General features: G+C 37.4%; 1 protein-coding gene across 2 annotated transcripts; it reads right to left on the reverse strand.

Annotated features, from left to right (window-relative positions):
- Positions 1-19219: 19219 nt before the first annotated feature.
- On the reverse strand, positions 19220-94779 carry LOC131151113 (protein NO VEIN). 2 transcript variants are annotated; one of them, XM_058102316.1, is made up of 13 exons: positions 94278-94779; positions 87681-88018; positions 82341-83028; positions 79267-79371; positions 76112-76289; positions 64036-65810; positions 43864-44076; positions 33416-35674; positions 28014-28126; positions 22365-22764; positions 21970-22281; positions 21114-21371; positions 19220-20982 (listed from the first exon to the last, which is right to left on the reverse strand). In XM_058102316.1, exons 1-13 carry the CDS (start codon positions 94731-94733, stop codon positions 19891-19893), a joined length of 8187 nt encoding a protein of 2728 aa, XP_057958299.1. In that variant the 5' UTR covers positions 94734-94779; the 3' UTR covers positions 19220-19890. The 2 variants fall into 2 exon arrangements, with proteins under 2 accessions (XP_057958299.1, XP_057958300.1); XM_058102317.1 differs by lacking the exon at positions 94278-94779 and having other exon boundaries at positions 87671-87736.
- Between the last annotated feature and the right edge of the window lie 49400 nt (positions 94780-144179).

Genomic DNA, 144179 nt, shown 5'->3' on the forward strand with positions numbered 1-144179 from the left:
GAAGAGATAAATCTCCTGAAAAGACTATGTATCTAATCTCCAGAAGAGATGGTAAATATTTACCTCTCGAAGAGAGTATATTTTTAACCTCATCAAAAGATGTTGAATTTGACCTCCTGAATAAGGAAAACGTTTATCCTTCATATGAGATAGTATATTTAACTTCCAAAAGATATGGTAAATTATTACCCAATTTAATATTGTAAATTAGAATCATACTCGTGAAGAGTACAAATTGAGAAAAATAATATAATGTCCCTAAAGAAATATATTTAAGTATCTTGAAATGGTGGAAATAATAATATATTATTTTCTCAGTTTTATTTCAATTTTTACATTTTAGTTTCTAAATTGTCTTATTATTGTTAATTTATTCAAATGTCAAACCTAAGTAAAGTTGAATTTGTTCTCCTTGATATCAAAGGCAATAATTATTTATCATAGATTATTGATATTGATATCCATATAAAAACAATGAACTTGGGAAACACTATTTTAGATGGAATTATTGCATCCCCGCAGGGATCGTGTAAAAGTTATGATCTTCCTCCGTCATCATTTAGATGAAGAATTAAAAATTGAATACCTCACTATTAAAGGCACACTTATTCTATAGAAAAATTTAAATGATAGATTTGACCACAAAAAAATTGTTATTTTACCAAAAGCTCAATATAAATAGTTGCACCTGAGTTTCTGAAATATTAAAATAGTTAGCGAATATAACTCAGTTCTACATAAGATTAGCTCAAAGTTAAAATTATGTGGTGAAAATATTACTGATGAAGACATACTAGAAAAAACTTTTACTATTTTTCATTCCACTAATGTGTTCTTGCAACAGCAATATAGGGAGGGGAAATTTATGAAATTTTTTGAGCTTATATCATGTCTTCTTGTTAGTAAAATAACGAGCATTGGATGAAAAATCACCAAACTCATCGAATTGGTTCAACCCCATTCTGAAGTGAATATGAACACATCTCGTGGTCAAGGACGAGGCCGTGAGCATGGTCGTGGGTATGGTCGTGGTTGTGGTCGAAACAATCATTGACATCGACATGAGGTCACAATCCCCTAGAAGAGGGATCCCCCCCCCCCAAAAAAAAAGCGGGTTAATGATTAAAATCAGCAAGTCGTGTATCATGAAACTGAATGTTATAGATGCGTAGGAAAAGGTCATGGATCGCGTACCTGGCATACGCCTAGACACTTGATAGATCAATACCAAGCCAAAAAAAAAAAGGAAAAGAGTAAAGAAGTTGAAACAAATTTTTCTAATAAAGTTATTACAATATATCTTAATATTGGACCATCCAACTCTATTTATCTTTATGTTCCTGATTTCCTTGTAAATCAAGATGAAAATAATGATGTAATATTTTGAGATATAAAGTAAGCAATATTGAATTTTTATTTTAATAAATAGATTATCGTATTTATTATTACTATGATCAATTATAATAATGGATTTTTAAAATATGTGTTTTAGTGTGAATTGATTTAAAGTTTTGATCGATTCTAAGATGTCTTTGGAAAAAGTTTGTTTATCTGACAGTGCTACAATACACAGAATTCTTTGAGATAGGAAATATTTTCATTACTTGAATATATCTTCAACGAATGTTGATACAATATCTTGTTCTACAAATTTGATTGAAGGCTTCGAAAGAACTAAAATAAAGTTACTCAATGGTACTTTATTACAAATTTATGAAACTTTATATTCCAATAGATCCAGAAAAAATCTGTTAAGTTTTAAAGATTTAAAACTCAATGGATATCACATTGAAACTACAAATGAAGGCAGTAAAGAATTCCTTATATTACTTCTATTGTTTATGGGAAAAAATAAATTTTAGAAAAAACTGCCAATTTTATCTTCTGAATTGTATTATACAAAGATTAAAGTTATTGAATCATATAATGTCTTACACCAGAAGTGCAATGACCCAAAGTTATTTACACTTTGGCATGATCGTCTTGGACATCCTGGAGATGTAATGATGCGAAGAATCATTGAGAATTCACATGGTCATCCACTAAAGAGCTAGAAGATTCTTTTATCAAATGATTTCATGTGTACTGCTTACTCTTAAGGAAAATTAATTGTCACACCATTTGTTTCAAAAGTAAGTCTTGAATCTCCCAGTTTCTTATAGAGAATTCATGGTGATATATGCGAACCAATACATCTACCATCTAGACCATTTAGATATTTCATAGTCTTAATTGATGTATCTACTAGATGGTCACATGTTTTTCTACTTTTTACTCGTAATATTGCATTTGCTGGACTTCTTTCTCAATTGATTAGATTACAAGGTCATTTTTCCAATTATCCAATTAAATCAATTCGTTTGGACAATGTTGGCGAATTTACATCCTAAACTTTTGATAATTATTACATGTCACTTGGAATAGATGTTGAACATCCCATTACTCATACCCATACACAAAATGGTTTAACTGAATCTTTTATTAAGAGACTTTGACTCATTGCTGGACCTATGATTATGATAACCAAATTGCCTTTATCTGTTCGAGGACATATTATTTTTCATGCTGCATGTTTAGTTCACATAAGGCCAACTGCTTATAATAATCTTTCACCCATGCATTTAGTTTCTGGGCAACAACCTAATATTTCTTATTTAAGAACTTTTAGTTGTGCAACATATGTTCCTATTGCCCCTCCTCAAAGAACTAAAATGAGTTCTCAACATTAGCTTGGTAGATTCTATGTTGGTTTTGATTCCCTTATTATTATTATATATCTTGAACCTTTAACGGGTGATTTGTTTAAAGTACGGTTTCAAGATTGTCATTTTGATTAAGCGGTATTCCCTACAATAAGGGGGAGCAAAATCAGTATCTGAAGCACAACATGAAATCACATGGAATGCCATGAGTTTATCTCATTTAGATTCTTGCACAAATCAACGTGAACTTGAAGTTAAGAAGATTATACATTTGTAAGGGATTGCAAATCAATTACCAGATTATTTTGCAGATACCAAGGTCATATTAAAATCTCATATATCTGCTGCAAGTATTCCAATACGTATTAATGTCCTTGAAGGACAATAGCCGGCTAATGAACCTAAACCCAAAGTTAAGTGTGGAAGGCACGTTGGTGCAAAAGATAAAACTCTTAGAAGGAAAAAATTGAAATCTAAAAAAACTTCGGAAGAGGTTACAGAGGTGGATAATTCATTCAACATTCACAAACTAATTTCTCTAGAAAATGAAATCCCCATTATGGAACCACTTGAAGAGGAACCTCTTAAAGAGGAATCTCTTGAAGAGAAAACTCATAAAGAGACATCCCTTGAAAAGGGACAAGTACCTAGAAATAATAATGAGATCTTAATTCATTACACAGGAGAAATTTGAGATAGAAATAAAGTTGTTGTCAACGACATATTTGCATATGCAGTAGCTACTGACATTACCAGAAGTAATGTGGATCATGAACCTAAATTTGTTAATGAATGTTGATATAGAAGTGATTGACCAAAATGGAAAGAGGCTATCACATTATAATTAAACTCTTTGTTAAAAAAAGACATTTTTAAACATGTAGTCCAGATACCAGAAGATGTCCAACTTGTTGGGTACAAATGAGTATTTATGAGCAAGTGAAATGAAAATAATGAAATTACTCGATATAAAGTAAGGTCTGTGGCGCAAGGTTTCTCGCAGAAATCCGAAATTAATTATCAGGAGACATATTCTCCTATAATGGATGGAATCACTTTCAGAATCTTAATTGGCTAGCAGTTGCTGAACGACTGAGCATATGTCTTATGGACGTAGTAACAACATACCTATATGGATCGTTGGATAATGAAATTTATATGAAAATCCATGAAGGATTTAAATTGTTTGAAACATAACCTAGAAATTTATATTCAATTAAACTCCAAAATTCTTTATATGGATTAAAGCAATCTAGATGCATGTGGTATAATCGATTAAGTGAATACCTTGTGAAAGAAGGATTCATAAATGATCCAAATTGTGCATGCATTTTTATTAAAAAATTAGAATCCAAATTTTCTATAATTTTTGTTTATGTTGATGATCTGAAATTAGTTGGGACTCTTGAAGAGCTCACTAAAGCTGCTAATTATTTAATGGTGGAATTTTAGATGAACGATTTAGGAAAGACAAAGTCTTGGCCTACAGATTGAACATGTAAATGGAGAAATTATTGTTCATCAATCTAAATATACCGAAAAGATATTAAGGTAATTTTATATGGACAAAGTTCATTTTTTGGGATCTCCAATGATGGTGCGATCACTTGACGTTAAGAAGGGTCCATTTCGATCTCATGATGAGGGGAGGAATTACTTAGTCTTAAAGTACCATATTTAAGTGCTATTGACTCTCTAATGTGTCTGGCCAATTGTACAAGACCTGACATTGTATTTTTTGTAAATCTACTAGCAAGATATAGCTCTGCTCCTACTCGACGACACTGGAATGGAATTAAGCACATTCTACGTTATTTGAGAGGTACATCTGATTTGGGTCTATTGTACTCATTTGATCCCATCAACTAGTAGGATACGTAGATGACGGATCTATTTGATCCTCACAATGTTAAATCTCAAATTGGATATATATTTCTTTATTGAAAAATTGTTATATCTTGGAAATCAGTAAAGTAGACGATTACAACAACATCCTCCAATCATTCTGAAATACTAACTATCCATGAAGTTAGTAGAAAATGTGTGTGACTCAGATAAATGATTTATCATATCCAAGCAAATTGTGGTGTTCAATGTCACGACCAGAAAATTCTGCTATATTTTATTTTATTTTATTTTTTTCCATGTTGTTAAAAATATAAAATTACTCTAATACCAATAATAACATCCATAATGTCATCCTGGACCCAAAGTGGGTACTGGGGATAGTTGTCCATAATTACATACTATCCATGCAGCAGAAAACATAATATACCTAAACCTCATATACAATACCAGAGTTCTACTATCTCCATAATTATACATGTACCTCCCCAAAATCCATAAAACATCCTTAGGATTACACAAAAATATAACTTCCAGCTCAAATACTTTCCCTAAAACTAGGGCAGTACCACAACCTCCTTTACCTTAGAGCTCGCTCCGCCTGTCTGTCTGGGTCTCGTAAAATGTTTGAATTTTTGGGGTGAGACACCTCTCAGTAAGTGGGAATAAGTTATTATCTATACGTGACAATATGAGTTTTAGTATTCCAGAAATACAACCATAATTTACTCTTTCTATCTCTGTCAAATCATGTAAAACTATAAACACGTATATATAACTATAATTCGAAATACGTACTTTCATTTCACATCATACTATGTATAAAATAATAACTTTGTACCAGTAAATACGTATATATGCATAGAAGAATTGGCCTGGAAAGATAAACAATAATGTCATGATTAAACCCACATGATCCGGGTTGTGCAACTCGTAGGCTGGACTTAGCCTGGTTAGGACCTAGCCATGGTTGGCCTAACCAGGCTAAATTAACTATATCTGTAACTATGAGTATGATTGGCCTATACAATTGGTCCGTACTCCAGGGGGTAATCTCTACACTTCTATGGCGCAATCGATTATGCCACCAACACTCTATCTAAGAAGTGTGGTTGCATTGGCACCTATGGGACTATGGTATCGTGGCTAGCTATGGTCAATCAAGGTTCTCAAACCATATAATTCGATTTCCAAAACAATATAATCACATGATTTCATTTCAAAAATTAGTATAATCTTTTATATTATAAAACTGCCTAAAACCACTAAAATACTGTAATTTTGTATAAAATACTATAATACTATAGTTCTATATAGAACACTATCATTCTGTATTTCTGTATCAAATATTGTACTATAGTTCTATATAGAACATTGTAGTCCTTTACGGGATGTTGTAGTCCTTTACAGGATGCTATAGTCCTTTACAGGATGCTATAGTCCTTTACAGGACATTGTAATACTGTATGAAATATGTACTATAGTCCTTAATAGGATGATGTATGCAGAGACTCGAACCCGTAAAAATAAGAAAAGGGTAAAAAGGGGATTTTTGTAGGCTTCGTCAACAAAGCCAATGTTCTTGTCAATGAAAGGAATTCAGTGCTTCGTCGCTGAAATTCAGAGTCTCGTCGACGAAGAGATCCCGACCAACAGAAGAAAATATCAAGCTTAGGTTCGTCGACGAATGAGGAGGTTCGTTGACAAATAACCTTCTATGGTTCGTCGACGACTAACCAATTCATCAACGAATTTGACCGGGTCAAAAGGCCTATAAATAGGATTTTTCATTACTTAAGGGCTAAGAAATCCCAAAGGCTCTCTCTCTCTCTCTCTCTCTCTCTCTCTCCCCTCTCTCTCTCTCTCTCTCTCTCTCTCTCTCTCTCTCTCTCTCTCTCTCTTTCTAGAACTAGTGAGTTCCCTATCTCTCTCTCTACAGTTCTTCATCGTTCGTCACCCGTTTCGATGATCGGAAGTTACTGCGAGGATCAGGGAGCTATGATCTACAGTACTAGCGGATTAGATTTTCGATTGGGTGATAAAGGTCGAGATTTGGTTACCGTTCGAAATGTTTGTTTTCAAACCTAGGATATACGATATGATATTTTAAGTAGAAATGAACGGTGGAAAGTTCATATTTCTAGTATTGATTTATGTTATAAGAAATGAGAAATGAGTATACATACTATGTTCAATAAAAAAAAGAGAAGTATGATTCTAGTATACACTAAAAAGCATGCTGCCACACACTGTCATTAACTTAATCTTCCTTACTGAGAGGTGTCTCACCCCATTGTACAACATATCTTTTTAGGGAATCGCAGAGATCAAGTTTAGCTGGATCCAAGGGGTGGAGACTAGTTTAGTTACTTTTTGTGAGTGTCTTCAAGAACTCAGATACGAGTAGTTTATGTAGTATGCGGTCGGGCTTATATTATCGGTCGAGTGGACCGATTTAGTTGACTTACTATTATGAGATGTAATATGTGTATGGAAAGAACCTTGTTATATATTGTGATTTAGACTCTAGTAATAGAATGTTGAGAATATTTCATTTATTCTGCTGCATATCGTATGTGATATGATTGTGTCAGGTACTTAGACGTCACTAAAGTAGTACCCCGGCCCACGTGTCGGGTCAGGACGCTACAGGTGGTATCAGAGCTCAGGTTTGCTAGGTTCTGCAGACTTTGATGGTCAGTGTTAATTACTAGAGTATAGGTTGAGATAAGTTAAGAATGAGAAGGGGTAAGATAGGTCGGGTTTTAGTTTAGAGGTCTGGAAATGGAATTTTGTCAACAATCTTTTGTGTTTTTCTTGGAATGACGATTTCAGGAAAACCATGGTAAATCCACTGATGGTTTTGGTTCTAGGTTGAAGGATTGGGCTCGAAAACTATGCACATCGTGTTATCATATGTCTAGGGTAGGATATTTTGCAAGTTTTTTAGTAGAGATGTACATATGAGTCCTTTAAACTGCAAACTTATGTGTTTTATTTGTTAGCTATTCCATATTTGTTTTAACCATGATAAATGTGGAATTTCTAAATCGGGTCATATCCTATCTTCAGAATGGATGCTAGGGGAAAGGGAGTCATGACTATAGGGGACAATCATGTGGATATCTCTAGTAGTGATGATGCTAAAGCTTTGTTCATACTGCATAGTAAAGCGCGACAGGCTAAGAGGGAGTTTCAGAGAGATTCCAAGGAATGGAGTTAGCTAGCAGCTGATAGAGGCTGTAGGTTCCAGCAGTTCTCGCGGATGAATCCATTGGCATTCTCAGGAGGACCGAATCCAATTGCGGCAGAGGATTGGGTCCAGGAGATGAAGGAGCTGTTGGAAGTGCTGGAGTGCACGGAGGAATAGAAGGTACGTTTTGCCACCTTCAAAACGGTGGGGGAGGCAAAGTGATGGTGGTGATTGGCAAAGCTGGTAGAGGAGCAGCGTCCAAGGTACATATCGGTTACCTAGAGCCAGTTAGGGAGGTCTTCTTTAGCAGATACTTCCCCGTTGCCACCAGAGAGGTAAAGGTGGAGGAGTTCCTACGTTTGACATAGGGATCCATGGCCATGTAGCAATATGCGGCCAGATTTATGGAGCTATCCCGATTTCTCCACATATGGTCCCGAATGAGCTCAGGAAGGCTTGGATATTCGAGAGAGGACTGAAACACACCATACGCACGCAAGTAGCGGCATTGATGGTCGAGGGCTTTATGGAGCTAGTGGATAGAGCCATGGAAACTGAAGCCAGTATACAGGAAGGGAGAGAGAAAGGCAAGTCAGAAGAAGAGGCCTTTATCTCAGAGTTATTAGTTGAGCACCGGTTAGAACTCCTGGAAGCGGCTTGGTAGTTCATCGGGCTAGCAACAAGCGTTAGGACCATGAGCCCCTCAAGGAAATTCTCAGTGTCCTACCTGTCCTAAATGCAATAAGATGCATACAGGCGAGTGCAGGACTGGTTTTTTGGGTTGCTATCGGTGTGGTAGTACGGGACACCAGATATGGGATTGTCGCGCAATATTGAACTATGCATCTTATTGCATTTAGGACAGGTGTAGGACTGGTTTTTTGGGTTGGTATCGGTGTGGTAGTACGGGACACCAGATATGGGATTGTCGCGCAATATTGAACTATGTGCCTTCACAGTTGCAGTATGGAGGAAGTAGTCAGATGACCAGAGGAGTACACCAAGGGGGCACCACGCAGGCGTGGGTGTACTCGTTGATGCCGAGTGAAGCAGAGAACGCTGGTAATGTGGTGATAGGTATGATTTCATTTATGTCACATAATGCTATTATACTGTTTGACTTAGGGACTACCCATTTATTTGTATCCCGGAGATTTGCTAGAGTATGTGGCGTTGAGACCCAGTTGTTAGGGATCGAGTTAGGAGTGGCTATGTTGACGGGGTCGGTTATTGCGTGCAGTAAGGTGGTTACTTTAACTCAGTACATATGTTTTTTTTCAGGAAAAAGAGATGATCACCCCACTCACTTTAGTTTTCCCCAAATATGTATATAATAATCAAAAACCATCATTTCCATATTCTCAATTTAATCGGTTCAATTTTGAAAATAAACTGATATAGTCTATTCTCCTTACCTGTTCCTGAAAATATGCTTGTTACATTCGGAAGAATGAAACCTTAGCTTCCTTAACTGGCCGAGGACGAGGACCGACAAGCTGGGAGGAGAGAGAGAGAGAGAGAGAGAGAGAGAGAGAGAGAGAGAGAGAGAGAGAGAGAGAAAGAGAGCTGGAGAGCACGTGTGGAGTGCCTTTGGGCTAGAGAGACTCAGTTTAGGGGAAAGGGTGAGAGAGCAAAACCCTAGGAGAGAGAGAGAGTGTGTGAGTTAAAATGAAATAAAATATAAGAGTTTCTAATTATAAACATGCTGGCCAGCAGGAAACCATTGTCGATAGGAAACCATCGACTGTTTTTCCTGAGGTTCCTCTAACCGTCGATGGTTTGGTCCTATCCCAAACCATTTTCCTTTGTTTCTTTTTATTTCCTTTTTCTTTTCCTGGTTCAGGTTCGTACACCCTTGCTACTCTGTGCCCTTGAATGATCCTCTCCCGCTTGGCCTGAGATTCTTGGGTTAGTACTCCTATGTATAGCTGGTTAAGCGTAGTTAGAAGCATGACGTCGAGCGTGTGATTCATATCTAAGCATTGCTTTGTAGGAGTAGGGTAACTTAAATTTTACCTACTTTCTAGTAGTTTTTAGCACACTCATTGCAAAATACCATCTTTTTCACTTTTCTTTTACACGAGGCAACACTAAACTAATTGAGAAAAGGTATATAACTGCACGGTTTAGTCCCAGTGGATCGACACTTGACTTCCCCACTTTTTACTGAACTTGGGATTGTTAGGTAGTATAAATATTATTTTTGGTAGTTAAGGACCCAAGCCTTGGCGAGCCTACCACTAGACACTACAAAAATGAGTGTCGTCTTCTCAAGGAAAAGTAAGATGGAACAAACTTTAACAAGTTTGTGGCTATGATTTCTAAAATCAATGTTGTTGAAGATGACTATGCATGGTGGATTAACTCAAGTGCAACAAGGCATGTTTGCAAAGACAAGAGTTCATTCTCAAAGTATGAAACGGTGGAAAATGGCAATGTTCTCTACATGGGAAATTCGTCCATTGCTGTAGTCAAAGGCAAAGGGGATGTTTCTTTGGAATTTACTTCTGGAAAAAGTTTAACTCTCACTGATGTATACCATGTACCAGAAATTAGGAAGAATTTAGTTTCTGGAAGCCTACTTAATAAGTTTGGCTTTAAATTAGTGTTTGAATATGACAAATTTGTACTCTCCAAAGGTGGAGTCTTTATGTGAAAAGGCTATATGTATGAGGGTATGTTTGAACTTAATATCAATAAAGTGAATGTTTCTGTTTATATTGTTGATTCACTTTATTTATGGCATTATCATTCAGGACATATTAATACTACAAAATTGCATGATATGGCTAATATGGAATTAATTCCTAGATATGTAAATGACATGGATGATAAGTGCAGTATATGTATTAAAACCAAAATAAGTAGAAGGTTCCATTCCTAACAAAACTGCTAGAATTTATTCTTTACTTCAATTAGTGCATAGTGATGTATGTAACTTGCATGGTACACCTATCATAGGAGGCAAAAAATATTTTGTAATATTTATAGATGATTTTTATAGATTATGTTATGTTTATCTTATGCATACTAAAGATGAAGTAATTGATAAATTTAAGGTTTACAATGCAAAAGTTCAAAACCAATGTGACACTAAAATAAAATGTCATCAAATAGAGGAGGTGAATATTACTTTCCTGCCTATTGTGTATCTATAGGTGTGATACATGAGATTTTTGCAGCATACACTCCACAACAAAATGAAGTGGCAGGAAGGAAAAACCGAACATTGGTTGAAATGGTCAATGCCATGATGTCAAATTCAAGACTAAGTAGTGGTTATTGAGGTGAAGCCTTACTAACTGCTTGTCATATATTAAACAGAGTTCCTTTTAAGAGGACTAAGGCTTCTCTATATGAGTTATGGAAGAAAAGAAAGCCTAATTTAAAATATCTTAAGATTTGGTGCTATAGAACAATTGTAAGGCTTCCTGAACCTAAGATAAGGAAATTAGGTGAGCGAGGAATAGAATGTGTATTCCTTGGCCATGCTGAACACAACAAAGCTTACAGATTCTTAGGAATTGAACCAAATGATTCTATAGGATTTAATTCAGTAATAGAATCCAGAGATGTAGAATTCTTTAAAAATAAGTTCACTTCCATACATAAGATTAGTGATCAAAATATATCAGTGGAGATTTTGAAACCACTTTGTACTAGTGGTGAACCTTCTGAACCTAGTGAACCTAGGAGGAGTAAGAGGAGGGAGAACAACAAAGTCTTTTGGACCAGACTTCATAATCTACCTGGTAGAAGGTACTAGAGTATCACACTCTAGACAAACTAGAATTTCACCAAATGTGGAATTGGATCCTCTTACTTATGAAGAGGCAATGAAGTCTCAAGAATCTTTATTTTGGAAAGAAGCTATAAAAGGTGAAATGGATTCTATCATGGGTAATAAAACCTGGAAATTGATTGATTTACCTTCTAGTTCAAAACCAATTGGTTGTAAATGGATCTTCAAAAAGAAAATGAAGGTAGATGGAACAATTGATAAATTTAAAGTAAGGTTAGTAGCTAAAGGCTTTACACAAAAGGAAGGCATATACTACTTTGATACTTATGCTCCAGATGCTAGGATTGCAAGTATAAGAGTTTTGTTTGCCTTAGCTTCCATCTACAAGTTCGAAATCCATCAAATGGATGAAAAAACGGCATTCTTGAATGGAGAATTGGATGAAGAAATTTACATGGAACAAACTGAAGGCTTTATTATGTGTGGAAATGAATCTAAAGTATGTAAGTTGGTTAAGTCTCTTTATGGACTTAAACAAACCCCAAAACGGAGGCATGAAAAATTTGACCAAGTTATTATTTCTAATGGCTTTACGATACATGAATATGATAAATGTGTATATAGTAAGTTCAATAGAAATAAAGGGGTAATTATTTGCTTATATTTTGATGATATGTTAATTTTTGGTACTGATATTGAAAGTGTTGAAAGTGCTAAGAAACTTTTGTCATCTAGTTTTGATATGAAAAATATGGGTAATGCATATGTGATTCTTGGTATTAGAATAACTAGAAACAATGATAAATTGATTCTCACCCAATCACACAATATTAAGAAGATACTGAAAAAGTTTAATCAGTATGACTGCAAACCTGTTAGCACACCTCTTGATGCAAATTTGAAATTATATACTAACACTAGAAAAGCAACAAATTAGTTAGAATATGCTAGAGTTATTGGTTGCTTGATGTATGCTATGACTTTTACTAGACCTGATATTGCATTTTCTGTAGGTAAACTTAGTAGATATACTAGTAATCCTAGTGATATTCATTGGCATGCTATATATAGAGTGTTAAAGTATTTGAAAAATTCTATAGAATATGGCATACATTATGAAGGATATCCTACTATTTTAGAAGGATTCATAGATGCCAGTTGGATAACTGATCGTAATGATCATGTGATGACCTGCTTAATTCCCTCATTTTTTTTTAATATAATAAAATCAATATGACAAAACTCAGCAGATCATAATCCACATGGACCCGTGGGTACCACGTATACATTAGAAACACAATGCGGAAGCCTAAGCAGCAGGAAACATACAATTATATACATCTCGTTATACCATATATCACAATACTAGAGTTACTAAAACCACTGTATTTATATACACACAGTACACAACCCAAAAGACATCTTAGGGCCATCCCACAAAATACATCCAACCCTATCAAAACACTTACCCTTCTGGAAGGGTAGATCAATCGTACTAGATCAGCGAGACTTTACCCGCTCTTCTATCAGGGGCTCCTGAAATGTTTATAAAATTTTGGGGTGAGACATCTCGGGAAATAAACTAACACTAGTGTGTGGTAACATGAGCATTTCTATGATATACATATAATCATAAACATAACCAGTAAAACTATATATACATCATTTCTGGGAAAACATGTATAATCAACATGGCAGAACATAATGGTTTCCATAGCATAATCATCTCATATAAATGATAATACGAAAACAATCCTGGTAGGTTAGCTAGCTGCTATCATGTATTACCCCCACATGACTGGGTTGTGTGATCCAAAGGTGGGACCTGACAATGGTTGGCTGACCACTACCAAGTTAAAAGTACAGTCTATAAGTCTGATGGGTCTGCCAGACCTAGTCCGTACACTAGGGGCGCTCACACACTTCTTAAAAACCACATTGACCATCCAATCTCACACCACTCCGTACAACGGCGTTAACACAAATATCATGATCATGATGACCATGGACACATAACACTGTCAAGTCAAAAGTATAGTTTGTAAGTTTGATGGGTCTGCCAGACCTGGTTCGTACACTAGGGGCGCTCACACACTTCTTAAAAACCACATCAACCATCCAATCTCACACTACTTCGTACAGCGGCGTTAACACAAATATCATGATCATGATGACCATGGACACATAGTAACAGTACTGTGCAAGTGCTAGCTTAGACCAAGCCAACTAGGTTCTGATATCATATAATATATACTGAAACTATGATACATGAATACTTCATATCATTAATTATCAAATCAATCATATCATTTTGCATATATATATGTATATCATGAAAATCATCGGCCTGTACGCCGGTATTTCATATTTTACCATAGTTCGGCCCATACACCAACAATCATATCCATAACTTAGCCCGTACGCTAGCAAATCACATCCATAGCTCGGACCGTACGTCGAAAAATCATATACATAACTCAGCCCATATGCTGGAAAATCACATCCATAGCTCGGCTTGTACACTAGCAAATCATACACATAACTCGACCCATATGCCGACAAATATATCAAAATCTCGGCCCGTACGCCGATTTTTCGTTATAAAAATCCGTATCATTAACACATTCCTAGAAAACACTTTTTCATTATAATTTCTACTCATGTCACACGAATAGGTTTTTCTTATATTTAACATACCATCATTTTCAACAGTATTTTCCCAAATATAAATCATATATAAATATATTTATTTTCCTGAAACGAGATGTTGTAATAACATAAATATATTTTCATAAAATAACTAGCTTAGTTTATCCCCTTACTTAATTCTTGAAAAGCCCCTAAAACAAACAGCCTCGCACCCGCAGGGTTCCCCATTCAACACCTTGAAAATAACATTCCTCAGAACTAAAGTTCAGTATTACTACGCGCACAACACTTTCTACAACTGTCAAATACCCAAATACTGAGTGGAAAGCCTTACCCTAGATTTGGGATGGTTTCCAACGCAGCCCCACTGACGATCCGCTCCGGCAGACTTGCGAAAAACTTTCCTAAGAGCATCGTGGTGGCTTCAGATTGTCGAACCGGTAGAAAATCGGCCCGAGATCTTAGAGAGAAGGGTAGGGAACCAAAGGATGAGAGAGAGAGAGGTTCTGCGCAGAAAATGAACTGAAAAATCACGCTTAACCCTATTTATACTGCGGGATTCGTCGACGAGTCACGTCACCTCATCGACGAGTCATGTAAAAAGTTTGTCGACGAACCTCAACCCTCGTTGACGAATTTCAGGCTTCCGAAAATCCTCTCTCGGTATCTTCTCGTTGACGAGATCCTAAAGAACCCTTGTCGACGAAAACCCTGTGTTCGTCGACGAGGCCTGGAAAATTTCTTGAGATTATCCCATCCAAAATGCAACGTCGTCGACTTCCTCCTTCTATTCCTGTTTCCATTTCCCTTCCTTTTATTATTTAAATACCATTATTCTTAGGGTCATTACAGATCATACATCAACCAATGGGTGAATATTCATCCATTAAGAGGAGCTATCTCCTAGGGTTCAAAGAAGCAAAGCCTTATAACAGATTCCACTATGGCGTCAGAATTTATGGTTTTAGCTTCTTGTAGCTATGTGAGGCAGTTAATTACTAATGGTGTAATTACCATAGATTTTGTGAGATCAAGTCAAAATTTGGTTGATCCATTAATAAAAGGACTTACAAGAGACATGGTTTGGAAAACTTCTAATGGGATGGGGCTTAAATCCATAACCCATAGTCACTAATGATGGAAACTCGATTCAACACTTGAAATTTTTAAGCTCTTGAGTTCAATGAGCAAAGTACATCATATTTAGTGACTAGAAGCACTAAAATGTATATGTCACATAATCCATCTCTAGGAAAATAGTGCTTTGTACCTATAATGTGGAAAAGGTGAAGGTTGAGCTTAAGCTCTTAATAGGATTGTAACAGGTTCTGTGAGGTACTTTAATTATAGGGGTACTTTTGATAAACGTACCTATATGAGTGTCGGAAGTGGTGCGCTTCCTATGAGAAATGGATTTATCTTTAGAGCACTTATTAAACGGGGATATAGACACAAAGCCAATCCACGCGTCGACTTTTGGTAACACCCAAAGATCTGATAATTTGTGTGTGATATGTACCCTGTTAATCAAAAGAGGATTGTTAGTTCAAAGTTCGTCTACTATGTAATCTTAATTAACTTTGATATGTATTCACTAAGTGAAGGTTCAAATTCTAAAAACACCTTCATTCATGCATAAATTTTCTCTTATCTGAATAAATTGTTTTTCATCTATATTTTGAAAATGGTGGGGGAATATTGAAATATTTTCTAAAATATTTAATGCTATATGGGTTTGTCCCACATTGGAAACAGTGGAAAAGGAAAAGTCATTAATAAATGATAAAGTGGGACCGTATAAATAATCTAATGGTCATAATAATTGACTTTCTATAATGTCTCGACCTGGGTGCGACCAAGAGACCTTGGAAGTGCGACTAGATATACTGAACATGGAGAAATAATTTGTTTTCCAAAATGTGCCGACCAAGGCTCGACCAGGGCGCGACCAGGTTGACGCTTGGTGCGATTTTAGAAATCTGCTTCGCGAATGAATAGATACAAACTTTCGAAAAAGGTATAATTTTGTCTATTTAAAGATAGAATTCACTCGAAGAATTATATAGAAAATTCATCATTCTCTCATTCTCTTTTCTCACATAAAATTTCCCAATTTATATCTTCTTCAAATCTAGGTTTTGTTTTCTGTATAAATAAAATTCCAGAAATTTATTTTAGATTCTTCTAAGGGTGTTTGTGATCAACTTTTCGTTTGTGTATAACGAAAACAAACTGATATCAGAACTATATTCTGGGCTTCACTGCATCTTGGAAACGTATTTGCTGACTCAATGCACACCGAACTGGTGGGGGCAAATAACGTTTTAAGAAAAACGACATTGTAATGTGCCTTGAAGCATTTTCTATAATCCCTAACATGCAATTTGGACATAGGAAAGTAGAGCAATCATGAAGCACAAAATCATAATGTTCAAAGAAACACACGTGCATAGAAATGAACGAAGTAAAGGGTTTGACACTAATCTTTTTGGAGAAGAATCCTTTGTAGATCAAGTGGAAGAACCCTCATTTCGCATTGCAAATTAAAAGTCTCATTCAAGAGAAGAAAAGTATGATTTCTCTTCTTCAAATGAAGATTTTCTCAAGACTCACAAATTTCTCTTTAAAATTCTCACTTTTCCCTCTTTTCGACTTATCCTAAAATCTCCTTAAGGATGTCCTTTTATATACCTTCAACTGAGGGAGAGAACTATTTTCAAATTTGAATTTGAAAATTTAAATTTAAAAATAACTACTAATAACTATCACATATTAACTACATTTCTCTCGGAAGTTGACATGTGACATTAATGGAACACGTGGTTGGTTCAAAATATCCGGCCAATCATATGGAGACAACAAAAATTTGAATTGGTCGCAAGCTGGTCGAACACCTTGAAGGGCCAATTGACGGCCTACAGGTTCTTGCCAACAGCTAGTTTTGAAGGGAGTTCGGTCGACCGCTTAAGAGTAGTTTTGCTCTTTTCTCTTTATTTTTTATTAATTCATTTAGGTTAGAGTTTGTTTGGTAAAAAAATTGACTATTGACAATGGGCAACTTTCGATCTAGCCCGACCAGGAAATCTTCCTCCAATGCGCCTTTCTCAATCCTCCGCATTACCAATCTCCGCAATTCTTAATTCATACACATCCATCTTAATTTTTTTTAGACATAAATAATACAAAACCGTGGAATATGATCTTGCGAGATTTGGCTATTTAAAAATCACTTTATCATCCTGCAAAATCTGGCATCGCAAGATCATTTTGCAAAATATTTTCTTAAGCACCTACATGCAAAACTCGTGGAAAAGATTTTCGTTGAAAAACACAGAATGATTCACGAATTTTCAAAAAAAATCATTATGAATGGAAATATTTGTCTACTTTGGCACCAGGTTCCCCATTGAATCCACATGTAGACGTAAAAGAATAAAACAATACTTGATTTTTTTTTTTTTTAAAGAAGCGAATTGGCAATTAATTTGCGCCGAATTAATTGAATTTATCGAACTAATTCAGTCGATTTGGTTCGATTTTATTTTTGGTGGAAAATTGGTTTTCGATTTTCGGTTTGATTTGGGTTTATTTTGATTTTGGTTCATCGAATTGTATAATAATAATTAAAAAATTATATATAAATAATATATAATCTGTAAGACTGTAACCGTGCGAGAAGCCGAGAATGGGGGATTTCATTTTGTGGGGGAACCGGGGATGCGGGATTTCATTTTAGGATTCGAAATCCAATTTCCCACTCCACTCTCCAGCGCGGCGGTGGAACAGGCGGCGGTCGCACACTCACACTCCGCCACTCCGTCTGTTGCAGCCTTCGGCTATTCAAGTCTGTTTTTGTTCGTTACTTGAGTCACTCCACTGTCCAGGCTCCCGTGTCGAGACTTCACCCTCATCCTCGTCGTGGCTAATTCACCCTCGCCTTACTGGTTATTACTAAGGATCTGCCATATACTGACTTTGCTTTTCCCAAATCTGGTTCCGTTAAATTCGGTTAACTAACTGAATTAATCGAAAATTTGATTCGATTGGGTAATGATTGTTAATAACAATAATTCAGTTGGCTCGATTACATAAAATTCTTAACTGAAAAAAATTTGGTTAATTCAGTCAATTAACCAAATTGGTCGAATCAGCCTATCGCTCACCCTTACAATTGACAAAACTAAAACACAACTCAAATGAGTACAGGAAAATAGAATTACTAAAAATACCTACTAAAAAAATTAAAAATCTAACAGTTAAATCCTGTGCCATGCAGACACACGTGATTCACATTGATACTATCCAAAATAAACTCCTAAACATACTCTTAGTCATTGCATTATTCTCATCCTATTCAAATTAAGAACCTAATAGCGAGTGACCATATTTATAGTGATTAGATCGTTTCAATATTTCCAAAAGTATGACATTGATAATATCTCATTTCACATTTATTTAACCATAGGAATCTATGGGATCCATATTTCCATGTCTGATTGAATCTGTTCTAGTGAAAAATATTTACATTTTTAAAAATGTAAAAATTCTTACAAGACATGGACGACTCTCTCCCTCTTCCACAGATAAATTTTATGGAAATCCTATTCTCACGAGTCCATTTTCTTTTCTATTGTTTTTTTTTTGGTGACCAAGCTGCTCTATATGTCCTTAATATATCTCAACGCACAACAGTTCCATTGGTCGAATAAACCCTGACAACTCATCTGCTTCCTTGTGCATGGATTGACAAATTAGATGAATTAGATTTTTATGCGTTGGAATCATTTGGGATGGTTGAAAATATTGGAATACGAATTTAATTTGATGACACATATTAAGTATTAACAATAGGTTTTAGTATTGAAAAATAGTTATTCTTCATATACATTGTAACAATATTGTTAAAATGCCTATCAACACTGATCGATATCCTGCGTACATTGATTCAACTAGAATTATTCCTATACGAGGCATCTCATTCCCAACAATGAGATTCTAAAAAATATTATTACATCAGAATGTTTTTGATACGGCAAGCCATATGGCCCCTTAGAGCCTAGTGAAAATCTACCCCTCTAGATCAGAATCTCAACAACAATTCACTCTGTTAATGCATATTGAATATACATGTACATGGAAAATGACAGACCGAAACAGAGCATCCGTAACTAGAATACAAAAACTGTTTTACTGAAAATAATGACAAGATTGTGAACTCAATTACATTCTTGGTTCCTGGTTAGTAGGCGTTCAGATGGAGTTCTGTTTAAATAACAAAAACCACCGAAAATATAAACACGAATATAATTTGAAATCCATTCATTTCTAACAATGGCATTTCATTAGTAGCTTCATGCCCCTACATCTTCAGGAAAATACTGTACAAATCGTAATTACATTTCATCAGCTGCCCCCCAAGATGTCACTGATTTAAAGAACTAAGAAGCTGATGCTGTAAAAAATGTTGTGAAGTTTATAACTATTGGTATAAATTTTGAGAAGTGCTCTATACATCTTATCGCCACAAAAACTATGGTCTGATGTTGACTGGAGCCTATGCTCAAAAGAAACAGCATCAAATAAGTGTCTTCTCCTACCCACATGCCGACTGGAGGCATTGTTGGAAAAACAATCCTGCGGTGTCAAATGTTGACTGGAGCCTTCATTAAGAAGATTCCACGCAAAGGCATCCAATAAATGCATTCCAATTAGAATCATAACAAAATCCTACAGCAGACTCCTGTAAATTCAGCAACTTTTCAGCTAACCATGGAAATTTCCTTCTGCTGCTTTGGCATCATAACAACCAATTGCAGCTGGCCTTGCAGGCATAGTTTTACGGGATTCTTAAATATTGTGACTTTCGCAGCATTTGTACTCGATAAGAGAACATGTGCTATATTGAAAGATTCACCCTTATCAACTGCAAATTGCCATTCTCTCGGTGATATATTGAACCAATCCTTCCTAGCAGATTTGGTTGCTTTAACTTCTATGAATTCCATGCTCTTCTCTTCATCCACTATCACAATATCATAGGGTAAGCCAGTCTCATTGTCTTTGTTGACCCAATTAACAATTTTCTCGCCAACTGTCCCGGAGAAGTAGTTGAAAGCAACAAACTCTCCCAGTCTCCCAGTCAACCACGCTTGTTTTCCACCAGATGTGCCAAAAGAAAGCTGATCTCTCTGGACAAATTTAGGTGAGCTTGTGTCTGGAACTACAACAGGAGGTTCAAATACAAAATCTGTGCTAAAATTGGTTAGACTGCAAGCATCACCAGGCTGCTGCTCCAATGTTTCCATATGTGTAAAATTCACTCCCGTCAAATTTGCAGCTAAATCATCTTCAATAGTGCAATTGGCATTCATATCTTGCACGACAATACTTTCATAATCATGCCCTTCTTTTGGTGAGATGCTGCTAGGCTGCTGAATTGCTGCCCCAGTCTTAAGACCATTTGAACGACCATAACTGAAACCTGGTGCAGTTTTCCAATCTGCAGGTGGCCAATTTGAATTGATTCTTGGTTTCTCATTAGATCTTAATGGATTGGAATCATTGACTAATGTCGAACCACAACTTTCTAGGAGTGTCTGTGCATTCACCACCGGTGACAGCAGAGATGGAAAGGACCAAACTGATTCTTCATCAGGAAGCCTAGGAATTTTTTGGCTATTCAGGATAAAAAATTCAGTTTGATCCTCAGTGGAACCTGATTCTGCCATGGTTGTGATCATATGAAGGAAATTCGCAAAGTGTAATTCGGGAAGACCATGAAAAAATAAACGAGAAAGCTCCATAAATACTGAGTGAGAATCCGACTCCCTGGTTGTGTATAAGAAGTTACCCTGTCAAAATTAAGATACAGATGGTCATGTTAGTATATAATACAGTCAAATCAATATTACTAATTATGCAAACTATCAGAGACACTTGATGAGTAATGAGTAATCCAATTATTCCATTGGAAAATACAAACCTGCAGAAGAGAGCTACATTCAAATCGCTTGTTAGATGCAATGTTGCATCTCTTTATAACATTCTTATAAAACAACTTTTCAACGACAATAATTTGTAGATGACACAAATTTTCAAAGCCAGATAGCTTGAGTTGTGAATATTTGTTGGGGTGTACATTATATAAGTAACGCTGAGCATAAGGAAGAGCCCAGTTCACCAATGAAGCTTTGAAGCTATTGTCTGCTGGACCATAATATATTGCTTCTCGAATTACAACCTACAAAGAAAACATGAAAAGTACTCTCAAATCAGTACAAAAATTATAATTGATGAACAATAGCATCCTGATGTACCTTTCGCTTGAAACAAATAAATTTAGCATCTAATAAAATTTTCAGTTCACAAAAACTCACGAAGTGTTTCTTATTTGCATAAATGCAAGTAAAAATTGTTAAAATCTTCAAAATCAATTTAAAACTCAGTGCACAAGGCTCCCACGCCAGATCAGGAGTTTGGGGAGCATATGCAATACACAGCCTTACCTCCAAATTTGGAGATACTATTTCCTTAAAGTGCGACCTTCAAATTTGGGCATAACAACCTTACAATAACCCAAGGCTCACCCTCATTTTAAATCTCAATAATATCAAGAAAAATGAGCAGTTTTACTCGTACATATTCAAGATGCATGTAAAATAAACATATTCTAAACCCAAATGGATATGTTTGAGAAACTGTTTTCAAAGCTTTAAAGAATGCACATTTGACTAACAATAACCCACCTGAGCTGCACATGTCTAACTTTTCACTCCCCCAACCCATGCATATGTGCACAAGCAGAATGAGCAAGTAGGAAAGAGGGGTGATGATCTTACCTCAGAAAGGGCAGGAATGCCCAGTGCTTGCAAGAGGATACACACTCCTTCCAGAACCATCTCTTTCTCATCAAGTTTGCCAAAGTATAGAAAATCAATATTGTCCAAATTCTTAAATTCTTTTCTCAATTTCTCATCATCACACCAACACACAAGGCCAAAAGATGGGTGGAGGGAAACCCACCTATCTGTTATAGTGGGGAGGACCGTAAATTCTGATTTTAAAAGACATTCTTTCAAGTAAATAGTATCTTCAGAACTTGCAAATCCAGATTTCAGTCCATCAGCCAACTTCACAAAAATTTGGAAGACCTGAGACAAGGAAAAATGTATTGAGGTGGTAATGAATCCTTCAGGAAATTGAAACATAGACTGCTTCAAATTTAGTAACTTACTGCATTAGCAGCTTGTGATGGCAAAGCTATAGAGGACAACTGTAGCAAAAACTGAAGATAGCTACGGAAAGAGGGGATCTCTTGTACTCCACATTCATTCACAAAAAAATCATGAAGCCCGGGATATACATTGCACAATGTCTTGTTTAAGGGAGAATTTGCTGCGCCTATAAATCTGTGCTGCAAATTGACCTCCAACTGATCCTTTGAACCAGTTAAGTCATACCAATATACCTCTTCGGGGGGCAAAAACATGCCAGATACAACATCCTCATGCTGAGAACCGGATGTATATGGAACAAATATAAAAGGTCCTGAACAGAACTCTCTCATAATTTTCTGCCTTGAACTAGTCATTTCATTCCAAATAAATGTGTAAAATTTGGACATTTGTGATATGCTGTCAAGAAAAGGAAAAACCAGGGGGCATTGAGATGAGGATGGTCTTTTAAAAATTTTATTAAAAAACAAATTACAAAACTAAAACAACAGCAACAGTGCACATCTACAAAAAATGCAGAAGCCAGGTATAAAAATAGAAATGATTTACTGAAAAAAGTTACATTGTTTGCAATCATATTGGACTGTGTGAAACCAGATAAAGATCACTGACATACACTCACGCAGCAAGGTTGTAAAGCTGTCGCCCATTTAATTTATGTTAGAGCAGAACACTTTTCTCAAGGAGCAATTAGAAAACTCCCTCAAGACAAGATTGCTTCCAAAATTTTTTGAGGTAAAAAGTGAGGTGAGGCATCAAAAACCCCTTAAAACTGAGGTAGAAGAGTGAAAGAAACATGCAAGGGTGACAATTTGAATACTTGGGCCGTCATGCATACAACTAATCAACAATCATCCTATAAAAGAACCAAATTCAGTATTGAATTGGAGCAGAAGAGTTCCCAGGAAGTATTCAAAGAAGTGCATTGTGGACCAGTGGCTTCAAAGTCCATCCAAATTTTAGCATAGCAAACTTGTAGGTCAAAGAAAAGAATCGTAGGATTTTTCATATTTTTTATTTTATAAAAAATTATATATGCCTAATCAATTATTAGAAAAGATTTGTTTTATGGATTCTAAAACTTTTCACCCCAGGTTCTGCATGTAGAGCTTGCTCTCAGTTAATATGAAAACAAGTGCCTGAGAAATGTATTTAACATGGGAAATCTACTTCAAACATCCAGGTTGAGCCTCAAAGAAATTCTTTGGATCACCATGATTTAACGTTTCTGAAAAAATGTGATAAACAGATGATTTCCAAGATGCCGAATATTTTGACAGAGAGGTTTAAAAAAAAAAAAAAGGAATTAACACGAGTACGTTGAAGATGAAGAAAATGATTGAGAAGAATGACAAGATGACGTGTGAGGAAGAAGAGATTCTTTGGAAATGAGCGTGAGGGAATAGATGAAGTGGCAGAGTTCCAGTTAGCAGCTAAGACATCTCCGAAAGAGAACATGAAGAAAATGATGAAGCAGCTTGGAATTCTTTCAACCAGCAAATGGGAGATCCGCTCATTCACTAGGAAGGAAATGTAGACAATCCCATCAGACATATGGTTACTGATATTAATGAGCTTAAATTTCAAGTATAATAAACACACAACAGATAATTGTCAAAAACAGAAAGTTTTTCTACAAAAATTGTATACAGTAGGCCTACAGGTCCATGCAAGAGCAGCATCCCTCCCATGGAAAAATACTAAAAGGAGACCAGCATAATGGAAGAAATTTTAAGGGCCCATTTAGTTGCACAAAGCAGGTTTTTTTTTTTTGGTAAAAAAATAATTTTATTAGAAAACAGTTTTCATTGTCTATTTTAATTTTCCAATGAATTATAAAAAAAAAGTTAGTGAATATTTTAGTTTCACAACATTTGTATAAAAAATAAACAAACAATAATAAAAGTTTTTACAATATTTGCTTGTGTAAATAGTTTTATATTCCATTTCTAATTTTTCAAATAGTTAGAAAAATGCCACCTTGTTTTCCAACTTTCTAAATTTATAAAGGAAAATTGAAAAACATATTTTTGTTATTTTCAAGACTTTTGACTTCTTACTTTGCATATAGGAGCATGAAATTCTTATCTTGGACTTTGATTTGTGTGGATTATATATTGAGTTTCTTTTAGAACATAAATCCAAATCCAAGCCCCAAACTCCATAATCCGAAATACTACCTCATATAATTTTTTGGAAAATTATATAAGGTAGTATTTGGAATTATGGATTTATCACTTGGATTTGGATTTTTGTGGAACTTAGCCATCTCCATTGTAAATCAGAAGTGGGTCACTGCAGCTACAATGGGAGGTGAACTGTGAGCTTGGAAAAGGATCAGATCAAATAAGGAAGGGAGAAGAGCTCTTTCCCTCATTCCCCTTGCTATTTTCTGGGCAGTGTGGAGAGAGGAACAGAAGAGCCTTTGAAGGAATGATCTCTCCTGTTCAAGCTGTCATGGACCATTGGATTACTATGATATCTAGCTGGCATTCTGGGCCAGTTGAAAGGGACCCTTTTGTAATCCTTGATTTCCGGTACTTTATAGTAAGGGATGTTTCTCTCTCGTTGTTTATTCATACTTGGGAGGCATCCCCTTGATGCCTTGTTTTACATAATTTCTCTTAGCTGATAAAAAAAAAAAATTAATCTTTTGGAAAATCAAAAAACAAGTTTTTTTTTTTTTTGAAATTATTTTGAAATCTACAAATAAAAAATGAAAAGCTGTTTTGCACAACTAAACAAACTCTTCTTTTTTTAACCTTCTTAATACAAATCTTGGAAAATAAGCCGAATTTTTTTATAAATCTTTGAAACTAAAAATATGGGAAATTGAAAATGATTTCCACAACTAAATGGGCCCTAAGGGTTAGTTTGGATATGGTACTTCATAAGGAGGTATTTCATTTGCAAAATGCATTAAAAATAATTTTTTTAAAATTTAAATTCCTTGTTTGGATATTTTCACAAAAAGAATTCACAAATTTTAGAAAATTTTTAGAGGGTGTTGACATCCACCAAAATTCTCTCCACAAGTAACACTAAAATCTGTCACTTCCCAAAACTGGTTGAGGGAGGCACTAAAGGTTTTCTTTTTCTTCCCGCTTATTGTATAATGAGAAGAAAGGCTGCCCGAGATGTTGTTATGATTCAAAAGACCAAACTAGAGGTGGTTGATGGCTTTCTTGTTAGAAGTGTTTGGGAATCTAAAGATTGGGTTTGGTTAGCTTCCACATGGTCCTCAGGGGGTATTGTCATTATTTTGGACATTAGGTTTCTTAGTAAAATAGATGTTCTTATTGGTTCCCTCTCTGTGTCTGTTTTTTTGGATGTTAAAGAAAAGGGCCAAGGTGATTTACCTCACTTTATGGACCAAACATCCCCTGTTTGACAAATGTTTTTGTGGAAGGAATTAGTTGCAGTCTATAGGTTGTGCTCAGGGGGAGTGGGGGATTTTAATGTCATAAGATCCTCTAGTAAGAAATAGGGAGGCCTTAGGATTACCTCTAGTATGAGGAGTTTTGATAATTTTATAAGGGAGTGTTATCTGGGAGATATTCCACTCTCGAATGCCCAATTACTTGGTCTGCCAAGGATAATAGATTAGCAGCTACTAGAATTGATAGGTTTCTGTTTACCACTGATTGGGAAGATTCATTTCCCACTTATTCAAGGAGTACTTCCTAGAGTGATTTCAGACCATTGTCCTTTGAATCTTGAATTAGTTCTGTTAAATGGGTTCCTACTCCATTTGGATTTGACAATATGTTGTTGACCCATCCTAATTTTCAGAATCAGGTTAGGATTTGGTGAGGAGGGTGCACTGTGGAAGGTTGGGAAGGTTTTTGTTTGATAAAAAGATTGAGGTATTTGAAAGAAAAATTTAAGACTTGGAATTTGGGGATTTTTGGTGATGTTAATTCTAGGAAGAAAGGTATTCTTGAGGAAATGGGTGTGATTGATAGATTCGCTGAGGATTGTCCTCTTTCTGAGGAACATGTCTGTAGACAAGTCCAGTTGTCCAATGAGTTTGAACAAGTTGTCTGTAGGGAAGAGATGAGTTGGAGAAAGAAATCTAGAATGAATTGGGTTAAATATGGGGATTGGAACCCATAAGGTGGAAACTAGTAGGAAAAGAAGGAATCTTATTAAAGAAATTGAGGATGGTGTTTTGGGGTTTTTTTTTTTCCGGCCCCGCGGGGGGGGGGGGGGGGGGGGGGGGGGGGTTGGGGGTGGGGAAGAGGAGAAAAACAAGGAACCTGGTCATATTAGGAGTTTGACTACAAATTTCTATAGGAACCTCTTCCATGAGGATGACGGAAGAATCATGGTTGAGGGATTGGGTTGGTGTTCATCAGCTGATATGGCTGCTTGGTTAGAGAGACCTTTTGAGGAAGAGGAGATCAAAGGATTAATTTTTTAAATGGATAGAGAAAAGGCTCCTGAACCAAATGGCTTTACAATGGCCTTTTTTTTTTTTAAAGGAAAGTTGGGAGATTTTAAAGGGTGATATCCTTAAGTTTTTATTGAATTCTTTGATAATATAGTTGTAGGGAGGACTACAATTTCTAACTTTATCACCTAAGTGCCCAAAAAAAAAAGGTGTTGTTAAGATTAAGGACTACAGACTTATTAGTTTGGCTTCTAATGTTTATAAGATCTTGGCTAAGGTGCTTTCTAGTAGATTAGCTATGGTCCTAGAGGACAACTATCTTTGTTAGTTCAAGTGCTTTTACAGGTAATAGACAAATTCTAGATACTGCCCTAATAGCTAATGAGGTGGTGGAGGAGGCTCAGCTTGAAGGAAAAAGAGAGGGGGGCTTGTGTTGAAATTGTACTTTGAAAAAGATTATGATAGGGTCAGTCAAGAGTTTTTTGGATAAGCTTATGTGTAGAAAAAGGTTTTCATCTAAGGTGGGGGAAATGGACTAGAGGGTGTCTTTAGTAAACAGTAAGGCTAAGTCTTGGTTTCGTGTGTCTATGGTTCTAAGACAAGAAGATGCTCCCTCTTCTTTTCTTTTTTTACCATTGTGGTGGATGCTTTGAGTTGAATGGTTGAGAGAGGTGTAGATAAGAGGGATGGTGGAGGGGACTAAGGTAGGTAACAAGGACTGCACCATTTTGCGACTTCAGTTTGCAAATGATACTATTCTCTTCCTATCAGATAATGAAGGTTGCTTCTCTAACATGTTGACTATCTTACAAATCTTTAAGAAAGCATATGAGCTCTAATAGTGGTTTGGTGAGTTTAGGTATCAATGTGGATCCTTTTGTTAGGCTAGCAGGGTGTGCCATTTTGCGTTGAGTTTGGTTTGGGGCTTAGACTGCAAAACTTTTAATTTTTCACTTTTGATGTAAAGGGAGCTTTTATTCTCCCTTTTTTGTTTTATTCTTCTTGTGCATTATGCCCTCTCTGATAAATTTTCATTGTTTAACAAAAAAACAACCATGATGTTGTGAAAAACAAAATGTGAGGTTACCTTTTGCCAGTACAATAGCCACTTAGAAAAAATGGCTATCAATAATTGACATGCCATGCTTAAAAATTATTAAAAAAAAAAAGTTGAAAGAAATGCCAGAGATACAAACATTGTGAAAAAGAGTACAGAAAAAAAATGCTAGGGATCAAAACATTACGATAGTACTACCTTGCCTTGAAGGGGGCCCCAGATCTTCTCCACAATTGAAGAATCCCCAGAGCACTGTCAACAGTTACTTGAGTCTTAAACCCAATATCACTTAACAACTTTACATTCCTCACCTGTATCAAAGAAAAATACGTAGAACAATAAGTTATTCAAAAACTACCCAAACCCCTCCATCCTGTAGTCGTAACAATTTCATACAACTGGAATCCTCTTTGTAGAGGGAAATATAATCAAATGCAATCTAGGGCAACAACTAACCCTCTAACAATGAATAATGAGGTTGTTGATGGTCATTTTTTGATCAAACAAATTTTAACCTAAACAGAGACATCAAAATTCAAAGGAAAAGTAAAGAGAAAAAATAAAACTCTCACTAGGCAGTCAATTTAGGGCGATCAATCGGCCTTCCCTCCAAATTTAATGCTTGGTGCCACCCATAGGCAGTTGGCCAGCCTTGTCAATATTCAAAATATTGAGTTGTTTTCCTCTGATTGGCTGGGGATTTTTGGGTTGTCACGTGCCTTTCTGATGCCATCTATCAACTTCCGCCATTGGCAGTTGGCAGTTGGTAGTTTAGGGAACGTCCAAGTGGGGGCAAGGTAAGGTTTTCAAAGTTTTTCGAAGGATCAAAAGAGATTTTGTTTGAAGGAAAGAAAAGAGAGAGAACCACACTTTTCTTCCTTTGAAAGAGGTTTTGGAGTGTGATTTGAAGTGAGGGTGTCTCCCATTTGATCTACAAAGGCTTATTTTCCAAAGATGTTAGTGTCTAATCCTCTACTTCATTCATTTCCATTCACTTGATGAATTTTGGCATGTTGAAGCATATTGATCTTTCTTTGAATATAATGGTTAATGCTTTACGATTTCTCCATTAATCTATATTGAAAATGCATGTTAGGAATCATAGAACATGTTTCTATCTTGATTTTATGGGAAAATCTATGTTTAGAAGTCAAAATTTCATGTTTGTTTGGAAGTGCACATCCAGGCGGTCAACCGGCTCATGCAAGTGGTTGATCAGCCCCTGCAAGCATCGACCACCAAATCCCAAGAGTGCTATTTCCTGCACCTTCTCCTGATTTCCTTCTGGATTTCAAATAATCTGGAGTCTCTACACATGGTAGAGCATATGTGATTAAATCTGATAGACTTCTATCAGAAGTTTTCATGATTTTCTCTATAAAGAAACCAACTTTTTATCAAAACAAATGAATTTGTGTGATGTTTTCATAAAAGCTCCCATACTTTCACAAATTTTTCAAAATATTTTGAAGTCATACATCCATGAAATGACATTTGGATGTTCTCCAATTTTTTTTCAATAAATGTCAAGGCGGATTTGTGGTTCTCCCTCCAAAAATCCACACTTTCTTAAATTGGTTTTATGGTTCTCCTCCAAAGAAACCAAAAATGTCTTTTTAGAAAATTTAACTTTTTAATGAACCATTCATGATGTGACTATTGAATGAATTAAAAGGTCTCTTATCTAAAAATTAAAATGAGAGTTTTTCAAGTTGGCTTTTATGGTTTTCCTTATAAAGAAATCAAAATCATGCAAATTCAAGAGTTTTCAATCAAACAATCCCAAAAATGTCTTTAAAATTGAATTAAAAACATTTTTTTGGGAACTATAGATGGCTTGATTCCTCTTTCAAGGATATGTAGGCAGTCTACTTTGTAAATCCAACCATATTAAACACACGCACATACACACACAAACAAAAAACAAAAGCCCTTCTTTCTTCTTTTCTTCATTTTATATTTATTTGCATGTTTGTATCTTCATTTTGAAGAGGCAATCAAATAGTAGGATTCTCATAAGGCTCAGTCCTCTGCATGGATCCGACGAAAGCCTTTTCAATGGGTTAAGAGCAGAAAGTTTTCCGAAATTAATAGACAATGGAATAAAAAGTTGCAAAGGGCGGTCAACCAGCCTTTGCAGAGGGTTGACCGCCCATTTTTTAAAAATGATTTTTAATATTTTTTTGAAATTCAAACATTTTCTTTTATAAATTTTCTTTCAAAAGGGGAGATACACACATAAACAAGGTAAGCATAATAACCATTCATGGAATGGGTGGGTGGTGTTTTAAGGTGCCAACTCTTTGAATTCCAATAAAAATATATTTAAAATATTACCTTCTCTATTCACAAACATACTCTTGAATCTAATCTCTTTTCAAAAAGTTTTCCTTTATTTTGCCTTTTCAAAAATTAAAATTTTTATAAATAAACGAACAAGTTAAAGAACCAATGGTTTGGTTCTCTATACTTATTTGGTTTGTAAACAGTCACCAAAATGTTGGCTACCCAAATGAGTTTTCAAAACCTGATGTCGACATAGGGGAGGTACAAGATCAACAAATTAGTAAAACAGAAATCTAGTAAACATCACTTTAAGTATAGTTTTCACATTTCACCATAAAACATGTGTATGCTACTCTAGCATTAGGGGAAAACATTTCTCTTTCTTAATTGTTTAAGGAGACTTGTTTTCTTGGATTTCATTTTTGAAGGAACCTTCCAAAGGCTGTTGAGCTCTCACTATCACACAATTTTTTGGATCCTTTGTGTTTCTTCTAGAAGATGCTGTAGGGTTACTTTGGATGGCTCTGAAGCGTTCACTTGTAAAGACTTATATTTTCAGTTGATTGACTAATTTGCTCAATTTGATCATGTTTATCGTATCTGGAGAGCTAAGGTTCCTTCCGAGATTAAGCTTCTATTTGATCCGCTGTCTTGGCAAACCATGGTCTTAGTTTCCACAAATTTGTCAAAATTCAATCCAAATTTTTGCTTTCCACCACCTTCCTGAATTTTGATTTACAAAATTTCATTAAAAATTTCCACGTTATGTTCAATTTTATTGAAATTCATAACTTTTTATGAACTAGAAAATTTAACAATGGGGCAATTTCATTGAAATTTAAATTTGAGTTCCAAAATTCTCTAATATAAAAGCTAAATATCGTACCTTTTTTTGTAAAACTTTTAAGGAAATTGTGGAGAATGATAGTTCCTCCTCACACAAAATGTCGAGAACTTCAAAGAACTCCATTAAATTAGTCTCATGATTTAAATAAAATTTTATGTGCTTGAACTTTGTACAAAAAGCATTAACAATTTGAAGAATCATCAAATATATTGTGAAACATCCGTAACAAATGAAGGTCAATCTTCTACTTTTGGGTTCTTTTGTGACTTTTTTTATTTGTTTAACACTTTACTGATATTGAGTTATGTTGTGCACTTAGAGATGGAGGAGAGAAGAAGAGAAAAGAGGAAATTTTGGCTGGCAGTTTCCTGGAGTCTACATATAGCTCCATGCCTACCCTCTTATATATATTAATAATAAAATCTTACAGAAAAAAAAAATTCCCCATTAACACAACCTAATTACTAAAATAGCATATTCTCTTCTAACACACCACCTCAAGTTGGGGGTGTATAAGTTTATCACCTAACCTCATCTTGTAACAACCATTAGACAAGACAGGCTAAAATAAAGGCATTGTAAAAACATTGCCCAACTGATCCAAAGATTTCACAAAGGGAGTCCTTATGACCTTTTTCTACACAGCATCCCTCGTAAAAAGACAGTCAACTTCTATGGGCTTTGTCCTCTTATGATACAATGAACTGCTCACAATATGAATGGCACCTTGATTATCACAAAACATATCTATTGGCTTCGTTACCAAGAATCCCATATCTGACATTAGAGACTTCAGCCACATAAGCTCACTCAGAATGAGCCATAGCTCAAAATTCTGCTTGAGCTCTAGATCTTGCCATAGTAGTCTGTTTCTTCCTACACTAGGTAACAACATTACTACCCACATATGTACAATATCCAATAGTAGACCTTCAATCATCAATAGAACCAGCCCAATCTGCATTAGAGTATCCCACTATCTCACGATTTCTATTACATGTATATGTCAATCTTAGCCAGAAGAGCCTTTGAGATACCGCAAAATCCAACAAATGTGGTTGTTTGAGATTTTCCATAAATTGACTCACCACCCCCACTGCAAAATATTTGTCAGCTCTAGCGACATTCAAGTACACCAATTTGTTAACTAACTGCCTACATTGACATTTATCTTCAAAGTCCAGTCCAACATCACTAGACAACTTCATGTACTCCTTTTTAGTTCATGTATACTAAAGAATGCTCAGGATCAGTTTCAATGAGTGTTTCCTAGAGTATATGTCCAATTGAGGAGAATGTGGCAGTAGGCTCTTCCATGATAAGAGGAGTAATCAAAGTTTATTGAGAAAGAAGAGCTCATTGAGTTGCCACTTGAGAGAGGCTTTTGGACCTGGTTGATAGCTCATCAAAGTTGCATTGTAGATATTTTTATTTTTGTTTTCATGTGTTTTCATTGATTTGTTGGAGGATTCCTAGTCCTCCTTGTCTTTCATTTCTTTTGTTTTACCTTCTTTTCTTGTCTCTTTCTAATAAAGTCCATTATATATAAAAAAATGTACAGTTTAATCTTCCAAAGAGCACTCTCTTGTCACCAACAAAATCTCTTCCAGTAACGACCAATTTCTTGGCTTTCATCATGTCCTTATTATTCTTATCATTTGCTAACAAATTTTAAGATGCATTACAATCCACGCAAATTCCCAACCAGGGAAAAGGGATATTCCCTTTCGCTTTGGAATAATCCCATCTCCCTTTTACGAATTCTAAGAGGTCCACCCTCAATTAAGTATTCATGAATGTGAAAGGAGTCTTCCATCTAAAAAGCCCTTCGCAATCAAGAAAATAAGGCAAATGGTCTGAGGCAGACCTCGAAAGGACAAGGTTGCTCAGCTTTATGTGAGAAAGGACAAAATCATTTGTCTTGCAAAAAACCCACAACTGCCCAGTGCCCACTCGTGAAAAAAAAAGAAAAAAAAAAAAAAAGGAAAGTAAAAGATCAGAGCATATGAAGGATAGACAAACAAAAAAGGCTGGGATACTCTTGAGCCAAGTGAGTGTCCCCAATCCAATGAGGGTCATGATGTTGTTTAGGTTTGAGCATGAGGAATCTATGATGATGATCACAGCTTTATGGTTTTTGTGTTGCTCTGATACCATGTTAGAGAAAGAAAAAGGAGGAGAAATATTTGTTGTAACGAGAGAAATCCACACAACAATAGGTCTCACATTTGTTTTATAATATATAACATGTTATAATGACCATCGCTGGCGCCCTTACCAACATATGCTCAGTAACATTTGGTAATAATATACGGTAACACATAACAACAATCTTACTGACATAAGAAAAATTAAAAAGAATGATGTTTAGGGACCTAAAAGTAATGAGATTTTATCGGATTTGGAAATCCTGCTATATCTAATGCTACAATTAAAGAAGTTGAGCAAAGTGGTTTGTCAAACTAACCTTTGGTACAGCATATGGAGCAGTCAAACCCAGAATAGAGCACACAGTATCACAATCATAAAATACATCTTTAGGATAGTGAAGTTCATCATTTATACTCGAAGCTATCCATCTAATATCACAGATACTGCTTATAAATGAAGATTTGAAGGGTTTGACATCCCCGCTGGATTTTAAATAGCAGTAACCTGTAACCTTGTCACTAAAACAATCATCCCACAATGTATCACATACCTCCAAGAGATACTTACACCTCTCCCTATCACTATTCAAGGAGAGTTGGGATAGCAAATCAAGCAATTCACGTGATTCCCAATCTCTAACAACTGAATCAGGGAAAATCAGGTGTCCTTCCTGGATCATATTTTTCATAACTTTTGGCATATCAGCAACATGTTTCTCAACTTGAACTACATGTACAAAATCAATGATGCCTAATTCCTTGAAAAATTCCCTCCACTTCACAACCCCACATGATAGTGACTCAGTAACAGGATGCTTCAGATAGGCGATATCAACCTCATGCCATTTTAAATCTGTTGCACTAATCAACTTATTTATATCGATATGATTCCCATATTCTTTACTCAAATGAATTGATACCTCAACAGGTCGTTTGTAGCCATGATTTGTAATAATAAGAGCTTTATTTCGTAACTCTGAGATTATATATTCCCTTTCAACACGACAGTTGGTGCAACTAGATTGTAGGTGGAGCATGACAAAGGCTAGGTATTCTGTCATCAAATCTTTGTCCATATTTGTAATTCTGTCAGCAGATACAGCAGGTAACACATGCACCTTCACAATTTCATGCGCAGTCAACTGTTGGACACCAATTTTATGAAGCATCCTAGTGAGGTGGTCTACTAAACTCTCAGCCATGCAAGAGCTATCAACAGGCGCTGCAGAAAAAAGGGCAGGACTAACAATCCGAAGTTTACCACATAAATTTGGGAAAGCTTTCAATCCATGCTCCCCATTGCTGAAGGCATCAGAATGTAACCAAATAGTACCTTCGTCAACAGAGCCATACGTACCATCTGAAAGAGGAATAAATGGAATTTTCTTCATATTATTTATGACATCCAATTCCATCTCACAATTTAGGGAGGATTGTCCAGAATAATGTGAGCACATGGTATAAAGAGCATTTAACCAAGAACATAACCAACCGAGTCCCATAGATTTGAGGCCATTTTCAGTATGGCACAATGATGACATAACCTGGAGTAATATTTTTGGCCCATACTCCTCGATACCTAGTGCCCTTGCCAAAGCATCAGACAGAACTATATCTTTGTCCAAGAAACCAAGGCCCAGGTGCTCATGAAGCAAGTCGTTCGGTAAAAGAGAGCGAGCTTGCTCATTCCAATTTCTTAAAACCTTGCATGGAGGAACCCAGTTATTATTATATCCATCTAGAAGCAAACAACTTGAAATGCGTAATTTTGAAATAATCATCCTCGGAAGACTAGAAAAAAAGCCATGTACTTCCCCAACAAGTGGAACAAAGCTCATATAAGCTGCCACAGCTTTTCCTGGATTCTCCTGAAAGCAAGGAAGGGCACAAAAAGACCTCACAGCACCGACAAATAAAGCAGGGAACTCTGACAATAACCACTGGTTCCAGGGACTGTTTCCATCTACCTCCTCTCTGGATGTGGGAAGAACAAAATCACCCTGGAGAATAAATTTTAGACCATATGTTCTAAGTGGAAGAAAAGCAAAAGCAGGCTGCTGGTCCACATGTGGCTTGTAATCAGCATTATCTGTTTCATTCAATGTAAATGCAATGGCAATTTCTGTTGTTTGCACATCAGGGCGAATGACATCAGCCCGCAGTTTCTGTGACACGACAAGCCAATTCATTTTCTCTTTCCCATGTGAAACCTTTATGATCCCGTTTCCTACAATTTCTTTTCTAATGACAATTAGTGAATCATTGACCATGTTCCTAAACTTAATACACTCAAGGCGATGAAGGAAAAGTAACAAAGACGGATGAAGATCTGAAAACATAGATACGATATTGTTCATGGCAGATCCTTCAGATAATTTCGATCTAAATGGAAGCACAATGCAAGTATTCCAGCAGTTCTGCTCCTCCACCTGGTCAGTGTCACTGGACACCAACCTTCTAAACAAGTTAATATCACAGGGAGCTATTACAGTCGGCAAAACAAAACCAATCTGGCCCTCACTGATATCAAACTTGACATGAAATCCATTGGAATGAATCTCCGGAGCATCTGTAACCTACATAAATACAAATCCAAAGACATGAAAGTCGACAACATTTAACATAATAAATGCAATTTCCTAACAAAATTCAGAATCAAATCATGGAAACAACTTGAACGACTAGATTTATTTCAAACTGAATAACTCACAGTTATACAAGAAATGAACAAAGCAATTCCTTTTCACTAAGCAGTCAGCATTCAGCAGCAATACTAGTACTTCTGTAAGATTCAACCATTGAACATAGCTAATGTGTAACCACTTGTGATTAATGTGTTTCAAAACAAAGTTTCGGTGGAATAACATATATTAGGTATCTTAATTAAACTATTCAATTCTGGCAAAATGTTAATTTGTAATAACACTTAACTCTTAGCCTAAACTAGTCAGTCTGCTCAAAATTTGATCCATTAGACCTAATGCTAGAACTGACTGAAATAGACAAGATATGCCATTGTTGACTTGCCTCAAAGCCACCACAGATAGCCTGATCTTCCATTCTTTCTTTGGGCTTGCAGCAAGCTTACTTTTTTTTTTCTTCTTTTTTTTTGCATAAAAAATTGATGCAGGACAAGATAGTAACACCCCCAAGATGAAATATGATGGGGATGGGTGACCTAGTCCTACCAACTTCAACCCTCACAAGTAAGCATACACACTCAAGACACTTTAATTTAAGAATTCAGTTAACCAACATAAACACATAAGCTATGCTATATTTCACATGTTCCAGGATTTTAAAAAGGTGCATGATGCTATCCAGGAATAAGTTCCAGTTGATTCTTTCAGAAAGATATTAAGTTAAAATGCGGAAAAAATGCTATTTCAATGTTTCAAGAATTAAATTCTAGGCTTAGCAAAACAATATTCCCAAATATTGATTTATAAGCTAGCAAGTGACAATAATGAAATCTAATAGCTCAGATATGATATTTAAAACATGGGAGTTCAGAGTTTCAAGCATGGGAATACACAAGTTTAAGAACAGCTTTCAAGAGGGACAGTGGCTTGTCAGTCGACTGAGACAGAGTCCTCAGTCGCCTAATGAATTATAACTCAGGATTCTGGGGTGTCAGTGCAGGGTCAGTCGACTGACTGAAGTACCTCAGTTGACTGTCTGAGATGTCAGACAAAATACCGAGAGCTGTCAAAGGGCGGTCGACTGATCTCTTTGAGATCAGTCGCCTGACCTGCGGCGGGTTTGAAATATTAAGCTGATTTCGAGGGCTTTGTGCGGCTGAAACTTATGGGATTTTAAACAAGGGTTTTAAACAATTTAAGGATTAAATAAATGAACAATCTTACCCAAATAAATCGTTGGCTGTCTCGGTTGTATCCACAAATTGAGAATACCTTGGAATACCTTAATCAAGCTTTGAGTTGCAATTGGAACTGCTGTGCACTTGTAATGGTCCAAGCAACTACTGAAATCACCACTAACTTTGAAGGAAGTCTTGATGATTTTCTTCACAAGTTATACTAGCTCCTAAAGTACTTGGCACGCACACACACACACACTTGATGTATGGAAAGATATATATGCTGTAAATGAAATGGGATAATGTTGGCCGTGGGGTAACTTGGTGGTGGTCATGTGGGTGATGGATGGAGGTCGTGAAAATGGATATGAATGGAAATGCTGGATAAATATTGGTCTCCCACCAACTGATCTCCGAGGAGAATGGACGTAGCCTCTCGTCACTCAATCACAAAATCGGAACAAGCTTAGACAAGCTCACAAAGACAAGGTATTTAACTGAATAACAATATATTAACTCGGGCTGCTGTTACAACTATTACAATGGAGATTTATAGAGACTTCACATAGGGAAGGGGAAGAAACAGCCATAACTAACTTAAGCTGGCATGGGGGACAAAATAAAGACACAAACAATTCCCATGTAAACATGGGAGAGAGACTCACAAAACTCACAAATCATAATAAAACACACAACTCACTAGACACATTGAATAGCTCAACTTACAAGACACATAAATGCTAAGCACACTTGCAAGCTAAGTTGACTAGCAATATTACATTAAATAAAAATATAAGTCAAAGGGGAGGCCCAGCCGTGTGGGGCCCAATATGAAACCGTGTGGGACCCACAAGAGGTCTTGATCTCGATTTTGCTTTGGCATCTCAACTCAGGGTTTTCTCGCACTAGAACATCTTCTAGATACTCCATGAGTTCCTGCGTAGCAACGAACAAAAGGGGGCATCTGGAGGTCTTCCATGTGTTAGCATGTCGGCAAAAGAAATGTGGACTTCTGAAGGTCGTCCACGTGTCGTAACATCTGCAAAGGAAACGTGGACATCTGGAGGCTGTTCACATGTCATAAAATCGGAAAATGACATAGGCAACGTATGCCGACCCCCATCAAAAATACAGATTACTTTTTCTTAATCTGATATGTTTCTGTTCCTGAAAGGCATGACGCTACACTGTTATTTCAATATCTATTATGACAGTGTTCGTTTAGCCAGATAACAAAATCCACTTTGCGATTGAAAAAAAATAAAATAATCCGCTTTTTGGCATATTGACCCAAACTTACCCATTTCTTTTATCAAAGTTGTTGCTTCTTCTACTTGCAAGTGGCACAGTATTTTGTTTTTCTTAGTTGATGTTTCTTTTTGGGCTTCATAATGTGTTGAATATCACACGTTAGATTGCGAATAACACTCTGAGCTTGCACCCTCTATTTGCATTTGTAGAAACTCCAAGCATAGAAGGACTAATGACCCACTAATTATAATCTTCCATAGTTACATTTTTTCTGGCATTACAAAGATTCGGCCCATGGCAGGAAGAAAAAACTTGTATATTGCTCTCGGTATTGGGCTTCTTATCCTGACTATTATTTAGACCACCCCTTTGGACCTGATCATTACAAATATATTTAAATTAAAACCATCATGCCAGGCCATATCCCGGCCCAACTTGTCAAAAAGAACAACCCAAATCCACAACTTGAAACATCCCAGGTCCACCCCAGCTCAACTGGGGTCCTTCAACCTTGCTGTCATATCTGCCCCCAAAAAACACTGGCCAAACATCTCCCGCAACTGTTAACTACCTCCTCTCCAGAAATATCCACAGCTGCCATGTCTCTCATATGACAACTCATAAGGAACTAAAACGACATCTCTATTTCCTTTTACATGACTTCATTGACTAAAGCCCTGCATCTTTACACAGGGCCATTCCTTGGTGAATACAGATTCAATGAAATGAATGGTTTGATCATTCCGAAGACCTTCCACAAACAAGTTCCAGTTATCACATTCTAGACCGCCCGGAACATATATCAAATAATCCTAATGGTTCTAACTTTAACCTCAATCAATACAGGTTGATACGACCTCGAGATAACAAAATCCTTTCCCTTCAAACAAATAAATTCAGTCAAAATAACTAATTTCTTATTTGGAACAGCTACTAGTTGCCAACAAAGGCAACCCCAGACAAGGATTCTGGGCACATTCTTCTTGATCAAAACCAGAAAACACCATCCTTCCCCTGATCCCCTCTCTGTTGTCATACTAAAATATTTCCTTCTCAATCAGGATCACCGAAGATCCCGCTTCCTCATAGCAATGGTAGTGCATCACCATGACAAAGGATAAAAAAACAATGCGAACACAAAACAAGAGAAAATAGAAGTGAGTTAGAGAGTCGCATCGTGGATTTTTCACTCATTTTTATATTGCATGCCTATTCTTTATATATGATTATAAAGGGGAATATATTCCAAAAGATGCAAACATTTTCAGAAATCTTAAAAATCAGGATGTACTTGAGCATTATTTGTTGCTCAGTCTGTAGGATGCTAGTCAGCCTTCATTGAAGAGGGGATTTGAGGGTTTGGACCCTGTATGGTTCTCTTACATTGTAAATCATTTATAATCATTTGATTCCTCCATGTCTTTTCCAATTGTTAATTATATTTGGGGAGCACAGACTCCTCCAAAATGTCGAGGCGTTTTTCTGGTGGGCAGTCCCTAGGCTTTATAACAGAATGTTGGCATTTGTCTGGTTGGTAGTCCCTAGGTATAACCAAATGTTTGTGTTTGGTTTTGATACTGGAGATCCACTCATTCCAATCTTCTTTTTTAATTTCATTTTTTTTTTGTAGTTTGAGGCATTTTGTTGGAACGAAATGGTATGTTTGTGGACTTTACCATTGCTTTGAGATGGAATAGTTTCCGTCACTTTTGCTTTTGCCCCTTAGGTTCCTTAAAAGGGACTTGCTTTTCATATTTTCAAAGAGATTGGTAAGAACTTCTTTGACGTTATGTTTTTTTCCTTATTCAAGCTTATCTTTTCTTTGTTTTCTTCTTGCTTATTGACTTAAGAGGGTATCTAATCTCCTCCATCTTGATCATACTTTAATCCACCTCTTGTTGCATAGTGCTTCAATCAGCACCATGAAAAGGCCACTGTTCCCCAAAATCATAATCTTTATCCTTGAATTCATTCTTAGGCATGTCCATGGGTTCAAAATGACCCGTCTCCAATTCATCAAGCCATGCAGATAACAACTCCAACTTTAATTCAATACTTGACAAATTTTGCGTTCTACCTTGAGGCATGACCAATCACTGTTCACTCTGATAACAACTGATACAGTCGAGAGTGTTGAGACACAGATTTACTTTATTGGTCCATCTAAGCCTATGTCCTAACTTTTAAGAAAATACAAGAGAACCTCTTCTTAGGTTTTTAATCACATAATTCTCAGTTCTAAAGAGAGTTTAAAAAGCCAAAGATCGAAATTCCATGGATAATAAAAATCAAGATGCATATTCAATGAGCCAAACTTCTATCTATAATGACATACCCTAAAAACACGGCCAACAATAAACCACACCCTCTGTTTATACTAATCTCAACTGCACAAAATAAATAAACCAAAAAAGAGTCAAATCTGCTTAAAACCCATACAGTACCTTAAACAGTAACCATGCTGCAGTAAGATGAACAGTAATTTTCCAGTTCTGTCCTACATCAGATAATTAGCTAGGTTATTGTAAAGGTCATTGGGTTTTTGGCTTTGTGCTTCTGGTATGGATAAGTAGATAGAGCTACTCAAGGTCTTTAGCACGTGAACTTGGACAAGTTCAAAACTGAAGAAAACATTCAAAAAAAATTTCATGTCAAATGAAAAGCCATAGGGAAAGAATTTACAAGGAGGGAGAAATAAGAAAAAAAAAATTCTGGTTCAAACCAGGAAAAAACTGAAACAACAAAATCAAGCCAACCAGTTCCTCAGATCCTTATTCAAATTCGAATTTTTTATTTTTATCAATATAGCGAGATAAGGAGCCCCATGTTTCTTTTCATTGTTTTCCCTTCTTTTGATAAAAAAAGAGAGTATATTAAGTGAGATAGGAATTACAATCACAAGAGAACGAGAATCCCTCAGGAAGAAAACATAAAAAGAAAAATAAACAAACAAAACTTAAACCTAAAAAAAAAAAAAAAAAGCCCTAAACAGAAGCTAGTGATACTGGGATACTAGAAATAGGGAACTAACAAAACACACAAGTGATTGCTTTGCTCACCACTCGATGGAATCCACCAAAGAGATACAGAAGCAAGAAAACTCGCCACTCTAAATATCTAGATGACTCACCACCTTAGAGATACAGAGTTTAAAAGATAAGGTTCACCACTCACAAAGGAGATACAGAGCTAAAGAGAAAAAAGGCAATGCCAAAGTCTCCAATTTTCATTCAAATAACTCTCTAATCAGCCAATCCATGCCTCATATGCTTTTTGTAGACTTGGAACAGCCCACGAAGCTTAGAAAACAAATAATCAATTTTGAAAAAAAAAAAAAAATAGCAAGAGGATCTAAAACACACTTTCGGATAGGGAATGCAAACAGACATAAAAAGCTTAAACTAACAGATTGCACACTAAAATTCAAACTATCATAACTTCTATTAAAAAGCTCCAATTAAAGTTTTATTTAATCCGTTGAAAAGAGCACTTCTTCAACTTTAATTCCATGTATGTCGTGCACATTTTCAAACTCTAGGATCCATTTGAAAATGGGCTCAAAACTGGGCCAAAACCTGTTGGTCCACAGACTGAATTTGCATGCATTGTTAAGCCATCTCCCAATAGCCCAAATTCACTTGCAGTCATTGAGCACACTTCTTTGTCAGCGAACTAAGAAATCCCTTTTTCAACCACATGCCAACACAATTAATAGAGCACTGCAAATTCACTTATTCTCAGTGTCTCTTCTTTGCCTGTTGGGTCAGACAATCATAAACCCATTTCATGCAGTATTTGAGCCTTTGGTCCTTCTTGATAGGTTCCCCCACATATAAACAACCGGTAGGCAAAATATCAGCCTCAGCCTTCTGAATATTTGTAATTCCTTACCTATTCCATCATCCTTGAATATAGAAACACACTCTAAACCATCTAAAAGAGGGTCACAAGTCAAATCTGCATCCCATCATCAGATGTATCACCTCATTTCTTCTTCTCCAAGCTAGGCTTTCTTCTCTAATCTTCTTTATTAAATTGAATTTCAACCCATTCAACTGCTCCACAATATTAATACAGCCATCACTATTACATTTCCACAAGTTATTTACCAAAAGAGTTTAAATTGTGATGCCACTTAACAGAAGGGATCCTTTTTTTCATGCCTTTTGCCCCAGTCCAAGAATAAATATTGGATGCTGCTGATTTTCCCTCAACCAAAGGTTTTGCCATCCCAATCAACCCCAAATTTGCATTGTTAGAACCCTTGCTAGCATGAAACCCATCCTGATCATCAACCAAATTTGCCTCCATCTGCCTCTCCTTCTTATCTTGAGCCTTTGCCCACCTGAGATAATTGCTGGACCTTAAAACCAGCAACATGAACACTTCAATTCTTGCTTGTTGGGCCACCAGATTTCGTTACACATCAGCCCTTCTCCACAAGTATAATTTACCAGGTAGACAGGTGCATTTGCAGAGTAATGGGCATGCTCCCTTACAATACACGCCTGACCCACTTGGGAATCGCCATCTACAGGGCCTTTATGACCCAAGAGTTGGTCCAACTGTCCAAGCCCAAAACAATTGTTAAACAGCCCCGGCCCACTCAATCCTATCCTCCTCACATGATCATCTTCCAGCAAAACCCTAGCTGCCTATGTCACGATATCGATATCCCACATACACAGATAATTGGGCACCGATGAAGCCCAAACTCAGTTCTTTCACGTCACTATCTTACTCCTTGATCGAGTATTACTTTGTAACCTCTTGCCATCAAAACCACTACCAGGAAGAAAGCCATTCACCACACAGAGAATACATGCACAAATCCTTGCCACGCATCTCCTTTAGACCCACCAGGAACAAATATTGAAGATAGCTTATCATTCCAGAACAACTAACTCCAAAAACTTCCCCAATTTTCCTGGACAAGTTGTCATCTGATATGAGATGCTACCAAATACCATGCTACAAAATCCCCTTCCCAACCTTCTATACAACAATGACAAACATCAAAGAACCACTTCACGGCCTCTGACGAAATCCGCAACCATCAAATTCAACAGGGGATACGCTCAAGTACGAAAGAAACTTGCCCTTTCCCAATCTCTCTAGTCAGGTTTTCCCTTCATTTGCCACCGATCTCCTGCAATTCCCTTCCTTCATAGGCTACTGCACCATGGAGACAACTGGAAAAACAACAGACAAAAGGGAGAAAGGTTTTTGCAAGAGAGAGAGAGGATATCCACTGTTTCTGGATCCACAGCTACACATTTGGTATTAACTGGAACAATTCTGATAATTTGTCAAAATTGCTATTGATTGTATAGACACTGCATTTTTTCTTTTACTATCCTTGTTCTTTCAGGCACTTTCATGCTAGCTGATAAATGATAGGATCTGGTCATAATACAATATCCCTACTTTGTTCCTCAAAGCATCATATTTCTCTCCTAATTTGTCTAAAGAGAGGTCCATTCTGAATTTCATTACCTATCTAGCCCACCAATACAGAGTGTGAAAATCAGGAAATCCTACTAACACACTCACTACAAAAGTATTTATCAATACCATAGCGATTTTTTCTGGGCTTTTCCAATCAAATGCTTTTGCTAAGACTGGAGAGATTTTACTGAATTTTTCATTTCTTAGAAAAACAATTTGAGAAAAAAAATAAAAATAAAAACATACCCGAAATACTGATTTGAAGCCAATGCCTTTCTGCCCTATATATCCAGCAGCAGATCCTTTTTTTGTGGAATTCCCCACATCACACAGTGCTCTGATATTTTGAGCAGAAAAGCCTTGCTCATTGTTCAAAACTATAATGCATTCATCCTGAAGAATGAATGTCAGTGTCGGCTCCACATTTTCTGGATAGATATTATCATCGGCATTCTGCACCTGGAGAAATGTGAATTAAACATAAGAGTATTATCAAACAAAAACCCAAGATACAAAGCTTGTGACTGTCATATAATCACTAAAGGCCGAATTTTTTTGTTATATATTGGGGCCTTGGCATGAGCAGGTAGGGAGGAGTTTTGTCACGCAGTGCAGTCTTTGCTATTTGTGGACACTCTCAATTGAGAGGATTGAGAGGAATGCAAGACCATCCAAGGATTGTACAACCTCTCCTAGTCACTTATGGATAGAGTAGTGTTATTAGCATCTTTCTATGCCCATATTCTTTCAGCCTTTTTAGAGGTGTATCGCTACCCCCAATCTTCAAAGGGATCAGAGAGCAGCTTTACACTTTACAGTAATCTTCAGGTTTTTTTCCCTTTTGCTTGTTGGAGGACATTCTTCTCCTCTCATTTACCTTGTTTGATCTCTATTAATATATTTTTCTTATGCAAAAAACTTATACAGCATGTATGCTACTTATCAAAATAAATAAATAAAGCATGTACACTACTAAAATTATAGTATATGTTTTGTCAATTTTTTAACAAGCAAAAACAATATAATATTGGGACAATATGGGGATCAAGAGAAATGGAAAGAAGACAAATAATAATAGATCAAAATTTTCAAGCCAATTGAAATGAGATAGTGGACCACAATTCTCCCAAGTCAATAAAATGCTACAACAAAGAAGACAATGCTTTGGAATACGAAAATGAATCCACAGAAATACCAGGTTTTTGGGGTAACATCAATGGGGTGAATCTTTTTAGGACAGCTACTCTAGTGAGAAGCCGAACTCAGGATATCCAGACTGGAATTCCCACACAATGAGGTGGGAAAGTCAATCCAAGTGGGGAAATCACATCAAAATAGCAGTACACATTTTTATTACAATAACTAAAAAATAAAATCACTTGTACATCCTAATGATTCTTACGCTAGCAGTTATCCAAATGAATGAATGAGACTACAGACTGGGACTCAAATCCAACTCATACCCTTTCCAAAGGATGCCTAAGAACAAAATTAGGTGTGTGGAAAAAAGGTCAGAAGGTCCTACAGACTAGAAACAATTAACCAATTGATTGTAAAGTCATAGCTATGGGCTACATAACCTAATGCTTAGTCCCCCTCTCTTCCACACCAGTCTTTACTCAGAAAACGTTTTTGGCCTCTACACCAGTCTTCCACAGCAGTCTCCTTGCAATGGCAAAGTATTCTGGAGTATAATAATCTCCTCTTTCTGAGAAACAATTTGGGCAAGGATGATGCTAAAATTTGCGTCTCAAAAATAAAAGCCAACAAGAGCGTTCAAGAAGAGAATGCAGCTGCATATTGAGAGAGAGAGGCACCAAGTTCATGTTATAGATTGCATACTAATTGAGCAAACCGCAAGCTTCCAACATAGTACATAATTATGTATGATCAATACACCAGAAATATGGAGCTCAGAAAGATTACAACTGACAATTGCTTGTGAAGGCAAACCTGAGTACAAGAAAAGGGGCTTGATGTATTCAGCCAAAAATAGGTCGGTGCATTACATGGAAATATGATGCGCAAATAAGTACAGGATTTACATATTGATATAGCACCTGCCGGCATTTTGCTACCAATCATTTTATTTTCAACAATTAAATATAGAAACATACCTACTTTTTTTTCTCTTTTTGATAACAAAAGAACAATACATTAATAGATAAAAAATTTACAAGAGGGAGGATGAGATATCTCTCAAGACAAACTGGGACAATCCAGCAAAAGACAAATAAAAAATAATGATAAGTTAATAACCAACAGAGAAGAGATAATCAAATCAGCGTGTTCCTCCAATATCTTTGAAACTCCTAGAAACTTCCATAACAGACTCAACACTGCAAGGCCAAGTACTTTTTTTTTTTCCCAAATCAACATCTGATTCCAGAATATATCTGAGTATTACATTCCATCCATATTTCCCATAATACTGCGGAAAAAACCACATTTCCATAAAGCTGCCCTATCATTCCTTCTACCAAAACCTATGAAGGATATATCTAAAAGGTTTCCACCGAAGGAGGACATACCTAGCTCTCTCTCTCATAACGCCAAAATGCATATTCCATATACTCCAAACAAATTCACATTGCAAAAGAAGATGAGAAGCTATCTCAGAGTTCTTGTACCAGAGCACACATACATCAGGAAAGACAGCCCTCAAAAGTCTCCTAATTTGCAACAAGTTATGAGTATTTATCTTATTAAGAACAACCAACCAAGTGGAAGCTTTTATTTAGGGAGAACCTAAGCCTTCCAAATAGTAGGAAAGAAAAGTTGGAACAAATAAAAAATTCAGAAAAAGATTTGCAACAGTATGCACCTTACTAGTCCAAAGACCAATAACGACCATCCCTCCCCAAAGAAAGGTTACTCACATTCAATAAAAAGATAACAAAGATGACAATTCAATGAGGTGTGAAAGAAGGATAGATCTGAGAAATGGACCTCCACAGACTTCCCAAAGAACATCTTAAATTATCATTGGCATCCCACCCATTCTCATCCATCCCAAACCTATGCCAAGGGGACGATTCTTCTAGAGGGAAGCGCCATAGCCATTTAGTTAAAAGAGCTATGTTTTTAGACACCATATTACCAAGACCCAACCGCCCTTCCTTTTTAGTTCTACAAACCTCAAACCCGGCTCACTAGATGGTCCCTATAACTCCCCCCACCGGACCACAAAAAGTCTGTCATAATCCTCTCAAGCTTGCTAGCAATCCGCACTAGTGTCTTAAAAACAAACTATAAGTATAATAGGATGCTAGCAAGACAAGACTAGATCAAACTAATTCTACCCCCAAGAGAGAAGGGGGGCCTCCCTTATAGCCATCTAATCTCTTCGTCATCCTGTCCACTATCGGGTTCCAAAAATCTGCAGCTCTAGAGTTACCCCCCAAAGGGACTCCTAAGTAAGTCAAAGGCCAATCCAAAATACCACACCCCACTTTAGTAGCCCACTCCCTGATACACTTGAGTGGCACATTCAAAGCCACTAAACCACTCTTCTCTATATTAATTTTACGCCTAGACACGCCCTCAAAAATATGGTGAATACCCAAGATTCTCCTGAAAGAAAAACTGTGGTCATCTAAAAAGAAAATGGTGTCATCAACAAACTAGAGATGAGAAACCACCACACCCTCTCTCCCCACTTCTAAACCTCTAACCAAACCCCTCTCCACCACCCTATCCACCATCCTCAAAAATATGGTGAATACCCAAGATTCTTCTGAAAGAAAAACTGTGATCATATAAAAGGAAAATGGTGTCATCAACAAACTAGAGATGAGAAACCACCACACCCTCTCTCCCCACTTCTAAACCTCTAACCAAACCCTCTCCACCACCCTATCCACCATCCTACTCAAAACATCTACTACAAAGACAAACAAAAAAAAGGGGTAAAGGGTCTTCTTGTCCAATGCCCTTTGAAGCACCAAACCAAGATTTAGGCTCACCATTCACAATCACCAAAAACCACACATTAGACAAAAGAAACCCTAATTCAATGACACCAATGCTCACCAAAACCCTTTCTCACAAAAACTCTATCCAAGAAACTCCAACCCACTCTATCGTATCCTTCCTCAAAATCTAGCTCAAAAATGAAACCCCTCCTCTTATTCCTACAAATATCTTCCACCACCTCATTAGCAACTAAGATAGCATCTATTATCTACCTCCCTCCACCCCCCACAAGAGCACTTTGAGCGCTAGAGATGGTATCAACAATCACCACACTCAACTTATTAGATAAGACTTTAGTAATACACACTAGAGACAATATCAATAGCTCTAAAATCCTCAACCTTAATATATTTGGACTTTTAGGCACCAAGACGAAAAGAGGAGTTAATGCTTTTGCTAAGAACTCCATTATCAAAGAACTCACTAAAAACTTTCAGCAAATCATCCTCTACTACTTCCCAACAATCTTGGAAAAAAGCAATGTTAGAACCATTCGGGCTTGGAGCCTTATCCCTCTCCATCCCAAAAACCACCCACCTAGCTTCCTCCTCATCAAAGGTCTCTCTAACCAACGCATCTGATCAAGAGATATTGGATTCCAATCTAAGCCATCTATCATTGGTCTACCTCCTATTTTTAAAAATTGGAAAGCAAGTAAAAGAACTTGTCTTGATTGCCGACATTGGGATATGCATCTTGCTCTCGCACTTGCTTTCGCCTAATCGTTTTTGCTCTCGCATTCTCCTTTACTTTTATTTTGTTCATTTTTTATGGATTCCGCCAAGAATAGGTCATAGTTAGAGTCTTACGATTCACAATTCAATTCATATGATTCGTACCAATTTGAAACCAAATCAATCCAAATATTACTAGCAAAACTAAAAACAACTAAATCATTGCCAAATCTATCGATTCACTTCATGAATCTAGCGAATCAATTTGAATCTATCAATTCGCACGATTCTAGACCTATCATATCTTGATAGACCCAACTAGTTTAAAATCTCACTTCTTTTTTTACTTCTTTTTTTACACGATTCTGCCATTCCTTGTTTACATCAGTTTTGTGTTAAAACAAGCAGAAATTAGGTCTTAAGTTGCCTTCACGAAACCATTCTTCACTCTTGGAGGAGTATAGTGTTCTTCCATTGAGAATATGGCACAAAACACACATCAGCTAAGGTAATCATGTTTCATTATTATGCTAAAATTTAGAAGTTAGTTTTTTTAGTAGTTTGTTCAATTATTATCATTTTTTAAAGTTATTGACAAACAAGAAAAGCTCAGTTTTTTATTAGTTTTTCTTGATTCCTTTGTTTAAAAAAATATATAAATTTAATTTTTTCTAATTAATACTTCTCCACTTGTTCCCTTACTTTTCATTTGTTTAGGGATAGCATACGCATAAAGCATTATTTTTTTCATTATTGTCAAAATTTAAATGTATTGTACCATTTTGCTTCTTGTTCGCATATCAAAAGATGCATGTCATTTAGAATTGATTTTGGAAATTTGTACTTATCTTACAAGTTGATTCAATTCTCAATTCTCAAATCCGAGAATTGAAAATTCAATTAAACAATTATGAAATAGCCAAATAGCGTTGGAAGTGAACCTCCAAAAATCGGTGCAGATTGATAGAAACTCTAAAAAATTTGGGGGAGGAGGTTGTGTTCGTTTGGAGAAAACCCATAACCACAGCCAATGTATTAAAATTACTCTATCAGCTGCAAGACGAGTATGCGAGTATTTGCCTTCGCTTGTATCAAAATTGGAGTAGATCTTTTTCTACCAAAAGCTCAGCAAGGTAAAATTTCAAGTGGTGATTAAAGCAAATAAGGGCAATTTTATGAGTTGGGCCTAGATCAAATTGCTAGAGTTATGCGATCTTCATTCCTAGAGGCCAGGAAGGGGAGGCTTGGCAGAGGCTTTTAGAAGAGCTACAGGCCATTGTGGGTTGGACGAAGATGAGTAAAGTTGTGATACTCTAGGAAACATGTCGCCAGAGCATGAAGGAAGTTCTATTCCACTGTTCACAGACAGCAAAGGGTGGGCGGCAATGCAGGAATTTGGGAGGTTTCCAAATGGTGAGCACTGAAGTGGCGACAGCTGGTAGTCCAGGAGTTCTCAAGGTAACTAGGGTTTGTGAGGGGAAGGGGATGATTGTGAAGGTACTTGAGAGTGGAGTAGGCTTCGAATGGGCTGGGCCAGGGATTGTTAACATCAGAATTAATATGGTTCAATAACTGGCAAAAAAAGCTATGGGATTTTAATGAGGATCTAGCCCATTTACAATCCGTTGGGCTCTTATGGGACATTTTTTAAGGGTTTTTGAGATCAATAATGCACAAGAAATTTTGCCAGGCCAGAATCTCTTGACAGGCCCATGTTCCCAGGGAGCAATGCACAAGTAAAGAGGCTGTAGAAGGAGTACACTTCAACCCAAACAATTATTTCAGCAGAAAGGGAGTGGCAAGTTTCATGACACAGTGGGCTTGGAAAAGGAGGGCAATAGCGGGTTTGGTTTTGGGCAAAGCGAGTCAGTGTAGGAGACACAGCTTTGTAGCACATCCATTCCGGCAAGACAGCAGTTTGTGAGAGGGGGCAGCATATATCTTGTCTTGGTGGGAAGATAGCTGAGAGGAGGAGTTTTATGAAAGTTGACAAGCTTTTCAGAGGAATTTCTATGGGGGATAAAGGTCACAATGTGCAGGAGGAGGATAATATGATTGCTTATCAGGCTGGGAATTGAGATAGTGCGAGATCTAGCAATGACTAACAACAAGGTGGGGATGGATGGGGAGACAAAATCTCAGAATACTGGAAACTAAGCATTACTGTAGGTTTATACTTGTACAGGGTAGGAGAGCATGGAGAAAAGCAACTCCTCAGTTGAGGCATTCTAATGCAGATGAGAGGAAAGTTAAGTTTTTGAAAAGACACGACTATGCCAGTTTTACATCAAGGATCCTTCAACTGAACCAAAAACTGATCTACCAAAAAATTTTATTGAGGAAAATTCTATTGAGAAGAAGAAATGGGGGGTCATATTTCAGACAAGGAGAGTCAGTTGGATAGGCACTTTGATTACAATGGAGGGCTACTCATTGACAAGGTTGGTGAACAACTTGGGTTTGAATCAGATTCTTCTGATGTTCTGGAAATTTTCCTTCAAGCCTCCATCTCCATTGGAGGTCTTAGAGGGATTTCCTGGTTCAGTAAAGGATGGAATAGGCAAGGATGAGTAGACTGAGCCTTTTCCTGACTCTCATTTTTCAACATTTGCTAGACAGAATGGGTTTGAAGTAAGCTAATTCAGAAGGAAAGGATGTCCAATTGGATGGAAATATAAGTAAGGCTTAGAAGGGTCTAAGGTAATTGTGAATTTGCAGTATCCTATTAAAAATGATAGAAAGGGTCTCTGTAGGGTGCTCGTTACGTTCTAGGTTGATGAGCAGTTCCTCTTTGGGGTTGTCTTTCTTTATTTGTTTGCTTTCTTTTTTGAGGACTCATCCTATTTTGCTTAATACCCAAAATATGAAAAACAAGAAAAAAGAAAAGGAAACTCTTTATCATGTGCACGCGCCATTCTCCCACTCTCCTCTTTGGCTGAGAACACTTTTGAACAGACCAACTTATCTGGGTGCCTGTTGGCCCTTGATGCCAACTAAACAACTATGAGAGAGAGAGAGAGAGAGAGAGAGAGAATTCAGTCAGGCAAAGAGATCACAATGGGACTGCATGATTTATCCAAAGGCTGGGGCCAGGACAAGTCAAATATACATGAGGAATGACTGTTCTAAAATGGTTGAGTTCAACTCACACAGGGAAAACAACTGTGCAAAACTACTAGATTGAACCCACATAAAAACTAATATGGACCAAGTATGCCTTCGAGTTATTCTAAGCCCACCCACCCTCCAGACAAAAACCAATAAAAAAATCCCCAACCCAAAACAAATCCAAATATTGTACTTAAATTGAAGCCTTGAGAATGTACCACAAACAAATTACAAAGAATCAATTACTTTTAGCAAATACTTGTATCTATACATACTTTTAATCATTATGGAAACATTTTTCTGTTTTTCACCCTTCATATCCAGATAAGCATACTTGCATCATTTACATTAATCATAATGAAGGACTTAACCACGCCCCACAATCCAACAACAGTTCACAAATAAGAATGAGTATGCAAGATTCATGAGATGGAAAAAAATTAGAAAATTCTTCTATTTTTACATGCTTGTAATCAGATGGTAAAGTTCTTTTTGCCCTCTCAAAGAATCAATTACATTTCGCAAATATACATACTTGTAATCAGATGGACACATTTTTCTATTTTTTCACCCTTCATATCAAGATAAGCATATTTGTAATGCAATCACAAGTACAGACTTCGTCAAACCAAAATCTAGCAGCAGTTCATGAGAAGGATGAATATGCAAGCTTAATGCGGCTCCTATAACATCTGCCATGCAAAAAAACAGCAGCAACAGCTTCTTTGCATCCAAAAAACATTCAGTCTTCACGAGATTGGAAGCTCCATTTCGCCAGAAATGGAGGAATTCCGGAGAGGTGGGACTCAGAAGGAAAGATTGACCAAGGATCCTTTCATGGGAACAACAAAAGAAAATCCTTCCCAAGTCAGACAACAACACAAATTGAAACCCCCTCTGTGAAAATGCTAAGTGGGCCATAACCAAATGCTTAAAGCCCAATTTCATTGACCCAAACACAGGAACAACCTAAGGAGATGCTGAATGTAGAGTCCAGACCAATAATAAGTTGGCTTTTAATAAAGGAGATGGAAGGCCAAAATCAAATAGGCTCATAGGAAACCCTTTTCAAGACAAAGAGACCTAAGTTAACATCAAACAGGCCCAATTCTGAATTGCTAAAAGGTTCATGCATCTTCATATAGGGTAGGCTTACCCTAGGCCGACATAGTCTGAAGGGACAAGAAGGATGTAGCAGCAAAAGAAGAAAAAGGGCAAGCCAAAGAACATGAAGAGCCAGAGCATTCATGAGCATCCATACCATGATCTACGAAGACTCTCAAAGGCTTACAACAAGATCAAAACAAAGTTGGGAGTCGGGAATTCTAGTTTGGGGAACAAAGAAAAACAAGTGATGTACTCTGATGGCAATGATAGCACATCTACTAATCTTGATGACGGTGAGAATGCATCTCTCTCCTATTATGGCCTTTGAAAGTAAGAAACTCTTCATCAAACACCAGCGAAAAATAGAAGGTATCACAATTCATCAGGAAACAGAGGGCAGTTTTCCTCTTAAAGCTGCTCCTGGTGAATCTCAACGTGAAGAAGGATAGGAGCTTAAAGGCTCCAAATCCAGACCTTTGGGGAAATCAAGCTACTAAGGTGCCCAGCATTAGGATAGTCCTAGCTAGAACAATTCAAACTCCTCTCTCAATGCTTCTACTTCAGAAATATCAAGTTAGATTCTTGTTTCAGCCTCAAAGCCCAGTTTGTAACCCTGGAATGAATTTTTCAAGACTGCTCACGGCTAATCCAGCAATGGACCTCCAAGGAGATGGGAGGAATAATTGCAATGCCCAAACCCTTCTCTATGAGTTGGGCCTTAGTCTTGTGACCCACAAGGGGGAAGTGGTTAGGATCGGATGTGGGGTGATGAGGGAGAGGAAAAGATCCTCAAAGTTGAGCAGAGAATTAGGTAGGTTTGCTGCTTTGGGTCAATTGATTATATGGGAGAAAGGCGTATGGGTAGCATTAGTAGTTATCAATGAATATTCTTTCATGTAGTACCCAGAATTACAGAATAGCAGGAAGCGGGGAGTAGTGAAAGAGTTGATCAATCAAGTTTCCCCTAACATCCTGTTCATCCAAAAATCTAAAACCAAAATGGTGGATGCCTTCATGGTGAAAAGCATAGTTACAAATAAACACTAACACCCTGGTGAACCACACATGGGACAAATGTTCCAAAATGTGGAACATTTTCATTTCGGAACACTGAATCTAATGAACCAAAGTTTTAATTCAATATTTTTCACATACATTGCTTTTTATAAGTTAAAAGTGGGGAATATATCACATTTTAATTCTATTTCTGTTATTATTAATTCATTATTGAACAGAATATCTCTTCTGCATTTAGAAACACCTCAACATCTTCTTCAAAATATACAAATTCCATAACATTTTCTTTCACCAATATATCTATTTATGCAGGCCCCTAACATTCCAAAATTTAGAGCATGTGTTGTACCATGGTCCAATTCTTATTCCACAAATTATTATTATTATTATTATTATTATGTATTCTAAGTGTGAGTAAGTAAGGCTATTATGGTCATTGGTATTGTACTTGACACACATCATAAATAAAGGGAGAGACCTATCATTGAGGCAAGTTCTTCCATTTTATCCAATTATTCAACATGGTATCAAAGCAAGATCCAACCTAAACCCTAGTTGCATAACTGCCGCTAAATCAAACCCTAAATATCGTAATACCACACAACCTGCCGCAGTAGAAGGGTCGTCAGCATCACCAAAGTCCAGGAGCAGCTTCAGCAGTTGCCGGAAAATACTGCATTCGGCAGAAAAATCCTGGATGCTGCTATCCTCTTCAACATCTCAAGAAATACCTCATATTTTGCAAAAACTAACCACATAGCAAGCCACAGAACCTGCCAATCTGCCAGCGCTCAAAGTTTCATAGCCAGAGGATCCTCCACGTGCAGTCAGAAAGCCGGCAGTGCTGACCCCACGCACCGACACATGAGACATTTTTTAGCAGCCATTTTGCTCTGATTTCCTTCCCAATGTCTTGAATCCTTCCTCACACCATAAAATCAAGTTGTTTGTCATCTTTTTTGTCCAAAGGTATCACCATTTTTAGTTGTTCGCGTGCGGCATTCCGGGAATGTTTGCTTGCTTATGCCTGAAGCATTGAGGCCTGAAACGGTGATATTGCTGTGTTCTTGATTTATTTTTTATCTTTCTTGTTCATTGTGTGCTTGTGGTTTGCTCCGGTTGTGGAACGTTGTGTGTTGGGATGGTGTTGATGAATTCTAGGAGGATGTTGTTCACTGCGCACTTCAGATATTCTACCGCATAGAGGCTGTTTGGTACTGTTACATCTGCATGTTGGTTTCCTGGGGATGCATTTAAGTCTCTTGAAGCAGGGGCAGCATTTATACATTGATTTTGTACAGTTGTGACAGTGCTATGTCCAATTGTTTAAGTGTCTTGGGGCAGTGGCAGCATTTATACATTGATTTCGTAGACTTGTGGCAGTGCTGTGTCCGGTTGTTGGTGACTCGTTCATGGTTGAATCACAGTTGACTTATTTGTGTTTGGTTCAGTTGGTCTGAAAATTCACTTGTGGTTGTTTTGGTTGGTCCAGAAGTTCACTTTCGGAATCCCAAGAGCATTTTGTTCGCTGTGTATTTCTGATTTGCTGCTGTATCAAGGTTGTGTGTGAGCTGGGATGGCATCCTCAATTCCCAAAAGTGTGTTTCCATCATCAGGCATTTGTTCGAGTGAACAGCATATTATAACTATCTCGGAGGAAGAGTATTCAAGGTTCCTACAGTATCAAACATCCCAACAGGCATCTCATCACATTGCATCTTTTGCTAAGAATAGTAATCCTATAGTTTGTATGTCATCTGGTATCTCTCCCACTAATCCTTGGATTATTGACTCTGCTCATACTGACCATGTGACAGGTGTAACCAACTTCTTTGTTGCCTTCTAATATTCTATAAATCTATCTCAAGTTACCCTTGTTGATGGGTCTATAACTACAGTTAAAGGGATAGGAACAGTAAATCCTATTCTCTCCATCTCTCTTTCTTCTATTTTTTATACATTCCCAAGTCCCCATTCAATCTTTTGTCAATGAGTAAGATTACAAAGGCACTAAATTGATCTATAACCTAGTTTTTTGATTTTTTGATTATTTAGGATCTGAAGACGAGGAAAAAAATTGGTATAGGACATGAGGCTCGTGGACTCTACTACTTAGAATCACTCACTTCTCTCATTGCCTGCACAGCCACTGCCACACCACTTCAAATCCATTGTCGCCTTGGCCATCAGTCCTTGGACAAATTAAAATAGTTGGTTCCTACCTTGAGTCTTGTGTCTAGTCTTAAGTGCGAGTCTTGTTAGTTGGCAAAACATCATCATGTTCCCTTTGCTTCCTAAGTCAACAAACAGGCAACTAGTCTTTTCATGCTCGTTCGTTCTGATGTGTAGGGTCTAAGTCGTGTAACACTGAAATTGGGGTTTCAGTACTTTGTTACATTTGTCGACAACTGCTCCAAGATGACTTGGTTATATTTAATGAAAGATCATTCTTAGTTGTTTACTATCTTTTGTGCCTTTTGTTCTCAAATAAAGACTCAACTTGATATGCTAGTCAAGATACTTTGTAGTGATAATGGTAAGGAGTACTTCAGTATCTATATAACTCATTCTAGTATAATCCATCAAGCTTCTTGTGCCCGCATTCCACAGCAAAATGGAGTTGCAAACGGAAAAACAGACATAATCTTGAAGTCACTCATACCCTATCGTATCAAATGAATGTCCCCAAAGATTTTTGGAGTGATGTCGTGCTCAATGCTTGCTCTCTCATTAAAAAAATGTCATTCTCAATCCTTGGCAGTAAAATCCCATATTCAGTTATCTTCCCTAAGGCTCCTTTGTTTTCCCTTCCTCCTCGTATATTTGGTTGTGTGTCTTTTGTCCATCAGTTAACTCTAGGAACGGATAAGTTGGATCCTCACACTATCAAATGCATTTTTCTAAAGTATTCCTATACTCAATAGGGATATTGATGTTATAGCCCTACTTTATGCTAATGTCACCTTTTTTTCGTCTAAACCATACTACTCTAATTCCTTGTGTTTTGTTGATTTCAATGAGTCCCTTCCTCTGCCTTGTCTTCCAAATTCTAACCTAATATTTGTACCCAATCCTCTAACATCTTCATTCAGTTTGAGTCCTTCTCATTGCTTGGGTCATCCCAATTTGCAGGTATACACATGGCGACTCGAGGAAGGAGAGCCTCCTCTAGCTTCCATTTCTACATCTTTAGTTCCTTCGTCGGATGATCCTATTTCCCAAGATGTTGATCCACCCATTACTGTTTTGTTGGTACTTTGTCTTCTATTTCTCTATCGAAATCTATATCTGAAGCACTGTCCCATTCTAGGTGGAGGAATGCAATGATAGAAAAGATGCATGCTCTACATGATAATGATACTTGGGATTTAGTACGTCTTCCTCCTGATAAGTCTGTGGTTGGTTGTTGTTGGGTGTACGCTATGAAGGTTAAACCATATGGTTCCTTGGCTCATCCGAAGGCCAACCTAGTTGCTAAGGGGTATACTTAGGTGCATTACTTGGACAATTCAAATACGTTCTCCCTTGGAGCCAAACTCACCTCAGTAAGTTTGTTCATCTCCTTAGCCACCACCTATCACTAACCTCTACACAAGTTAGACGTGAAGAATGCTTTCCTACATGTTGATCTTCAAGAGGAGGCCTATATGGAGCAACCACTTAGGTTTGTTGCTCAGGGGGAGTTAGGCTTAGTGTGTTGGCTCAATAACTCACTATATGGTTTAAAACCATCTCTAAGGGCATGGTTTGGTCACTTAAGTATTGTAGTACTTGAGTTTGGCCTTCAACCGTGTGCAATAGATCATTCTGTATTTTATCGTCATACTCCATCCAAAAGGATTCTGCTTATAGTGTATGTGGATGATATTGTGATTACTAGTGATGATGATGAAGGTATTCAAAGCCTAAAGCATTTCCTGCAAATTGTGTGCAATAGATCATTCTGTATTTTACTGTCATACTCCATCCAAAAGTATTTTGCTTATAGTGTATGTGGATGATATTGTGATTACTGGTGATGATGATCAAGGTATTCAAAGCCTAAAGCATTTCCTGCGAACTAAGTTTCATACAAAGGATTTGGGACCATTTAAGTACTTCTTGGGCATAGAAGTATTGATATCTTGTACAGGAATTCTCATCTCAAAGGAAGTATGTTCTTGATATTTTAGATGAGACGGGGTTGTTGGGATCCAACATGTTGATACACCCATGGATCCGAATAATAAGTTACTGCTAGACATAGGTGACTTGTTGCCTAACCCAAGATGGTACCGAAGACTAGTTGGAAATTTGAATTATCTTACAGTCACTAAACCAGATTTAACCTTTGTAACAAGTGTTGTGAGTCAGTTTCTCAATTCCACAAGAACAAGTCACTAAGATGCAATAATTCGCATTTTGAGATATCTCAAAGGTGCACCAGGGAGAGGTCTCTTACATCAAGATCGGGGCCACACTTGTGTTAAGGGATATCCAGATGCGGATTAGGCTAGCTCGCTTTCAACCCAAGATTCACAATCAACTACTGTATCTTTGTCAGTGGTAACTTGGTGTCTTAGAAAAGTAAGAAACAAATTGTGGTGGCTAGGTCAAGTGCAAAGTCAGAATATAGGGCTATGGCGCACACTACATGTGAACTTATTTGGTTGAAGAACATGTTAAAAGAACTACGATTTCCACATTCTTAACCTAGGGAGTTAATGTGTGATAATCGAGCTGCTATTCATATTGCCTCCAACTTGGTCTTCCATGAGCAGACAAAGCACATTGAAGTTGATTGCCACTTTATTCAGGAGAAACTTGTACAGAAGCTCATTACAACCACTTATGCGAAGTCTTAAGTCTTAGCTTCCTGATTTATTCACTAAAGCCTTGGGAGGTGCTCGTGTGAAATTCATTTGTGACAAACTAGGAGCATATGATATATATATGCTCTAGCTTGAGGGGTGGTGTTAGTGGTTATTTAGTCATTTAGCATTATTATTATTATTATGTGTTAAAGTTATGTTAATAAGTGTGAGTTAGTAAGGGTATTATGGTCATTGGCATTGTACTTGACATATACTAAAAATAGGAGAGACATATCATTGAGGTAAGGCCTTCCGTATTACCCAATTATTCAATTGAAATGTTGCATGCTCTAGATAATATTGGTGAAAAGTATTTGGAAGTCCAGGCTCAGAGACTAGGTGTTCTTTCTTTTCTTGGAAGCCTCTAGGGGGCAACTATTATTTGGGATACTAGTGTTGCATCCATTAGGGATTATGTTGTAGGTCGCTTCTCTCTTCTCATGATGCTTAAGGTGAAAGGAATTAGGGAATGGCAGTTTTCACTTCTATTTTTCACTTCTCTATGGACCAACACTTTCTTGTTCATGCACCTCTTTTTTTTTTTTTCTAAGTTGGCTAGTCGTTTTGGCCACCGTAAACGCATTGGGAGGTAGGTGGGGAATCTAGCACCAACCTACTTGACAAGGAGAAATTGGGGGGTCTAGGGTGACTAGCAGCATGAGAACCTTTGGTTCCATAATCCAAGACTAAAGCTTAAGAATATAGCTCTAGACAATGGCTGGTTCACTCAGGTAGCTTTGGGAGATTTCTTCTTCATGCATCAACTGTACTTTTGTTCACTAGTGAATGGGGAGACACCTTTCCAAACGTTAGTTCTGGCTATACATATTTTGGGTCACTGCCTATGCATTGTGGCCCTACTCCTTCCAATTTGAGAATATGTGGCTGACACATCCTTTTAGGGAGTGCATTTATGACTTGGTGGAGGGAAAGCAACATTAAGGGGTAGGCGGGTTGTTTTATTTCTTTCTCAGTTTTTGTTTTGAGAGAAAGTGTAGAAGAATTATATTAGCACAATAGGAAAAATAGAGAGATTGCACGAAGAGCGACAAACCCTCCAACCAAAAGGAAGAAACATTAAAGAGAAAACAATCAGCAAACTTCAAAGCTATAACATCTGCCATGGACATTGAACATGATCTTCTAGATGATGACTTTGGAAGGAGCGAATGTGTTGTTCATAAGGCAACAATTTCTAGCCTTCCAAAGGTGGTATACAAATGCAACACCGCAGCCCAAGTGATTTTAGTCGTGGTGGCATGAATGCTTTTTCCAATAGTAGAAAGACAATGGCGTCCTTTTCCCAACAAGAGTAGTGATGGAGGCAAAGAATTTCTTGAATGGTCTTGTGGCGTACTTCTTGATAGAAAAAGTGGTTTCTGCATTCATCAGCATTTTTAAAGAGGAGGCATGTTTTCAATTCAGTTTTTCCCCAACTAAAAACTCTATCAAAACTTGAGTGGCCAGTCTATTATGGATAGCAAGCTAGCAAATGAAGGCATGCCTAGGGATATTCATCTTGGACAGATGGATCAACACCAATCGACTTTTGGAGAAATAGCTCCCAAGTGATTCCAAGCTTAGAAGGGCTAGGTGCCCAAGGATCAACAAACCAGAAGAATGAGTCTAAGTGAGGAAAAGGTAGAACAACAGTTAGTTTGGCATTTCAGCTATTTTAAAGCTTAATCTCCTTGGACATTTCCAAACTTGCAAGTTGAAGAGAATTGAACAAAAAGGCTTAGCTTTTTAACAATTTGGATGTATCCTTTATTAGGAAGGTATAAGCTGGAGAGAAAAATCTAGGATGAAGTGGGCAAAAGAAGGTGGATGCAATACCAAAATGTTCCACAAGGCCACCAACAAGATGAGGAGGAAGAACCTTATTATAGAGTTGGAATTAGATGTAAGAAGCATGATGCAAGACTCTAAACAAATTTGGGAGTTGATAATGGATTTCTATAGGAGGTTGTACACCAAGAGTTGCATGAATAGGCTGATGATAGAAGCATGGTCTCAAATTTCCACGAAATTGTCGAAATTTCCGTTGAAATTTCCAATTTCCGTCACCCTTGAAATCGAAATGACAGTCGATTTCCATCTTGCATAGTTTCTGTTGAAATCTCAATGAATCATCCGAAATTTATCGAAATCTCGAAATTTTTGCGAAACTTGTAGAAAGTTTAACTACACAATGAATTTTCGTCGGAATTCAAATGAGAAATTTAGGAGTGAAGTGAAATTTTTCTCTTAATTTATTTTATTGAAACAAAAGATTATTACAAGTGCTTTTGAAATGATATAAAAAAGTAAACTTACAGTAATATTTTATTTAACCATTCATGTCTAAATTATCATTATTTGTATAATAAATAATATTTAAATGATTTATGAATTTCATTTGTATTAATTGAATATATTTAATGTACATTATCTTACAAATATGTTTGATACATGTACTATTTTACAACTTTTCCACCTCATACAAAACAAAGGTGTATTTAATTTGTAATATATTAGTCCTAAAACTTATACTATTATGTTTGATAACCAATTCTAAAGTTTCACAAAGAAGTCCATGCTTTACTACTAATTTCCATTATTTTTTTTCAAATCAAAATTGAAATTGACATCAAAATCAAAATTTCTATTGAAATTTCCAGACTTTTGGAGCTTCGAAATTTGAGTCAAAATCGAACTTTAAGACCTTGGATAGAAGGTATTAACTGGAATCCTACAATTAAAACCTTGCTAGAGGGCTGGAAAGGCGAACCGAGATAGGGTTTTGGGGCAGTATTTGAAATTGATAAGAGATAAGGCCTCAAGTGCTGACAACTTCACCATGCCCTTCCCTTAGGATAGTTGGGAGGTAATTTGAGAGGACTTAATGGACTCCTTTCGTGAGTTTCACCTGAATGGGTGGTGGGGAAGAATGTGACCTCCACTTTTTTTGCTCGTCCTTAAGAAGAAAAACGCAAAAAGGGTGAGAGACTTCTAACAATCAGCCTGGTTATCAGTCTCTACAAAATCCTTGCCATGGCTTTATCTAAGAGAATTCATGAGGTGTTACATAGGACAGTTTCTATAGAATAGTCTCCCTTGATTAAGGATAGACAAGTTCTATGATGTCCTATTGCTAGTGAAGTGGTGGAGGATGTGAGAAAGAGGGAGGGAAGGGCTCTTAATCAAACTAAACTCTAGAAAAGCCAACAACATGGTTAACTAGGGTTCCTTGGATCACTTGTAGGCTAAGAAGGGTTTTAGAAGGTTTTGCAAGAATTCAATTAAACGCTATGTTTAAAGTTGGTGACTACGTCAATTACTGTAACTGGCCAATGCAGGGAGGCAGGGAGGAGTTTCAAGCCTCATTGGGATTGAGGCAAAAGGATCCTCTCTCCCCGTTTCTCTTTGCTCCTTGTATCGAGCAAAACAAGCAACCATGTTGGTCTTATTGTCATCCGTGCCTCAAGGTAGGCTAGGAGGAGGCCATAGTGTCCGACCTCAAATTTTCCGATGTCACGTTTCTCTTTCTCAAAGATAGTGCTGCAATTTTTTGAAAGATTCTAGCATTATTGAAAATCTTCGAGAACATTCCGGGCCTAGAGATCAACATGCCTAAGAGCAGGGTAGCAAGTATCAATTTATGTAGGTGCAAAGTCAAAAGGCCTGGCTTGCGTAGCTGGTTGAACCAAGTTGGTGTGACCTAACTTATCTAGGTCTCCCTCCTAGAGAAAACCCAGATTACACCTTGTCTTGGGACCTAGTGGTGGAGAGAGAAAGATGGCTTACTTATCCCTAGAAGGTTCCATTCCTCTTACCAATATGGCTCAAACATTCCCATTTATTTTCTCTCCAATCAAAATTCCAACAGGTGTGGTGAAGGCTTTGGAGAGGATGAGAGGGATTTTTTATGGTCAAGAATTGAGGAGGGTAAGAGACCATCTTGTTACCTAGATAGAAGAGCTAAGTCAGAGGGGGCTTGGTCCTCAAGAATGTGGTGTCAAAAAACATCTCTTTGGTTGGAAAATGGATTTGGAAGTTCCTTTGCAGGTTGAGCGGTTGACTCCCTTCGGCACATGGTAATTAGAAGCAAATATGATCAGCATCAGAATGGGTGGGATACTAGAGGAAGTGGCCATGCTTCTAATGCAAAAGTCCTTGGAAATTCAATTCACAGGCAGCCCACTTATTATACCCTCTTACTCACTTCCAAGTTGAAAATGGAAATTCCATTCAATTTCAGGAAGAAATTTGGATGGGAGAGGTTCCATTGGTCTCCTACCTCTCTAGACTATTCAGACTACATAATTCCCCAACTATCAATTTCTACTCTTTGGAAGGGAGGCACCCTCTCTTGGGGTACTCATTTTTTAGAGATCCCAACAAAAGAGAGGTTGTTGGGAGTGCTAGATACTTTTTTTCTCCCAAAGTAAGAGACAACTTGAGGATTTGGGTAGGGGATTCCTAGGCTCTTTCTCCACAAAATGTTTCTTTACTTAACTCATGAAATCCTAGTACCTGTTCTTTCCCCTAGAATAATTTCATCTCGAGGACAAAGGTTCCATTCAAAATGAAGGCTTTCATGTGGACTTTGGTCCTTTATAGGCTTAATACCAATGATTTGCTGCAAATGACAAGACATTTTTTGATAAGTAATAAGTTTATTGATAACAAAATGAACACCAAATACACAAGGAGTGTACATGGGGTAAACAAATCAAAAACAGAAATTACAAGAATCTAGTAACTCAAAAACAGAAGAAAATGATTGGTTTTACAAAGCAGCCAACCAATCCATCAAAGTTGTAGAGAAAAATAGCTTCAGCTCTGAGATGGATCTTTCCTTATCTTCAAAACACCTACTATTTCCTCCCTCCAAAGACACCACAATAAACAATGAGGAAATATCAACCAAATAAACCCATTTCGATAACGACCAAATCTGCCTTGCCAACATGCTAGAAGTCCCACTACAGATTGTGGCATAACCCAGCTCACTCCAAACAAATCCAACACCATAACCCACAAGTCCATTGCAACCAGACAATGAATAAAAAGACGAACAACCGTCTCATTATGACACTTGCACATGTAGCACCAATCCAATATCCAAATGACAAGACATTATAAGGCTATTAATCGGGATATTTCCTTCATCTTCTCTGAGTCAAATGAAACCACTGACCACTTGTTCTGCCACTGTCAGGTGACTAAGAGACCTCAGGTCCTCCATTTATCAGTTTTTGGTGAGTCCATATCGCCCTCCTGGACCATGGATACCTTCTTGCAGGTGTAATACAAAGGTTTTGGAAGGAGCAAGAAAGGGTGTAGTCTTCACCCTCTTTTGGACTATATGGACCAGAGGGACGCCAGAATTTTTAATGGCAATGTTACTCCCTCTGGTATTCTTTTGGATAGGGTTGTTAACCTAGATTCTTTTTGCTCGCTCTTTTGATTATCTTTAGGGAATTTTATTTTTCGTTCATCGAGGGAATGGAGGGGAGCCTTACTGCAATTTTTTCATTTTATTTTTAGGAGGATCTCTTATCCTCCACCCCTTGTAAATTCTTCTCCTTCACGCTAATGAATTTCTTTTCTATAAATATACATGTATTTTATGGAAATCTACCTACACAAAGCGATCTACAAAGCGGCATCAAGAGAAAAAATAATTTAATCAAACTTACCAACTCAAGAAGGAAATGAGAATCATGAGAATATAATTCTTGTGAAAGACAGTGGAGCGCTCTTCCTAAGCGAGCATGCTGCTTCTTCAACATGCTACACTCCAAATTTGAAAGACTAGGATCCAGACCAAATTCATCTCGCCTGATAGATTCAATAACTAGGGAAGCATCCTTGTTTTCATCAAGTCCAGATAAATGCTTTGTGAAAACAGTGCCAGATATGTCGCCAGAAACACCCACAGCATCAATACTCGGACAAACTTCAATACATTCTTCCTTACACCCATCTGTGCTACCAGAAATTATTTTCCTTTCAAAATATGGCAAACTATCAGATAAATCTTCCAGATGCCCGGAACACGTACCAAACTCAGGATTTGCAGCTTCCAACTGAGAATCCCCAAAGGATATGGATGAATCAGTAACAGTTACGGAACAAAAAACATGGTAATCATCAATCCACTCCACTATACCAAGACACAGTCCCACTTCATGAAGCATGAGGCGTTCTTCTGGTTTCTTGCATTCACGTAAAATGGCTGAATGAGCATCTTTGATAACAGATCGCACCCCAGAAAGCAATATATCAGCAGCAAAACTACGGAATTCTGAAGGTAGATATCCAAGACACTGAAGGATAAAGCTTGACGCAACAGACGTCGCTTTGTTTATTCTATCAACATTTTTGCGCTGTTTACTGCCCAAGTTACCAATGGCATCTTTGTTCAGGACTTGCTCTCCATGCAATGCTTTTCTTTGCATGAGGAAGTTCTGGCTGTCATTTACCTCCATACTTTCCATAGAATTCTTCAGAATGACTTCAAATGCCAGGCATGCATGGCTTTTTAGAAGGGCTAGGGGAACATGTTTAATTCCACCAAATAATGAAAATAAAGATAATAGTTTCAATGCTGTTTGGAAAGAAGATCCCTGAAGTAAGACTTCCAAGAAAGAATCAACAGTAGCTGAATTATCAATCCGGATAACTTTTCCATCTTTTGTAACCAAACAAAGTAATTCTTTGATATTCACATCATTCAATAACCATTCTACGAGAGAACCAAGAGAGGGAGCAAATATAAGATCCCAATGAGACCACAAGAGTAGATCTGACAACATTGGTGCCCTAAGTAAGACTTCAATTGCATCCTTGGACGTAACGGGACCCGTAATCCCTGTTTTAGAGCATCCATCAGTTCTGAACTCATTGGTTCCCAAAATTTCATTCTCATTATGAGCCAAAGACTCTCCACCATAGCATATTCCTAACAATGTTAAAGAAAATAGGACACAGCTGGAAATTGCCTTATTTTTTTGCTCCCTCACAATATCTAGAAGATACTCCAGAGAACCATATTCCACTACTTTGAAACTGACTAAAGGGAACTGCCGCTGAAGCAGCATCGAGATCTTCTGCTTACTCAGAGTGTCATTTTCCCATAAGCTATTTGAAGCTTGTGCCAGAAAAACAACCAGCTGATGCTGGAGCATGCAAACCTCCAAAGGGAACTTCTCACAAAAGTCACCAATCAAGCACTTAAGAAGTTCACTAGGCAGAATAGAAGCATATTTTTCTAGAAACAAGAAAAATTCACCATAACCAAGACACTTAAATTCCTTAACAGAAAATTTTTCTTTCAGCCAACCCTCACAATCACAAAGCTTCCTCAAGAAAATAAATTTCTTCTCCAGAGTTGATTTCCCACAGCATGGAATGTCATTGTCGAGCTCAAAATATGCAGTGATTCTACTGACAATATCTTCGACAGGAACACCTGCAAGAGAAAAAGGGGTGGGGGGGAAACAAGATGCATCAAAATTGTTTGTCCAAATGAACAGAGAAAAGAGGGAAATACAGGCAAGGCATCACTGATACATATTATTCAAAAGACAGAGACAACAACTGCAAATAAATTTATGCACAAGCACTGTTAATACATGATCCCATCAGGAATAACAGAATGGACATTGACTTCATTTTGTGGAGATAGGAAGGGCATTCCATATATTCCTTCCCAGGAAAAGATCCTGCTGATTTTTAGGCCGTTAACTCCTAAAACTTTTCCTAATCAAAATGAAACTTTCTTGGTGTCAAGAAAAGCTCCCTATTAGATGCATTAAATAATTAGAATTTCCATAATTTAACTGGAAATTAAAATGTTTGTTAGGGTGAATTCATGCTATTTTGAAAGCTTTGGAATTTGGAGATATATGGCTTAATACATAGATATTTCAAGGAAAATATAACTGAAAATATTTTTTTTTTTGGTAACAAAAGAAATTCATTAATAGGAAAAGAATTTACAAGGGGGGGGAAAGGCATCTCGCAAAAAAATATGGAACAAACCACAGAAAAGCTAAAACATCAATAACAAAAGTCAAACCAACCAATTCCTTCAATCCCTATTTAAATCCTGAAAGCTAGCTTCACTAAAAGTTCCAAACTCTATACACCATAAAGAAGTCAAGAACTGAATCTTTTCCCACACCAAATACGAATTCAACTTCTTCCTAGAAAAAATCTGTGACATTACGTTCCAACTGACCCCATAAAACTGCATAGTTACTACAGTTCCATAGAGCTGCCCATTCCTTCCTTCTTCCAAAGCCCACAAAAGAAATGATTAACAAATCTTCCACTGAATAAGGGCAGACCCAACTCTATTCCCTAACACAGAACAATTTATTCCAAATCCCCCATGAAAAATCACAATGCAAGAAGAGGTGAGATGCTATTTTGGAATTCCTATAACTAAGCACTCAAACATCTAGTGAGAGAACCTCCAAAGGTCTCATACTCTGCAAGTTACTGGTATTAATTTGTTAAGCACAATCAACCAAGTAAACGTTTTAACTTTTGGGGTAACTCTAACCTTCCAAACAATTGAATAAAAAGGAAAGGGATAATTGAATAGGTCAAAAATTCAAAGAATGATTTACAAGAAAACACCCTCAAATGATCCAGACACCAAGAATGAACATCGCTACCCAAGGATAATTTGCAGTTTTTCAATACGGAAACAAAAAAGGCAACTTCACCATCTCCTATCATTTAGGTCTCTTGAACTAGAAAGCCCCTCCCATTATCCACAAAGAAAGAAAAAAATCTATTTGGCTTAGAAAAAAATCTAAAAAAATGTAGAAAAAAATAGAAAAGAATTGTTCCCAGGCCATTGGTCCTCCCAAAAACAAGTTTGGGATCCCCTCCCCACTACAAATTTAGTGTGAGGGGTAAAAATAGAGTAAATTTGGGAAAAAGACCTCCACGAACAAATGGCATATTACAAAAAAGGGTAACATCAATAAGTAGGCCTATCACAAAAAAGGGATATATGCAATGGCATATTTATGTAACTTTGCTATCGCTTTGGCTTAAACACAAGCAAATCAACACCCAATGATAAAATATAGGCATCAATGACCATCATAAGCCGAGTGCTCCGGGCATCGGCCTACGGGGTCCTCATTCGACCCGTCTTGAAACACAGACCAAGGAGTTTGACATGTGTGCGAGTCAATGAGTGAGTAAACTCGTAAGGCGTACGGAAGCTAATTGGCGGGATCCCCTTGTGGGTTGCACCGCTGACCGACCTTAATCTTCTAAGAAGGGTTCGAGTATGAGCATGCCTGTCGGGGTCCCCCCAACTTTCGTTCTTGATTAATGAAAACATCCTTGGAAAATGCTTTCGCAGTTGTTCGTCTTTCATAAATCCAAGAATTTCACCTCTGACTATGAAATACGAATGCCCCTGACTGTCCCTATTAATCATTACTTCGATCCCAAATGCCAACAAAATAGGACCCAAAGAACATCTCAAGCTAGCATCTCAAGCTAGCATTGACATCCCACCCATTCTCATCCAATCCAAACTTACTGTGAATAACTCTTGCCATAGGGAATTATCCTCAAAGGGGAAGTGCCACAACCATTTAGCTAAACAAGCGGTGTTTTTAGACACCAAGGTACCAAGACCCAACCCCCCTCCTTTTAGACTTACTAACCTCCACTTAGTTTACTAAATGGTCCCTACGACCCCTCATTCTAGACCACAAAAAATCCCTAATAACTTTGTCAAGTTGCTTGTGACTCCCACTAGAATTCTAAAAACAAATAAAAAAATACAAAGGGGTACTAGAGAGACAAACCTGGATAAGTGTAATTTCACCGCCAAAAGAGAAAAGGGTGCCCTTCCAACCATCTAATCTTTTTGTAATCCTCCTCACTACTAGATTCCAAAAATCTGCCCCTCTAGGAATCGCACCCAATGGGACCCTTAAATAAGTTAGGGGCCATTCCAATAAACCACACCCCACGTCTCTTGCCCAAACTCTAATCCTCTCATCAGGGACATTTAGGGCTGCTAAACCACTTCTCTCCATATTAATATTCAGCCCAAAAACTCTCCCGAAAACACTAAGAATACCCAAAATTCTTCTAAACAAAAAATTATGGTCGCCAAGAAAGAAAATGGTATCATCAGAAAATTGAAGATGAGAAACTACACCCCCTCACTCCCCCACACCTAATCCATTAACCAACTCTTTATCAACTACCCTATCCACCATCCTACTTTAAACATCAACTACTAGTATGAACAAAAATGGGGGATAACAGGTCACCTTGTCTAATGCCTCTCAAAGCAAAAAACCAAGATTTAGGGTCACCATTAACAATAATTGAAACCCACACATTAGACAGGCAGCCCCTAATCCACCTGCACCATCGCTCCCCAAAACCTTTCTACTTTATCCAGGAAACTCCAACTCACTCTGTCATAAGCTTTCTCGTAATCTACTTTAAAAACAAACCCGCTTCTTATTCCTATGGATGTCCTCCACCACCTCATTAGCCACAAGGATAGCATCCAGTATTTGTGTCCCCACCCCCCCCCCCCCCCCCCAACCACCACCACCACCACAAAAGCACTATGGGCTCTAGAAATAGAATCATTGAGCATCGCACTCAACCAATCAGCTAAGACTTTAGCGATAATCTAATACACACTAGAGACACCTCATTTTTAATAGGGAATATTCTAGCCTCCTCTCTGTCCGATAACATTGCCTCCTTCTCCTTACCATCCAAACCTGCCAACTCGCTCAAAAGACTAGATTTTCTAAGCCTAACATTACCAAACTTCCCTTATTCCAAACTTTCAGTTTTTCCTTCAGCCTTTTTAACTTCCTCATAAATCTAAACCCAACCCAACCCCTCTCCACATCCTCTCCCCACAAATCCCTAACCAAAGGCTTAATAGTTGCATGGTTAAGACGCATGTTCTCAAACCTGAAAAGAGTAGGACCCCACGATACCTTACTAGACTCCAGCAAAATCAGAAGTTTTCTTATGAAGAGTCATACGAGATAGGTTAGGAAAATCATCCTCTCACTCACCGCACAACAAAAATCTATCCAATCTACTAGTTATTGCTCTAGCCCCTGCCCCCAACTGACCAAGTGAACGAAGCATTTCCCAAAGGGAAATCTCTCAACTCACAATCACTAATAAAAGAATCAAACTTGAGCATACTCACGGTAATTCTACTCCCTTCAAGTGCTTGCATTATGGAATAATGAGTGCCCATGGAACATGAGATGAACTCTAAATCAGTGTGCAACATCCTGTTGCTTAGGTTCATGGAACATAAAGCTTCATGAGTCCTTGAACATGTCAACTGTAAAAGCTTACCAATAAAAGCAGAGAAAACCAACTACTATGAACCTGGCAGCATCTAGCTTACATAATTTGATCCAATATTCTTCAGCATCCTCAACAGCCCAAATTTGGCCTCAATTTATGATAAATGACCTAGGAAATAAGCCTCCACTTCAAATGCATCATGACATCCACCTGCCCATGCACAGATAAGTCGCTTAAAATAGTGTGTTTAAGCTTTTATTTGAAAACTTATTGTAAGTAAACTCAGCATGTAGTATAATAGAATCCCAGGTCTTCATATAGCTTCTAGCAAGAGAACGTAGCATTTACCCAAGTTTTAACCGGCAACCACAATTTCACCACCTATTTGTGAATGGGTGTGATAGAAAATTAACACTCAGCTCCAAGCAACTGCCACAAAGTCTTTCAAAAATGCCCTCATGAATTTAATATCACTATCAGAGAAAAAAAAATGGAAATGTGGCACCCAATGTGATCCTCCCCACTTCTTTGTAGAACAATTTAGCACTGTCTAGCATCTACAGCTTTTGTGCAGAGAGTGAAATGAAGCCTTTAGGAGGATGAATACACAACAACAATGATGAAGGTAATGTACCTTTTGAGACCTTGGAAGTTCAACAAAAAATACATGCTAATAAGAAGCCAACAAGCCTCAAAGCTTGGTAACCAAGCAAACAAACCAGTATTTTCACACTCTTAAATTACCAAAAAATGACGCATTTAGCACAAAATAGTAAGCTTCTTCAATCTTTATAAATTGCTTAGAACCACAAAGTGGAAATGTGCTAGGCAAGGCGATGCAGGGTGGAGCAAGGCGACATAGACCCACAAAGTTGGCTAAACCACAAAAACAAATCAATTTAAAAGTGCATAAAGTATGGGGCTTGTAGATGTGCACAGGAAAAATTAAACTCCAAGCCTTTGTGTTCCTTCGAGCAAAGAACTGGAACAAATCCAACACAGCAAGACTAAAGAAGTTGTAGGCTTCAACAGAAGGGGTTGTGAAGTACTTTCCCATTACCTTCAAACTTTAAATGGCAATTGTGATTCACATTACCTACAAGCGATGTCCTGTCACATAATCAATGCTTCTCAAGAACTAGAAGGGCATGCATCCATTAGTGCAATATTGCACCAAGCTTCATTTTCTTCAAGATTATTACCCATAGTAAAATTATTGAAGTAACAAGAGCTGATTGGTGAGGCAGCACTCTTCTAATGGAGTTTTGGTTTGTAATTTTCTTTTTCCTATTTCAGAATTTTCCTCGCAGGTTTTTTAGTTTTTTTCCCATCTTTTCTGGTTGGTTGAGCAGGACTCCTTACAATCCAATCATGTACCCCTTTTCTCAGATTTAATAATATTTCTTCTTTTTCTATCTAAAACAAACGGAGCTGATTGGTACCTCATTACTACAACAGCAGCAGCAGCAACAACAAACCAAGCCTTGAGTCCAATCTTTTCCCATACATTTGCACGATTGTGGACAATTTCTTCCAACAAATTAAGGGCTATTAAATCCTTACTATCGCATTCCAAGTTATTTTAGGTCTATCCCTACTCCTACTGCCACAAACAGTAACTTGCTGAGTCCTCATGGTAGCACTACTTGGCCTATGTTGCTAATACCCAAACCACCTAAGTCATCCTTACCTTATCTTATCTTCTACAGGTTCTACGCCTAACCTACTGCAAATATGTTCATACCTTAATTTATCTCTTAATGTTATGCTGCTCATCCACCTTAGCATTCTCATTTCGGCAACTTTGATTTTTTGGATATATTGTTTTTTAGTTGTTCAAAATTCTAATCCATATAGCATAGCCATTCTTATAGCTATTCTATAAAACTTTCCTTTTAATTCAAAGGTATCCTAAGATCACACAACACGCCCAAAGCACATCCCCATATGTCTCGACTTCTACGTTTGACCACTTGGCAATATAGAATTGCTTGTGGCTGCACTTGAACCTTAGAACCTATAATTAAGTCAATATGCCCATGGTATTCCTCATGCAGTCAAGCAAAGCTGCGTAGCCTGCATTTAGATTTCTTGACAAACAGATGATGGTAACGAAGAGTGGCGTGTATAGTTCCCAAATACATTGATGATCTTCAAGACATGAGCTATATATCAAGATATCATCAAAAAATATAACTTACGCAAGTAAGGTTGAAAAATGTCATTCATGAGATTTTGGAAGGTCGAAAGCTCATTGGTTAACCCAAACGACATAGCAAAAAACACATAATGGCCATCGTGAGTTCTTAACCCAGTCTTCTGAATGTCATCCTTATAAACTCGAATCTAGTGATAATCTAATCTCAAGTTGAGTTTGGCAAATTGCCAAGCACCTCCCAACACATCAAGCAACTCACCCAGAATAGGGATAGGATATTTACCCTTTGTAGTGCTTTTGTTAAGTGCTCACTAATCAACACACAACCGCCAAGAAGCCATCCTTCTTCACCAACAAGACAAAAGAAGGATATGGACCAACACTTGGCTGAATTATGCCAACATCTAACATTTCTTTCACTATCTTTTGGATTTCTGCTTTCTAAAAATAAGGATAGTGATAATGACAAACGTGATATGGACACTACCTAGCAATAGAGGAATGTGGTGATTATGTCTTCGTTTTGAGGTGGCAATACATGTGGCCCCATAAATAGGTTAAGAAACTCCAAAATAAGAGATTCTAGTCCTTCATCCTAATAAGATTGATTTTGTAACTCCTCTAGTGCTTGAAGTAGTACTAGGCAGCCATGTTGCTCCTTTTTAAGGAGCTTCTCCATACGATGGCTTGAAACTATAATGACATTACCACAATGTTTGCCTTCAAGAGTCATCCTCTGGTGTTTCACCATGAACTTTATAACCAGTTTAGAAAAATTCCAAGCTGCATCACCTAAAGTCCTTAACCATTCAATACCCAAAACCACTTCATAGTCTTCTAGTGGCTGCAAAAAGAAATCAACATGCAACCTATGATTTTGCATATTAGGATTTACCTTCAAACACTTGCTCTAACATGTCAAGGTCCTTCCATCAACAACCTTCTCATCAACCTTTTCACATTGCTCCACAAGATAGGCTAGCCATCTAGCAATTTTAGTGTCCATGAAATTATTAGTGTTACCTGTATCCATTAAAATGGTGACAGGTTGGCATTTCAGGAAACCATTACTTATCATGGTTTCAAGATTAGCATACCCAACTAAAGCATGAACTGAAGAAGTGACAGATTCGTCATTATCATTAGATTTCATACATTCTTGATTTGAACAAGCACAGTCATCCAAACTCTCTTCTGGCTCCTGTACTAGTTCAATCATCAAAAGTTAACACTTTTTGCAACAGCGCCCCCTATGCCACATCTCATCACAATGCCAGCACTAACCCTTTGTTGTTCACTCTTTAAGTTGCTCCTAAGTCAATCGTTTGGCAGTATGATTACGAGGAGCAAGTGGTGTGACGGTGTTGCTAACATTTTGCATGTTGATAGTCTAGCTAGAGTGATGTAGTTCGCCTCCCAACATCTCTTCTTCTAACCATGCAAAGCAAATTACAACAGCCATAGATCGTAGCCGGCACACTTTGACCTGACACTAAATGTCAGGTAGGAGACCTATGAAAAAAGTATCGACGAGTTGGCTTCCGTTCCAATCTTTAGTCATGTTTGCTAGTCGCTCAAACGAGTTTGTGTATTTTGGCAAGCTCTTCATCAATATTCACTTATCTAGCAGGCCCAAATCTGACAAGTAATCTAGAAACAAATTCTGCCCACGAAAGCATTCCATAACAAGCTTCAAACCAATCATACCATTGAGAGCATCGCCATCCAAACTGATAGCTCAACTCTAGATGTTTTTGAAGTGAGGTGAAAGTGAAAGTCCTTTTCAGCCCTAGAAACCCAACAAATAGGGTCACCATTATCCCACTGAGGAAATTCCACCTTTATCTAGGAAGGAACATGATCACACACTCCTTGGTAACCTCCTTGGTGCATGTACGGCGGCTCCCTATGATTAGTTGATGTAAAGGAATCATTCTCTCTCTTTATGGGAAGATGTAATGAATAATTTAGAGAAAGATGCTTGAATCTCTTCAAATTGAGGCTTAAACATTGCTAATTTCAGCCTTTAGCCTAGCTTCCATCTAGGATTGCTGAATTTTCTAAGGTCCTTAATGGACTCAATCCTAATTGATCTTGGAATCCTAACACAATAAATAAAAATCCAAGATTAAATAGATCCCCAATTGATTTGGGAATCATAACAAATTAACTAGAAATCTCAATTGATTTGGAATCATGACATTACGTAGAAATCCCAATTGTTTTGTGAATCCTAACACATTAATTAGAAATCTCAGTTGATTTGGGAATCCTAACAATTTGTTTTTAGGAGGATCTCTCATCGTCCTTTCACTATAACTCCTTATCCTGACCTTTAACATATCTTCTTTTCCTATCCAAAAAAAAAATTCAAAGAACCTTCTAAGAAGGTTTTCCTTATGATCAATGGCCCTTCATACTTCATAGTTTGGTGCCCATTTTCCCAATGGACCAGCATGAATAGGAAAAATCTTTTTAACTACCAAATATCCTCTCTGAAGATGACCAAGGGGTGCAAAATTTCTTCTTGTCAAACATCAACATTCGTCTCAAGTGGAGATGACCATCAAATGAGTAGCCAATCTCTTTTTTCAATGAGATTCAAGTGTTCATATCTTGCCCACTTAGCTTCTTTTAATTATGCCTCTCAAATAGTCATAAGGATGGGATTTCAACCTATATAGGGACCACTGTCCCCATCAATCTTGGTGTATCTAATTTTATCCTCCTCAATTTCTACTTTATCCGCTTACAAGATTAAAGCGTATTTGGTGAACCACGATCTTTGTGTTCAAAAGAAAGACCATGTGAATGCATTCACATATTCACAAATCAAATCTATAAGACATCTTTCATCCACAAAGAATACACCTCTGTAACATGCTCTCTTCACCAACTCTTCTTTATTCAGCACTGTAAATCGGGTATTCCAAGCCAAATTGATGGTCTTTATCTTTCTTGATGGCAAAATCATCATCTTCACGGTGCCGCCTGATCAACATCATCAAGCCTAGGTAGGTGCAAGTCAACCTTTAAGCAGCTCCCATTCCCTTGACACTCAGGCAAGCCAGACAAGGATTTTCTACAACACTAGCTTCTACTCTTCTACACTGTTCCCCACACCAGGTCCAACTCTCACTTCATTTAACTATGAACCATCATGTAGAAGCTCACTTATACTTTGGTTTTTCCCTCTCTAGTATGTAAAACCATAATCAAAAAGAAGGAAATAATTCTTCTACAAACATTGCGCACATGAGACATTAAACAAAATAAATTCAAACAAAACTAGCCATGGGCACGCACTATGTGCGTGCTTCACGGTTCTTTTTTTTTTAAACAAAAATTATAAAGGAAAACAAAAAATTAAATAGTATAAGGGCCATTTTGGAAACTAAATGAAGAGGTTTTCCTTCCCAATTTTCTAGGAACGGTTAAACGTGGATTGTAATATGGTTTATTTACATTTATACCCTTAAGTTTCCCTTTTTTTAACAAATAAAAAAAAATATTTTACATGAGGTTAATTTTGGGTTTTAGAAAGATGACACGAAATAGGTGAATCCCCTTTATAGTAGAAAATAGAAACATGAAAACAGAGAATTTAGTCTCCATACAGTTAATAGCTCCAGAATATTTTCCAAAAAACAAATAGGGAACAAAACTTTTTGAAGCACAAAGATACAATTTTCCAGCACGTGATTCTAGATATCAATGGTAAATAAATTCCCCAATGGAGAATTATAAGGGCTAGCATTATTAATACCAGCATAATATCTAAAACCAATATAAATCCACGCCTCCAACTATTAGTGGCCTATAATTCATTTGCCCCAAGTGTGTCAATATTCTTTAGCTTCACTGACCTAAACTTTCAACCTATAGAAAGCAGATCCTCATAATGTTCTAGTAATGCTACTCAGTGCCTAGTTTATTAGCAATCCCAACTTTTAGATTCTACACAACAACTTTCAGACCTGCAGAAAAAATTTACAATCATGCATCAAAAGCTGTGAGCATTGACAAACATAATAGCATATCAGTGGTGTTTTTGCACAGCAAGAACTACACTAACATTGTCACCATAATTCACAGCCCTGATTCACAGATCTTCCATTTAATTTTTCTTCCTAAAAGATATCATATCAGTTTTCACCAGTTATGCTCAGATTAGAAACACAAGCAACAGATATCACTGCCAAATGATATCAAAGACCAATTAATTATAATTCAGTAAAATTATGTTGCAAAAATCAGTATAATTAAATAGTACGCACAACAGCCATGCTCTGCACTGTCTTTAGTTATGACTATCGCATCCTTTTCACTTGGCTCAACATCTATGCACTCATATTCAGAATGATTCTCAAAAACTGTGTGAGTGGTTGCACGTTGACCAATGGCTTGAAAGGCATCATAGATGCTATCCCACATTCCACACTTGATAGATGTCACCTGCAATATCAAACAAGCGAGTAAATTACAATCAGCATCAGAAAATATGCATGCAAATTTTTAGTTGTGCAGTTATGGAATTTTTTCCAAAAAAAATGCAATGTGCGGAGACAAGAAGTCCACCAAATAAAAACAAAATACCACCAAAGAAAAAAGAAAAAAAGAAGAAACAAAAAACACAAGATCATAAAATAGAACTCGACAATATTAACCAAGGAAGCCCCTTTTCAACCCCTTCCCATCATAATTTATTGAGCTCTTCAAATTCACTAATTTCCTTTGACCCTCCAACTTTTGACTTCTGCTCCCATCCATGCGCACCTCATTTTCTCCAATATCAGTCAAGTTTAAGTCCATTTTATCCAAAAGACCTTGCACTTCTAGCTCCTCGTTCAGAACCTTCTCGACGGGTATAGGCAAAATTCCATCCCTTCACTGTAAATTAACCAGCCCATCATTATCAAAATAGAAAATTCCTCCAACTCTTCCAACGAGGGTGGATGAACATAAGATATATACCCTATTCATTCTCAAGTGTTCGAAATGTACCCATATTGTTCTAGAATCTCATCCAACAACCACCTCCACCTCAGTCGAACTCACTAATATCATCACTTTCTAAATCAAATAAGTCCCCCAATTTATTTCCCTCCTTTTCTTTACTTGCCCCATTACTACACCTAACCTCCTTCTCTTGAATATCATGATTTGATATATTTGCTTGGTATATTTTGTGTGCCATTTTGACACATGATGCAGCGCTTGGGTTCCTTAAATTGATATTTGCACAATTAAATTTTGCAAAATCCTAAAACACTTAATTAATCCGATGACGGAACCCAAAAGTGGGGTGATAGCGTCCTATTGGGATTCTCAAGGTGAGGAAAGCACCATGTTCTTAATCGAGATACCAAGGTCATAGCGTGGAATAATATTTAAAGGATGGTAATCTAAACTTAAAAGGAAAAATTAATGATCATGCATGATTCATGTTTGAAATTCCGAAATTACCATGGTGTCATTTAAAAGGACAGGTGTGTAGGGGGCGCTAGTACCTTCCCCTCGCAACCATACTCCCGAACTTGTCTCTAGTATCATAGACCACAACTACAAATTCCAAGGACCTACGGCTTAGCTAAAGACCGACTAATTAGTAGTAATTAGGTGAACTAAATCACACTTAGGTAATTAAAAGGTCAGTGGCGACTCCGTAGAACCTTAAAGACCAAAATAAAAGGAATGTTTGTGTTCCAAGTGATCCCACTTGTAGAGAAAGACATCTAGAAATTGAGTTTCCAAAGGGATATCTTAACTGCAAAGATCATGTCAAAAAGGGAAATTGCTACCATTCCCCACATCAAAATGAAGCAAATGATTCCACTTTTTTTATCCACCTCTAAACCCCATCTATGGTTTCCTTTTATCCTTAGTGACCCATCCCTTACACTTGGATTCATTTTTGGCAACAATGATCCAACTTAACAATTGGTCAGTCTTCTTGATCATAAACTAATTTTCGGAGGTTTGTTGGTTTTGACCAATTTGACCGTAGTTTCACTGATGATTTACTTTTTTCTCACTTGCTTATTTCTACCTTTGTATTCCAATATAAACAAAAAAATAAAGAGCACAAAATACCATTCAATGTCAGCCCCAACTTGTCAACCACACATTTTCTCACTTTTCAACTCCAAAAAAGGATTTTAAGTAGTACACTAAAACCAGATTTATTCATTTCATCCAAAAATGCAACAATATCCATAGAATTTTACAAGACAAAATACCAAACCTGGGTCGCCCTTAATCAGTACTCATAGAAAAGCCATATTCCCATTTTTAGGCAATAAGTAACGACATAATAGATAATACCCCAACAAGAAACGCACAACCATTCAACTGGATGAAAAACAGGGCAGACCTTTACTGCCAATCAGGGTATCAATTAGTTTTGACTGAGCGAGACCAAGGCAAGGTCAAGCTTGGCTGACAGCGAAAAACTAAACCATGGTCAGCTAAAAGCAAATCTAGGCTGAACTTAGATATCCTCTGTTTAAGGGGATATTGTGGGACAAGCCTCATTGAAACATTCCTCAACCAAATCCTAGAGAAATAAGAAATATGGAACAATAAATTTACCAAGAGATTTCAATCTAATTTTAGTAGCCAACAAATCCAACGTTGTGCATCAGTGTCTCAAGAAGGCAAAATGTAAAGAATAAATGAATAAACAATTAAAAATTAATGTTAATAAAAAGTCCTAAAAGTCACTAGATCCCTACATATTCTGGTTTAGAATCAAAGGATTACAAGAAAGCATAACTTAAAATTGATAAACAAAACCATGTCACCAAAATTTTTAAAGGAAAAATCTTCTAACGCAACCAACTCTATAAGCAGAGAATAGGTAGAGAGTCCAGCCCAAGTGTGATTATGCTGTGTCCGCATCCGATTAAGCCAAGTGGCAAACCAGGGAGGAAGGCCGCCACCCCGTGGGTTTGGTACCGCATCAGGGGGGTCAAAAGGGCTCATTGGTGGCTGGAGTTCCCACGTTATCAAAAAAAAAAAAATAGGTAGAGAGGAAAGGGAGTATTTTGGGGGCAAGGCCAACCCTGTTCAAGAAAAAATAAACTATAGTATAAAATAAAGGTGTTATTACTAATACTTTTCCCCAATTGATCCAAAGTATGAGCTAAGCTCTGACCATGTAACCTGAGGTTAGACCATACAAGCTCAACTCAGCATAAACTACAACCACGGCCCAGCAAAGCGGTCATACTCAACTGAACCCACATTCAATCACAGCTTAGCTCAACCCTATTCAGGTCAAGCGAAAGAATAAAGAGATAATAGTTGTAAATAGGTATTAGCAAAATATTTTCCAAATTAAAAGAAATAGCGCTGTTCAAGCTATTCAGGAAATAAAATTCAACAATACAAGAAGCAATCATGATACGAGACTTGACCAAAATCAACTTACAGCAACATTTAGTAATCCAAAATATGGATATGATGCAAATATTGACCGAACCCTCTTTCTGTGTTGTTCTGATATGTTATAGAACCGAAGCATCCTCTCAAAAACCTGCGAGTACCAAAAAAAAAAAAAACCAGTGACAAACAGCATAACAAGTACAAGAGGACAAACAACAAAAATGAATACAATGATGTAAGGCTTTTACAGCTATTTGACCCAAATCTATAATCCCGGTCCTTTATTTAGAAAGCCAAGGTTCCATTCAAAATTAGGACTTTTGCAAGGTTTATCCTTCAAGGCAGGACTAACTGTAACTATATTTGCAGATGAGGAGATCAAAGAAAGATTTAGTGCCTAACAGGTGTCTTTTGCAGGCGGAGTAAGAGGACAAATCATCATCTTTTTTTTTCAATTGTTCTCTTGGTTGAAATCTATAGAACTTCAAGTGTTCTTTAGCAATGTTTGGGCTAGACTCACTTCTGTGGCAGATTTGTTTCCTACAATTTGCCTGCTATTGGCCAATAAACTTCAATGCAGCCTTGACTCCTTCATTAATCCCAATTAAACAGCACTTGGTAAAGTCGCTTTATTCAAGACAATCTCCTCCTTGCCCAAGAGTTAATAATTATCATTTAAACAGTGGGGCCCTTGGCTGGCATGGTAGTTTGATCTTAAAAAGGCCTTTGACTCAGTGGACTAGAACTTCATTCTCAAGATCTTTGAAGCCATTGATAGCTCTCCAGCTTTCAGATATTGGATCAAAGCTTTTATCTCAGGATTCTCAACTCCCTCTTTCTCTCTATCTATTATGGTTCAATTGAAGGCTTCTTCAGAGGAAGAAGAATTAGAAAGGGAGACCCTATCCCCACCGATCTCTTTGTTCTGGTCATAGACGTTTTGACCAAGCCGTCGAGTAGTGCTGCTGTCAAGGTAGACCTTGATTTTCATAGTAAGCATAGCAAGATTGGTCTTACTTAAATTATGCTTAATGGATGACCTGCTGATTCTCACCATGGAAATGCTGCTACTGCCAAAAGCATCAATCACATCCTGGAGCTTTGTTATCGCTTCTATGGACTCAAAGAAAACCCTCAGAAATCTACTATTTTTGTGCTGGTATACCCTGACTCTGAACAAAATATCCACCGGATGTGGGATATCCCTGAAAAAGCTCTGCTAGTCAAATATTAAGGCCTGCCTCTGGTACCAAGAAAGTCAGCGAGCATGTTTGTGTAACCTTAATTGACAATTACCAGCAGAATCAGTAGTTGGGAAATAAATTATCATTTGCTGGAGACTGCAGTTTATTAAGTCAATTCTTAAGAACATTCGCAGCATCTGGGTTCCTCCCTCTCTCTACCATCATCTGTCATTGGCGCCTTAAGAACAAACTCTGAAGGCTTTCTTATTCTTATGGAGAGGGGTTGACTCCAACACACGAGGCTGCAAAATCAGTTGGTCTAGAGTCTGCAAGCCCCTTCTTGATAGGTGCCTGAGTACCAAAAAGCTCAAAGAATCAGTGAAGCTTATGCCATCAAGCTCTTCTGGATGGCTAGTTCCTCCTGCCCTCACCTCCAGGAAAACTGGCCACATGCCTACAAGATCAAAAACAGGAGTGTCTGGGCTATTAAGCCTTCCCCAAACGGCACGTCTACTTGAAAAAGAATCCTTAAATCTCAATTTGCTGCTACCCAAGCCTTCAAATGGAGTGTTCGAAAAGGCAAATGAACCTGGTTATCCGATGACAACTGGCACCCTTTCAGCCCCCTCATTCAGAAATATGGCTGCATTTTCCTCAAAGACTTCCTCATCCTTCCTGATGCCAGAGTTTTAAGCATTATCATAGATGGCAACTAGCACTGACAAGGATAAATTCCAACTCAATCTCAGATATAAGACTTTGTATTTCTTCCCTTTCCACTACTTTAGAGGTGGATTGCATGAAACTCCACGGCCTTCTTGATGCTACAGATCTTAACCCCCACCTGGGACCTCATCAGAGAGAAAGCTCCAACTTTGCCATGGCCTTCGGCTATCTGGTTCAAAGACTGCATCATTTGCAGACCTTCATTGCTTGCCTCTATGCCTGAAACAAACTCTTGACCCAGGACAGTGTTGCAACATGTAAAACTAATCAGAACACTAGCTGTTTACTTTGCCAGCTGCACTCTGAATCAAGAAATCATTTCTTCTTTGAGTGCAAGTTTCCAAAATCAACTTTACATTGGCATATCTTCTCAGTTGAGAGTTCCGTGCTCCTCTACCTCTTGGGAAGATGGACTCAACAGAATCACCAGGTTGGGTAATGGCCCAACTGCAGCTCTAAGCAAAGTCATCCAAGTTCCCTGCATCTACAACATCTGGACAGCCGAAAACCTCCTTTCTGAAAACATCCCTCTGAATTCGGACTGTCTGACTGCCAGAATCACCACTGATGTTGTAGGATTTCACTCCGGAAGGGAAAAAAAAAAAACTAGCCAGATTTGCTAATGTTGTTTTTGTTCACTTGTTTTCTGTTTTTTCATTTTCTTTTTCTTATTGTATTTTCACTTCTTTTTCCCCTTTGAACCAATAAAGTCTTTTTACCTTCTTCCAAAAAAAAAAAGACTTAGATACTTTGGTGTAGTAGTATTTTATGCTTTTATATGGCCTTCTGCCCCAGAATTTTGGGTGTATATCTCTGCTTTTCTATATTCTTTCTAAGGTGGTTGCCTCCCATTCTTCGTACTAGTCTGCTTCTTCCCTAACAAATTTTCCAACTTTATCAAAAAAGAAAATTTGCGACATGGATTATGTGGGAAAAAAAAGGAATGAGAAAACAATTCACTACTATGTTGACATAAATTTGCTAACAATAAAAAAAATAGATATAAAAAAGAAAAATAGACATGGATAAACTAAATAATCTCACAATTACATATTAGATCACGATGAATTAACCTATTATACCAAAATTAAAGCAAAATTAAAGTTTAGCCTAAGATTAAAACATGGCTTTATATGAACAAATATTTGATGATAGTAATCGACAGCATCACAATTGTTGTGCGTATTTTTAAGTAAGAGAAGGAAAATACCTCAACTACAGAATGCTCCCGACATGCCTCCTTCCAGGTCGTGATGAAGATCCTTAAATAATCGTCAGAAATAGAAAGAGTAGGTTCATTCAGATTGCTAAGCTCCTTGAACTTACCAGCACCACTGTCCACTCCTACCAGATCTTGATCTATCTCATTTCTTTTAGGCAATTTTGTACGAGCAGAAGGAGTGCAACTTAAGCTTTCAGATTTTCTTTTCTTTTTAGGTCTCCTATTGCTCTCGCAGTTTCCTAGGCTGTGATTAGTGGAAAGGGCATTATCTGCTTCGACTTTCAACCCAAGCCGCATCATCTCCTCAGTTGCTGATGGGTAAGGACAGCTACTCACTTTGTCGCACTTTTTTATGTTTTTCAACGAGGACTTGCAGTGACTGCCCACGTCCTTGCCATCTTTTATATCTACATATCCATCCTCTTCACTATCATCATCCTCTGAGCTGGAAGAAATAAATCTTATATGCTTGCCACAAAAAATCTCATGTTCTGAAGAAAAAGATTCGATACGTTGAGATATAGCACTGAAACGCTCATCCAGCTGCCTTTTCTGTGAAGAAAGAAGAGGGCGTTTCCTACTCCTTTTATCAGATTTCTCTTTCAATTCCTTAGTACATTTATATAGTGTCATATCTTCTATCTTCCTGGCTTCCTGGATAGAAGCAATGTGCACCCTATAATTGAAGAGTTCATTAATTTCAACGAATGCCAATATCAGATTAGCTTTCGGCTATCACAACAGCATAAATTGGAAAATCCAGCTTGATATTCCTTTCAAAAACCATTTTATGCTTTTGGAAAGAGGAAAAGCAATACTGACACTGAAAACATTAAATGCATTCGGTACAACATTTTTGAAAGCTGGTTTTCAGGAGTGCTCTAGAAAGCTGGTCAGTTTCACTTCTAGGAAACAGTAAAAAGGAAATTGTTTTCAAGATCTTTGAGAAATTGAATTTTTAAACAGCCAAAAGTGGCGAAGTAAAACAATGTTTTCCATATTTTTGGTTTCTCCACATTTTAAGAATGAAATGATTTCTGAAGAAGAGTTTCGAGAAGGGGGGTAAAAATGGCCCTGAATTTCCTAGAAGTACTTCTGCATGACAAATGTGCCTAAGTTCTGCAGGACACTAAAAGTTTGCACTCTATACACAAACAGTACAATAACACAGAAAAAAACAAATAATATGCAAATAGTACAATAACACACAAAAACAAACAATTTTCAAATACATTAAAGTTCAAAGGACACCTATTGTCTGCATTCTTCAAAGAAAATAAATCACATCACAAATAAGACCTTGACTCTAAAGCACCCGGAAGATAAATAACATATATCCTTACATACAAAGCCAGAAGAGAACAGCTCAAGATTTTTTTCCAATTAAAGCCCCACGTAGTTCTTGATAGGGCAAAAGACACTGACTTCCCCTAAGGTTTAGTGAAAAGACACACACCTTCCCTAATGCTCCAAAAATCTGAAGGATCTCCCTGAAGTTTGGCAAAAAGACATTGACCGCCCTAAGTTTCAAAAATCCCATTGATGTCCCTTAGCAATGGATTTTCGGAGTAATTATAAACCCTCAATGATGCAGGGGCAGCATCACGGTTCTACAGCCATGGGAGAGATTAGAAGAAATAGAGGAGAGGAAAGAAAGGGAAGGGAGGAGAGAGGAGATACCAGGGGGAAAACTCACGCTCAATTCTAATTCAAATTCATCAGCAACTGCCTACAGCACAGCTTTCACACTATTTATAAGAAGGCCTAAACACATAAAAGTACACAAATACCCGTAAAACAACATGAATTACAAACCAATCAGCAACTGCCTACAGCACGGCTTTCACACTATTAAAATGAAATCCTAAGCACATACAAGTACACAAATACCCATAAAACAAAATGAATTACAAACCAACCCCCTACTTTACACAAATGCTACAAACAACCCCCAAATACACATAATCCTATACAAATTAATATCAAACACACATAACAAACTACTAACTAAACCCAGTAATCCTTCCCAATGTATTGCTTCTTGTACTACATCACCTTGTCTTTTTGCCAAATGTCAAGGGAGGTCATAATTTTAAAAATCACATAGTTAGTGCCTTCTGAGATCATTATAGGGTGATATCTCAAGGTCCTCCAATTCATGACCTTACCAGTCCATCACATTACAGTCCACTACAGAACCGTAATGGCCATTATGGACTGTTACAGGCTGTTATAATGCCACACTGGCTGTGAATAACTAAAGTAGGTTTTTGGGTCGTCTTTTTTTGCATTTATACCTCTCTTTTCCCTTAATTGAAGCTTAGAAAAATTGGTTTACTTTAGTTAGTATTTTTTCTATTAAAAGAATTTCAGTTTTGGATTTATTTTCCTTGACATTTAGCATTCATTTTTTTAATACTAGCATTCAAATCAACCCAACTTTTTGTTTCATTAAACTACATATGTTCATTTTCTGGCTTCTAAGTTCTTTCTCTTTTTAACTCTGTTTTTCTCACACCTAACTTAACTTGGAGACAAAAAAACATTCTATTGCTTTGTATTTTTGTTCTTGGCTAACATATGAACATTCTCTATTTTATTTTTTGGTTAACAAAAATCCCATTAAAGACTTTAAAAAGTATAAAAGACGGCACTCTGTATTTTATATTTCTTTATATTTATGATTTCTTAGTTTAAACTTGGCTTATAATGAATAAAGTAGTGAAAAGTAGCAAATAAATGCTTCTTCTAGCCAATAGTAACTAAAGCAACCAAGATGACATCCAATACTTGTTGTGCATGTTACATTTAAATTGATTAAATTTTACCAAGGATCATTTAAAGCATTAGTATATAGGATTTCGGGATCAAAACATGTGAATCTATATGTTTTTTAACAAGTCTGCTATTGCAAAAGCTGAATTCACAGACTGGTGTCCGTTACCCATTATGTAATGTCTGCAGTGGCCACAACCAATACACCACGACCATTACCATTACACAAACAGTTCCCGATTTCTATAACCATGGGAGAGGTTCATGTATTGTTGAAAACCATGGGAGATCCTTGGGGTTTCCAAAACCTCAGGCGAATCTCAAGGGAAGTTAATGGAAATTTTGAAGAAGATTTACATCGTTTCACCAAACCTCAGGGGAGATAGCTACCTTTTGCTCTTCTCGATAATCTACTCTTCTTTCTTAATGATTAACTAGTAAGAATAGAAGTAACGTAAGTCATCGTTTCGGATTCCAATAACTGCATCAAATACACATCTCTTCCAACAATGTTCATGACATATCAAAAGTTAGTTGACTGCCCTAACCAAATCCATTAAGTTTTAGGAATCAGTCAAATTTATTTTGAACATTCTCAAATATATTAATACCCTACAAAATTGAAATTAAATGTCAAAGTGGACATGGTATATTCCTTAAATAGAAAGTTGTAACCAATTATGTAAATCTTACAACTAGAACTTCCAAACATTTGTCATCCACATCCCACATCTATCACTCACTAGTTTAGAGAAGAGAGCAGATAGCCAAGTCTGCACTTAACTTGAAATACGCAATGTGTTCAAGCTTCAAGGGAATTTTGGCTTCTTTCTCGCCCCAACTTCAACCACTGTTACTAGGAGCAGAAGGAATCTTTTGGAAGTTTTATCTCCTGATAAGCTATCTAAGAGGCCGTATGCATCACTATCACAAGTTATGAAAATGAATCTGAAACCAAAACTGAAAGTCTGAAATAGAAACTGAAAACTAACAACTAACAACTAACAACTGGTTTAGTTAACTTTTTTCCAAAATTAAAACAAATTAAAGACCTAATTAAATTCATGTTCATTTTTCCTTGAATCAAATAACAATTAAATTAATAAAAAAGCAAAAGAATACAAACTGGACAATATTCTTACAAGGAATAGAAATTAATTATAATTATCTTACCTAGCTATTATATTTCAAAACTCACTTTTAATGCTCAAAAAACAATCCTATTGTGCATAACAATAGAAAAATGACGAAGAAAAAAGGAGAGGACCAAATGACTTCTATTTTCTTTTCTTTTTTTTTAAATTGATAAACAAAGAAACTTTTATTAGAGAAGGCAGAATGTACAAGAAGAACAAACAAAAAGGAAACAGGGAGAATAAAATCCTTCCTTTACATCAAAAATGAATAATTACTGATTTTCTCATTCTAGGCCCAAAAACCAAAATCAATGCAAGAGATCCAATAAGTCCCGCTGCATGTATTCCGAAGAGATGTGGAAAAAAAATCATTTGCTAACACCCACAAAGATGAAAGACAAGTCACTCTACTCGAAAGCAAGTTAGTAGAGAAAGCCACTCCTTTTAAAATTCCAACATTCCTTTCCATCCAAACACACCAAATTGTAGCCAAAATGGCACATTGCCATAAAGCTTTCCTATTTTCCTTTACCAAAACCTCTAAACATTAAAAAAAAAAAAAATGGCCATACCCAGTGCACAAGGCTCCGACTTTGAGTGGGGTCTAGGAGAGGTGGCTGTCGACAAGCCTTACCCCCATTTTTGGAGAGGCCGCTTCCAAATCAAAACCTCTAAACATGATGGAGCAAAATGTCATCAATGTGGACAACAAACCCAGCTCTCACTAAGTACACCAAATAATTTATTCCAAATAGCCAACGTGTAAGGACAATGAAGAAACAAATGTGCACTAGTCTCTCCACTCCTCAAAAAGATGACACAAATATCCAAAGGCAAATTTTTTGAAAATTTGTTGTTATTTTTATTTTAATTATATTATAAATTCATGTGGTAATTTTATTTTAACTTGAATTTTTTTTGTGTATCAAATGAATGATTTAATCGACACTCTTTTATTTTTTTCAATTTTTTTAGAAATTTACTGTTATTTTAATTTTAATAATATTTTAATTTAAAATTATGTATTAAAAGAATTATTTAATCAAAAAAAGTGAATTTTGATATTAATATATGGTAGTAACAACTGAAATCATAAAATCTAATTTTTAGTTTTTGCCAAAACCAACAAAAATAGAAAAATACTACCATAAACAAATGCATTACCATAATCCTTTTCTTCACTATACCCCAACAAAAACATAAAATAGAAAGCAAAAATGAATTTGCTAGTTTAGCCCCCCCCCCCCCCCCCCAAAAAAAAAAGGGGGTTTCAGAACCATTATCCAGGGAGTGCACTAAAATTTGCATTCATGAAACGGTTTGGCTGTCTGCAGGATCTCCTTCCTCTGATCTACTCTATCCATTATATCAAATTGAAGCATGAGCACAATGACATTCAATACATACCAATACATACCCCAAGTTATGAATTCGCACACCAAGCTTTTCCCTGCCCACAATTGATAGCTTCTTGGCAATAAAGTCCAGAAATTTTTCAGCCTTAACAGCCTTAGTTTTCCGATTGTCCATGAACTCGCAAAGGTAAGAAATTATCTCCTCCGTAGTTATCCTGAACACTCCAGCTGCATGAGAACTAACTGAAAAATAATGTACAATAAGCGGATGTCGTACCAAGGGACCAAGTTCAAGCTCTTCAAATTTCTCAACACCCTCATTCTTGCAAATTGATACTTCCAAATCATACAATGAAGTAATTCTCCGAGCCCCAACAAAGCAGTGTATAAAATCATTAGTCTAAACAAAAGGAAAAGAAACAGTTAACAGAGAATTGGAAGAAGTCAATAACAAAAAAGAAATTAAATTTTTTTTAATATATAAATAACATTTGACCCTCTATTTGCTTGAAGAAAAAACAAAGCTGAAGTACAGAAAACAAAATTGTAAGAACTCAACTAAGCAAATACAACCCCCCCCCCCCCCAAAAAAAAAAAATAAAATCCTGGACCCCAAAAGATGGGAGGAAAAAAGGCGATCAGGTTGTTGCTCCATTGCGCACCTTTCTAACAGTGAAAAAACGAGATTGGCTGGGTCCACCAGTCTCCGGTGAACACAAGACCAGCTGAATTTCTATAGCAAATTAACAGAACCATGCGCAAACTTTTGCATCCAAAATAATGTTCTGTTCATCTATTGCTTTTTTTTTTCTTAGCAAGCAAACATAGTGTTGGGTTTCCCTCCTATATGGAGGATGGCCCACATGTATTGAATGGTCCACTTGGAAGTTTTGCCCAAAGCCCAATTCAAAATGAATGGAGTGATTTATTTATTAGTTGGTTGGGGCTTTCTTTCGAAGATGATGAGTCATCTTTGGAGAAGCAAAAACACTTAATTTGAAAAGCTATTGCTGTCAACAAGTAAGCTTCGTGCATCCTTGGGACAGCTAAGAAGAGAAGGAGAGAAGAAAGTACCTCGTGAAAAATTCAGGGTTATAGGTGCCTGAGTAGTCAACTTGATCGTGACTCAACCTCCTTCATTCTAGTTGGTTTGGTTATCCTTTGGAGATCAGTAGCCTTGGTTTTGTGGCTTAAATAGCAGCCTGTGTTTTAGGTGAGACCTCTCCATTTCTCATTCAAGTTTGATTCCACCTTGTTGGTCATGACTCGTATTGTTTCGTATGGCAAGAATTTGTAAATCTTGATGATTGTCGTTGATCTATGCCTCTATTTCAACGAGGGTAGACCTATTGTAACCTACTATTTTGAAATAGTGGAAGATTGGAAGTGGACTTTGGTCGTCCCATGGTTTTTCCCTTCACACCGAAGGTTTCCACGTAAATCTTGGTGTTCTCTTTGTGATTGTGTGGCTGTTTTTAGTTGTTGATTGCTGATTGGACTAGGGGACAGTGTATCTTGGGTTATTGTGTTTTGGTCATGACCTCCATACCCCCCCTTCCCCGACAGTAGTATCAAAGCTTGATTAGTGTGTAACCATGGAAGTGAACACTAGTAGAATGATTAGTTTGAATGGGAGAAACTATCACAATAGGAAAAGGAAAAATGAAGGACTTGCTTTATGGAAAAAATTATCATACTCCTATTCTTGGTGTGTCGGCCAAGCCAAAATTATTAAATAGACAAGTATGCGGTTATATCCGGCAATGGGTTGACAATGATGCCCATAACCATGTGACTGATAAAATTAATGCATACTCACTTTGGACAAAGCTAGCTGAACTTTATGATAGAAAAAATTTGTGTGGGGGGGGGGGGGGGGGGAGTAAATTGTATAAAATAAAGAAGCTTATAAATTTGAAATACAAGGTTGGTACTCCTATTACTGATCATTTGAATGAAATGCAGGGAATTATAAATCAGTTGGCATCTATGAGAACTTCTTTTGATGATGAGGTGCAGGCTTTACGAGTTACAACTTCTTGGTTCTTTACCAAATAGTTGGGAAACTTTTAGAATCACAAACTCAGACCCTGAAGGAGTTGTGTCCATGAGTTTGGTAAAATTCAGCTTGTTAAATGAAGATACAAGGAGAAAAACTGCAAGTTCTTCATTGTATCAGTTAGCAGATCATGTCACAAAAAATAAGGGGAAAAGAGCAAAAGCAGAGCTCCTAGAAAACATGATAAATCCAAAAGAAAGTCTCATTCACAAAAAGATATTGAATGCTTTGCTTGTGATAAAAAAGGACATATAAAAAAATATTGTCAAGAGTGGAAGAAAGAGCAAAGAAAAGAAAAAAAAAATATGACAAGGAAGATGAAGACACACGATTGCTACTACTTCTGATGGTTTTCTCATTGCTTGTGACAGTGATGAAATTAATCTTGCTTGCCAAGAGACTAGTTAGGTAATAGATAGGGTACTAGTTGGTTGCTACTACTTCTAATTTTTCTTATTGTTTGTGACAATGATGAAATTAATCTTGCTTGCTAGCAAACTAGTTGGGCGATAGTCAGTGGTGCCTCCATTCATGCAACCTCCAGAAGGGATTTCTTCTCATCATGTACACCAGGTGATTTTGATGTGGTGAAGATAGGAAATGATGGCTTATCTATAGTTGTTGGCATTGGAGATATATACTTGCAAACTAACAATGGTAACAAGTTAATTCTTAGAGATATAAGGCATATTCCTAACATTAGATTGAATTTAGTCTCTGCAGGAAATCTTGATGATGAGGGGTATCGTAACACATTTAGTGATAGGCAATGGAAGCTCGCTAAAGGTTCCTTGGTTCAGGCTAGAGGAAAGAAGTGTTCTACACTTGATGCAAGCAAAGCTCTCCAACGACATGGTCAATGCAGCGGAGAATGATTCAATTTCAAATTTGTAGCACAAAAGACTTAGGGCACATGAGTCAAAAGCGCTTGAATTTCTTGTCAAGAAAAATCTTATTCCAAAATGAAAGATATGTCTTCAAAGCCTCATGAACATAGTTTAGCTAGGAAGCAACACAAAGTATCCTTGAAAAGTGCTCCTCCATCTAGAAAATTTAATATTTTAGATTTGGTGCATTCTAATGTGTGTGGTCCTATGAACACTAGAACACTTGGTGATGCGTTGTACTTTGTTACTTTTATCGATGATCATTCTAGGGAAGTGTGGGTGTACACATTGAAGACCAAAGACCAAGTGTTGGATGTATTTAAGCAATTCCACGCTTGTGTTGAAAGAGAGACTAGCAGAGAACTAAAGTGCATCTTATCAGATAGTGGTGGTGAATATTTAGAACCATCTAATGAATACAATAGAACTCAGGGCATTCAACACCAGAAAACTCCTCCAAAAACTCCTTAATTGAATGGTTTGACAAGTGAGATGCATGTTATCACATGCCAAGTTACCAAGATCCTTCTAGGGTGAGGCACTGAGTACAAGTTTCCATTTGATAAATCTCTCTTCATGCATTCCCTTGTAGTGTGACATGCCAAAAAGAGTTCGAAGTGGGAAAGATGTTTCCCGCGGACACCTAAAAGTGTTCGGTTGCAAAACCTTTATGCACATTCCTAAAGATGAGAGATCAAAGCTTGACGCATGAAACAAGTTGTGTTTCTTTCTAGGATATGGACATGACAATTTTGGGTACAAGTTGTATGATCCATTTGAGAATCAGAAGCACTTGTTGAAGACTAAACCAAAAAATCATTGAAAAGTTGAGGACAAGCAATGATGACTTGGTTGATTTGGATCTAGTTCCTCCTCCTATAAGTTTAGATTGAGTTGGAGATGATGTACATGATCATCAGGGTGATCCAGGTGATGTAGATCCACCTACAGTCAGTCATGAGGTATTTGATCCAGATGAGCAACTGATTATAGAACATAAAGAGCAACCAATTTCATTTGATAGCATTGAAGAGATAATCAACGGACCGCAACAAGTAGGTATTCCCCAAATGAATAAGTATTGCTAGCTGATGGGGGAGAACCAGAGTGCTATTAGGAGGCCGCAGAACATGAGCACAAAGAAGTGAGGTTTAAGGCTATATAGGAAGAGTTAAAATCCCTATATGAAAATCATACATTTAAGCTGGTAAAGTTGCCCAAGGGAAAGAGATCTTTGAAGAATAAATGCAAGCACAGATTGAAGACCGAAGAAAATAGTTCAAAACTCAGGTATAAGGCAAAGTTGGTTGCGAAAGGCTTTAGCCAAAAACATGGAATTGGCTTCGATGATATTTTTCCTCCAATTGTGAAGATGTCATCTACCAAGGTGGTGCTCAATTTAGCATTGCAATATGGATTTGAAGATAAGAGTAGATGGATGTGAAGACTACTTTTCTCATGGTGACTTGAAAGAAGAGATCTACATGGAGCAATCAAAAGGTTTTCGTGTGAAAGGAAAGGAAAATTTAGTTTGCAAGTTAAGAAGAGTTTGTTTGGCTTATAGGAAGCACCCAAGCAATGGTTTAAAAAATTCGAATAAGTCATGGAGCAACATGGTTATAGAAAAACCACTTCTAACCATTGTATTTTTGTTAAAAGTTCTTCTGAAAGTGATTTTTTTATTTAATTACTCTACGTTGATGATATGTTAATTATTTGCCAATAATATATATAAGATTGATAGGTTGAAGAAAGATTTGCGTAAGTCTTTTGCCATGAAAGACTTAGGGCCAACAAAGAAAATCCTTGGCATGACAACCACCCATGACTAGAAAGCTAAAAAGTTGTGGTTATCATAAGTACATTAAGAAAGTGCTTGAAAGATTTACATGGGCAAGGCTAAGGTAATTAGCACTTCTTTTCCTGATCACATCAAGATGAGTTCCAAGCAATGTCCTCCCACCGAAGAAGAGAAGGAAGAGATGAGAAGAGTTTCATATGCTTCAACAATTGGAAGATTGATACATGCAATGGTCTGAACGAGACCAAACATAGCTTATTTAGTTGGTGTTGTCAACATATTTTTCTCCGATCCTAGTAGAGAGTATTGGAATGCTGTGAAATGAATTCTCAAGAATCTTCAAGATACCTCCTCCTTATGTTAGCTTTGAGAGTGAAAAACCCATATTGGTTGATTATAAAAAATGCACACATGGCTGGAGATGTTGATATTGGAAAGTCTACATCAAGGTACTTGATTACTTTCACAGGGAGAGTTGTGGCTTTGCTGTCAAATTTACAAAAATATGTTGCTTTTTCTACTACTAAAGTAGAGTTTATTGCAGCTATGAAGCTTGCAAGGAAGTTTAGTGGATGAAAAGATTTATGTAGGAGCTCGGGTTCAAGCAACAAAGGTATGTGTTACATTGTGATAGTTAGAGTGTGGTTCATCTTTGTAAGAAGCACACTTTTCAATCCTGATCAAAACACATTATTGTGAAATACCATTGGATTAGAGATGCACTGAATTCTAATTAGTTAGATATTCAAAAAATTCATACTGATGACAACGGTTTAGGCATATGACAAATCCCTATTGAGGGAGAAACATAAAACTTGTAGCATGATTACCAAAATAGTGAATAACTCCACATAGTCAAGAGGGGGAGATTCGATGGGTTTCCTTCCTATGTGGAAGATGGCCCACATGTATGGAATGGTCCACTTGGCAATCTTGGTCAGTGCCCAAGTGGAAGTGAAGACTTAGTGCTTAGTGTTGTCTTGGAATGGAGTAGTTTATTTATTAGTTGGTTGGGGCTTTCTTTGGAAGATGATGAGTAGTCTTTGGAGAAGCTAAAACACTCAATTTGAGAAACTATTGCTGTCAACAAGTAAGCTTCGTGCATTTCTTGGGACAGACAAAAAGAGAGTGAGGGAGAGAAGAAAAATTCTAGCTGAAAATTAAGGGTTAAAGGTGCCTGCAGAGTCATCTTGATCTTGACAATCAGATGGCAATTTCTTATCCAATTGAGCTAAAATTTTGATAACTTGTTTGTGACTTTTCCTTCTTCATTTTGAAGGTTTGATTGTCATTTGGAAGTCAATAGCCTTGATTTCGTGGCTTAGACAGCGCTCAGCAGGTGAGACCTTTCTATTTCTCATTCAAGTTTGATTTCACCTTATTGCTATTGTTTTTTATCACAAGAATTTGTAATTCTTGATGGCTGTAGTTGATGTATGCCTCTAGTTTCAATTGACAGAAACCTATTGTAAACTACTATTTTGATATAGTGGAAGATTGTGCAGACTTCAGTCCTGTGAATTTTCCCTTCACACAGAAGGGTTTTCCAAGTAATCTTGGTGTTCTCCTTGTGATTGTATGGCTGTTTTTGGTTGTTGATTGCTGACTAATTCTGTTTTTTTAATAATTAAATATTCTAATTAGTGTTGCTTGGACTGGGGGAAGGTTTATCTTTGGCTATTGTGTTTTGGACATCGCCCCCATACCTCATTTCCCAACACATAGTTGTTCCAAGCAATTGCAGATAAGAAGAAAGCATCGCGAAAGGAGAGAATGTTAAAATTATAAATATTGTCTTCCCTTGATTCGAAACACTGTGCGCATGACCCATGTTGGCTTTCTTATCTTTGCCCACTTTTTCTCCACAACCAAACAGACAATGAAACAAAAAGGCTTTTCGACCCCACATTACCTTTCCCTCTGTGACCATAAGGCGGTGAAGAGAAGGAACCTCCCGCATCTGAAACCCCAACGAGTTCCATGAATCAGCCTGGAGCATCAAAAGCGCGGCCTGAGACACTTTCCAAGCCGAAACACTCTCTCCTGTGGCCAGAATATTGCTACGAGCCTTTGCAACAACACTCTCTATCCTCTCTAGAGTTTCTTTCGGCTTAGAAGGGAGATTTTGAGGTTGGAACGCAGTGTTGGGGGGCTGGAAATTGGGGCTCTGGAAAGGGAAGTTGGGATTTTGGGGAGGAAAGTTGGGGATTTGGAAGAAGGGGCCAAAAGGTTGAGAGAGAGAGGGGTTTTGGGGCTGATAGTTGTAGGTTGGAAAGGGGATGTTCGAATTCGGAGATGGCGCCGAAGGCAGTGCCGACCCGCGACCCCGGCCAGCAGGGGGGCGAAAGCGAGGTCGGTGTCCGTACATGGCCGTCAAACAGAGGATTGGAGCCCAGAAGAAGCATACACCCAAGAGAAGTAGTGAACCCAAAAGATAGATGCTTTATATACCAACTTGGATGGGTTTGACCCGAATGGTCCGGGTCCTAAACCTAGCGCGAAGTTGGTTGAGTTTTGAAGGAATAGTAAGTAGCTGAAGAGAATGTCTGTTTGATAAACTTAGGGGTCTGTAAAAATTTAGATAAATAAAATTAAAATTTTGAAATCAACAAGTTAGCATTTATAAAATTAATATTAATTAAAAATACATATTTATATTTTTTAATTAAAATATTATAAAAATATAATTAAAATTATAAAATTACAAAATAATATACATCAAAAAACTTACTATAATAAAAATAAAACTTATTATAATTACTCTACTTAATTATTTTATTTTTAAATTTTACTTTGCAATAAAAAATTTATTGGACATGATAATTGAAAAATAGTGAAAGCATTTTGTAATTAGCTTCATTATCATTATTTAAAATTTATATACATTTTTCTTTTAATTATATTGAAATTCATATGACCATTTAATATTAATTTTAATTTAAAAGTATATAAAATGAATGTTTTAATTCAAAAAAGTTGTTCTTGGATATTAAAATTCCTGGCAACAAGTTGCAAAAATAACTTAAAATCATAAAATTTGGTTTTCAATTATTTGGCAACATTTGAAAACTAGCAATAAAAATAGAAAACTGACAATATAAATAAACGCGTTTTTATAATCTGCTTCTTCATTATGGAGAAGTGGAAATAGAAAATAACAACGATACCAAACAGACCCTTAAGTATTCAGGGTTAAATGTTTTGTAGCTTTTAAATTTATGAACTTGATTTTAGAGGTTGATTGAACTCTTAGATATTAAAAGGTTTAAATTATTTGGTAAACATCTAAATTTGCTTTTAAAAAGATTAAAAATAATATAATAGATAAATCATTCAAAACTCAACAACCAACTAATCCTCACGGGGATCATCGAGGGTCGTGTCTTCGCATGCCTTTTGAGATCTCGAGGTGAGGGTAACTTTCGTCTTTTGCAAGGTTATCAGATATATTATGGCTTGGTAATTAAATAAAAATGAAGAATTTAAATCTTAATCTAAATTGATACAAAGGTAATCCAAAGCTAATTAGGTACTATCCATCAGATAAGTGTAAAGGAGTGCTAGTACCTTCCCTTTACATAATTGTATTCTCGAATATGATCTAGTAACGCGTTACTGACTAATGAACTAGTAGTATCTTAAATAGGTATTCTAACCTCACCTAAAATAAGAGTAGGTTAGTGGTAACTCCAATGGACCATATTTTGACCCATTTCTTGCTAGATGCATTACACTATTTTCATATGTCTCGAGTTCGCCATTCAGTCGAGGTGATTCGAAGATTCGACCCCCTTATTTTAGGAGTTGACCCTCAAGGACATTGCGACATCTATAAATTATTTTTATTTAAAAAATTAAATTCTAGTGTTAAGATAACATTTTTCTCAAATTGATATATTAATTAATGATGCACGTTTGGATTTTGAAATAATTTATGAAAATAACATGTCTAGCTTAAACATATAATAGTGATGAACAAATAAATCTTAAATTGACAATAAAGTTTTGGCTTAAACCTAGAAATGAGTATTATCTTTCAGCATACGTATCAATTTTGTGAAGTGAAAATTTTTTATGGCGCCCTTTTAGGTGGATTTTTTTAAATAAATCTTATATCATCCTCTGTGGTGATAACTTCAAATGCATATTCTAGGCAAAGAGAAACCTATAGTTAGGGGAAAAAATCATGACATATTACAATGAAAATAAAACTACTTGAAATATTGAGCCAAGAAGGGGGATTAGAAGTATAGGTTCGGCGCCTCTAGTTCCTTGTCTGACTAGGAAGATTCTTTTCCATACACCAATTGAGATACTAACTTGTGAGGAAGCACTCCTATCACAAGTATTACATTAATAAGACTACCTAAATAGCTAAATGTGTAACTTGAAAATTTTCCATTGAATAAGAAATAGTTAATAAATAACATTTAATCAATTGAGGAACGTGAAATTCAAATTTGATCATTTTGACCTAGAAGGAAAGTTTTTCTTCACAAGTATATGTTCACATACTCTCCAAGATATTTTACAATCCATGGGTTAGAAAGTTTGGTAACAATATCTTCCTTTTCTTCTTTTTTTTCCTCAAATGGAGGTGTTATAGTAGTCAATGCCCCCACCCATGCAGTTATTTCTTAAACTCAATACTTTGCAATAAAATTTTTAAAAAATTAAAAAATGGGTTAAAGGTTCAATTTTGGGTTGAAACAATATTTTTGCTTTAAAATGTAATATAGTCTATTTATTATTAGTATACAATGCAACAAATAATAATAATAAAATTATTAATTATTATTATTATTATTATTATTATTAGACTTTTAAACATCACTCTCATAATCTTCTAAACATAACAACACTTGGTTAAATAAATTTGAAGTTTCAAACCAGTCTAAAAAAATGTAATTGAAGCCAATTACAAATTCAAGTGATGTATTTGAAGTCCATATAGAAAAAATAGTCCCACCTAGTAATAACATTGGAGAAAATGAACAATAAATTTAATTTTCATAATCAAATATGTAAAACGATGTTTTTTTTTTTTTGTCATCTTCTACAACAATAAAATAATTATTGACAATTGACTTACCAATATATATATATATGCGCTAATATTTAAGATTACATAAAATAAAAAGACAATCACAAAATTTTGAATGTATTCCTCCCAAACATTGTTTCAACAAGTTAAAAAAATGTCTATTTAATTTTAGTTTGCAAAGAATGTAGTAAAATTTCACAATATCACCAAGAGTTACAATAGTTTAAGGTAAACGAAAAACTAACCTAAAAATGAGTAGGGAAAATTGATTTCAGCAAAAGAAGCAAAACACTAATACCAATAAAAAAAAAAAACACACAATGCAAAAAAATAAAGTGATGCACAAAATCTTTTAATAATAGCTTCAAATCATTATTTAAAAAAAAAATGACTATATGCAAATTTAAATTGCAGACATAGATTGAAACAAAAACACACACATCATTAGTAAAAACAAATGAAAAAGAAGAGTTGTGGATATAAATTGATTATTAGAATAATAAACTATCATGAAAGCAAAGAGAAATGTAGATGTGAAGATTTGCGATGGTTGCTACAACTGTGGATCTTGCACAATAGCGTGCTCACCTACTAATTGAGCTCTCACCTCCATTATCCATTCCCCCCCTCCCTCCCTCCCTCCCCCCCCTACTAATTGAGCTCTCACCTCCATTATCCATTCCTCTCCTCCCCCCCTCCCCTCCCTCCCAAGGAAATGTTAGGATCGGAGGAGCCCATGAATGGGCTTGATATACATGGGTGAACACCAACTTGACCCAAAAGCTTATGCCTATTGGGTCTTGGGCTCAACCATATATGTAAGTCTCCATCATCCACTCAAATTTTCCAATGTGGGAAACTCTCAAGTGGAATTCTCAACAATCTCCCCCTCACTCGTGAGTTCCAACTGCTCCTCCTTGAATCGAAATTGTCTCCCTTATGGGAGTAAACTCAATTCCTCAACAGTTGCTCAAGTGGACCTTACCACTAGTGCCTTACATGCCTCAGATTATATTTTATGTGCCTCCAAACCAATCCTAACTCCCACATCTTGACCCTATTTGGATCCACCCCCAGCCTAGATGATCATTATTGGTCTCGGTCACACACTTGGTCCTCCAATTGTTAACACGTCGGGAGCATTAACTTCATGTCTTAACTTTTTATGATGTCGCTCACCCAGAGTTACGAACTAAACCGTCGGCACTAATACCACTTGTTAGGACCGGAGGAGCCCATTGGTGGGCTTGATACATATGGATGAACACCAACTTGACCCAAAAACTTAAGTCTATTGGGTCTTACCATGTATATAAGTCCCCATCATCCACTTAAATTTTCCTATGTGAGACAAGCTCACAAGTGGAATTCTTAACATGAAACACACAAATTGCAAATTACTATGTACATTTCATACCAATTACTGCTTCTAACATGATGTTAAGGCTTAATAGATTGTGCGTTAGTCGTTTGCACAAACCGATTTATTGCCGGATGAAGCAAACACATCATTTGGGGATGAAGCCAAAGAGGCACAACCTATTCATAAAATAATGATAACAGATGGATAAAATAAAAGAGACTAAATAACATTTAGTTGGAATAGCAAAGGTGCTCCATGACATTCAATTGGAGTGACAAAGGTTCAAAAATATTTAGATAATATCTAATATGTTTGGACATAGTTGAAGTTAACTTTTAAAAAATAAATAATATTGAAGTATAGCTTGACCATTTTAAAACTTGTCACCTATGACTACTAAAATTTTGACATTTGCCTTTTAGAAGTAGTTAAATAGCTCCAAATGACAAGTCTAATTTCTTGCGTTTTCCTATAGTTAACAAATTCCTCTTGCTCTTGACAGGTAGATCATCAAAAGCATTAACCCATCAACTTCTTTCTTGGTGATAAGCTTCATGATTTTAAATGAACCATCAACTTGAGTCTAAACTTCTCAAAGAACATTTCCAAATCCCAATAAGTAATTGGTAAGTTGGCCATGGATACAATTTCGGATCTCATTAGATGCATATTGGTAACATCCCTTCGAGAAGCGAGAGTTCACTAGATTACAAATTTTATTTTTAATCCGCCATTGTTTCAAAATAGGCCTAGAGATTAAAAGAGGTTCAAAAAACATGGTTTCTTTCTACATACCTATGTAATCATGAAAGTATCTCTTTTATTAACTTAAGATGATTGGTTTTAGTAAATAGTATTATAATGTTGTGTTTGAAAGCATAAATTTCAAATTATAGGATTGAATAGATTTGGATAAAAGTTAATATGATTTTGTACTATATTTTTTTTTTCCAAATTCATACAAATTCAAATCCAAAGTCCCTTCCAAACATAGGGTAATCCTATTTTCGGATAGGTCTTGAATTTGCTGTTACGTTGAATTTGGATTTGGACAAATTTCAATACAATTTTGTACTCTTTAGTTTTTCTTTATTTTGAAACTTTTTTCTAAAAAATGAATTTCTAATAACATGGATTTAAGGACCTTTTCTTTTGAAATTTAATTTTAAATTATTTGAGATAAAAAAGGTTGAGGCCCATTCAGTTGTGGAAAATAATTTTTATTTTTTTAATTTTTCAAAAAATTGCAAAAATATTAGTTAATTTTCATTTTTATAAAATTTATATAAAATAAATGAACAAAAAAAAAACAATTTTTGCACTATTTTCTTGTGGAAATAATTTAAAATTTTTCTTTTAATTTTTTTAAATAATTACAAAAATGCTTCCATATTTTATAATTTTCCAAATTTATATAGAAAAGTAGAAAACATCTTTTATTATTTTTTCTAGATTTCTAACTTTTACTCTGTGTATGGGAGCATGGAATTTGGATCTTAGACTTTAAATTGTGTGGAATATGTATAGAATTTCTTCTAAATCTTCAAGCCCCAAAATCCAAGATCTTCAATATTACCTTATATAAATTTTTTGAAACATTGAAAAACAAGTCCTTTTTTTTGTGATTATTGTAAAATCTAAAATTAAAAATTAAAATTTATTTTGCACATTAAACAAACTCTTTATTTTCTATCTCTTTTTAATACAAATCTTGAAAAAAATTTAAAAATAAGCTAAAATTTTTATAATTCCTTAGTATTTTTTTTTTTAGAAAAACTAAAACTTAAAAAATAAAAAATATACTAAACAAGCCCTTAGTATTAACAATAATCATCATTTCTAAACTAAGTATGTTGGATCGTAACTTACAATGGTTGATCATCTCTAACTTGTTTGATTTTAATGTTCAAAACTTTACTCATCCTCATCTTTGGCGACCATTGTTAGAAGATTGAGTCAAACGTAAGTCAAAACTGCTTGCGGAAATAGTGTCTAACTTTGAAATGTGTAGAGGAGCTTCGAACCCCTAGCGGTGATGGATCTTCTAATCGAATAGTTATGAATTAATTCATACATTCTGCAGCAGGGAGTCCCTTGCTAATGCTTTGGGGGGTGTGGGGGGGGGGGGGGTTCGCCACATGGTCACCCTTTATGCCCCTTCTTACACATCCAAAAAAAAATCATCACAATAAAGTAACATAATTTCTTACTCCTTAATCATGTGTGTCAATATGGTACAACTCTCAAACTCATGACCTTCATCTCAAATAGACATGACTTCTTATTGTTTAGAACCACTTATAGAAAAATAATTTTTTGACAAAAAAAAAAGTATTACTTTAAAAAGTACTTATCTAAAAAACACACATATATCCGATCAAAGCATAAAGTGATCATTATCAATAGGTAATCAAATAATTATCATGTTGGGTCATCCCTCCTCAGCTCCTCACGTGACTATTACGAGGAAGAGCAATTTTGCAAATAAAAAAAATATATATAAAAGGCAATAGGATTGTGTGGGTGTGTGTGGAGGGCGAAAAAAAGGAAGAAAAAGAAAGGGGGTCGTGGAAGAGAGAAAAGAGATGAGGGGAAGAAGAAAACTCATTTGGGAGCTTGATAAGACAGCGAAAGGGATTTCGATTAACTTGAAATTTCAAGTGTGTGATCAAGATGACAAGTGTTTTGACTTGATTGACTTTGATCATGGTATTCTTCTTCATATTTTCATCTTTTGGTGTGAAAGAATTTTATTGATCACTAATTCTTATTGGTGAGATCAACTCTCCAGTAAGATTGTTTATGATTTATTGTCCTTGCCATTGTTATTAAAGCTTTTATAGAGTTTGGGGACTCTTGTATTTTTTTTCTTCTTCTTATCTAGTGGATTTGTCTTGGATTAGGAATCCCATGGTTTTTCCCATATTTAGGGTTCTCCATAGAAATTTTTGGTGTATTATTTTTGGGCATTTTATTTTTTAACTTTACTTGCCGATTATTTGTTAATTTATTTGGTGATTTAGTTTCTGCATTGTTGGCTTAAATTTTGAAATTGAAATTTAGTGGCTATATCTCTTGCCCATTGGTTTATTTTTTTTGTGTAAGGCACGAAATGTTATGCAAGTACTTTGTGTAGGTTCAATAATTCCTCTTCCCCCCCTCCCCCAACAAACTAGTACGAAAGCAAGGTTGAATTAACTTGGGTATTTTTGTGCAAATTAATATGGAGGATAATAGCAACAATGCAATGTTTGAATTAGCGGCATTGAACTACTTAATATGAAAACCAAGAAAGTTAAACATTTTACTTTGCAAAGATTGGTATGATCCAATTGAGGGTGATGAGGCTAAACCATCCAATACAATAGATAAAGAGTGGGAGAAAATAAATAGAAAATTATTAGTTTCGGCAATGGATTGTCAATAGTAAGTTTCACCATGTGGCTAATGAAACAAACACCTATGTATTGTTAAAGAGATTAGAAAAATTTGTATGCAAATAAAACTTCTCAAAACAAGGCCTCTAGGTCAAGTAGTTGGTTTGCTTTAGATATAAAGATGAGAACAACATGTCAAAGCATCTAAATATTTTTCAAGACATTGTGAATTAGTTGGATAATATGAAGATTAATTTGGAAGATGAATTGCAAACTTGTTTGCCCTTAGGTACCTTGTTGAACAATTAGGATATTCTATTGTGGCTTTTAATAATTCTGCACCAAATCTTAACACGAATACAATCAAGGGCCATTTTTTTTATGAAGAGATTAGAAGGAAAAACTCAACTTCACTTCACATACAGATGAACTTTTCAAAGAGAGGCAAGGGACAAACAAGAACAGGAACTTTCATAGTTAAGATTATCAAGGCAACTTAAAAGGGAGGTATAAATTCGGGTCAAGGAAGGATATCAAGTGTTTCCATTTTGGAGCCTTTGGGCAATCAGGAAAAATTACAAGAAGTTTAAAAAAAAAATCAAGAGAAAGAGGTGGAGATAAAAATGAGCAAAAATATAAAAAAAGAAACTCCTATTACAGCTACCACTTAGCATGCCAGGACAAGACTGCTGATTCAGAATCTTCTTTCTATATTTCTTTATGCCATGATACCTTTGTGACCTACATGATTACGCGTCAAAGTTGTATAATTAGGCGGTTAAATTCATGCATTAACGATCATAATTTTAATTAAATGTCCGATTATGTCTAATATTTTAATCATTGAGCTCACCCGATAATTTTAAGATAATTACCCTATTTGTTGCCGAAAATTTACGGACACTCGTGTTTTATTATTGTAGGATAATTTTTGGACATTAAATTTGAAATTAGAATGTACGCGGGTCGTGAGCATGAAGAGGTGCCATGTATGTGATCATTAAATGAGATAACGCATCAAGGATAATTTTTGGAAGCCGAGCCGTGTTCGTGGTGAGCCGTGTGTGTGTGTGTGTGTGTGAATGAATCTAGGAGCTAAGCATATTATGCGAGCATACATGTGTGAAGAGGGGCTTACCGCGAACGTGAGTTGGGTTTCCACCATGAATGGGCTGGCCAAATGCATGAAGAAGTCGTGATCGTGTGTGTGGGATTTGAATAAAGGTTGGGTCTTGCCTAGGGGGTTAAGGGGCAACCCATGCGGACCGGTGTGAAGGCGTGAAGTAGCCCATGTGGAGGCCCAATTCGGAGTAGATAGGAGGGTCGTGCAGGTGCGGCAACAAGAAGCAGGGCACACTTATTGAAGAACCGACTGTGTGTAAAAAAAATAAAGAAAAAAAAATAGGCCCATCAAGCTGATGTGACCCAGCCATGCAAAAGAAGAGAAGGCTGGGTCTCTTAGGGGCTTTGTGTGCTGGGGGTTGCTTGGTAAAAGGGATTATTTTTGTAGGGTTTTGGGAAGGCTTTATAAAGGTAGCTTTTGTTAAGATTATAGGGGGCAAGTAAGGTTACTTTAGGTTAGGTTTTTCTTTAGTTTTTTTTTTTGGGCAGCAACTTTAGCTGCAGGCAAGAGCAGCAGCAGGCTTCGGGCAGGGGTCTTCTGCAGCAACAGCAGCGTGAAGCACAGCTGCTACAACTCTCCTCCTCACTCACGACTACTCTCTCTCTCTCTCTCTCTTACATTTAAACACTTATTAAATTATTATTAATTTCAGTTGTGTTTCATTTAAAATATTGGAAGTTTTAATTTCTGTTGGATTATCGTATTAAATTTAGTTTTGTTCGGTTCTTTTTTTAATATCATTGTTGTAATCTCTCTCTCTCTCTCTCTCACTCTCTCTCTCTCTCTCTCTCTCTCTCTCTCTCTCTCTTGCATTTAAATTATTGTAAGAGCATTATTATTGTTAATTTAAGTTGCCTTTTTCTCATTTAAAGTTTTTGTAGCATTTAAATATTTTCTTTGGGTATTTTTAGTATTAAAGTTAGTATTTTTATTTAGTTGAATAATTGCAAGGTTATTTCTTTTGGGTTTATATTTAAAGTTAGTATTTTTATTTAGTTGAATAAATACAAGGTTATCTCTTTCGTTATTCTGGACTTGAGTTTGGATTTTATTCAGTTATTTTATGTGTGTTAAATTTTTAGTTAAAGTTTAAGTTTCATTGCAAAAATCTCAAACATCTCAGGAACCGAATCTGAACTCTGTTTAGTAAAACTTTCTTTTCTTATTTTCTTTTAGGTTTACACAAATTTTGGAACTAAATTGCATTTCCTGAGGATACGATTTAACCCTTGGGCTAATTATTATACTACTGAACTCCTATATACTTGGGATAGCTTCTGAGCTGCTCATTTTTAGAGTGAGTCAAGTTTTTAGCCCGTTGCCAGGGAATGTCAGTTTTAGTTTCAAACTAGTGTTTTTCCCGTTATTTTAATTTTTCTCATGAAAAAAAAAAGAAGTTTTGAAGAAAATATGGTTGCACTTGCACCACACAATCTTATGGATTTTTTGCAGCCTACATGCACCACTGCACCATCTTACACCACTTTACTTAATAACGTACTTAATTTCATGATTCAGTGTGGGAGGACGTCATTGATACCTCAGTTTTACGGGACGGAATCCGAGTGTCCTTATCAGCATCTGACAGAGTTTGAGTCGACTTGCAATTCTTTTTTTCCTAGCGCTAGAACTGATGAATTTACCAGACTTCATTTATTTACTTCTTCTTTGAAGGATAAAGCGAAAATGTGGTTTAATTCTTTGATGCCTCATTCTGTCTCAAATTGGGCTAATATGGAACGTGAATTTCCGCATAAATTTTCTCCTTTACAAAGAAATCAATTTTTGCAAGAACCGATAAGTCAATTCAAGCAAAGAGCTGGCGAGAAATTTCATGAAAGTTGGGAGCGATTTAAAGATCTGGTTAATATGTCTCCCTATTATGGATTTGAATCATAACGCCCGATCCACTACTTCTACACTGTGTTGACTGCTGACTTGAAATAGTTCGTCCATACTGTGTGTTCAGGAAATTTCTTCAACAAGGAGCCTGATGAGGCATTGGGTTTTTTAGATGAGTTGGCTGACTATGCTCAGCAGTGGAACACTAGGATTGACAGAAGACCAATTGCAGCTCAACCATTGGAAGCAATACATGGTGGAGACAGGTATGAACTGAAAGATGATTTTGATGTTGAGGCACGTCAGGTTGAACTCACTAGAAGTTTGGATGCTATGATGAAAAAGGAGAGTAGTACAGAGAAATTTTTGAATCAACCTTCCTAGTATTATGCATCCCCTTATCAGCTGATATATCATTCAGTTATTCTTCAACATCAGTATCAGCCACAAAAGATCTCTCAGAACTATGCTATAACAACCCGCCTATTTTACCGTAATCATTTTTTTTCATAATAACATTTAATATAATAATCATGTTATCCTGTCCAACTAATAAGACATAATCCACTTGGACCCACGGGTACCAGGGATATACCTAAAATACAACTCTAATTCTTAAGCAGCGAATAACATAAAAACATATACATAACAAGTCATCTAACCAATACAATACCAGAGTTTTACCAAACCTGTCAACTACATATACACATCCTAAAAAGACCAAAAATGTGCCCTAGGGTCATAACCCAAAAGCCCTAGCATAACGACTTACCCTTATGACAGGGTAGGATAGTCGACCTCTAACACCGCGGAGCTCTTTCCGCTCTTTTATCTGGGACTCCTAAAATATTTATATAGTTGGGGTGAGACACCTCTCAGTAAGGGAAATAAACTAACATCAGTGTGTGGCACTATGAGCATTTTCGTGTAGTATAATAAGCATATTTGGTAAAATCTAACTGTAGCAGAACTGAGTAAAACATGATTTGTCATATCATATCATAATAAAGCATACTCGATTTCTATACATGAAAATCATCTTATATAAATGTACAATACTAAAGTAACACTCAGGATGGATAGCTAGCTGATGTCATGTTTTACCCCCACATGACTAGGTTGTGCAGCCCGAAGGCGGGACCTAACAATGGCTGGCCGACCATGCTAGATCAATCATAAGTTTGTAAGTATGATGGATCTATCCCATCTGGTCCCAAAATGCCAGGGGAACAACTCCACTTTACATTGAAGCCACATCGACTTCCATCTCCCACACTACTAGTCGTGTGGTTGCACTATCATAATTTTGAACATATAGTTACGGTACCGTGCTCCTAAAACTGAACTAAACCATACCATCCGGGTTCTAATATCATATAATAAGTTTCATATACTGAACATAGTTGTTTTGTATTTCATAATAATATCTGACATGATAATATTTCATGAATTCTGTCTTATCATATATGATTATGGCATCTGCGCCGGCATGAATCACGACATCTGCGCTAGCATGACATAACATGAATCACAGCATCTACGCCGACATATCATAATATACTAAACATAATTTCTCTGTACTGTTTAATATTATAATCATAAAATCATGGTTCCTGTATTATTTTATAATTGCTCTGAAAACTATCATATCATGCTTGATTTAGGAAAATATATTATTCTAACAAACATAATTATATGGAAATTTAAATTCATGCCACACAGAAAAGGGGTAACCTTCTGAATGTAAAATCTGTTCCAAAACCATATTTTCAGATAAAACACATTTAAATCATATCCCTGTTCATAACAATATTTCCCAAACATAATTATATAATATACTTATTTTCCTGAAATTTAATGCTATAGAATAATAAATAATTTCATGAAAAATTTTGACTTAGTTTATCCCATTGCTTGACTTATTGAGAAGCCCCTAAAACACCCATTCCTACACCTGTAGTGCTCCCAACACAACCCCCTGAAATTAACATTTCCCCTAACAAAACTTCTGTATTGTCTTTCCTAATATATTCTTCTCGGTTCAGAAACACCAAAAACCTAATAAAACTGAAATTAACTAACTTACCCAAATTTTGGGATGATTCCCGAACTTCTCAAATCGAATTTCTGCTCCGGCTATGTTGTAGAGAATCTCCCCAGGATCACCGTGGTAGCTTCTGATCATCGAACCGAGGAGAATCAGAGCCGAATTTCTAGAGAAAAAGGTGAGGGAGCCGAAGTTTAGAGAGAGAGAAAAGGGTTTTGCATGAAATTTCCTCGTAGAAATCGGATTTAAGCCTATTTATACACCAGCCTTCGTCGACGAGACACATCACTTCGTTGACGAGGCCAAGTAGAGAGTTTGTCGATGAACACTTATTCATCATCGATGAATTTTAGGCTCTGCAAACAATCCTCTCGGTAATTTCTTGTCGACAAGACACGTGTGCCCGTCGACGATCCCAATAAGCCGCTTCGTCGACGAACGCTTCGCGGTCGTTGACGAGGTCCTACTATGACCTCCTTTAAAATTTTCTTTTCTCCCTATAATTCTTCGGGTCTCTACATATGCACCTCTAGGATTTCAATCTAATGCAGCACTTGCTCCACTAGAGAAGTCTCTTGAGAATACTCTTTCTTGAAATATATTCTTCTCGGTCCAAAAACACCAAAAACCTAATAAAACTGAAATTAACTAACTTACCCAATTTTGGGATGATTCCCAAATTTCTTAAATCGAATTTCCGCTCCAACTATGTTGTAGAGAATCTCCTCAGGATCACCGTGGTAGCTTCTGATCGTCGAACCAAGGAGAATTAGAGCCGAATTTCTAGAGAAAAAGGTGAGGGAACCGAAGTTTAGAGAGAGAGCAAAGGGTTTTGCATGAAATTTCCTCGTAGAAATCGGATTTGAGCCTATTTATACACCAGCCTTCGTTGACGAGACACATCACTTCAATGACGAGGCCAAGTAGAGAGTTTGTCGATGAACACGTATTCATCGTCGATGAATTTTAGGCTCTCCAAACAATCCTCTCGGTAATTTCTCATCGACAAGACACATGTGCCCGTCGACGATCCCAATAAGCCGCTTCATTGACGAACGCTTCACGATCGTTAACGAGGTCCTACTATGACCCCCTTTAAAATTTTCTTTTCTCCTTATAATTCTTCGGGTCTTTACATATGCACCTCTAGGATTTCAATCTAATGCAGCACTTGCTCCACCGGAGAAGTCTCTTGAGAATACTCTTTCCTGAAATATATTCTTCTCGGTCCAGAAACACCAAAAACCTAATAAAACTGAAATTAACTAACTTACCAAAATTTTGGAATGATTCCCGAACTTCTTAAATCGAATTTCCGCTTTGACTATGTTTTAGAGAATCTTCCCAGGATCACCGTGGTAGCTTCTGATCGTCGAACCAAGGAGAATCAGAGCCGAATTTCTAGAGAAAAAGGTGAGGGAGCTGAAGTTTAGAGAGAGAGAGAAAAGGGTTTTGCATGAAATTTCTTCGTAGAAATAGGATTTGAGCCTATTTATACACCAGCCTTCGTTGACGAGGCCAAGTAGAGAGTTTGTCGATGAACACTTATTCATCGTCGATGAACACTTATTCAATTTTAGGCTCTGCAAACAATCCTCTCGATAATTTCTCGTCGACAAGACACGTGTGCCCGTCAATGATCCCAATAAGCCGCTTCGTCGACGAACGCTTCGCGGTCATTGATGAGGTCCTACTATGACCCCCTTTAAAATTTTCTTTTTTTCCTATAATTCTTCATGTCTTTACATATGCACCTCTAAGATTTCAATCTAATGTAGCACTTGCTCCACTGGAGAAGTCTCTTAAGAATACTCTTCAGCAATTCAAGTAGATTCAGGTCACAACTAACAATCAGTACACTCAGGCTATGAATGAATCACGCGAAACCATTAATGAGATGAGCACGTAGTTGAATATCTTAGAAAAAAAAAAGGAATTTTTGGTATAACCTTAGCCTAATCCTCAAGAATACCAGCAACAACAACAAAAAATACATAATGTTTCTTTTGAGAGAGCGGAGGCCGTTATTACTTCAAGAAGTGGAAAAGAAGTTTCCCAACCTGAGATACTCATCAACAGATAAACAGTTGTCCCGACACCTGAAGTTATAATTGATACATATGAAGTTAAAGAAAAATTAGAGGAAGCGAGCTCAGAAGTGAAGAAGTAAGTTAATGAGGAGGCCGAGACTAATAAAGAGTATCAACCTGTGGTACCTTATCCTCGGAGATGTGCATCCATGGAACCGTCATTCCCTACTGGAATAAATGTCAAGGAGTGCAAAGCTGAAGCAAATCCTTGCAATGCTAAGGTGATTGATACACTCGATAAAGAGGGTGAGCAGAATGGTGAGAGTTTAAATTTCAAGGAACCAGGTAAAATTTTAATGTTGATCCTTTTGAAGAATCAAAGGTAACTGCTCTGACAACTTTGCCTCAAGGACTGGTTCTTAAAGAAGTGAATTTCCTGGAAAATATACTGAATAAAGATCCTTTCTTGTTAAAACAAGGAAGACAGTCTACACATGTTTTTTCTAGTACCTTAGAACGTATTGATTTATTTACAGCTAACTTTTGTGTAGGTAATAAGATTGATTCATTGCTGTGACTCAAATTTACAGACCCGCCAGTTCAATTTATAAAACTGCACCTACTAGATGAAATTTCTCTAGAGCCTCCACTAGACAGACTGTGATGTTTTTCTTTCCTTTCTTTTCATTTTTTTTTATTTTGTTTTATTTTTAGTTTATTTTCAGGTACATTTTTCCTTAGTTTCAATTTTTCTTTTCCCTTACTTCTCCACTCAGGTATGTCTCTACTTCCCTCCCCATGCTTTCACATTGAGGACAATGTTTCATTTTAGTTGGGGGGGGGGGAGACAATTTGCATGTGCAATTCGGTGCTACTCATTTGATGATATAATTAAACAAAAAAAATTGAATATAGATGACTAGGTCATGATTAACACTGACTTATATCTTTTACATACTTGCATATTAAGTAGCAGTTACACACTTAAGCTGTATAGTGCATTATTTATGTGTAATTTCTCTTTATATGGCTAATTTAGGAATTGTAACTTTATTTAGGTTGACTACTAGTTCATTCATGTTAATCAGGCTATATAAACTCTTGTATTCATATGGTATCTCATGAGGCTGGAAATATGTTTCACGTGACTTTTCCTTGTGAGCACTGAGAGAGTGCCTTACTTAAGATGTGAAGGATGATCCACCCTTAGAAATAGACTTAGTTCATGGACTACTGTTCGAGCTTAATTCACATGGGTGGTATGAAGATAATAAAAGAAGTGTAATGATTGTCCTAATTGACCATGAAAAGAAAGAAACTGAAGAATGAGCAAAAGGAAGAAAAATAGAAATAGAAAATGCACCAGAATGAGGTGAAAAATTAATACTTGCTCCAAACAAATACAACAAAAAGTTAGGAACACGATACATGTTCTCTACATATGAAAACTCCTCAACCGTTTAATGCCTTAGAAATATTCATGTTTGGTTTGTGAATAAATTGATCTATGGTAGTCTTGGTTGGATATGACGAGTAGGTGAAAAGATGTTAGGGTGAAGGACCTGACACCTCATAAATAGGCTGGATCCTTTTCAGACTAGTCCACTCCGTACATTGAACATTTGTTCCTTGCAATATGAGGGATGTTTGATCATGACACTCCTCCTCACATATAACGAGCGAACCCATCCTTTTTGAGTGTTTTTTAGGGTATACCAGTTAGATCGAGTCAAAATGATCGATCTGTAGGTGTCCACGGTATCTTGGGTGTAACGAGTCATACACATTACACATACCTCGAGATTTCGTCTATTTATACTCGAATTTATATGGCTACATTAACTCTGAATTATTATTGTTGGTTGATTATATGTGAGCATATTGTTCTTAATGGTTATATAATGATGAAACTTGCATGAGTGACTTGCTTCAGAGTTGCGTGAGTTATGTATTAATGAGATGGTGTGTAATCTGGTTATATTTTTATATGTGAAATGGTATGGTTGTATTGCATATGCATTCGTTGGAATTGGTATTTGTGGGTATTGCCTTGAATTATACTCATGTTATTTGCTAGAGACTAGCAAACGGTTAGTTGGGGTGTGATTACGCATCAACGTTGCATAATTAGGCGGTTAAATTCATGCATTAACGATCATAATTTTAATTAAATGCCCGATTATGTCTAATATTTTAATCATTGAGCTAACTCAATAATTTTAAGATAATTACCCTATTTGTTGTTAAAAATTTATGGACACTTGTGTTTTATTATTGCAAGATAATTTTTGGACATTAAATTTGAAATTAGAATGTATACGGGTTGTGAGCATGAAAAGGTACCGTGTACGTGATCATTAAATGAGATTATGCATCAAAATAATTTTTGGAAGCCGAGCCGTGTTCGTGGTGAGCCGTGTGCGCGTGTGAATGAATTTGGGAGCTAAGCATATTATGTGAGCGTACATGTGTGAAGAGGGGCTTACTGCGAACATGAGCTAGGTTTCCACCGAAAATGGGCTGGCCGAATGCATGAAGAAGCCATGATCGTGCGTGTGGGCTTTGAATAACGGTTGGGTCTCAGCTAGGGGGCTAAAGGGTAGCCCATGCAGACCGGTGTGAAGGCGGGAAGCAGCCCACGTGGAGGCTCAATTCGAAGCAGATAGGAGGGCAGTGTGGGTGCGGCAACAAGAAGCAATGCACACTTATTGAAGAACTGGCTGTGTGTAAACAAAAGAAAGAAAGAAAAAAGGCGCATCAAGCTGATGTGACTCGGCCATGCAAAAGAAAAGAAGGGTGGGTCTCTTAGGGGCTTTGTGTGCTGGGGGTTGCTTGGTAAAAGGGATTATTTTTGTAGGGTTTTGGGAAGGCTTTATAAAGGTAGCTTTTGTTAGGGTTATATGGGGCAAGTAAGGTTACTTTAGGTTAGGTTTTTCTTTAGTTTTTTTTGGGCAGTAGCTTTAGCCGCAAACAGGAGCAGCAACAGGCTTCGGGTAGGGCCGCAGGGGTCTTCTCCAGCAGCAGGCTTTGGGTCTCCTCCTCACTCACGACCACTCTCTCTCTCTCTCTCTCTCTCTCTCTCTCTCTCTCTCTCTCTCTCTCTCTCTCTCTCGCATTTAAACACTTATTTAAATTATTATTAATTTCAGTTGTGTTTCATTTAAAGTATTGGAAGTTTTAATTTTTGTTGGATAAATTTAGTTTTGTTTGGTTCTTTTTTTTAATATCATTGTTTTAATCTCTCTCTCTCTCTCTCTCTCTCTCCCTCTCTTGCATTTAAATTATTGTTTGAGCATTATTATTGTTAATTTAAGTTGCCTTTTTCTTATTTAAAGTTTTTGTAGCATTTAAATATTTTATTTTGGTATTTTTATTATTAAAGTTAGTATTTTTATTTAGTTGAATAATTGCAAAGTTATTTCTTTTGGGTTTATGTTTAAAGTTAGTATTTTTATTTAGTTGAATAATTGCAAGGTTATCTCTTTCGTTATTCTAGACTTGAGTCTGGCTTTTATTCATGTGATGCCCCAACCTGCCACGTGGGCCCGAGGTGCTATGTTAGTGACTTATGAGTACCTGATACCATAATCATCATAATAAATGCAGCGAAAATAATGAAACATTCTCCAAACATACATTACTAGAGTTCTAAAATTCCTTTATACATAAAGGTTTCCAAACATCCATACTATAATCCATAATACAAAACAAAACCCATCTTAGTCTATACAACCATATCACATAGTCAGGGCTTCAAACCCAATGCATATACAATATAGTTCTTACTGATACTCACAAAAATCTAACTGGCTATCAACCTACCCCAGAGTTCACTAAACTCGACCACAAGATGGTCCTGAAAAGATAATTTGTATATTGGGGTGAGACACCTCTCAATAAGAAAGATTAAGTTAATATTAGTGTGTGGTTAGCATGCATTTAGTGTTTACGGAAAACATCCATTCTTCATTTAACCAAAAATAGTTACTTTACATTGTACTCACTTTATACAGTTGAAAATACTCGTATCCTTTCCATAGTATAAACAGTTCAGTAAGTAAGTAACATCATTTACATAAATCTACAGATATGCATAAAAGATATTTCTTGTGACTAACGCCATTTACATCCCCCATGGCATGGGTTGTGTGGCCCGAAGGTTGGACTAAGCCTGGGGTGATTAACCCAGACTAAGTCAAAACATACGTCTGTATCTAACTTTGACTACGCAGACATCCGCAACTTTCTTGTGGGTTTTCGATTGCCCTACCACATCCCGAAAGTCTAGACTTCCAGGAAAGGTACACTCTTTACCAAGGCTAATCGCCTGAAACCACCCTACACTTTCATCTAGAACAGTGTGGGCGCACATGGCCAAATACTGAATCTCTAGCAACTGTACTGTGCTCATAACATAACTGGTTCTTAGGGTTCTTAAAGCATATCATGCAATTTAAGTAATAAAAACTATATTTCAACTCATTTGATATAAAATTTGTCATATTATAAAACTCGACCCTCGGCCATCATATACATCTTGGCTCACAGCCGCAAAACATAATCCTGACCCTCGCAACCATCATGTAAAACTCGACTCACAGCCGCTATATCAAATCCTTGTGTTTCCACAAACAGTTCCAGTATATCACAAACATTTACAAATTCGGTTATAAAATAGTACCTACATATCATTCACCTGCCACACAAATTTTCATTTCTTTAAACATAACCCGTAGGCAACTAAGAACACAATATATTTAGTTTATGAGGTCAACCAAACTTCCCACCATTCATTTTATTCAAAATAGCATAACATATATCTTAGGTTTGAAAAAGGTTTATTTTGAAAGGTCGGTTTTTGAAGCATCAACTAAAAATATAAATATACTTACACATGTTCTAAAAAGTTGACTTAACTTAATCCCCTTACCTGATTTTGAAAAAGAAATCGAAACGGACCAAAAATCCAAAATCCTAGCTTTTCGAACCAGTAGAAACACAAGATCCTATGAGAAGGAGAAGAGAGAGTGAACCGAGAGTAAGAGGGAACTTGCAGGGGTCTTATAGTGAAGAAATCCTGAAACCCTAGCAGAGCTCAAAAGAGGAGTTTTTTGGATTTCCTAAAAGAAATGAGCTCACTTCTATTTATAGGTGGGCATCGCTGGAGAAAACCGTGAACGATTTTGTGGTTGACTAGCCCATTTGACCCAAAACGGACGACGGTTTTTCTTATGCTCTCTGAAACCGTCGACGGTTTTGGCCTTGCCAACTAAATTCTTTCCTTTATATTTTATTTTCCTTTTTTTTCTCTCACTTATATTTATTTTATTTCATTTTTCGGGTTCAGGTTTCTACAATCTCCCCTCCTTATAAGAATTTCATCCTCGAAATTTTCTAACTGATACTGAACACATCCTAACTCGTGACCCCTTTTTACAAAAGAGTCGATAGCCACCCACATAGTGGCCCTATCCCAAGTTTATTAGATACCCTCACTTATGGCGGAGGAATACTGTGGTTACATGTTTTTCTCGGGAGATTACAATATCCATACAAAACTCTCCCAAAGACCATCCATACACAAATTCATAAGCAACTAACAATCTAAACATACTTACCTCACCGGACTTGCAAATCAAACTAACACCTACTTGTGCAACTGTACTGGTCTGTCTAATACAGATCCTCTCTGAAAAGTTGTGGGTATTTTTGGCATATTTCTGTCTCTAGTTTCCAAGAAGCCTCCTCGACCGTATGATTACGCCATAACACATTTACTAACGGTATTTCCTTAGTACACAGTTTCTGTATTTTCCAATCTAGAATCTAAACTGGTACCTCATCGTAAGCCAAAGCATCTTCAATCTCTAAGGGTTCATAGCTTATCATGTGTAAAGGATCTGACACGTACTTCCTCAGCACTGATACGTGGAAGACGTTATGAACTCTAGACAATGCTGGGGATAATGCCACTCGATAAGCAACTAGATCAATCCTTTCCGGGATCTCAAATGGCCCAATGTACCGAGGGCTCAGTTTGCCTTTCTTTCCAAACCTCATCACTCCCTTCATTGGAGCAATCCTAAAAAATATCATATCCCTGATCTCGAACTCTAGCTCCCATCGGCGAGTATCTGCATAACTCTTTTGCCGACTCTGAGCTGCTTTTATCCTCTCTTTGATAATCTCGACCTTTGTAGAGCTCTGCTGAACTAATTCCGACCCCAAAATCAACCACTCGCCTACCTTATCCCAGTACAATAGAGATTGGCGCTAGCGACCATACAAAGCCTCATATGGTGTCATCTCAATACTGGTTTGATAACTGTTATTATATGCGAACTCAACTAATGGCTGCGGATATCTAATCCAACTACCACCGAAATCTAGTACACACGCCCGCAGCATATCCTTTAGAATCAGAATGGTCCTCTCGGATTGCCCATCCGTATACGGGTGAAATGCAATATTGAAGGTGAGTTGAGATGCCAAGGTGTCCTGCAAACTCATCAAAAAACGAGAGGTGAACCGTGGATCTCGATCTGAAACTATAGAAATCAGGATGTCATGAAGCCATACTATCTCTTGTACATAAAGCTCTGCTAGCTTATTCATGGAGTAACTGACTTTGATTGGAACGAAGTGCGCAATCTTCATCAACCGATCCAAAATAACCCAGATAGCATTCTGCCCATGCACCGCCGAAGGCAATCCCGATACAAAGTCCATCGAGATATGCTCCCACTTCATCTTAGGGAAGTCAAGTGGCTGAAGTGGTCCTGCTGGCCTCTAGTGCTCTGCTTTTATCTACTGACATGTCAGGTACTGCTTTATAAATTTGGCAATCTTTCTTTTTATGTTAGACCACCAGAAAGAGTTCTACAGATCCTTCTACATCTTTGTACTCCCTGGATGCACTGTATATAGAGAGCGATGTGCCTCTTCCAAGATGGTCCATTTAATCTCAGCATCATTTGGTACATAGATCCTGGTGTGAAAACTCAACACCCCGTTATTTGAGACATTGAAATCTACATTCAACCCATCTAGTATTCTACTCACAAGCTCTACCAGCTCTACATCTTTTATTTGAGCTGATCTGATCCTCTCTCGTAAGGTCGGTTCCACTACCAGGCCAACAATGAACTTCTTATGATTTCTTTCTACTAGCTCTACATCCAACCTCTCTAGGTCCATCCTGATCTGGTGTAGAACCCCAAATGCTGAGACTGATACTGACTTTTGACTCAAAGAATCAGCTACCACGTTAGCTTTCCCAGGATGGTAACTAATAGTACAGTCATAGTCCTTAATCAATTCAAGCCACCTGTGTTGTCTCATATTCAACTCCTTATGGGTGAAAAAGTATTTGAGACTCTTATGATCAGTAAAGATCTTGTACTTTTCACCGCATAGGTAGTATCGCCAGATCTTTAGTGCAAACACTACTGTCGCCAGCTTGATTTCATGCATAGGATAGTTCTTCTCGTACTTTTTGAGTTGGCGAGAAGTGTATGCTATAACCTTTCCCCGTTGCATCAAGACACCCCAAGTCCCTTTTGGGATGTGTCACTATAAATCACATAACCACTATCCCTTGATGGAATGGTCGACATTGGGGCTATGACTAGACGCTGCTTCAATTCTTGGAAGCTCTACTTACACTCACTAGTCCAGTTAAACCTACTATTCTTTTTTGTAAGCTGTGTCAAAGGACCTGATAGCCTGGAGAAACCCTCGATGAATCGGCGATAGTACCCTGCCAGACCCAAAAAACTGCTAATCTCATGTACATTCTTCGACCTCGCCCAATCAACTACAGCCTCTACTTTGCTCGGGTGTACTGAAATTCCTTCCCTAGACACTATATGTCCAAGAAATGCAACCTGTTCCAACTAGAACTCGCATTTCTTGAATTTAACAAATAATCTCTTCTCTCTGAGTACCTGAAGTACCAACCTCAAATGAGCTTCATGCTCTGTAGGACTCCTCGAAAAAACTAGGATGTCATTGATGAACACCACCACGAACTGATCTAAGTACTCGTGGAACACCTTGTTCATTAGGTCCATGAATGTTGTAGTCACATTTGTCAAATCGAATGGCATAACCAGAAATTTGTAATGGTCATACCGAGTTCAGAAAGTTGTCTTCGATACATCCTTTGATTTCACCTTCAAATGATGATACCCGGATTATAGATCGATCTTAGAGAAAACCTGAGTGCCCTTCAGTTGGTCAAATAGGTCATCAATACGAGGTAATGGGTATTTATTCTTCACTATCACCTTATTAATCTCCCTGTAGTCGATGCACATCCTTATTTACCCATCCTTCTTCTTCACAAACAACACTGGCGCTCCCTAGGGTGATATGCTCGGTCTGATAAAAACCTTATCCAGAAGTTCCTGTCGCTGCTCGTTTAGCTCCTTTAGTTCAGTCGGAGCCATTCGGTATGAAGCCTTGGAAATTGGCGTCGTCCTTGGAGTTAACTCGATGGCGAATTCCACCTCATAATCAGGAGGTAACCCCGATAAGTCCTCAGGAAACACATATGAGAACTCCTTTATCATTGGGATATCCTCTAGCTTTAGTCCCTCCTTTGGTGCTACTTTCACATATGCTAGGTACCCTTGGCAACCCTCCAGAAGTAATCTCCTTGCTTGAATTGTCGAAAGGATATGTGGTGCATAGTGCACACACAACCATACAAATTTAAACTCCTGCTCTCTTGGAAGCCTGAATACTACCTCCTTCCTGTGGCAGTCTATACTCGCGTAGCTAGATTGTAACGTCCTCAAAATCTTAATATAAAATGAAATATAATAAATAGAAAAGTCAACCCGAACTCGTGAGTAATGGGGACACTTGTCAATCACAGCGAAAACTTAAGCAGCAGTAAATATAAAATCTCAATCATCCAACCATAAACATAATACCAGAGTTTACTACATCATAAAAAAAAAAACCGTATTTATATGCAACCTCCAAAAAGTCAAAATAACACTAGGATCATACAACAAAAATCTCCTGATCCTAGATCAAAGCTTACCGTTCTAGCAGGGAAGCTCAACTCACTTAATGGCGGCCACGACCCTTCGGTCTTTCAGGTTCTCCTAAAAAATTAATTATATTTGGGGGTGAGACACTTCTTAGTAAGGGAAAATAAATTAAATACAGCTGTGTGGCAACATGAATATTTAATACAATGTAATATACAGTACATTTCATATATCTGTAAACATTTATCATATCATACTAAATAATCATATATTTTCATATTTGCTAATAAATCATATCATACATGAAACATCTATTATAACTGATAATACTGAAAACATACCCAGGATGAATAGCTAGCTGATGTCATGTATTACCCCCCATGACGAGTTGTGCAGCCTGAAGGCGGGACTCGACAATGGCTGACCGACCACTGCTGAGTAAAAAATGTATGTAAGTACGATGGGCCCGCCACACCCTGGTCCGGACTACCAGGTGGACGTCCACACTCTATTGAAAGTCACATCGACTATCCATCTCCCACCCCCTCGCGGGGTGGTTAGCACCAATCTGATCATAGATATCTGATCTATAAGTTACAGTACCGTGCTCCTGAACTGAATTAAATTAACATCCGATTTCTGATAACATATAATATAGTATCTTTCATAATTTCATAAATATGGCCTCGCGCCGAATATTTTATAAATACGGCCTTGTGCCGATCGTTTCATAAATAGGGCCTCATGCCGATCGTTTCAGAAATACGGCCTCGCGTCGAAATCATACATAAATACGACCTCACGCCAAAATCATACATAAATACGGCCTCATGCCGAAATCATACATATATGTATATCATTCTAAAAATAATCAATTTATCATGTATTTTCAACATCATAATGTACTATATTCTTTCATAATTTCTCAAAACATACTTCATTCATATCATTATCATATCATGATATTTTTCCACGTAAAATAATATTCATGCCACACATTTGCTTTATAAAACCATACATTGTATTATAAAATCATAGTTTCTGACATCTCATACATACATATTCATTTCAATATATTAGCAGTATTTTCCCAAATGTGCAATTCCTTCGTAATATACAAATATAACATATGCTTTTCTAAAAATAAATTTACTCATGAATAATAATAATTTGCATGGAAAATAACTGTTTTAGTTTATTCCCTTACCTGACTACTGAGAAAGCCCCTAAAATATCTTGGTCTAACACCCGTAGGATTTCCTAATTAATACCTTGAAAATGAAAACTCCTAGTACTAAACTTCAATATTTTCATGTGTATATAATTTCCTATAACTACCGTAGGACCAAATTTGACTTAAAAAACCTTACCTCAACTTAGGGATGATTTTTAGCGGAGTTCTACCAACGATCCGCTTCGGCAGATATGCAGAGAACTTTTCTAGGAGCGTCGTGGTGGCTTCAGTTCGTCGATCTGGCGAGTGACGGAGCCGGAATAGAAGAGAGAAGGAAGGAAAACTGAATGGAGAGAGAGAGTGTGAAAAAATTCCTTAATTGTGAAGTTAAATCCAGGTTTTTGATATTTATAAGACTGGATTCTTCGACGAGCCACGTAATCTCGTCGACTAGTCCTTTAATAATTTCATCGACGAAACCCACTCCTCGTCGACGAAATTCAGACTGCCCAAAACCTCCCTCGGTATTTCCTCGTCGACGAATCTTGCCTTCATCAACGAGGTCCTCTTATACCCTCGTCGACGAATCCCCTGTGTACGTCGACGAGGCCTTGAAAATTTCCTTCGGTTATTCCTTCCAAAATACAATGTCGTTGACAAACGCAAATACTTCCTCCTGCTGTTATTGTTTCCATTTCCCTTCCTCTTTTTTATTTAATTTCCATTATTATTCGGGTTGTCACATTCTCCCCTCCTTATAAAATTTCTTCCTCAAAATTTACTATTCATATAATTCATCATCCCTTATTAGGCAAAATGGTCTACTTATTTCATTATTTACCCTCACTTATGGTGGAGGAATATCGTGGTTACATTTCAAGTCCTAGGAGATTACATATGCCAAAAGAAAATTTCTCCCAAAACTAATATACCTCTTACTACTAAAATATTACATGTACCTGCAAAAGAAACATTACCTATCTACTTATATTTCTTAATCACATCTGATCTTCCTAGAACAGTTGCGGTTATTTTTGTCCGATCTGTTCCTCAAGCTCTCAAGAAGCCTCTTCTACTGCATGATTCCTCCATAGAACCTTTACTAGAGGAATTTTCTTATTACGTAGTTCTTGTTCCTTTCTGTCCAGAATCTGTACTGGTACCTCCTCATAGACTAGTGAATCACTGAGCTCTAACTCACCATAGATGATAATATGAGAAGGATCTGGGATGTATTTCTTCAACATAGAAACGTGGAATATGTCGTGCATTCTGGATGATGAAGGTGGTAAAGCTAACCTATAGGCCACCAGTCCCACTTTCTCTAAAATCTCAAATGGACAGATAAACCTAGGACTTAGTTTACCCTTCCTACCAAACCTCATAACTCCTTTTAATGGAGCTATCTTCAGAAACACATAATCACCAGTATCAAATTCTAAATTCCTGCGGCGATTATTGGCATAACTCTTCTGTTGGCTCTGAGCTGCACTGATTCTTTCCCTAATATGTTGAACTTTATCATACGCCTACTGTACTAGCTTTGGCCCCACAACTCACCGCTCACCCACTTCATCTCAAAATAAAGGAGAACGACATCTCCTACCGTATAAAGCCTCAAATGGTGCCATGCCAATGTTGGATTGGTAACTGTTATTATATGCGAGCTCTACCAGCGACATGAATTGAGTCCAACTACCCCCAAAGTCTAAAACACATGCATGGAGCATATCTTCTAGTATCTATATCGTCCTCTCAGTCTTCCCGTCTGACTGAGGATGGAATGCCGTGCTAAATGATAACTGAGACCCCAGAGTCTCCTGCAAGCTCCTCTAAAATCGTGACATGAATCATGGGTCTCGATCTGATACAATAGATACAGGCACTCCATGAGAACAAACTATCTCCTGAATGTAAATCTCTGCTAAACGGCTGAGGGAATAGCTGATCTTGATAGACAGAAAATGGGCGGACTTAGTCAACTGGTCTACTATCACCAAAATCGCATTTTGGCCATGCTATGTCGACGCCAGCCCTGAAACGAAGTCTCTGGATATATAATCCCACTTCCATTCGGGGATAAATAACGGCTGCAACTTACCTGCTGGCCTTTGGTGCTCAGCTTTTACCTGCTGGCACGTCAAACATTAGGCTACATACGCGGCAATCTCTCTCTTCATACCACTCCACCAATAAAACTCTTGCAGATCCCTGTACATTTTCGTACTACCGGGATGAATCGTATACAAGGATTTATTAGCCTCCTCTAAAATAGTCCTCCTAATGTCAGCATCAGTAGGAACACACAATCTGGAACGGAACCGCAAAGCTCCATCATCTAAAATGCAGAATTCCTCTCCCTGACCACTTTGCACTTTGTCCATTACCTCTACCAATTTTGGATCTTCTTTCTGGGCGACTTTAATTCTTTCCTACAGAGTAGGTTGTACCACTAGGCTGGCGATACATACTGGAGTATTACTCTCTATCAATTCAATACTAAGTCTCTCTAGATCCATCATGATCAGATGCTGGATCTCCATAGCCCTCAAATCTGATTCTCTAGATTTCTTGCTCATTACATCAGCTACCACGTTTGCTTTCCCTGGGTGGTAACTGATAGTACAGTCAAAATCCTTAATCAACTCTAACCACCTTCTCTGCCTCATATTCAATTCCTTCTGAGTGAAGAAATATTTTAAGTTCTTATGGTCAGAGAAAATATCGCACTGCTCGCCGTACAGGTAATGCCTCCAAATTTTCAATGCGTGTACTACTGCAGCCAATTCAAGATCATGGGTAGGGTAGTTCTTTTCATACTCTTTCAATTGTCTAGACGCATACGCCACCACCCTGCCATGTTGTATTAACACACAGCCAAGTCCTTTTAAGGACACATCATTGTAAATAGTGTACCCCTCACCCTCGAATGGGATGATCAGTACTGGTGCTGTGACTAGCCTCTGCTTCAGCTCCTAAAAACTCTGCTCACAGCAGTCGTCCCACTTAAATCTAACATTTTTCCTAATCAATCGTGTTAGAGGCCCTGATAAAGTTGAGAATACCTCGACAAAACGACGGTAATAACTGGCTAATCCCAAGAAACTGCTAATCTCCTGGACGTTCCTCGGTCTAGCCCAATTCACTACCGCTTTAATTTTACTGGGATCTATAGAAATTCCATCTCCTGAGATAAAATTCCCCAAAAACACAACTTTTTCGAGCCAGAAGTCACATTTACTGAATTTTGCATACAACTTCTTCTCCCTGAGCATCTGCAAAACCTGTCTCAAATGTATCTTGTGCTCCTCATAGCTCCTCGAATAGACCAGTACATCATCAATGAAAACAACAACAAACTAGTCCAAATATGGATGGAAGATCCGATTCATCAAGTCCATAAATATCGCAGGAGGATTCGTCAAATCAAATGGCATAACAAGAAACTCGTAATGCTCATATCTGATCCTGAAGGCTGTATTCGATTCATCTTCTTCTCTCACCTTTACCTGATGGTAGCCTAACCTGAGATCGATCTTAGAGTATACTTGTGTACCCTGAAGCCGATCGAATAAGTCATCGATACGGAGTAGATGATACTTGTTCTTGATGTTCACTTTATTAATCTCTATATAGTCTATACACATCCTCATAGACCCGTCCTTCTTTTTCACGAACAGTACTGGAGCTCCCCACGGAGATACACTAGGTCGTATGAAACCCTTATCAAGTAAATCCTGCAACTGATTTTTCAGTTCTGCCAACTCTGCTGGCACCATTCGGTATGGTGCTTTAGAGATCGGTGCTGTACCAGGAAGTAGATCAATAGGCAAGTCTACCTCACGATCAGGTGGCAAACCTGGTAATTCATCTGGGAACATGTCTGTAAATTCTTTCACCACAGCGTATTGATAAGCTTTAATTCATTTTTTGACATTTCTTTCATAAAAGCCACAAATCTCTGACAGCCATTCTGGAGTAGTCTCCTCGCCTGAACAACTGAGACCATCTAAGGTAAAGATTGCACCCGCGACTCTGTAAATCTGAATTCTGGTTTCCTTGGAGGTCTGAATATCTCTTCTCTTGCATGACAGTCTATAATAGCAGAATTAGTTGCTAGCCAATTCATGCCGAAAATGATGTCGAACCCATGCATATCCAGCACCACCAAATCAGCAGAAAAAATTCTCCCCTAAACGTCGACTAGACAACCATGAAGCATCCTATTAAATCTCATTACTGACCCGGTCGGTGCAGCCACTAATAATTCAACATCTAGTGATTGCATTTCCACCCCACATAATTTAACACATCCCAAGGATACAAACGAGTGTGTGGCACCAGAATCAAAAAGTGTAATAACTTTAAATGAAAACATGTTAACTGTACCTGTCACCACGTCGCCGACTGCTTCAGCATCGCCCGACGTCAAAGTGAAAACCTTGGCTGGGGCCATATTCCTCTACTGGCCTCCATGTGGCGCCTGGTAACCTTCTCGAGCAGGTTTAGGAGTAAGAGCAGCACCAATTTGTGTCGGACACTCCCTCATCATATATCCTGGCTCCTCGCACCTGTAGCAAACACCTCACCCAACACGACACTCCCATAGGTGTCTCTTCCTACAGGATGGGCAAGCTGGAGATGGCCGCACACCCTAGAAACAGCGATTCTCGGTCTCTTGTCTCCGGTCTCTATAATAGCCACCTCTCTTCCACGAAGCACGGCCGACTCCCTGCTGGGAACCGGAAGGTGCGACTCTCTTTTTCTGCCTCTGCTCCTCCGCCTCCAACCGCTCCCCAATCTCTCGTATAGTGCCTTTATCCACTAGCTCAGTAAAATCTTGCAACTTTAATATCGATACCTGGTTGATAAGAAAAATCGTGTTTCTTTTCATAGATCTTTTTCACATAGGAAATATAATATTCTTGATCTTCTGAATATTGATGTTTGCTCAAATGAGTGACAAGACATTAGGTGGTGCCTTATACTTTGTGACTTTTATTGATGATTGTTCCAGAAAAATGTGGGCCGATATTTTGAAGACAAAAGACTCGGTGCTTCATACATTCAAGAACTTCCATGTTAGTGTTGAAAGAGAAATAGGAAGGAAATTAATATATGTTAGAGCTGAAAATAGGGAAGAATATAGATGGTATTTTGAGGCATATTATAGGGAACATGGCATCAAACTTCAGAAGAGTGTTAGAGACCTTAACATAATGGAGTTCCAGAGAGGAGGAATAAGATTATTACTAATAGAATTAGATATATGTTTTCTCATGCAAAGATGACAAACATTTTGGGGTGAAGCTGTAACGACCCCGACTCAAACCGTGGGCCCGGAGTGCTACTTTAGTGACGTCAGTGCACTTGATACCTTGTTCATCAAATGTAAAACATACATATTGTCACGCCCCAAACTCGGAAATAGGACCCGGGGGTGAAAATGTAATCTAACATGTCCCTGTATCCTATAAAACATCCAAAGATATAGTACAAAGGATGAGGGTCCAACCCCGTGGGGTTTCAAGACACCCTAAACACATCCAAACACAATCATATACGCAGCGAAAGAAGGTCATTCTATATATGCATATGCAGTACCATACCAGAGTCTATACAAGAGCAGAAATAGGTTCTATCAAAACGTACAAACAGGTGCCCAAATACATCTCAAGATGGCAACCCACCAAAATACATTCCTAGCACTTACCCAAGCGCTAACCGCAGTACACCGGCCACTACGCTCCCTACACCAGGATGCTAGTTCTGGTTACTTGAAGGACCTATAAAAATGTACGTATAGCAGGGGTGAGAAACCTCTCAGGTAAGGAAGAACATAGGTTATATCGGTGTGTGGCATTTGAGTGTTATCATGATGCAACATACACGCAGTTAAATGCAGTCCAGTACTAGTTTACACAGTGCATACACACGCACACATACACACACACATGATTAGAAATCCTAGTATCGTCACACCCTTCGGCTCAAAATTGGCCCGCGACATACGGCGTTGGCCCGTAGCCAACCCGTAAACACGGCGCCACCGGCACATGGCTAGTCCCCGACTCCCATGGCATTGTACCACGCTAACTAGTGGATCCACACCCTTCAGCTTGATCTGCCGGAATAGGCTCATGCCCTTGGATCTAGAGTCGGACACTCTTGCCTACGTGGCAGGCAATAAACACACACCCTTGGATATAGAGCCGGACACTCTCAGTACCTGGAACAATTTTGGAACCGCATTCCTACTAGCATTTCAACAAATCACACACACATGCATGCTCATATAACCAAACAAACCACACCCATTTGGTAATCTATTTTTCAAACAAATACAGTTCAAACAAGTCAAGGCACGACCATCCCAATAACACAGTATAAATCACCATATACGCTCGATTTTCAACAAAACTAGGGATGCAGCCCGTCGCCCCCTTTTTTCCAAAACTGTAATAATGAAAAACTCATAGTTTTTCCCGTTAGATCCCCCCAAATGAGTATCCAAAACACACACAGGACCATGAACCACAGTTCCATCGAGTCCGATTTCAAAAATAACCAATATAAACACAGTTCCTCTTACCTTTTCCCCGAATAGCCAATCCCAAACTCCAAGGTCCCTAAATAGCGAACCGAGTTCCAAAACCTACAAATCACAGTACAGAATATACTCACAAGACAGTTTCCTACAAAACTACCAGATCATAATTAAAAACCAAACCTTACCTTGATTTTTCACCAAAACCTAAAAATCTCCGAAACGGGATTTCGATCCGTAGAACTTGTAGAGAATTTTTCCACGATTCTCGTGGTAACTTCATATTCCTGATTCCAGCAACGATTGGCGAAAAAAATCTAGAGAGAGAGAGAGAGTAGTGAAGGTTCTAGAGAGAGAGAGATTTGAAGTTTTTTAGTGGAGAAGTAAAAGAAATTTCTATTTATAGCCCTTTGACCCAGGCAAACTCGTCGACGAAATGATGCCTTCGTCGACGAGGCCCTATAGTCTTCTCATCGATGAGACAAGGAATTCATCAACGAACTCTGATATTGCCAGTTTCCGAAACTCCTTGGCTTCTCCTCGTCGACGAGTCTCTAAATTTCATCAATGAGAAGGACAAAGACTTCGTCGACAAAATATGGCTTCGTTAACGAGGCCTGCCCTTTGCACCTCTCTTTAAATATTTAAAAACCATTATCAAGGGTCGGGTTCTTACAACCTCCCCTCCTTATAAAAATTTCGTCCTCGAAATTTGTACTCTCTCATACACGAACTCATTTATACAATTGAACATATATATATATATATATATATATATCAATCTAGAGAAAAACTGGCGACCACTACAACGTAGCCCCATCATACATATATACATACATACCCTCACTTATGGCGGAGGAATACCGTGGTTACATATACAACGGTCTCAGGAGTTCACAATACACACACTCCCAATGACTAACCAGCTATCCCAACCCATAGTAGGGTCATGTACAAGTGCTCAAAACAATTGTGGATACTTTCGGCGTATTTTCGTTTCCAGTTCTCAAGAAGCTTCCTCAACCTCGTGGTTCCGAAACAATACCTTCACTAATGGTATTTCTTTGGTACAAAGCTTCTAAACTTTACTGTCCAGAACCTGAACAAGTATCTCCTCATACGCTAAGGTATCCGCAATTTCCAACTCATCATAATTGATAACATGTGAAGGATCCAACACGTACCTCCTCAACATGGATATGTGAAACACATCGTGGACCCTCAAGAGTGCTGGAGGTAGCACAATCTTGTAGGCTACCAGACCCACTCGCTTAAGTACCTCGAATGGTCCGATATACCTCGGGCTCAACTTGCCCTTCCTGCCGAATCTCATCACCCCTTTCATCGGAGCAGTACGCAGGAATACCTTACCCCCCACTTCGAACTCTAAATCATGGCGACGAACATCTGCGTAACTCTTCTGCTGACTCTGAGCTGATCTAATCCTCTCCCGGATCAAACTCACCTTCTTAGACGCCTGCTGCACAAGTTCAGGTCCTAACACCCGACGTTCACCAACCTCCTGCCAACACAAAGGAGATCGACACCTTCGACCATACAAAGCCTCGAATGGTGCCATCCCGATACTAGACTGGAAGCTGTTATTATAAGCGAACTCTACAAGTGGCATAAACTGTATCCAGCTACCACCAAAGTCAAACACATAAGCTCGCAACATATTTTCCAAAATCTATATCGTCCTCTCCGACTGTCCATCAGTCTGGGGATGGAACGCTGTACTGAAAGTAAGCTTCGTCCCCAGTGCCTTCTGTAAACTCATCCGAAATCGAGAAGTAGACCTTGGATCTCGATCTAGCACAATGGACACTGGTACCCCATGCATTCTCACGATCTCATGCACATACATATTAGTTAGCCTACTCAAAGGATAGCTAACTTTCATCAGTATAAAATAAGTAGATTTCGTCAGTCTATCCACGATCACCTAAATAGAACCCGTGAAGTACTGGCGGCAATTCGGTCACAAAATCCATGGAAATATGCTCCCATTTCCACACTGGAATAGGCAAAGGCTGTAACGGCCCTACCAGCCTTTGATGTTCAACTTTCACCTGCTGACACGTCAGACACTGCTCCACGAATTGAGCAATCTGCCTCTTCATACCAGGCCACCAGAAGGTCTTGCGCAAGTCTAGATACATCTTTGTACTACCTGGATATACCGTATATATAGAATGATGCGCCTCCCCTAGAATCGTCCTTCTGATCTCATCGTCGTTCGAAACACATACCCTGGTTCCAAACCTCAGCACACCTCCCTCAGAGATGTTAAACTCCATAGCCAGTCCCTGCTGTACCTTTTTCCTAACCTCTGCCAACTCTGCATCACTAGCCTGCACGACTTTTATATGCTCAAATAAAGTCGGTTGAACCACCAAACTAGCAAGATAAGCTTGACGATCACCAACTACCAACTCTATACCTGAGCTCTCCAAATCTCGTATGATGTGACACTGAGTTGCAACCGTAGATACAGCCGTAGGCCCTAACTTTCGACTCAACGCATCAGCTACCACATTAGACTTCCCCGGGTGATAACTGATCGTTTAATTGTAGTCCTTAATCAACTCTAGCCACTGCCTCTGCCTCATGTTTAACTCCTTCTGTGTGAAGAAATACCTGAGACTCTTATGGTCAGTGAAGATCTCACATTGTACCCCATATAGATAGTGTCGCCAGACCTTTAGTGCATATACTACAGCAGCCAATTCCAAATCATGCGTAGGGTAATTCTTCTCGTACTCTTTCAATTGCCGAGAAGCATATGCCACTACCTTACCTTGCTGCATAAGCACACATCCTAGGCCCTTCAGAGACATGTCACTATAAATCACAAACCCACCATCCCCCGAAGGAATGGTCAACACTGGAGCAGTAAGCAGCCGGTGCTTCAACTCCTGAAAGCACTGCTCGCAATCACTGGTCCACTCAAACTGGACTCCTTTCCTAGTCAATCGCGTCAGAGGTCCAGACAGTTTAGAGAAACCCTCCATGAATCGACAATAGTAACCCACTAGTCCTAGAAAGCTCTGAACCTCCTACACATTCTTCAGCCTTACCTAGTCGACCACAGCTTCAATCTTGCTAGGATCAATTGATATACCATCCCTGGTAACCACATGGCCTAAGAACGCAATTTGACTCAACAAGAATTCACACTTCTTCAGCTTAGCATACAACTTCTTCTCCCGTAGAATCTGTAACACTAACCTCAAGTGTTCCACGTGCTCTTCCGTACTCCTCGAGTATACCAGAATGTCGTCAATGAATACCACTATGAATCGATCTAGGTACTCATGGAAAACCCTGTTCATTAGATCCATGAACACTGCCGAAGCGTTCGTAAACCCAAATGGAATGACCAAAAACTGATAGTGGCCATATCTGGTTTGGAAAGCAGTCTTCGCTACATCCTCCGCTCTAACCCTCACCTGATGATACCCTGACCGCAAGTCGATCTTCGAAAAGACCTGCGTTCCCTGCAACTGGTAAAAAAGATCATCTATACGAGGTAAAGGATAGCGATTCTTCACAGTTACCTTGTTAATCTCACGGTAATCAATGCACATCCGCATCGACCCGTTCTTCTTCTTCACAAACAATACTAGAGCTCCCCAGGGCGAAACACTAGGTCGAATGAAACCCTTGTCCAGTAATTCCTGCAACTACTCCTTCAACTCTCGAAGTTCTGCTGGAGCCATTCAGTATGGAGCTTTAGAGATCGATGCCTTACCAGGCAGTAACTCTATCGCAAACTCCACCTTATGGTCTGGAGATAAACCGGGTAAATCATCTGGAAACACATCTGGGAACTTGCTGACTACCCGATTGTCCTCGAGTCTCAACTTATCCCGCGGCGGCTCCTTCATACAAGCTAGGTACCCCTAACATCCGTCCAAGAGTAGCCTCTTCACCTGTAGTGCCGATAGAATCTGTGGCGCTGGACGCACACACGATCCCATGAATTTGTACTCCTGCTCCCCAAGAGGTCTAAAAACTACCACCTTCCTACGACAGTCAATCACAACATAATTGGAGAACAACCAATCCATCCCTAGAATGACATCCAACCTTGACATGTCATATACAACAAGATTTACCGGTAGCAGCTTTCCCTGAATTTTCACTGGGCAGTCTGCCAACATCTTTCTACAGTACAGAAAGATACACTCCCAAATGGCGTAGTAACAGATAACCCCTCATTCATGTCTCGGGTCTCAACCTCACACCGTTCCATAAAATTCATAGACACAAAATAGTGGGTTGCACCCGAATTAAACAAAATAGAAGCTTTATTCGAAAGTAACAATAAGGTACCTGTCACCACGTTCCATGCCTGCTTAACATCCGCTGGAGTAAGAGAGTATACTTTGGCCGGAACTGCATTCGTCTGAACGGTTCCCCGAGGTATCTGATTGCTCCCTCAATTCCCACTGAATGTAGGCACATCTCGCTTCGGTGCACGACAATCACGAGACATGTGGCCTGATTGGCCACAGTTGTAGTAGTTACCCCCAAAAGACCGACACTCTCCCTCATGCCGTTTGAAGCACCTAGTACAACGACCACTAGTCTGGCTCCCCTGAGAATCCTGGCGTTCGGTATTCTAGAGGTAGCCTGAGCCCTTGTTCCTCTTCTTCCACGATCCCTGACGAGATCTTGTTTGAGAACCAGAATGTAATGTCCTCTTCCTCGATTCCTGATCCACCTCGTCTTCTCGGATACCGGTCTCAATCACCATGGCTTTCTCCACCAACACCAAGAACTCACAGATTTGAAGCATACCCACCAGTCTGTGGATATCCTTCCTCAAACCCTTCTCGAACCTTTGAGTCTTCTCATACTCACTCGAGATCAAACATGGTGCAAAGTGGGACAGCTCTATGTACCAAGCCGCATACCCCTGCACTGTCATACTCCCTTGAGTCAGAGCAGAAAACTCATCTACCTTCGCATCACGTACAGAAGCAGGGAAGTATCTTTCGAAGAACACCTCCTTGAAATGGCTCCATGTCATCTCCTTAGGAGCACCTCTCTGCTTCTCCAGCAGATTCACTGCAGTCCACCATTGACCCGCCTCCCTAGATAGCTGGAAGGTGGCATAAAGGACTCGCTGCCTATCCGTACAGTGTAGGACCTCCAAGATCCTTTCAGTCTTTTCCACCTAATCCTCTGCTATTGTCGGGTCAAGTCCTCCAGAGAACGTTGGAGGATGCATGCATGTGAACCTATCAATGGTGCACCCCGCAGCAATCGAAGAACGCTCACGTCTCCTCACACTTCGTCGATCTCCCGTAATACCTGCCTTGTCAAACCTCGATGCACAGAAGGGGACTCAACTCGCAGTCTCCTTGGAGCCACTTCCCAGGTCATTATCCTTAGGCTCCATTCTGCTGCACAATAGGAATCTAGTAGTATCCCTACGACACATACAGTTAACACAATGATCTACACTAATCGTGTTAACTAATCCCTGCCATGTCTAGGTCTGTCCTATCACACCGACATGAAAGTCATCAATGATCTGCCCTACTTTTACTGGAATCATCATCCTAGGAAAAACACGGAATACCATCGACAAATCCTAGTCTAGCAACCGAACAACCCTAAACCAACTCTACCCATATCCGACATCCTATACTCTAGTATATACTCACAACTAAGTCTAACCAAGTCTACAAGGCCTTATAACCTGGTTAGCTTTGATACCATGCCGTCATGCCCCGAACTCGAAAATAGGACCCGAGGGTGAAAATGTAATCTAACATGTCCCTGTATCCTATAAAACATCCAAAGATACAGTACAAAGGATGAGGGTCCGACCCCATGGGGTTCCTAGGCTCCCTAAACACATCCAAACACAATCATATACGCAGCGGAAAAAGGTCATTCTATATATACATATGCAGTACCATACTAGAGTCTATACAAGAGCAGAAATAGGCTCTATTAAAACGTACAAACAGGTGCCCAAATACATCTCAAGATGGTAACCCACCAAAATACAGTCCTAGCACTTACCTAAGCGCTAACCGTAGTACACCAGCCACTACGCTCCCTACACCAGGATGATAGTACCGGTTACTTGAAGGACCTATAAAAATGTACGTACAACAGGGGTGAGACACCTCTCAGTAAGGAAGAACATAGGTTATATCGGTGTGTGGCATTTGAGTGTTATCATGATGCAACATACACGCAGTTAAATGTAGTCCAGTACTAGTTTACACAGTGCATACATGCACACATACACATACACATGATCAGCAATCTAGTGTCGTCACACCCTTTAGCCCGAAGCCGGCCTGCCACATGAGGCGTTGGCCCATAGCCAACCTGCGAACACGGCGCCACTGACACATGGCTAGTTCCCGACTCCCATGACATCGTACCGACGCTAACTGGTGGATCCACACCCTTCGGCTTGATCTGCCGGAATAGTCTCACGCCCTTGGATATTGAGCCAAACACTCTTGCCTACGTGGCAGGTGATAAGCACACGCCCTCGGATATAGAGCCGGACACTCTCAGTACTTGGAACAATTTTGGAACCGCGTTCCTACTAGCATTTCAACATATCACACACATGCATGCTCATATAACCAAACAAACAACACCCATTTGATAATCTAAATCATGGTTTTTCAAAAAAATACAGTTTAAATAAGTCAAGGCACGACCATCCCAATAACACAATATAAATCACCATATACGCTCGGTTTTCAACAAAACCAGGGATGCAGCCCGTCGCCCCCTTTTTCCCAAAACTATAATAATGAAAAACCCATAGTTTTCCTTATTATATCCCCCCAAATGAGTAGCCAAAACACCCACAGGACCGTGAACCATAGTTCCACTGAGTCCGATTTCAAAAATAACCAATATAAACACAGTTCCCCTTATCTTTTCCCCGAATAGCCAATCTCGAACTCCAAGGTCCCTAAACAGCAAATCGAGTTCCAAAACCTACAAATCACAGTACATAATATACTCACAAGACAGTTTCCTACAAAACTACTGGATGAGAATTGAAAACCGAGCCTTACCTTGATTTTTCGCCAAAACTCGAAAATCTCCAAAACGGGATTCCGATCCTAGAACTTGTAGAGAATCCTTCCACGATTCTTATGGTAACTTCAAATTCCCGATTCCAGTAACGACCGGCGAAGAAATCTATAGAGACAGAGAGAGAGAGAGAGTAGGGAGAGTTCTAGAGAGAGAGAGAGAGAGAGAGAGATTTGAAGTTTCTTAGTGGAGAAGTAAAGGAAATTTCTATTTATAGCCCTTTGACCCGGGCAAACTCGTCGACGAAATGGTGCCTTCGTCAACAAGGCCCTATAGTCTTCTCGTCGACGAACTCTGATATTCTCGGTTTCCGAAACTCCTCGGCTTCTCCTCATCGATGAGTCTCTGAATTTCGTCGACGAGAAGGACAAAGACTTCGTCGATGAAATCCGGCTTCATCGACGAGGCCTGCCCTTTTACCAAAATGCCCCTCTCTTTAAATATTTAAAAACCATTATCAAGGGTCGGGTTCTTACACATACGCAGAAGAAAGAAAATATAAAATCTTCAAATTACATTACCAGAGTTCTAGCTATCTTTGTACACAAATATATCCATTTTCACATAATTACATCTCATAAAACTAAAGAAAAATAAAATCTCTATCTACACACTACCTACATAAAATTTACACCACTAGCTCGGCTCCTCTAGCCTACTAGACCCGATCTCTAGGATTTCCTAAAAAGATAGTTTGAAAAGTAGGGGTAAAGCACAACTCAGTAAGGGAAAGACTAAGTTAATGTTAATGTGTGGTCATCATGCATTTAGTGTATAGAAAATAACTAGTTCACTAAGCAGATAAACACATTTATGAAACATTCTTATTTTACACTCACACACACAATTAGTCGAGGATAGGGAAGATTACCCGCCCATACAAGTAGCTTTCCTCTGCTCTAGTACCATTACTGCTACCAAGGCACTCACCTTTCTCAGTAAGCCCTCAAAGTTATCTTGTTAATTAATTGTATTCACATAAATTAACAGATATGCATATAAGACACTCTCTATGAAAAACACGCCATTTACTTCCCCATGGCATGGGTTGTGCGGCCCGAAGGCTGGATTAAGCCTGGGTGATCAGCCCAAACATAGTCAAATACAACATCCTCTGCAAACACGTCTACAGGCATCCACAACAAAGCTGTAGGTTCGACGTCCTTACTTCAACCTCACGCACGCAGTCGACTGGACCCCCTATACTTCTATCCAGACAGTGTGTGTGCACATGGTCTAACTAGCAACGGCACCGTGCTCACAATACATTGGTCCCCAAGGTTCCTAAAAAATATCATGCAATTTAGATAATAAAAATCACCATTTAAAATATCAATTCACATATATTTCTTAGTATTCCAAAAACTTGGCCCCCGGCCACAAAATATAATCCGGCATATAGCCATCAATTAAAACTTTGCCCTCTGCCATCAAATAATAATCCTGGCCCTTGGCCAATCAAACAATACCCAGCCACTGGCCGTTAGTTCAAACTCTTGCATTTCATAAATAGTTCCAGTATTTTCACAAGCATTTTCAGTATTTCTCAAACAATTCAGTATTTCAAAATCCCAAATCCAGATATACAATAATCCATACCCATTAAATCATCTGCCACACGATTTTCCATGTTTTAACATATCCATATAAACAAACAAACTTTCCACTATTCAGTTTATTCAAAATACCATACCATATATCCTAAGTTTGTAAAATCCATTTCAAATGGTTGGTTTTCAAAATAGCCTTTAAATTCCAAAATAAATAAATAAATAAATAAATTTATATAAACATAACAATTAAATTGATTCAAATTTCATAAAATTACTGACTTAACTTAATCACTTGACTCGATTCTTGAAAAAACCCAATAACACCCTGGCCTACGCCCCAGGCGTTCAAAAACCCCTGAAACCCTAAAATTCAAATTTCACTACATTACTCATCACAATCCTTAGAAAAACTTTTCCTAAAATTTCCCTAAGCTCTGAATACCCTAGATAGCTTAATAAAAGCCTAAATTATCAAACTTACCCCCGATTTAGGACTGGTACCCTGGAGCTCCCATTCGAAAACTCGCTCCGGCTAGATCATAGAGAATCTCCCCACGAGTTTCCTGACAATTTCCGTTTGTTAATGGGGCTTATAGTTTAAGATAAATTGAGGTAAGTTTGAGAATTGGTCTTACCCTAGGAGATATACCTATGCCGCTCCCATGACAGATCCGCTTAGATAGAAATGTCAGTGGCGACGAGCAAAACCCAATGGTAATTTTGAATTTTCAATCGACCGAATATTGAAGACGAAATGAAGAAGAGTGGGAGAGAGGAGACAAGGAGTGAATGGGGCACTACTCTACTTCTGTTTCTTCTCAGGTAAGTAATTCCTTCCTGAAGCAGAGGCTTCACGAAGGTTATATATATAATATATTTTATTATAATATTATATTATTATAATATTATATTATTTAATTAAAAATAATAATGAATAAATAAATAAATTATTTTATTTTAAAATTTAATTTTAATTTAATTTTTTTTAAAATTTTTCTAATTTTTTAGGATCATTATAGAAGCTATGTGTACTAAAGTGGATTTGATTAATCTTTCTCCATTAGTTCCTCTACCGAAAGACGTACTAAAAAATATTATAGGTAGGGAAGGATGTCTTTTATGATCATCTCAAGGTTTTTGGCTGCAAGGCATTTTATTCAGATTCCTAAAGATGAGAGATCTAAGTTAGAGATCAAGTTAGATGACAAGTCAAGATAGTGTATCTTACTAGTTTATGGCCATAAAGAGTTCAGTTACAATTTGTGAGATCCAATTAACAAGAAGCTAATTAGAAGTAGGGATGTTGTGTTCCTTGAAAACTAAAACCATTAAAGACTTTGATAAGAAAGCATAGATGCCAAAATACACTCTGGTGAAATATATTATTCATATTCTAGAGATTCCTTCCACGGTGAATGATGATTATGGGGGAGTTGGCAAAAAGATAGTGAAATTGATGTTAGCGAGCCATTATTGAATGGGGAATGATGATCACAGGGGAGATACATAGGAAGATCATGAAAATTATGTTTATGGGCCATTATTGAATGAGGAATTCATATAAACTAGATTGGGCAGCCTCTTCTAGAACCACTAGCAACACCTCCTATTAAAGATCAACTAGAGAGTATCACCAAAATCCAAAGTATTACTTTGGGGATTTTTTGAATTTCACTAATAGGGGAGAATCCAAGTGTTTTGAAGAAGCTATAGCTTGTGATAACAAGAAAGAGTGGTTGAAAGCTATTTAGGAAGAGAAGAAATCTATATGTGACCAAGACCTATGAGCTACTGAAGTTGCCCAAGGGCAAAACAGTATTCAAGAACAAGTGGGTTGTTTAGGTTAAAGAATGATGGAAATAGTTCACAACTTTGGCATAAGGCAAGAATAGTTGTTAAGGGATTTGGTCAGGGGAATTGTGTTGATTTTGAGGAAATCTTTCACTAATTGCCAGTATGTCTTCTATTAGAGTGGTTCTTAGCCTAACTGCAAGTTTGAACTTGGAGGTTGAATACCTTGATGTGAAAACTGCCTTCCAACATGGTGACTTATAGGAGGAAGTCTACATGGAATAACCTGAATGGTTTGAGAAGAAAGGTAAAAGAGAATATTTTGTGCAAACTAGAAAAAGAGCTTATACGTACTAAAACAAGCTCCACGACAATGGTACAAGAAGTTTGAATCTTTTATGCCACAACATGGTTATAGTAAAAGTTCTTTTGATCATTGTATTTTGTTATGAAATTCTCTAGTAACGATTTTATTATTCTCTTATTTTATATTGATGATATGTTGTTTATTGGTCATGATGCTGAGAAAATAGCTAACCTAAGGCAAGAATGAAGTAATTTTTTTGCAATGAAGGATATAGGGTTGGCAAAGCAAATTCTTGGCATAAGAATATATCGAACAAGAAGAATAGGAAGCTTTGGCTTTCTCAAGAAAGGAATATTGAAAATGTGTTGGAAAGATTCAACATGAGTAATATGAAGCCAATGAGTCATCTAGTTGAAGGTCACTTCAAGTTAATTATAAGCTCTAAACAATGTCCTACACGTGATGGAGAGGAGTACATGGAAAAGGTTCCTTATGCATTTGTTGTTGGTAGTTTAATGTACGCTACGGTATGTACAAGGCTAGATATAGCTCATACAGTTGATGTTATAACTTAGTTTCTTTCTAATCCATTTAAACGATATTGGGAGGCAGTGAAATTGATAATTCGATATCTTAGGGGAAATTCTAGAGTTTGTTTATGTTTGGTAATGAAAAGCTTGAGTTAAATGGTTTAACTAATTCTGACATGGCAGGGGACACTAACTCCAGAAAATAAACATTTGAGCATTTTATAAGTTTTGTAGGTATTGTAGTATTATAGCAGTCAAAGCTACCAAAATGTGTTGCCTTGTCAAGTAGAGATACTGAATATATCTCTATCACTAAAGCTTTGGAGGAGCTTCTATGGATGGAAGTCTCTAAAGGAGCTAAACATCAAGCAAGAAAAATATGTGGTGCATTGTGATAGCTAGGGTGTATTTCATCTTAGCAAGAACTCGACATTTGATTTGAGAGCGAAAAATATGGAGGTGAGGTATCACTGAATTGAGATGCACTAGAAATGAAGTTCCCACAGCTTAAGAAAATTTACATAGATTAAAAATGGGGGGCTGACGTGATGACAAAGGTGTTGCCTCAGAGGAAACTTGAGTTTTGCAAGGTGGCTGTAAGGAATTGAACAATAATGGGATTTAAATAATAAAGATGAAGGAAAATGGAGATAGTAACAGAAGGAGGAAGTCGACTTCGTCGACAAACGTTTCGCGTTTGTCAACGACATTGCACTTTGGAAGGAATAACCGAGGGGAATCATCAAGGTTTCGTCGACGAATACAGGGGATTCATCAACGAGGGTTTAAGGGAATTCATCCATGAATATAGGGGATTCGTCGACGAAAAAATACCGAGAGAGGGTTTGAGTTGACTGAATTTTGTCGACGAGGACTGAATTTCGTCGACGAAATTATTAAAGGATTCGTCGACGAATGACGTGACTCGTCAACGAATCTAGTTCTATAAATATAAAAAAAAGTCTGGATTTTTCTTTCCAATTAAGAAATCTTTCTTTTCTCTCTCTCTCTCGCCTTCAGTTATCTCTCTCTCTTTCATAGATTTCGAGCTAGATTTATGCCGGATTGACAATCTAAAGCCACCACGACGCTCCTGGGGAAGTTCTCTCTAAATCTGCCAGAACGGATCATTGGTGAAAGCAAGGTGGACACTATCCCAAATCCAAGGTAAGACTTTCTACTCAATATATGGATTTTTGACAGTTGAGGAAAGTATTATACGCGTAAAAATACTAAACTTTAGTACTAGGAGTTTTCATTTCCTGGGTGTTGAGTTTGGAATCCTGCGGGTGCGGGACAGATTTTCTTATGGGCTTTTCAAGAATCAGGTAAGAGGATAAACTAAGCTAGTTCTTTTTAAGAAAATGTATATGTATATATATAGCATTCGATTTCAGCAAATAAATATATATTATATATGATTTATATATTTGGGAAAATACCGCTGAAAATGATCGTATGTTGAATATGTGAAAACTTGTTCAGTGTGGCATGAGTAGAAATGGTTATGAAATAATGTTTTCTGGGAATGTGATAATGATACATATTTTTATAATGAAAAAACCAGTGAATGGGCCGAGATTTTTATATGTTTTACTGGCGTACGAGCCGTGCTATGTGTATGATTTGCCAGCGTACGGGCTAAGCTATGGATATATTTTGTTAACGTACGGGTGGTGCTATGGATGTGATTTGCTAGCGTACGGGCTATGCTATGATATGATTTGCCGGCGTTCGGGCCGAGCTATGGATGTGATTGCCAACGTACAGGCTGTGCTACGATTTGTCGGCGTACGGGCCGATGATTTTCATGATATATGTATATATGCAAAATGATATGATTGATCTGATAATTAATGAAATGAGATATCCATGTATCACAATTTTAGTATATTTTATATAATATCAGAACCTGGTTGGCTTGGTTTAGGCTAGCACTTGCACGGTACCATTGCTATGTGTCCATGGTCTTCGTGATCATGATATTTGTATTAACGCCGCTGTACGAAATGGTGTGAGATTGGATGGTTGATGTGGTTTTTAAGAAGTGTGTGATCGTCCCTGGTGTATGGACCAGGTCAGGCAGACCCATCAGACTTACAAACTGTACTTTTGACTTGACAGTGGTCGGCCAACTATTGTCAGGTCCCGCCTTCGGGCCACACAACCCAGTCATGTGGGGGTAATACATAACAACAGCCAATTAGCCTATCAGGAATGTTTTTGTGTTATTATTATTATATGAGATGAGATATGTTTATGAAAATGCAGTATGTTCTGCCATGTTTTGAATATATATGTTTTCCCAGATTTGACAAAACAGTTACTGAATATGTTATGTATGATATGTGTATAACACGGAATACTCATGTTACCACACATTGGTATTAGTTTATTTCCCTTACTGAGAGGTGTCTCACCCCTAAATTTTATAAACTTTTCAGAAGCCCCAGATAGGAGAGCGGGAAAAGCCCCGCTGATCTAGTGCTGTTTATCTGCCCTTTTTGAAGGGTAAGTTTTTGTAGGGACAGTTAGATTTTGTGGGAAATGTCCCTAGATCTTATTTTGTGAGATGTATATACTGAGATACAGTGGATATAGTGACTATGATATTAGTAGTAATGAGATGGATGTTTTTGTATTTATAATATTATGATTATATGTTATTTGCTGCTTAGGCTCCCGTTTTGTGTTTTGATATATCCCTGGTACCCACGGGTCTAGGTGGATTGTGATCTGCTGAGCTGAAATATGTGATATTGATTTATATTATAAAAAAAAATATGTGGAAAATAAGCAGGTCGTCACAGTGGCTCTAAGTCTTTAAAACTTATCCTTATGAGTCGGTAGGGGGATGTTTTTGGGTTGTCCCTCCTCACGTTACTATTAAGAGGAGGGGCAATTTTGTAAATAAATAGAAAATATAAAAGGTAGTAGGGTTGTGTGCATATGTGTCATGAAAATGACTGAGAATGAAGAAAAGAAAGGCGATTTGGCGATAGATAGAGAAAAGGAGACGTGGAGAAGAAGAAATCCCATTTGGGTGTTTGATTGGACGAGAGAAACGAATTTGATTGACTTGAAATTTCAGGTGTGCAATTAAGATGACAAGGGCTTCAACTTGATCAACTTTGATCGTGGTGTTCTTTGAAATTTCATCTTTTGATGCAACATTCTTTTATTATCTCTAGTTCTTATCGGTGAGATTGACTTTCAAGTAAGATTGTTTATGATTTGTTGTCATTGTTGTTGTTATTGAAATCTTTAGTAGAGATTGTGGACCATTTTTCTCTTAACTAGTGAATTTGACCTGGATCGAAGGTCCCATGGGTTTTCCTTGATTTGGGATTTTCTATGTAAATTATTGGTATCTTATTTTGGGGCATTTTATTGCTTTACTTTGCTTGCCAATTATTTGTTAATTTATTTGGTGAATTGTTGCATTGCCGAGTTAAATTTTAAAATATGAATTTAGTGCATCTATCTCTAACCCATTTTTCTATTTTATTTGTGTAAGGTGAGACAGGTTGTGCAAGTATTTTGTGTTGGTTTGATTATTTTCATTATTTTTCCTAACCCATCAAACATATAAATATACCCAAATTGTGAATAAACACATATGCACAAATACAATCCATATTCCATTGTTGGATCATATAATCATGGACCAATACACCTAAATAATAGATGGAACACATTTTTACAAAACACAATGAATATTTTGCTATTAGACCATGACTAGATGCACGAGTTTGTATGAGAAACTTCAATAAGAAGTGTTAATAGAAAATAGTTGAAGAAATTACATAAACCATCACTATAGTTTGACTCAGAACCAAGGAAGAATATTGTTGTTCTTTTATTAACATTAAACACACATGTATCCTTAAAATCATGTGAAATAAACCTTGTCAACATTAAAAAAAAATGATAGAACAACTTCAATTAATCAAATTAAGATATTAATTGATTTGGGTAATAATCACTCAAAGTTTAAAGTTTCCTTATCATCGGTGGTAAGCACATCAAATTAGTGCTTTAAATTTTTACAATACCCAATCCAACACCATTCTATCAAATTACTCATTGAGATATCGACACCATGTTCTTTATTAATGAAAATGACTTGCATGTAGATCTACCAAACCCTCTAACATAATTGATATGTCAAGTGTCACGGTCCGACTATTTTCACACCTTTGTTAAGGGTCGTGCGGCGCTAGCTAAAGCACTCCTACATAACTAGCCAGCCTATCATTTACCAACATTCATCCATGAAACACTTTCATTAGCATTCATTCAAATAGTAGCGGAAACAGTAATCAATTCATGAAAGTCATGGCAAGCAAGCAGTAAACATTGAAGCAAATGTAATTTATTAACAACACCTCCGTTGACATGGTGTGTTTAGCGAGGGAGGCAAGTAGGCTAAACACGTTGACAATAACTAGTGAGTTTTACAATGATTGATGAACACTCACCCTCCCCTAAAGAGGTTTTATGTAATTATCATCATGACACTAGGAAACATCAAAGTGATCGAGAAGTCATATTGCCCTATTTGACATACAAAGACACTACTAGTAGAAAATAACCCTACACTAGTATTTACATGATGGAAACCCATCCCAAGCACACGAGACAAGTGGTCACAAGCAAGCATAATGCCCTGAACAAGCTTAGCTCGAGACACCAAGGCATATTGAGTAAATAACTTATATGCCAAGGTAGTGGCATAACATGACGTATCATGGGCTATCTTGATATTTGATGGGATTTACAATCAGTTTTGCTAAAGAGGGAGCACATAGATGCTAATTTTCATACTCATGGTCACGTATGGGCATGATTGGGGTCATAATTCTTGACAAGGTTGCTATAGTGGTTGGGTTTGTTGACATGGTTGAATGGCTAGCTTGGGTATGTCAAGTACTACATTGGCATATGGTGTTGCATGTATGTGGAATGAATCATGGTTAAGGGGAAAACCATGCATGAAACACATGTTGACCCTATGCTATGTTGTAGTATCAATGTTAGCTGTTGCAATGTTGACTAGACAGGGTGATTAGTTAGTAGTTTTCATTGTCAGACTAACACACGGGCTTGTTTAAAGAATGCATTTGTGTGATGACATTTGGATGTATTTCCAGCTTCATAATTATAGACATAACTATATTTTCCTTGTTGGGAAATGTTAGCTATATCGAGTACACTCTAAGCAGTTGGGGTTGTTAACTGTATAAATATGACATTGGATGACATGGGATACTAAAGGAATTCGTGCATGGTGTTCCTGCATATGTAAAGAATGTGTAATCCTGGTCTTTGAATAAATAATAAGGTTGGGAGGTTAATTTTATAAATTGTTGCTTTTATGCTATTGTTAACAGTGTATATCATACTAGTAGGATTAACCAACATGTGAGATTGTGTGTCATTGGTTTAACCAAGTGTACCACTTCGTGCCATCATAGTTTCAGGTTGTATGTTGTGGACTTAAACCCTATGACAATTGGTATCAAATCCTAATTCAGTGATGGAGAACTCAGGTTGGTGAGATAGATTGAATCATATGGAAAACTTTCTTGGTTCTCTATAGAGCAATGACACAATTCCACTGCTAGTACAATGCTAACATTTAACTAAAGAATTTGTTAAACTACAATAACAACATGTTGATTTCATGGTTAATATAGTAGCCAAGATATTGAAATTGATGGGAGACATTAAAAACCCTTACTAAAACTGTGAACTATAAATTAAGCTCCGGAGATACTGAGACCACACTTGTGAAGAGGGTCATCTCCAATAGTTCTGGTGGGGGTGAGACCGCTTATAAAATTTGAGTTGTACTAAAATCCTTTGAAGGAAGACACAGTGCAAAGAACCTTGAGAATTTCCTATAGGATATGGAGTAGTACTTCAAGGTCACCCACATTCTAAATAATGAAAAGGTTGCCATAACATCAGTGTACCTATTGTGTGATGCTAAGTTATGGTGGCATACTCGAATAGAGGATGATGCAAATGCAGGCAGACCCTGAATTAAGATGTGGGAGATCTTGAAAAAGGGATTGACATACTCGAATAGAGGATGATGAGAATGCAGGCAGACCCCGAATTGAGATGTGGGAGATCTTGAAAAAGGAATCGAAAGATCAATTCCTTCCTTGCAACACAACTTGAATTACAAGGGATGCCTTTAAAGGATTAAAGCAAATTGAAATCACATAAGACTATGTCAAGGAATTCAATTCCTTGATGTTGGACATGAAGAACATGTCAGAGGAAGACAAGTTGTTCAACTTTTTTTCTAGTTTGCAACCGTGGGAATAGATGGAACTATGTACACAAGGGGTGAAAGATCTAATTGCAGTTATTGCAGCAATAGATGGCTTGGTTGACTTCAAATTGAACCTAAGTCCGAGGGTTCTAAAGCCAAGCCTAAGAAAGACAAAGATAAAGGCAATGTTAAGGAAGCAAAGGGGAAGAAGAAGGATAAATGGGAGAAGTCCAAAGATGAAGAAAATAACTAGGATAAAAGGAAGGATGCCTCCTAAAGTTGCCATAAGTATGGTTGTTTCATCTGAATGGTCCTCATCGAGCTCATGGTTGTCCTAAACGAGAAAATTTGAATGCCTTGGTAGCCTTAGATTCAAAATATGGTGATTTCTAGGTGGAGGGGCCATTGCATGTCAACCCACTATAGTTATTGAAATGCAATCACTACTACAAAAGGCCCTCCTTCAGAAAGGTCTAATATATGTTCTAGGGAAGATCGATGGCATTAAATTTGATACTATGGTGGATTCAAGGGCCACCCACAACTTTGTTGTAGAGAAAAAAGTGGAAAATTTTAGCCTCAAACTCACTCAAATTTCATGTTGATCAAGGTTGTGATTTCATAAGCAAGGCTTATTCAGAAAATGATCACTATTGTTCTAATTGTAGGATCATGGGAAAGGAAATGCAATTTGATGACGATGATTTAGATG

This window comes from Malania oleifera, chromosome 3 (genome assembly GCF_029873635.1).
Source record: "Malania oleifera isolate guangnan ecotype guangnan chromosome 3, ASM2987363v1, whole genome shotgun sequence".
In the NCBI taxonomy this organism is placed as follows: Eukaryota; Viridiplantae; Streptophyta; class Magnoliopsida; order Santalales; family Ximeniaceae; genus Malania; species Malania oleifera.

What these genes read in the sequence shown, in the direction of transcription:
- LOC131151113 (XM_058102316.1), bottom strand. Translation starts at nt 94,733, where the DNA reads ATGTACGGACACCGACCTCGCTTTCGCCCCCCTGCTGGCCGGGGTCGC. An exon ending in TTATGGTCACAGAGGGAAAG is followed by an intron (nt 88,019 to 94,277) that starts GTAATGTGGGGT and finishes CCTTTTGTTTAG; the next exon opens with ACTAATGATTTTATACACTG. An exon ending in GCATTCCTGCCCTTTCTGAG is followed by an intron (nt 21,372 to 21,969) that starts GTAAGATCATCA and finishes TTTTCTTTGTAG; the next exon opens with GTTGTAATTCGAGAAGCAAT.